Source organism: Amblyomma mixtum, chromosome 1 (assembly GCF_055824585.1).
Source record: "Amblyomma mixtum isolate Tamu chromosome 1, ASM5582458v1, whole genome shotgun sequence".
Taxonomy (NCBI): domain Eukaryota; kingdom Metazoa; phylum Arthropoda; class Arachnida; order Ixodida; family Ixodidae; genus Amblyomma; species Amblyomma mixtum.
This window is the reverse complement of record NC_143012.1, coordinates 237,111,245-237,254,834: the sequence shown is the minus strand read 5'-3', so window position 1 is coordinate 237,254,834 and position 143,590 is coordinate 237,111,245. Positions and strand designations below refer to the sequence as shown.

At 48.9% G+C, this 143,590-nt stretch overlaps 2 protein-coding genes, 1 long non-coding RNA gene and 1 pseudogene across 7 annotated transcripts in view; 3 read left to right on the top strand and 1 right to left on the bottom strand.

The window, feature by feature from the left end:
- Positions 1–4,313, top strand: part of oys (lysophospholipid acyltransferase 6) — a 65,077-nt gene extending 60,764 nt beyond the window's left edge. For both annotated transcript variants that reach the window (XM_089565174.1, XM_089565175.1), the window contains one exon: positions 1–4,313. This exon is cut by the window's left edge and continues 2,095 nt beyond it. The gene's annotated coding sequence lies outside the window, so the exon portion shown is untranslated.
- Positions 4,314–7,262: 2,949 nt separating this feature from the next.
- On the top strand, positions 7,263–51,015 carry LOC149371297 (cytosolic non-specific dipeptidase-like). 3 transcript variants are annotated; one of them, XM_089565163.1, is made up of 12 exons: positions 7,263–7,388; positions 13,048–13,171; positions 20,523–20,693; positions 22,392–22,547; positions 24,036–24,193; positions 25,655–25,729; positions 26,929–27,073; positions 28,590–28,689; positions 42,251–42,422; positions 43,924–44,009; positions 46,391–46,557; positions 50,451–51,015. In XM_089565163.1, exons 1-12 carry the CDS (start codon positions 7,288–7,290, stop codon positions 50,496–50,498), a joined length of 1,503 nt encoding a protein of 500 aa, XP_089421289.1. In that variant the 5' UTR covers positions 7,263–7,287; the 3' UTR covers positions 50,499–51,015. The 3 variants fall into 3 exon arrangements, with proteins under 3 accessions (XP_089421289.1, XP_089421283.1, XP_089421277.1); XM_089565157.1 differs by lacking the exons at positions 7,263–7,388; positions 13,048–13,171; positions 25,655–25,729 and having other exon boundaries at positions 20,497–20,693; XM_089565151.1 differs by lacking the exons at positions 7,263–7,388; positions 13,048–13,171; positions 46,391–46,557 and having other exon boundaries at positions 20,497–20,693.
- Positions 51,016–65,803: 14,788 nt separating this feature from the next.
- LOC149371295 (uncharacterized) lies at positions 65,804–130,175 on the top strand. Of its 2 annotated transcripts, none has more exons than XR_016291936.1 (3): positions 65,804–66,693; positions 127,208–127,310; positions 127,493–130,175. It is a non-coding gene; the product is annotated as an uncharacterized LOC149371295 (long non-coding RNA). The 2 variants fall into 2 exon arrangements; XR_016291937.1 differs by lacking the exon at positions 65,804–66,693 and adding an exon at positions 125,017–125,286.
- LOC149371296 (uncharacterized) lies at positions 108,835–110,207 on the bottom strand (annotated as a pseudogene).
- Positions 130,176–143,590: the final 13,415 nt, after the last annotated feature.

Sequence of the window (143,590 nt, the reverse complement as noted above, 5' to 3'; positions counted from 1 at the left end):
CTTAATTAGTACTTTTTTTACACATGACAGAGAATTTTGATTAATAGTCCCGGAAGAAGTACATTTACTTCAAGGGATGTATTGTCCATAGCTGGCTTGTAGTGGAAGAAACTGCAGAATAAAAAAAAATGAAAAAATTACGGCATTATTCTCCTTTTAACACCCATCTGCCCATAAGAATTTAGGCCCCCCCCGCCCCATTATTTCAATTCCTTGGGAAACCCCTGCATCATGGCATGCTTTAGTGGTGTCCTCTTCTGTTGTTTATGGTGAAAGACCATATCGAACAAGTGAGAAATGAGCTACTGTTGGGGTCCAGCAACAGCCACTTGCGAGATAGAAGACAAGCTTGCATGTGGTTGTGTTTTCCCCATATGTCGACTGAATGTCAGTGCCCTGTGCTACCGGCGATACTATCAAGGCTGCGCGCTGGGCTGCCATTAGAGTTACTGAGAGTTCCTTTTCACTGAGCCTGAAGGGGCTGTGCATTTTCTTGCATTCATTTGCCTCATCTCTTTGTCAGTCTGTTGACCATCTCTGGAACTAAAAGTAGACACTTGGCCTCTTCCTTTATTTGTTGAATCAGCACAGATAATGAAACTCCCTACGCCCATAGTTTACAATGTTCTTCTCTCTGTGTTTGTATGTGTATTCGGCAATCGATGCTGTGCACATCTCCGGATGTATTCACTACGTGAGCTTCATATCTTGTGCAGAGGTTAATCTGCCATGTAGCGTTTGTCGTGGTGGAACGTGTAATGTAAACCTCGGGGTAACGCTAGTTTGGAGTAATGGACCATACACACAGTGAGTTAGTGTACATTTATGTGTCCTTGACGCTTGGCAGTGTCAGATTAAATTAGATAGCGCAGGTTAAAGGCGGTGCTTTGTGCAGCCTGAAAGCAAAAAGAACAAAAAAAGAGGTTTTCTGTGCCTTGAATGTTTTGTGCGATTTAGTCGTGCTTTTGACAGGCTGCCGTGAGAGAAATAATCTCGGGTGAGACAATTTTGCACCAGAACTTTCTTTTTTTGTCCATCACAAAAGTGTTAGAAACCCGATGGTTCCCTTTAAATTATCAGACCATATTACTTTCACTCTGTGAAACAGTCACGCAGTAGTGCATGTAGCATCGAAGCAGGCATATTATATTTTGTGCCGAGGAGTTGAATGCAGCATTTGTGACATGATGCAATTGATGATGAGACCAGACTGCAACTGAAACCCTCGGTTTGACAGCTGTCAACATTTTCAAGTATAGGCTGCGCAATAAACTCACTACATCTGTCAAAAGAGCATTGTCATGCGTCTAAGGTATCTCGATATCAGTGTCGCCTCAGTACTGAAGGCATCCTCACCCGATCATAAGATATTTACCAACTTACAGAAAAATAAATACAAGCTTCAGACTCGCCAGAGAAAGCGACAAACGTTGCCTGTTTTCTTATTGCCATAGAAATTAATTATTAAAAGAACAAATGTGGGAAAGTGACAGATTAGGACGCTGAATGTGACTGGAGCCTCATAAATATGATTCAGTGATCAGGAATAGTTTGCTCTTGACAGCAGTTTTAGGTATGTGCATTGATTACGTATTGCATGTCGAGGGCCGCTGCATGCTGAGATATTTTTTAAGACACAAGGAGCAGTCACGTGTTTTCAATGCGGAAATAAAACAGCCAAATTAATCGAACAAACTTAGCTCATATACTCGGCACATCACGGGTAGTAAATTTGCTGGTATAGAAGAGCATTTTGACACACACAACCTGCGTGGAGGAGACTATGTTGTACGAAGTGCATAGGGATAATATTTCAGGAACTGACTTTATTTACACATATTTCCAGAAGACATGCACGACTTTAGCAGCAGTCAACCTGTAGTCATGTGGCTACTAAAAAGGATGCATTTTTAACTGCGGTGGCTAGTTTTGCATGGTTTTCACAGCTGAACATATCTTTTGGCAAGAAGTTCTTGTGATTGGGCTAGTTGGAGCTGCTTTGTAGAAAAGTTGCACTGTTTGGATTTGCACGAACATGTCTTCTTCGTTGACTGCATCCATATAAATCCAAGTGGGCGCAGTTTTCATACATTTTCTTTTGTCATTTTCTGCTCTTTTATGTGAAATGGTTGGTTTTTGGCTTGCAAAAATGTGAGAACGCGGCAAAGGCCCGTGCCATGCTACTGACATTAATCAGCATCATGAATATTTGTTCTGCGCTGTTGTGTTGCTTCATTCCCCTGTTGTTGGCGACGTTTCTCTTTCGACCTAAAATAGTTGGAACAAATTGATACGGAATTCTGTCACAAATGCGAAACTGCACAAACGCTTGCAGCGAGCTTTCTTTTCGAGCATGCTGCTTAAAAGATTCAGCTATTGACCTGCGTCAGTTTTTGTAAGTTGCATTTTATATGGAAACAAAGGATGCCACATTGGAAGTTGGGGAAGATGCATAGACTTGCTTGCTGTTCACCCGTGAGGCGGTGACCGACGGCTTAGCCATGGATACATCTGGTTGGCGTCTCTTTCACAGGGAGGGTACTGAGGCCAATCTTATGGATATTTGGTGCCAGCCCAGCTTCCTAAGAGTCTCTGCAAAAGGCAGATCAAATGGCTTGCACAAACTGCGTCATCTTGAGAGCTATGATGAGAAGCGATATTACTTCCATGCTGGACGACAATGAAAAGGAGCGTGCACAAAACTGACACCTGATAACTTTCGGAACAGTAAGGATGTAGGTCTCCTCGGCATGCCTGGGCACAGGGTGCATAGCCTTGAGTAGGTGTTATGTTCACCCGAACTGAGCATTGTCAGATTCTACATGTGGTTTGATTTTTCATGCTTCTTTATCGCATTGAGCTTGTTATTGAACGCAGAATATGATAAACCTGACAAAACTGCAACAGTTCTACCCCTTAAAACTGAGACATCTTCACGACTGGGCTTCCTTGCCGCATTCACTTCATCGTCGAAAGCACGGATATGCATCTGTGTGAACTTAGTTGATGTATTTTGCAACAAACCTCTCAGTTCTAGACGTAGCCTAATGGGTGCGATCCCACTTAGGCCACTTGGCAGAGGTTGGAGGTTCCGGATATGGAACTATACATTTTTTTTTGGAAAGAGGTCGGTGGTCAGAACAGCCAGGCTTGGCTAGCTTGGCAGAAAACACCGAGGGATCACAGAAATGAAGGATTAACATGAAAGGCAAGAACTTAGAAGACTGCGCAAAGATCGAGGAGAGGAAGTAGGCTTAATGGAACGCAGGGTGTATAACCAAAGCGAAGATCCACATCAGCGTAAGCATGCACTCGGCAGTGTTCGTGCGTGCTGCTCTTCGAAGAATGCTTGCTTGCATTCGTTGAAGGGTCACTGCGAATCTGCAGTCTGGTCTTGGTACGGTGCCGAACATGAAACCGACGTCACTGCTCGTGCGCATTGGTTCATGTTGTACCCTGTGTCAGGACGCGTATTTACAGCACTGTCAGTACAGCCCTCGACTACAGCGACACCAGCGGCAGCAAGGAGGACAGGCATCACTCTGTGTTTTACTGTTCGCCCTCTCATGTAAATTCAAGCTTAAATTTGTTTAAATGCAGCTTTCTTTGTGACGCAGGGCAGTTGTATCCTGATATTAGTTCAATGCTTGTTCTTGCACAGTTGCGTAATAGTTTTTCATTTTGCGGTCATCCAGCTCGTTTATGTTTTACTGCATCGTAATGTGCAATGGTATTTGAAGTGCTTTGCGTTGAGTGCGCTATTAGGTCAGCTCCTGAGGTCGCTTAGGAGTTTATAAGTATGCACAATCTGGGAGTTGACGTGTCGAGAGCTTTTGTAAGTTCGCTGCCGGGGCAGAATTCCAGGATTGCTAAAGGTGACCGGTGCGTCGCAATGTGGATCGAAGTGGAAGTCATTTGATGCACGTTGAGTCAGCCGTGCTGGCATGTTGCTTAAGTAAACGTATGTCGTGTTCCGAAGTGGTTTATACTTGCATGTCTTGTGTCCACGTGAGCGATTTCTGTGCAGAAGTGGAGGTCACTTTTGTGTTGCTCGGTGTTAGGCGATCATCGCATAAGTGACAAAAGGTGTGTCTAGTCCCGATTGTTGTGAAGCGTTTTGACGTGTCCTCACAAAAACTACGCACCACTGTGAGGTAACTCCAACGTATAAATATGTACACGAAAATATGTATACATGCATGTTTGTGGCGGTAAGCACTGAGCTTGTTGGCATGTGGTTCTTGTTCGTTTTATTTTCTATACCGAGATGTTTGTATGTTGTGTTGAAAGGTGGAAGTAAATTTGTTACTACAGCTTTGTGTCTGGTGTTACTCAATTGTAGTCACCGGGCATCTGTAAAATACCGTTGAGTGCTGCATGAAATGAATAAAAAGTATCGACTCTTTGCACTCATGGAAATACATTTTTACCGTTCTAAAGGCGGTTTTAATGTTTCAGGGGTGTGTTCCAGTAACAACTTTTTCCAGACACACACACAAGCTCACACGCACGCGCGCACACTTTTCGGGACACACGTATTACTCCTTTTTGTTTTTAGGGGAGGAAGCTAGATGCCTCTGGACGCTTTCTTGGCACGCACGCGTGCACTTTTAGTGCGACAGCACTACTTCACTAGCAATCCTGGTAAAGCCGCCGTCTGTCTAAAGCCTCTCAGATACCTGCAGAAATAAATATTGTCGCGACTGGGTTTCGAACCCGCGGCGCCGCGAACAGACCAGCTTCGCTGGTCACTGCACGAGAGCACTAGGCTATCGCCGTAGCTTTTTTTCTTTATTGTATGGAAGTACACCCACACTGACAGGCTTCAAGTCCGACTTAACCAAGTCGCATCACGCAAGTACTATGGTGCAGGGTGGCATATGCTGCGCATGATCGACTTCCTGCCTGGCTCCCTTTCTTCCGGAATTTAGATGTGCTGACAAAGTGAGAGTGAATGTTGGTGTGATTGTGTATAGGCTGTCGCCGTAGCCTATCACGCCTCGTGGTAAAACTGCAACACACTCTCGCGCTGTGCATTGCACGTCGTCGTCTTTTTCGACTTCCATCTGTGCAGAAAAGTCGCGGAAGGAAAGGAAACTCGCATAACTGGCTCTCTGAGTTAATGGACATCTTTTATGCGAAGCATATTACTAGAGCTACACTACAGCCCGTCGAGCGCGGCGGTGGAGCTACCATTGTCCTTTAGCGTGACCACGTGACACCACGTGACAACATGACGTCACAGCAGAGGAGAGATGGGTGCCGGCTCGCGCGGTCGGCCGCGGCGGTGGAGGCTCCACATCAGAGGCGCGGCGGCTGACCACGTGACAACATGACGTCACAACAGAGGAGAGATGGGCTGCCGGCTCGCGCGGTCGGCCGCGGCGGTGGAGGCTCCACATCAGAGGCGCTGCAGCTGACCACGTGACGCTACAGCAGCGGTATAAAGCTGAGCTTGCCTCGCTTTCCGGGCACTTACGAGGCGGCCAGGTGTTGGGATGCCGCCTAGAAGCAGGGCTGATTTGAACGAGAAGCGAAAGCTTCAGCGTTCCACAGAGACCGATGAAGAGCGGGATGAACGTCAACCAAGGAAAGCCATGTATTACCACGCCTAACCATCAATATGCTTCGCATCTGACTAGGCTTAACCTTAGCTAAGCCTCAGCCATTTTTTGAGCTACATGGCGATAGTGACAGAGATGTGCGCTGCTTGCGTTTACATTGACGCTTTGGCAGAAACGCGGCACTGGAGCAATAGGACGCCGGCATTCATTAGGTTCATTGGCGTTGGCGCATAACTGACTCCCAGTGTCATTTGACACCTCAATCTCACTTTCAGGTACGTGGCGGTAGCGTCCACCTGCAAAAAACTTATTTTGCACAACATCCCTTGCTTAGCGATGCTAAACCTCCAGAAATTTTTTTAGGACACGTGACTGGACTTTTTTTTTTACACTCTTGGTACACACACTTTTGGGGACACATGTGTCGCTGCTTTGTTTTTTCAGGAAAGGAAGCTCTGCACACAAAGTTAAAAGGTTCGGCGACAGCCATCATGGTCGCAAACCTCGTGCGGAGGCGACGGCTGCAGCGCTGCGGCTTCCTACACTCTTACTGCTTCACGGCCCTTCTCTCACGAACCGAAATCACGGTTCAAGGTCAGCCCTCTTCGACGAAGAAGCCATGGTCTTTGTGTGCGCATGTGTGAAGACTCCGCCCACACAGCGCCCCAGCGGATTGCAGCAGATTGGGGAAACTTCCAGGCTCCTTCCGGGCCTGAGAGGCTAGAAGGTGGTTTCTTCCGGGCACCCTCCAGTGCACCTGCGACGACCTTCCAAATTCTACGGATCTCAGCTACACTATGAGGCCCAAGGTTGGCTTTCCCTAAAACGTCCGTCACCGTAAAACGTTCGTCATCGTAGAAAGCGATGGCGAAATTGCATTTAAAGGCTCTCTGGGAAAGTCAGCTGACCTCTAGAAGCCCAGCCATCTCCACAACCACCGTCACCCTCAATCCATTCAGTAAGAGTATTCATTACAGGAAAATAAAGTAATCGTAGCGGATAAATCCAACTGCTACCAAAAAAAAAAAATTCGCATCAGGTTTCATGCATAGGTTCTCGCATCAGGTTTCATGATCGTCCTGAGATTTTTTTTTTGGTAAAAGTAGGTGCATACTCTAAGCGAGGACAGATTAATTGGAAATTTACAACCTAAAAATGATCTTATTTGCTCTGGCCACAGCCAACCAAGTTGCATCGGTTTCACGCCTTATTCTGTATTGTTAAAATATAATGCTTGGAACGAAACATCAATCCTTGCTATAGACAATCAGATATCCAGCTTTTCAAGCATCATTCAATGCTCGAACCTAGCCTCCGCTGTAGTGTCACGCATTGTTCACGGGAAACGAATGATAGCCTTAGATAGTGACGAGGGTGGATGAGAATTACGGCGATCTTCTGCAATTTTTTGTCAGCCTACAGATGCGCGCGTTCAACGCTGATCATTGATACAAAGGAGACGTTCACGGACGTTCACGGACGGGCACAGGCTGGCCCGCTGCTATACTTTTTAGGCCATCCGCGTGTTATCATTCGTGCATGTCCAGTTATCCCTGTCACTAAACTAAACTCGCAAACGCCAGAAAAAGGCGGTATGTATCTTTCCACTCCTTACCGATGTTAGTGAACTGTTTTAAGAACAGAAACTGGTGTCCAAATTTGAAGGAACGGAAGAGTAGGCCTCAGCTTCGTATTATTCATTTTGATCCTACTACGATATGACATGACTTCGTTTCGTGCCGTCTTCTCAACAGGTCACAAGAGATCCCCACAAATCACAATGGCTTCAAGGAATCTTCCGAAGGAATTGGAAAAAATTTTCAGGTATGTAACTGGGTGAAGTTGACTACTTCATTTACAAGTCGATTTGTTGACGTGACCTGCGCTGTCTATAAGTGGTCCATGTACAACGTGTTGCACACATGTTCTTTTTATAAATTTGTGCACGGAATCTAACAGGCAGGTTTCTCTAGGACTTGCCATGCATTCAAAAAGCTTCCAAGAGCGCAAGTTCATGTCCAGGCAGTATGAAAGCAAACACTTCGTTTACACGCAGTCAACGATTATTGAGGTGGAACTGAAAAGCGTACCTCTGTGAATTTAAGTTCAGTCCGCGTTACCCTTGTGCAGAGCGCTCGGGCGGCGTACTCTCTCGCATAAACTTCGTCACAAACTCGCGCGTCACAAACTTCGGCATAAACTCGTGTGCGCAAGGTGATCACGACCACTTTGCTTGGAAACGGGCTGCTTTCCTTTCTTGTTGTAGTGAAAGCTGCATTGGCCTCGAACTTGCGATTTCGCATTGGCGGTGCTCCGAGGAGGCACAGAGAGCGACCTTGAGCCGTTGCCTAGCAACCGCCGCAGCTGGCGGGCGCCGCGCGCTCGCCGCGCCATCTGGCATGATGTCACACCCCCGCGCCTCGCCGCGAAGCCGCCGCCGCCGTTTGTTATGACGTCACACCGCTTGCCTCGTCGTTGCGCTCGCCTCCGCTCGCTTCGCCAGCTGTCGCATGCCTGCTTTCGCTACGTAAATCCTGGTATAACCGAGCTAAGCCACTGCTGATTTTTTACGTGGAGCACACTGCTCCAGCGCTCTACACAAGGGTGATGCAGACTGCACTTTTCCTGTCGAAATGAAAAGGTTTACTTGTTTTTTATGTCGTTTCGAGTTCGATTCAGAAAGAAAAACAAGTTCTTTCATTGAGTGCATACTGAATGCTCCTTTTCATACTGCCAGTACGGTCTTTGCCCAGAGTTTCTACCCCACCGCTACAGGGGGCCGAACCGGAGCGCTACCGTGCGGCGACGCTGTTTTCGGTAGTTCTCGCCTTTACCGAAGTTTTTTGCCGGGCGAGGAGGCATATTCAACTCGCATATCCCTCTCGCTTTTGCGAGGCAAAACTACATGCCACACTACCAACGGGAGCAGGAAGAAAATGCCTCACCACCAGACGCAACCTCGGTACTGGCGAGAGCTGCCGACGACAGCGCCATCTCTCGACAGCGCTCCCGCTCCCGCTGCGGCCACGGTCGCCGTGCTCTACTGAATTTCAACAAAGATTGTTCCTCGACGCTCATGTAAATCGTGTAGCTGCAGATTCCAAACCGCTGGGGTGCGGACTGTAACCAGGATGAAATATGCCTGTTTTTGGAGCAAGGAAGTTTCCCTCGCTGTTCGCGCTTATGTGGCCGCAAACGTCGGCCACATAAGCGACCACATAACTTGACCTGAAATGCGGCAGAGTATTGCTTGCGAAACATACGGACGAACTGACGCGGCGCGAATCGTGCTGATTTGCTGCTCGTCGAGCGATTTGAGGGTCACCATGCTTGCCCGCAGCGTGCGTTGCGGAGAACACACGACGAACTTACAGGGAGCGGAATGGATACTGGCTTGTATACTTCGTCGGTGGATCCCGTACCGAACGCTCTCGAGGGCGGAAAACTCCGACATGCTTATTTTTACTTTTTCATAGAGCGAGAATAGGTCGATCGAAGTGCCGTAGAAAACGAAACTGGCTATCTATATACGTGTATGTCCTTGCGCGTGTCAAGGCTGCTTCTGTAGGGGCTCACATTCGCGTGCCAGAACTAAGAAACAAAGTAACCGAGTTGAAATTGCTCGACTTAGACGAGTATATTGCAGTCGCTCTTTCCGGCTGTTTGTGCGTGCTGTTGGTACCGACCAGTTTTCGGGCTGTCTGAAAGGGTAGCTCATTTCATTTTCTTCTAAATTTGCCAGATGGCGAATATGATTTATGTTATGTTTGGCTTATATTTTAAAATTAACGCTCTGGCGGAACTGATATAAATAAAAGATTTTGGTTACACCAGTTTAGAGAGGAAAAAAAACTTTTATTTGCTCTATAGTTCGCATTAGAGTTGTAGCGAGGAAACTTTTTTGAAACATGAATTTTTTTTTATACAGGAATATGTTGTAGTGCCCCATACAAGCGGACACTAGTTAATGTGAGAATATAATAGTGAGTTCTAAAGAAGTAGTTTAATCAGTTTAGTTTAAGAAAATACTACACCAAGGCATTTAAAATGATCAACGATTTCATTTGTCTCGAGTTAAATATGACAGAATCTTGTGGAGAAACCAGTTTGTTTTTGGAGCTAAATATTACTGCTTTTGTCTTTTTTCATTCACACGTATATAATTAAATAGATTGTGATCATTTTTCTAGTGTTACCAGTGTAGTATTGCAAGACTGTGAAGTGGAGAATGTCATTTCCAGAAAAAAAAATGCTTTTATCATAGGCATATATGGCGGATCCAGGCTTTACAGGGTCAGTTTTTACATTCTCGTTAAAGAAAATGTTAAAAAGTAGTGACCCTAGTATTCTGCCTTGCGGGACGCCAGAAAAAAAAATTGGTTTTACTTCTGACGTACTGCATATTATTTATGTTCACTGTTTGTTTCATTTTCGACACATAATATTTTATTAGTCTTTCAGCCTGGCCTCGAATTGCGTATTACTAAAGCTTGTCTAAAAGTAACTCATGCTTTACCAGTTCAAATGCTTTGGAGAAACCTACGAATATTCCTAGTATAAAAACTTTCAAATTGTGTCAGAATGTATTCTTTTCGTTCTAAAAGCACAAGTTCCATAGATTTGTTTCTCTGGAATTCGAATTGATATGGCGTGAGCAAGTTGTTTTTATCTATAAAATAGTAAATAGTAAGGTGGGTAATATTGCGTCCCATAAACTTTTGAATGCGGGTATACCATCCTCAGCACGCTTAACACGAACGCTCGAGCGCATGTTTTCCACTGACATTAGCACCGCTGGGCCTGAGACTGTATTAGGGTGGAAGCAGGGCATGATCGAGCTTTCTCCAACCGCCGCAAACACACCGTGCGGCACGGTCTCGGACTCAACGTCCAGCGCTCAGGGACGCGCAATCGAGCGTTCGTGTTAAAGCGTGCTGACGGCGGTACATTTCGCGATCTAGAGGGCGCTGGTTTCAAACGTGGCGCTACTATATATGACTTCTCATTGCGTTTTCGAAGTTCACCGGAACCTCTTAGGCGGCTTAGAGCCTAGGAAAACGAAGCTCACGATACGTTTCTTTACTCATGCTGCATTCCCGCGGATGGATTCGGCGAGGTTCAGCGCATCACATCGTAAAATGAACATTTTACCGCGATAGCTGTCGGCGAAGGCGCTGGCGAAGGCGCTGGCGAAGGCGTTGGCACTGTCATGTCCAGAACATCGTGATTCGTCTATAGAGGGTCGTGACGTCTCAACCACGTGATCCGCACGAGTAATTCAGACGCACCGCAAGATCACACAGGACATATGACGTCACTACACCTTTTTCATTAGTCTACAGTGTCATGACGTCATTCCACCACCATTAAGTAGTGCCTCTGAAGAAAGGAAAGCTATTGCGCTGACAAGAAAAATTGTCGAGCAGGAACTCGAACCGCTACTCCACGACCACTGGAACGTTCCTTCAGGGGAATAAAAATCAAACAAAAAATAAAAACACAGGAATATAAATAAATAAAAATAAAATAACATGCGCCCATACTTTTCTGATGCTAAATACTCAAAACTTCGTACAAGTCGGTAAAGATGATAACGTATACCATCTTGGTAGTTCCATTATTACGCAGGAGTTGTAATCCTTCAGAAGGCTTTTTGCCTGCCATCCTTGACATTGCATTAGCATCTTGCGGCGCATATATATAGCAATTTGATTTTTTCTGACATTAATAGTCGCTCAGAATCGCTGCTGCCACAATGCACCGCTTACGACAGAGATGCAAAACATGGTCAAAACATGCTACAGGAATATAGGACAGAAAACATGTCTGTAGTCTGTCGTATTGACGTATTTCTGGCACGCCATATTTGTGTTGTCTGTCTTTTGTCGTATATCTGTAGCCTGTCTTGTGTAGTGTGTCGCATTTCTGTAGTCTGTCTTGTATAATGCGTTGTAATTTGTAGTCTGTGTTCTGTAGTGTCGTATTTCTGTAGCGTGTCGTATTTTTCTAGGGTTTGTATTTCTGTTGTCTGTCTTGTGTTGTATTCCTGTTAGTCCTGTAGCACTAGGGTACGTCAAAGGGCACACGAACAAAAAGAACCGTTGATCCTTTTCACTGTTTCTTTTTCATTAATTTTCAACACCTTAATTGCCCCGTAAAGGGGCTTTACAGGATGTGTAGTCGTTTCTAATGATGAGTTGTTCACTGATGTTTAAGTGGTAACGGTTGCGATGGATGACAGCAGCAGCGGGAAAGTCATTCCAGTTCTCGCACGTTTGCACAAAAATATGGGAAATATTTGCCGAGAAACGGGCTGGGGCTGGGTATGTATGTTCTTGTCACGGCCGATGCGTCTGCGTTAATGAAATGTTTGCTAGTCCTTACTTCAGTGAAGAACTACTCCAGTGTGCGGAACTAAATTACTTACCCCATTGCCGAACTACATTACGAGCTGCGCAGAACATAAGGGCGAAGAGTGCACCCAGCTGGCATCTCCGAAAAATGCAGGGCACCACATGCGTATATGGAAGACGTCTGCGGGGGGAGCGTGTATTTCAGATAACTGAGTGGCACTTAACCGGACCTCTGAAGATGCGACGCTAACAGATACAAACATTTCTAGCTTCTTATAAGAGTAATGAAAAAGCTCATTTAGGACACAGAACTGTCCCACGAATAGTGAGTGTTTTTTACCGGTTTATCCAAGTTTCAGATACACTGCGGCACAATCTCCGGCAGTGTAACGCAAGGCTTGTCCCCTCACTAACCGACAGCAACCCCAAATTCGACCGCCTTAGCTAATTGAGGATCACAGTATCAACATTTGTATGAAAACTAAGCAGATAAGATAGCAGGGCGTACAAAGAAAATTTAGTACCCTGCAGTGAATTTAGGCGTTAAGATGACGCCAGAGTGTGTGTTTTAACTTTAAACCGTGCTCTACACTTCGGTGCTGAAACAAAACAGCGAAGTGTTTTTTGATAAAAAAAAGGGGTGAACCCATTTATCCAACCAACATTTTCATCTCCTCGTACGCTGCCTCACTCATGCATCACATTTTCCTCGACTCTGCGGACTCAAAGGTCCGATTCATTCGGCACTGCGGTCACTACTATGAGAGTTACCGCGCTTTCCATGGCTGCGCTTGGGTGGATGAAAATGAGTAATTACTCCCTTATTACAAATCTACTCCACCTTGGGGGATTCCCCTAAAACAATACACCACTAATGTTCCCACTTTGAGTTTTTGGTAAATTTGCTCTCGTCCTACCATATCCCGGTTAGCTCAGTGGTAGAGCAACTGCTCCGGTGGGGCTGTGGTCCCGGGCTCGAACCTCGGACCAGGAATAATTTTTTTTATTAGGAAGTTTCTGGGAAAGATATACAGCCTTCCTTTGTAGCCATATGGCTGCGCTTGGATGGTTGCAAATCAGTGATTACTCCGTTATTCAGTTTGTTCTTCTGTTTTTTTTTTTTTTTGCAGTGTGATAGACAATTCTAAAGACGCTATGGTGCAGTCTCTCAAGGAGCTCGTGTCCATTCCGAGCGTGTCTGCGGACAAGGCACACCGGGGTGATATCATCAAAGCTGCGAACCGAATCAAACAGGCAAGCATTCTATAGATGCAAAGGAACACATGTGATCTTGTGCATACTCCCCTGGATCATGCCAGGTTTGCACGTTGTATAGAGGAGGACGCGGAGAAGGAAGACTTTTTATCACGACAGGCTTGATGGTATTTCACTACGGGATTCAACCATGCAATTGCTGAAAATCTAATGCCATCACTTTTTTTTCTTTTTCTAATCCTGCAGTATGGTACGTGATATGTGGGGTTCAACGTCCTGACGCGGCTCATGGGCTATGAGGGGTGCTCTATTGGAAGTCTCTTAATTAATTTCGACCAAGCGGGGTTCTTTATGACATCACACAGTACACGGGCGTCGCACAGTTCGCCTCAATCAAAACGTAGCCGCTGCGACCCGGTTGAACCCGTGCCATCGTACTCAACGGCCGAACGCGCTGACGCTTGTGCCCCTGAGGCGGGTTTGTTCAAGTTCCATAGCATCAATAGCATCAGGGGCAAAGTTCCTGAAGAGAGCAAATGTGCTGTAACTGCCTCATTCAAGGCTGAGGGACAGAGAAGAGGGACAGAGGAGAGAATGAGGAGAGGCAAAGAAAAGAATGTATAAAAAAATTACGGGGTGCTTAATTATCGTGATGCGGTGATGATGCGTTAGCATTAGGTCTTCTACTTCCTTGCTTTGCATTACTTCTCTCATACTTCTTGTCTTCTCTTTTCGTCTTCTCTTCTCGTTTCCTTATTCTTTATTTCATAGGTATACATGTCATACTTTTCGATGTAATTATTTGCTCATTGAATGTTCATTGCTCAACTATGCTGAGCTGAGCACAATGATGAGCAACTTTTCCGTGCTCTTCACTGAGTCATTCGTAGTTCTTCCTGTGGCAGCCACCTTCCGGCCTCTCCCCTCCTTTTCCGTACAAGTGGAGAGGGGCATTTCGCTCTCTCCACTTTGCCATCTGTCAACCGTGGCAGGCGGCTCTTCCATGTACCAACCATGGCACGTGGCAAATATACACAACTGCTAAGTAATTCGTAGTTCTTACCGTGGCAGCCAGCCCTACTCTTCCCTAAAGAGGGAGACTTCCCCCTCCTCTCCCCTTTGCCACCTGGCACGGTTGGTAGGTGGCAAGTGTACACAACACTACGCCACCGGGTGCCGGATACTTTTTCTTTAGGGTGAGGGTTTTCAATGCTAACGCATTAATGTATAAAGTCGCATCCCAGGCAGTGGGGAGAGGGTCCAATGCACGCGTACTCGGGTCTACTGCATAGCAGTGTAGCAAACACCTCTGTAATGCGTACGGGAACACGCAGCAATGAACGCAAGCGCGAGAGGCTACCGTATTGAAATGGCAGGAAGGCGTTGCATGCATTGGCCTCCTAACGGCACGGGGCTCGAGAAAGCATTAAAAAGAACGAAAATACAAAAAAAACTAGTGGCAGTGCTGCAGCGCTGACTTTTAGTAGATTAATATTAATGACAACCTGTAACGCGAATAATAAATGCCTTGAAGCTTAGGTGGATGCGTTTGAACCGGAAGAGACGTGTACGCTTGAGAAGCGCAGTGCGACTGGTGGTCTTACCTAACTGAATGTTGAATTTATATAGATAATAACCTAAAATATGTCGGCAAACGTCACTGACCCTGGCACAAGGAAAAAATTAGAACGCCTCCTTGAAATCCTGTGGCCAGATGCGATTTAACTTGCAGTGTACACTTGCAACATTGATTTTTGTCGGAGACAATTTGTAACTGCAGACGCGCAATTGTAGTTAGGAATTTCATGCTCAATTTCGGCATATAATGGACCTCTAGGAGCACTACACCGCACCAGCGCTCTTTTATGGCACCGGTTCCGAAACTCCCAACAGGTCCCATGTATCGAAGTACAACACTCTACGAGGGTCCTTTGATAAGTGTGGTAAAAAGCAATTAAAGATATCAAGCTTGCTCAAAACAATATTTTATTCTTCAACATAGTCCCCTTCCAGTTCCACGCACTTCTTCCAGCGGTGCTCCAATTTTTACATTCCCCTCACCCCCCCCCAAAAAAAAAACAAAAAAAAACAAAAAGGATGGTGCGAGGTCCTCGAAGTAGTCATTCACCACTGAGATAACCTCTTCATCTGAAGAACAGCCAATTCTTTAGGTTTGGAAAAAGGAAAAAGTCGCATGGGGCCCAATCCGGAGAATATTGTGGATGAGGCACAACATCGAAGCCTAACTCGGGCAATTTGGCCACTGCAACAAGGGATCTGTGGGGTGGAGCATAGTCTTGGTGAAAGAGGACTTTTTTACGAACTAACCCAGGTCGTTTAGTGCGCAACTCTTTTTTTCAGTTGTTATAGGTGGTGGTGTGACATTTTTATTAGAACATCCTTTCTATTAGGCGTTCAGTACGTCCTGGGCCAAGGCGACGAGGACACGTTGCAGTCCAGTCTCAGATCCAGGGAGGCGAGCCAGACGGGCCGCGGGGGGGGGGGGGGGGGGGGGTGTGGGGGGAAAGGATAGGCGGGGGACTGGAAGGCTACGTGGCACTGTGTAAGGCAGTGTTCTTTGTCTGCAGTTTGGGCACTGAGGTGTGGAAGTGTACCGGTATAGATAAAGTTTGGCTGGTGTATGTAGGAGATTAAACTGTATTCGGCGAAGAATGCGAGCTTCACGGATCGATAAGGATGGGTGTGGTGGTGGTAAATTAGCTAAATCCAATTTTTGCTGCCCGTAGTATTCGTCAACAGTGCGTTTGTAAACCCTGACCGCCTGCTCCGTCGGTGGGCTCGTCCATGGGATACCCGGCGCCCGGTGTATAGTTTCGCAGGCAAGCCGGTGAGCCAGCTGATTGCCGGGGATGCCCATGTGACCAGGGATCCACCGAAGGGTCACCGGTCGTGGGCTTAACGCTAAGAGGGCGGCATCTAAGGACGATCGGGTAGGGAAAGGGAGGGCTCTTTCATGGAAGGCACGCAGAGCTGCCTGCGAGTCTGTATAGACAACGTATTGGGGGGGGCAAAGTGTGTGATGGCATCGGCGATCCCGTGTATTTCTATAGGAGTGTCGCATATTATGGTCCTGTTATCGTTTTGCTGTTTTGTAAATAGTCTACAAAGATTATTCCACGTGGATCCCAAAAGACAGTTGCCATCACCTTTCCGGCTGAACAAACAGTCTTTGCCTTTTTTGGCGCATCTTCATCAGGCCCAGTCCATTGCTTTGACTGCTTTTTAGACTCTGGAATGTAATGATGCTCTCACGTCTCGTCAGCTCTCACAAATCGACGCCAAAAGTCCTGAAGATTTCGATCAAGCATCGGTAAACACTCCTTCGAGATGTCTTTCCTCATGCGCTTTTGGTCGGTCGTCAGCAATCGTACCACCCAACGTACAAAGACCTTCTTCATCTCCAATTTTTCATGAAGAATACTGTAAACTCTCTCTGTTAAGATGCCTACAATATCAGCTATCTCACATACCTTCACTGGGCGGTCTTTCATGACAATTTCATGAATTTTCGATACCATTTCTGCCGTGGTGGCCTCCCCTGGACGCCCAGGACGTGCTTCATCTTGCGTCGAAGTTCGGCCGCGTTTGAATCAAATTATCCAGTAGTAAATGGTATTCAGTGATGGTGCAGAGTGTCCATGAACTTCGCTCAACTCGGCTTTAATTTGGGCAGCCGTCCACTGCTTTAAATAAAAATGTTTGATCACTGCTCGAAATTCAAAATTTTACATTTTGGTGGGTGTCACCATACAGCTCGGCGCCGGTGGCTGTCGGAAGCCTACTAACTGTCGGTAGAAGCCTAAACACGTTCTGACGTCATATGAAGTATGCTTCTCGCGCGCCACCGACAAGATAGATAGATACTTGAGGCCGTACCCTTTGTAACGGGCGGGCACCACTAGAGTGAGCACCTAGACCAAAAAAACAACAACAAAGAAACGAGATGAAAGCGCACAAGAAAGGAGAGGAAAAAAAACACAAAAAAAACGCAAAGTTCAAAGCAAGGAGTTCGTTCATCGACCGCGTTCACATCCGACTCTGCGGTTTCGCGCGGTTAGACACAGTGCGCCACCAAAGAGTCAGTCGACGCTTGGTTCGCAGCACACCCTCGCTCTTGTGCTTGGAGCTGTCTCCCTCGTCGTCCACCGCAGGATCGTGAAAGCCGAGCGCCTGAGGGAATGTGGTGCCCTCTGTCGGCATCGGATGGAGTCTCTGGCACGACATCACCAGGTGTTCGATGGTCTCCTCCGCATCACCACACGCTCGGCATAGTGCCATGTGCTTCTGATGTTGCATCGAAGCGACGGCGGTACACCAGTGTCCGCAGCGCTCCGGCCCGGGCCTCAAACAGCAGTGTGCTACCCAGGCCGTTGTCAAAGATCTTTTCGGGTCCGATGCTGTTCTTGCACTCGCGGTACACAGCCAGTGTCGGTTTTTCCGCGAGCGCCTGCAGCCACTGCTTATTCTCCAGTTCTTGGACCCGTCTCCTTGCCTCCTGTTTCCACGCCGTTGCTGATTCGGCATTTATGGGTGTCTGGAAAAGGCCATACTTGCCTTCTATCCAGTGGAGGCGCTTCACCCATGTAGTGCGTAGGCATGTCGCAGCGAGGTATTCAAAAACCCGCCTAGCCCATCGGTCGCGGCTCATGAACTGGAGTCGACCGCGGTACTCTAGCTTGCTGCATGCCTCCCTTGCCTCAAAACTAGACCATCCAAGGTCACCTTGGATGGCTGCATTGGCCACCCGTCCATGACAACCGACTGCAGTGCGGCCGACCTCTGTCTGTCTGCGCTCTAGCCAATTCCTGGTGGCTGATGGGAGGCAGACCACCGCGTTGGCGAACGTGAGTCCTGGTACGTGCGCGAGCTTCCAGAGCTCGCGGACCATAGTGTACTGATGGCACCCCCACAGGCACCGACGTCTGAGGATGCATTGCGCACGGAGTGCAGACTGACGGACCTTGGCCTCGTGCAGCCTGAACATGTCAGTATCAGCGCACAAATTTATGCCCAGGTATTTGTACGATGTGTAGACTGTCAGGGGCTCTTCGTTCAACGTCAGCAACAGCTGATCAGTCGCCTCGCCCGCCAGCTGAACAACCATGCATTTTCGTTGGTTGAACTTGAGTCCAAGGCTTCGCAGCTCCACGGCACAAACGTCTAGCATTTTCTGTACATCCTGTGGTGTTTCTCCCATAATTACTATGTCATCAGCAAAGGCAAGACCCGGCAGTCGGCTGGAGTTGTCAACTGCAGCGCCATCTCTTGTATTTTTACCACACTTACCAAACGACCCTCGTACTTGGGCTAAAATACGTATGTGTGTTAAAACTTTGGCAAACAAAAAAAAAAACGGACAAAAGCATTTTTGAAAGGGAAAACTTTTATGAACTCAATTTTTTCATATAATGTAACATTTCACTATAACTATCAACATATCCGCAGATCATCCGACGGCAGTCTTGCATTTTTTTTCCTCTTCGCGTTTTTGCGTTTTTGCTATCGTCAAAAGCGCTTCGCATTGGTTTTCTATGGCAGGCTTTACTTCTCGATGCGATCGATGGAAAAACTTTAAAAAAAGTTTTTGCTACATATCAGAAGGATGGACCACTACCTTCAATATTTACAATTTTCCAATTTTTTGTCCGATAATTTCGGACGTGTTGCTGATGAAAGCATCGATATGGTGAAGAAAGAACAGCTGGAGGATGGACAGCTCATCGGCGCTACCATTTGCTAACCAGCGAAAACTTCCCGCAGATAATGATCGGTCTTTGACCTTGAGTTGCGAAACTGAGAGTATTAAAGCGATTAAACCCCACGTTAAAGGGTCAGTCTACTGAATTTTATCGGTCATATTTTCTTTGCGGCAACCGATAGCTCTTTACTCAAACTACCGTTTAGCCAGGTATGGTGCCAAGAAGTGCAGCAGAGCATTTTAGAATTTATTGATGTGGGAACACATCTGTATGAGATGGTAGTCTCATCTGGCAACCATTCAGATTTCCGCCGCGCGGCGACAAACATGGCGGTGCCCGTTGAAGCCGGACCTCTCGCTTCGGACTGAATTCTCGTTGTTGCTGCCTTTTTTAGTGCGTTCACTGGCCATAAATGGGGCACCAGTCTTTCGCTTCGTCTCATCTCGCCTATAAGAAAACGTATAAGTGATAAATTTGCTTTATTTTAATAATTAGAGTGGCGATTCTGCCGCTTTTAGGCTCAAGTAGAGAGTCGGTTTGTTTACAGCAATGGTTCCCGTCCTGACAACCAGATGGCGCCACTATAGGCTGAGTTTATTTTTGCGTCTCTGCTAGCATACGCTGAACTAAAAGTGGGAATGTGCCTGCGTTTAGCGTACGTATAACTATAAATATTCATGTGATTTACAGAAAAAGCTAGCGGTACGCCTTCTACAGTTTACTAGAACAAAACGTACGTTTCTCTGACATTGGGGCATACAAACGGTACGTAGTATCTTCACTTATGCTTCTATAGAAAAAGACTACCACCTGCACCAACAAAATGAACGTTTGGGGTCGCCACCATGCATTTTTACGCGACTTTTAACGCCGAAATAGAATATAAATTCCTGCCTATACCGGGAGCAGTTCCCTCGTTATGGATGTTATAGGGTGCCAACTACCAGAATATGCTATTATTTATACACTCATCTCGGTGAGTAGACTGACCCTTTAAAGGTTCACTGAAGAGGATTCTGAACTTGTCTTTTTGCCGCGGTAACTCGATCTGCACGTTCCTAGCATTCTTAGAAACTGCAACTTATTGCCCTGTATGGCCGATTTCCCTAATTAAATCGAATTAACGTCCGGCTCCCGCCCTTTTTTTTGAATTCTGCCTCGCACGATGGGCGGAGTCGACCAACGCGTGAAGTTCCTTTCAGCCAGCTCCGTGGAGGCTTTGCTTTCGCTTTATTTTGTTTTTTAGTTTTCTATAAATAAATAGTTTCATTCGCAGATAATATAGCCGCAAAATAAGCCCGCAGAGATAAAAATACGCGCGGACTATTTGCTACTACGGACTACTACGTATTACTCCGCCGATGGCAGAGCGGAAGCCGCCACGGGACTGGGTGAAAGGCACTCCACGCGTTGGTCGACTCCGCCCACCGTACGAGGCAGAATTCAAAAAAAAAAGGGCGGGAGCCGGACGTTAATTCGATTTAATTAGGGAAATTGGCCACACAGGGCAATAAGTCGCAGTTTCTATGAATGCTAGGAACGTGTAGATCGAGTTCCCGCGGCAAAAAGACAAGTTCAGATTCCTCTTCAGTGCACCTTTAATGCACGTAGGGTATGTGAGTGTTCACTGCTGCTTCCACGCACTGACGCCGCTGTGGTTCCGTCATCAGATGCTGGAGGCAGAGGGCGTGAGCTTGGAGCTGGAGCCGCTGGGGGACCAGACGCTACTGGACGGCACCAAGCTGCCCTTTCCACCGCTGGTGCTGGGACGTCTCGGGGACGACCCCGGAAAGAAGACTGTCTGCATGTACGCTCACTTAGACGTCCAGCCAGCGCGCATGGTTAGCTCGCTTGCCTTGCATTATATCTGTTCCTCTGGAGTTCACCTCGTCAGAGCCCGTGTTCATATCATGCACGTGCGAAATGTTTTGTGTATTTTCGTGGGAACGCCCAGACCTGAGAAATTTATGTTCATTAACGCTGACAAATCGAACTTTTGCTTATATCAAAACAGGATATAACAATGATAGGTAAATGACTCCGCTGCCTATATATATGCAGGCGTTTCAGGGAAGCCCGCCACTAATTAAAAAAAAGTGGGGTTTCTGAGATCAATTGAAATATTTGGCGGCATTGTAATAGCAGTGCTGAAGGATGTCGGAAAAGAGGCAAATCATGTTAACAAAAGGTGTTTAACGAAATTCTGATAGTTAACGTTTAACTATTACCGATAGGCGCCTGATTGCAATTAGAGATTTGTAGTCTACCGTTAGTGATAGGCTTATCAGTTTTTAGAATAATGAAAACACGATTACCATCGGTGCTCGAGCTCAGCGAATTTGGGCTCTTTCTCAAGCCATTTCAAAATCGCGCGCCTGCGGAGAGCGCATAGCGGCGCCAATAAAAACGCGTCACACCGCGGCGCACCTGACACGTGACGTACTCTGCACTGGCCTCGCTGGAGCAGCGAAGTGGCGAAGAGACCGGTGCAAAAGAGGCCTTTGCCATCCTTCGCAGCACACAAACACAAGCTTCCACTGGCGAAACGCAGAATTAGGGGCGAAGCATACGTGACTATCCGCTACGATATTACTCACCTCCCCTGCTGTCTGCTCGGGGCTCTTCCTCTCTGGACTGTCGGAAACCGGTTCCGCCGCCGCTTCTACCGTGCTAGCATGAGGTGCTTCCGACAGTCCATTGAACAATATGGCAGCGCCCAGGGAGCCCTTATTGCAAAGGTCTATAGCGCCTTCAAGGCATGCGCAAAAAAAAAAAAAAAACACCGGTACAACAGGCATCAACAAAACCGTTAGCGAAGTTAGTGAAGTTAGCGCGAGTCCTGTGTCAGTCTTTCTTGTGTACGTCTTATTGCAGTGCTATTGTCTCAAATAATGCACCATCTAGCCCAAATTGACGTTCTTCTATATCTATAGCGCCGCGGCGCGGATGCCCTTGCCAGCGTACAAAGCTCCTTCAGAGCGTTACGGCAAAGTTTTATTACCAGTAAAAGTATTGGAAGACTCTGGTAGTAGTAGTAGTTGTTGTAGTGGTAGTGGTAGCTACTGGAGTAGTAGAAGTAGCAGTAGCAGTATTAGCTGCAGTACTAGTAACAGTTGTAATAGAAGCAGCAGCAGCAGTATGTCTGCCGAAAATGAACTAAAGTCATCGCTTTAGCATCGCATCATCGCTTTCTGCTTAACAAGAAAAGGAGCCGCTTAACAGAGGAGTGACCAGTGCCAGGTTCGCACGCGGGTCACTGTGAATGTGCCATCTATAATACCGTGATCCAGGTCAGCGGGCTGTAGGAGTGGAAGTGGATACTCTCGGTGTAGAAGGGAGGGATGGTACCATTTTATTACGGTTAGTAGGAACACGGGAGCGTTTGGCCTCACTGACTGCCAACGCCTTCTAACGGCCCCACGAGGAACCAGCGATAGCTGTTATGTTTTTCCCAGGAGGATAAAGAGAAACCTGAAAGCTTGTACTTCTTTTATCCGTTTTACGCGCGTTCACTCACGACGTCTCCATTTGCCCCGTAGTCTGACGGCTGGAAGAGCGACCCGTTCAAGCTACAGGAGCGCGACGGCAAGTTATACAGCCGAGGCAGCTCTGACGACAAGGGACCCGCGCTGGCCATGGTCTGGGCGCTACACGCTTACAACAAAGCTGGGGTGCCCCTGCCGGTTAACCTCAAGGTAAGATGAGACTGACTTGCTCTCGCAGAGGTTTCGCCGCCCAGCGAGAACGCTCTTTGTTTTCCTGAACGGAAGGAGATAATATAGTGGTAAACATTCGCCTTCAATGAACACCACACACAGAACAGGTGGGCGGCTGCTTGTTTGTGGCTGCTTGTTGTTGTGGCGAAGCTTGTTTGCTAGGCTAACAAAGAGGGCTCAGCTTAAGTTAAGGACAACGCAGCGAGCTATGGAAAGAAAAATGATAGATGTAACGTTAAGAGATCGGAAGCGGGCGGAGTGGGTGAGAGAACAAACGCGGGCTCATATGACACATCCTAGTCGAAATCAAGACGAAGAAATGGGCTTGGGCAGTGCATGTAATGCGAAGGCAAGATAACCGCGGGTTCGGAGTGGAGTGGATTCCAAGAGAAGGCAAACGTAGCAGGGGGCGGCCGAAAGTTCAGTGGGCGGGTGAGATTAACTAGTTTGCGGGGATACGATGGCCGCGACTGGCAAAGGACAGGGTTAATTGGAGAGACATGGGAGAGGCCTTTGCTTTGCAGTGGTAGTAATCAGGCTGATAATGATGATGATGACACAAATAAAGAAATGCGCCGCGATATCTGAGCACGCTAGAGAGACGCCCGATGTATCCAGCAACCATGCTGGGACCTAGGTCAATAAGTGAACTGCGAAAAGGAAACGCGCAGCATGGGCTTTCAGGTTTCAGGTTACAGGTTGCAACAAATAAAATTACAATCTTATTAAAGGTTTCAGTAGCCTGCCGAGAGGAGTCGAATTTTGTGTAAGAATACTTAGTCTTTCTTTCGGGAATTATTTATGTGGAGCTGTTTCTGTGAATCAGCATACCTACCGGAATGCACTAAGCGGGATCTACGTATCTTATATGAATGTTGTAGCATGAGCTTGCTTTAGTGTGCGTATTTTGGAGTATGATATCGAATGGGTACTGGAAACTAAGAATAACAATGAAATTTTTGGTGTGGGTAATATTCTCGAAGCTACAGATTTACTAGATATGGTCGGCACATCTGCACCTGACCGCATGTGTATTGTGTAAGACGTGTAGGATACGTGTACATTGTGCGCTGAGACGTCTTTTGTACGGAAGGACACAAATTGACCACGCAGTTGTATAAGTGTGTCATTTTATTCACATATATTTTTTGCTTCGCATTCTCTATATTACGTGCGGAGAAGTAGTCGCGACTCCGACAGTGGATACAAGTCTCTCGTCAGATCCTATTCAACTAAAAAAAGAAGCACTATGCCGCTGTAAACGCCTTTCTGAAAAAACAACGGTTAGGTTTTGCCCATTAACAAGATCTTAATGGATCACGACCATCGAATGAAGTTTTACTAAAACAAAGCGATTTATCTTCGCTTTATGTTCATGTACTTCGTTCACTGATCTCTATGGTGTTCCTAATAAGGATCTGCTTCGTGCCCCGCTACACTGAATTTTCCGCCTTTCCTTGTGTCCAGTTTCTGTACGAAGGCATGGAGGAGGTCGGCTCGCAAGGCACTGTCCCCTACCTCCAATCGAACAAGAAGAGCAAGTTCTTCAACGGCATCGACTTCGCCTGCGTCTCGGACAACTTCTGGCTCGGCACCAAGAAACCGTGTCTCACCTACGGACTGAGGTAGGTTAACCGTTGCTTGTGCATATGGAAATGTCACTTTACCGTGGTAGTCGGCGCGACAACTGCCCGTCGCGATCGCGATTTATAGCTCTCATAGGTTTCATTAAACTCCGTATGCATAACTCTCATGAAGACTTTATAGCCTGAAGCACTTAGATGGTTGCAAGAATATGTCGGTAAAATAAGACTGCAGTTCTCTATCTCAAATATCAGCAACCATTGTTTTACTGCGCTAGAAGTAGGGGTGCATTCTCCCAAAATGGGGGCGGCGTGTGAAGCCCCCCCCCCCCCCCCCCCCCCCTCCATCCAACGACGCGGACCGTGTGAAGCTGAAGCCGAGGCCCCAGAGAAGGAGTAGGAGGAGCCCGCCACCCTTCCTCCACCGCCACCCTTCAGAAGCTTTCTTCCGCCATTCGGGCTGGTGGAGCTCGTATAACATCGTCCACGTGAAGACTTCCGGTTTGAATATGGTGAATAAAATGAGATCTACCGCTGTCGTCCTCATCTTTTGCTACGAACGATTCATTGCTTCGGTGATTGTTTTGATTTTTTTTTCTCGTGAGATTCGCTGTCCAAGTGTGCCATTATTCCAGTGGAAGAATCAGCACTGCATAGTGCCGTACATCACTGTGTCCGCTATCGTCCTTGGTATCTTACCCGTCACAACCACGCTTCGTCAATTCCTTCTCCTCTCCCTTGTCAGCTCCAACAGCGTAACGAGAGTGTCGGCACTCTCGCACAGCTGCCATTCTTCGCATTCAATAACATTCAACGTTCATATGAGATACAAAAGTGTGTTCCAAGTCCGCCGCTGTCGTTGGGGGTGGCTCTGGCCAACACTGAATTCTAGGCTGCGCAAAACACGAATGCACTGGAAAGTAGCAGCCGCCGTAGCTCAGTTGGATAGTGCGCTGCACGCGACATGCAGAGGTCGTGGTTTCAGATCACACCGGCGACATGTGGTGGTTTTGGTTCTACTTTCTAGAAAATTGTCTGTCTCAAATGATTACGGAACTGATTCCCCGCCCTAATCAACACTTTATTGGTTTCAAAGGCTGTTCGCTTATACTATATATTCGACTAGATGTGTACTTTGTCTCTTGTCACGTGTTTGTTTCCAACGTTGTGCTATGCAGCGTCTTTGTAAGAATAAGTATCGTTCTCACAGCTTAATTAGCCCCCATTGGATATACACAGTGTGATACATTGTTGCGGAAACGCTTTGCAAGGGGATAATAATTGAACACTATCCCACTAACGCTCAAAACTTCGAAACCTGAATAGTCGTTAACAGATCATTGTATGGTTGACGGTGACAGGGGGTTTCGGAACGTGAAATTGGATAGCAATAGAACTTGCGCCGCATTACAAAGATATGGTTAGCAGCTGCGTTGATTAGCGGCAATGCCATACGTTTACGCGCATTAGCTGAGCATACTTGTACCCTTTTCTTTTTTCCAGAGGAATAGCGTATTTTAACGTCGAAGTGACCGCCGGCAAGCGACATCTTCATTCTGGCCCATACGGCGGAACTACGTGAGTGACAGGAATGTATTTTATTTAGCTCGTTCATTCTGAAGTAGAATCAAGACATTCATTACTAGCAGTTTAGAAGTTATTCAGGTTTCAAAAAGTCCAGACAACAGTTGCGAATGCCAACAATAATGCATCTGAAAGAAAAAAAGTAAACTTTATGTTCATGAACATTGTTACATAATGGTCTTCTATTACATAATGTTAATCACATAATGTTATTACATAATGTCTTCTGTTACATAATGGTCTTCTAACTATTCAGCCACACACCTTCTGAGATGCTGATAGCGATTTCAATACAAGCGTTATTCGTCGCACCGCTGTTGTTCGCGTTCAGTATGTTATAAACGTTCGCTTTGTGTACTCTACTCTCGGGGAATGTTCCTTATTGCAGTAAGTTTGCGTCTAGGAAAAAAAAAAAAAAATCAGTGAAAGAAGTGGACAGCTTCGCGTTAAACATTTGCAGGGGATCCAGTTATAGGTATGCGTATTTAGCGATTACTGGCGACAATCAGTTATCAACATCAACGAGTCGGAAGAGACAGTGGCGAAGACAACCTGTCAGTTGCCAAGTTAAAAAAAATTCACTTCAGATATTTTCTTTCGTTTTGCCTTATAGCAATGACCAATGAGACATGAGTGCACATTGACGCAAGTGAAGCTATCAGTGTCATTTATTTATTATTTCATGTATCTATACCGCCCTCAAGTATTGTTGTAAGCACGTGTGCGTGTGTGGGGGGGAGGGGCTCTCAGTTAAGTTTATTAAGCATGTTGGTGCAATTTTTACTAGTAATTAGAACGTTACCGGCAATACATGCGCAGATATTTGCCGCCGCGCTATTTTTACTAAGAAAGCCTTCGTCGGACTGATCGCCTCTTACCTTCACCACGATGATCAGTGTCGAAATGCACGCCGTCATTATAAAATCCGATTTGATACATATGACCGGAGTGGTAATTGCTTGATGCTTGGACACATTATTACCTGCCTACTCGCCTTTGAAGAAGTTTGCAGTAATACTGCATACAACGTTGTAAAGTGATAAAGAACCTCACGGTGTGGAAGCACAGCATCGACATTTTTATTGCCAGTGTTTCATTTACGAAGTCACCGCGTTCAATGCACCTGAACACATTCAAGAGCGCGTGGTCTGTTCAGATTTCGCTGGATGTTTGTGTCCCCTCTTTTCGGTCAGATATGAGGCCATGGCTGATCTGATATACCTGCTCGATAGCCTGGTGGACTCCACGGGGAACATAACGGTTCCGGGCATCGACGACGACGTCCAGCCCGTGACGGACGAAGAACGCGAACTGTACCGCAACATCGACTTCGATCTCGTAAGAAGCGGGTTGTCATGTGCAGTGTCATGCTTGCTTGAGGTGAGCGTTGTTGTGACCGCATACAAAGGGTACGTAACGAGATAAATTGTTGACGATAACGGACGCGCTTGTCACGACCAACAGTAACGCCTATCAAGCAACCTGAGTGCGAAGAGCTACACTGGTGTCCAAAGTTCTTGTATTCCACAGAGCTCGCCTAATGTTTATTGAGATACCGCAAGAAGACCTATTTATACTTTTTCCCACAGACCGAGACGTTAGTTCGTGATCTAAGCATGCTTCTTTCCCGACGCTCTGACACTGCACTGGCGAGTCATCGCCACGGACATATCCAGCGTACTCAGCACCCTAACACGCATGTATGTGCAGTTTTTGCCAAAAGTAACCAGGCTGCATGGTTTGCTTCTCATTCTTATTGCAGAAACTTCTCTGCTTCCCTAAAGATCAAAAAGTTCTTTGAAGATGAGGACAAGGGTTCTCCTTACCAAAGAGATCTTTATAGCTTGAAGGCTGGCATGACAGCTTTAATATACGACTGAGAACCAAACCGTGCAGCCTGGTTACTTTTGACAAAGACTGCACGTTTTCAAAAATGCCGTTGCAGAGAGTAGCTGAGCTTCTCGCGCTCGAAAGCGTACAGCGTACAGATCGCACTACAAGAGTAAATTCTAAACTACCATCGGCTTTTCGGCCTGCAGTCGTTTTGAACTCTGCCTTCGAAATGCTTCCACGAATCCTTCTGGCCATAGAAGGACAGCGTCTCTTACCAGATCGGGCGCCCGTCTCATATCAAGCCTTGGACTTAGCTGGAAATGAAGTGGAAGCTGCCGTTGGTGCCAATGATTAAAGGGCTGAACCGCACATGCATGTGACACGTCAGAACGGTTCGTGGCAGGCTCCCGCTCATAGCTTCAGCAGTCGTGATAGCAAAAGTGCCGGCCAATCATTTGCCGTTTCAAGCGTGGGGTCCATGATTTGCTGGGGGCCACATGTGTAGGGTTTAGGAGGAGGTACCGCATGAGCCTCTAATTGGGGGCCAGCAAATCGTGTGACGGAGAGTCGGCAAGCCTCGCCGCTGAAAGCACGGGTGCGATTACAGTTCGCTAGTCCAGTCCGCGCGACTGCCGCAGAACCCTGGAATGATGCACGAATCTTACGCTGTGGTAACGTGCGTGTTGAATGTGTGGCGGTTTCGCGGCTGAACACCTATTTACTTCCATCAAGTTGGAAAAGGCGTAACCTCGAGGAAGTTAGATCCCCGGGCGCCGAGAAGAGGAAGAGTGGGCCGTTGGCACACAGCTGACAGCCTCACGTAGGTGCCTGCCTGCAGGAGAGCTTAAACCTAAGTTAGCGTTGAAAAAAAGAAAGAAAACTGCCTCGTTGTGTTTTATGGCGCATAAGCGGAAGGCTATCATGCGAAATGGAATCTTGGCATTTCGGTCGCAACAATTTTCTATTTTCATCACTTCGAGGGAAGTGGCTAACTAGTCGCGTGAATTGGTGTTCCGAGCAGGAGGAGTACCGGCAGGAGCTGGGCGTGACCAAACTCGCCCACGAGGACAAAGTAGAGACGCTGATGTACCGCTGGCGTTACCCGTCCCTCTCCCTGCACGGTGAGCACTTGTCCTTCCCGAGGTGCTCAGCGCCCGGCGGCAGTTGAAGAAAAATCTAGTTGAATATTACTATTATTGTTGCTTGTTTCCATGGCAGGAAGACGAAGGCAGGAAAATAGAAAAAGGAAAATGAGTATGGCAAGTGCCATCATAGCAAGGCCTGCATGCCTGCTCCATATGTATAATGCCGACGTATAGAAAAAAAAAAGAGAAATATACCTAAGATGTTACGCGGTGACACTCAATCCGATCGAGTCCTTTGTCGAAACCATGCTGGTGCGATCTCGCGCACGCACCGTCAGATGAAACCACCGTGGATGAAACACGAACAGGATAATCGAAACGCCGACTGCAAAATTGGAAGGTGTTACACTAGAGGGCGGCAGTATACTAGCGCGGTTAATTTCGTATCGAAGGCGTAAAGATCGCTCTCTGGAATTGTTAATAGAACACGCCTGTATTTCGTCTCCAATCACTGATTTTTTTTATTAATTGTGCTCGCGTTTCAGTTGTTTTCTCTGAGTTCCATTTGACGGTGACGGTACGTGAATGTCATATAAGTGCCAGTTCGGAATCGAGCGTGACGTGTGTGGCGACTCCACAGTACAGCTGCTTCAACGTGATGCGTGTCTCGTGCAAGCAGTGCGTGTAGGTTTGCCTGCGAATGTAAAACGGGATTTGGTTCACAATGTCCGTGAAGATTAGCAGCAGTCGATTACGTACGCTGTCATGGTGCAGCGGTTTCTTGTGTTGTACCTCCCGGTCATGACTACTACGTGTCGTGGAGACACAGTGAATAACCCGAAACAAGCTTTTAAATGTTCTACATGCGTACCTGTCCCAACAAACAAAGGATAATAATGTATCTAAAAGCGTTATTATGCACTCCGCACTGAAAATCAATGCGCAGAGGCAAGGATAGGCCGCAGTGTTTTTACATTTTATTGGTGCTTCGTAAGCAGAAGTCCGGCATGCAAAGTAGTTTAGCGTGAGTCACTCTGAGCTCCGCCACTACACTTGGCACACGGAAAGCATTCGGAGAAAATGATATACCTGCCGAAAGACAAGTCGCGTTTCTATCGAGGCTGTTTTTTTTTTTTTTTTTTAAAACGGGGGACTGGGGTATCTGTTACAACCAGCGTCGTAGCTTCGGCGGTCGCGGTTGTTGAGACGCGCGCCTGTTCTTTCACTATTTCCTCTCGTATCTTTCAACTCTCGTCTGTCTGCATGTGGCAGCGATTGTAGCTCGGCTAGAGCCAGTGTTGTTGTTGTTGTAGCCTACGACAGAATGACACATACCCACTCTGGGGGATCGGCCAAGAATCGGGTGGTAAAGGTTGGTATTCACCTGTACGTAGTAAAGGCAAAAGGAAAGCACACGGGAGAGGAACACCGGGGGAGTCTACCACAAGAAGGGCACGGAGAGGGTGAAAAAAAGAAACAAAACAAAAAACAAATAATAATAATAATTATAATTAATAATAATAATCATAAAAATATATATATATAAAGGAGTTTGGATTGGAGAGAGAGTGAAAGAGAGAAAAGAGAGAATAATTCGAAAAATAATGAAGCATAAAAAGAAAATACTGAAAGATTTAGCAAGGTAGTCGATGAGATTCCAGCAAGAAATTTTGAACAGCGTCACAAACAGACCTGTGGCTGAACCCAAGTGTGGTGGCACCAAATGATAGCAAGTGTGGGCTGCTCAAACTAAGGCCAAGTTGCTGTAAGGGCCATTCCAGCCGTCTTCTTCTCAAAGAGGTGAAACCACGATAATGGAGCCAAAAATTATCGATAGATTCAGGCTCACGGCAAAATGCACAGAGGAGAGATAACGCCAAACCAGATCTGTGCAGATAGAAATTTAGAGGAGGGATGCGGCAGCGCAACCTCGTCAGAGATACTTCTAGCTGCCGAGATGGACAAATTTTCCTGCTCCAGGAATATTTCAGATGCTGATATTCCACCGATGTTAAAAGTGTTGTGTCTTGCACGCTTAATAACGCTCGTCGCCGGAACCTAGATGCTGTGATATACGCTGTAGCCGGGATGATGGGCAACACAGGGCCGCCTAGGGAAGCCTTTGCAAGGTTATCCGCGATCCCATTGACAGTCACACTGCTGTGGCCGGGTACCCATATCAAGTGAACAAGGCTCAAATGCGAAGGAAGAAGCGATAAAAAAGTGCTTAAAGTGGGACAGTCAACATGCGATGCGAGGGCGGAACACAAAGATAAAGAATCGGTAATGACTGCCACTGCAGAAATAGAAGGATCAAGCTTGCGCAGAGCAAGAACTACTGCCAGAAACTCAGCTTGAAAAACAGGGGTGCAATCCGGAAGGCGCAGCGAAAATGACCAGTCTAAACTCGGACAGTAAATTCCCACCCCTGCCTTTTCGTTGCACTGAGAGGCATCGGTTGCTATTGCAATTTTTGTAGGTAGGGACCTTAAATGATCCTCTAATAGACCATTTAAAATACAGGGTGGTAAAAGTTTCGCGTTTTGAGGAAAAATGTTGTCGAAAACAATGTGGACAGAGGACCCACTGCTTAATGCTGGAAGGATGTTGTAAATCTGCACGTTTAAAGGCTCAAGCAGCCTTTGCACGAACACAACCTGTGGGGTATGAAAACGAGGCCAGTGGACACCAAAAAAGGAGGTCGGCTGGCAACAGAAAATGCTTTGCGAACGGTGAAAATGGGATTCAAAGATTTTGAGGAAAGTCTGCACAGTTAGAAAGTGAAATCGGGTTAACAGAGGAGGAATGCGGGCCTCAAGGTACAGCACATTGGTAGCCACGAATTTGGGGATGCCAAGGCACATCCGAAGCACCTCCCTCTCCAAAAGGATGAGAGGTCGAAGTTTGTATGAAGCCGAGCCTGAAAACAACACAGAGCCAAATTCTAAAATTTGCCTAACATACAATACGTAAATCATTAGGAGCGTATCCCTGCGCATGCCGTACCTGTGACTACATAACCTCCGTAACATGCCTGCGGCACGAGTCCCATTTATAGTGTGACGTTCCGTGCGTGAGCTACCAGGGCCCATACCTTCGGCGGAATTTTCTCTGTGCTCAACCGTGAACAATCAACAAGGCCGACAACCTCGCGACGACCATGGGAAGTGGGATGCTTGGAATGCCCCTCCGAGCCTCAGCGGATTAGTGTAGCAGGAATGTCTAGGGCCATTGTCAGCAGTAACCCCAGCGAAATTCCTTGAGCGGAGGTGACTACTATAGCGGCGAAGGCCGGGGACGCGCCGGAGGTATTGTCCGAGCGACCACAGCAAAGGCGCCGGCGGGAGGGAAAGCCAGCCCAATTAGGCATGCCTGGCCGTACAAGGACAAGAGAAAAAAGCTGCCGGCGGGAGACAAACGACATTCCAACGAGGGATGTCGGGGATGCCGCAGGGCGCCGCCATTGAAGGGAGGAAGAAAGAAACATTCCAGCGGGGAAGAGAGGAGATCGGGCGTGGCCGGCGGAGCAGATATAGCTGGCGAGTGCGGACGAAAGGCACGCAGAGGACGAGATCGTTCACGAAAAAGGGTCCTTCAGCGCCGAAGCCGGACGGCGCGCAGCTTCTGCCAGCCACCGACGGATCGCAACTCCGGAGACCATCCATCGCCCCCATGACGGCGTCGCCACGTAAGCTCGGACACCCCAGCCTCTGATGTACCATGTATAATTATTGATTACATCATTTTGTTTAAACTGAGCCATACGGTGTCTTCTTGCCTCTCCGTCCCGTGTGGACCTGCGCATTATGTGGGGTCGTCACACTGGTGTCAGAAGTGGGGTCTAAAAAGCAAATGTCCTCTGAATGCTGCGACATTCATGACTTCAAAATTGTAATGAAAGGGGAATCACGGGACTGATTGTGGGACTTTGACCCCCATTTGAGAGGCTTGAGGCACCGGAGGGCTGGAACGGAAAAAATGTCTGTAACTGACGGAGCTCCCACTCCACAGCCGTCGCTCGGAGCAAGCATGCTGGCATTAGGAAGCGTCATTCCGACGTTTACGGGGGATAAGACAGGGATTCCAATCGGCGATTTCTTTTCCATGCTAGAAGAGATTGGGAAAATGGGGGGATGGTCCGATGCTCAAATGCTGGGAATGGCGAGGTGTAAGATGGCAGGAGCTGCTCATGATTTTGCTTGGCGAGACGAAAAAGTAAAATCCACAAAATCATTTGCGGAATTTAAGAAGCTCGCGTTCGAGCATTTCGACACTGAACCACGTCATGTGCGGGTACAGAGGTTCCGTGACGCCGGACAGATGGTAGGGGAGGACGTGCGAACGTTTGCGTCGCGGCTTCAGCGCCTAGCGCGCGATACGCTGAGTAGGGAGGAGGAAGGAGACCAGCTAAAGAATAAATACGCGGAGGAACTAGTTAAAGAGGAAATGACCGCTTTGTTTGTGGCTGGTCTGCAAGACCCCGTGCGCCGGTTCGTGCTCTCGCGCAAGCCGAGCAATTTCGACCAAGCCGTGGCGGCCGCATTGGATGAGGAACGAAATGAGGCGCTAACGGCGGCCGCAGCGAGAGTTCGCGTCATAGAGAGAGCGGTGCCCAACCCTGAGGTTGCTCTCTTGACAGAGCGGTTAGATCGCTTAGAGCAGCTGCTATCTCAGCAGGTGGAACGCCAGGTTGAAGCGGGCGCTCAACGGCGCCCATTCGCTGGAAACCGGAGACCGCCACAAAGCTACAGGCGCGGTATGCGAGATTTCGAAGAAATCGCGTGCTTCGCGTGCCAGGGTCGCGGACACATCGCAAGGTTCTGCCCAAACGTGCGCCGTGGGGAGCCACAAAGAGAAGCAGGCGAGACACGCCCTAAGCAAGCCTACAGCGAGGGTCCAGATACAGGGACAAAAAACTAGGTTGTCCTCCCCATCCTGATGAGTGTGGGGAGGGAGCAGTGGGTAATGAGGTGGTGGTGGTTTGTGTGGCCGACGAGGCATGCCCTGTTGTGCGTTGCAAGTTAAATGGTTGTTGCATGGAATTGTTGATAGACACGGGGTCAAAGGTGACCTTGCTTAAGGAAAGCAGCTTTAACACGCTTCGAAGGAAAGGGGATCGCGAGGTGTTGGAAGCGTCTGGTGGTATGGCAACCAAATTTGTAGGCATAACGGGGGATCCTCTTGGCATAAGTGGGCTCTACCGGTTACACTTCACTCTCGGCGGAATTGCATTGGAGCACCCCTGCTACGTATGCCCGGACACGGTGTCTCTGCCAAACGGAGTGTCAGGTATATTAGGGCAGGATTTTTTGAGAAAAGGGAAGGTAGTAGTCTCATTCTCTGAGGAAGAAGTTAATGCGGGGGGCTCAAAAGTTCCGTTTTTGAACAGGAGCAGGGCTGAGATTCGCAGTACCGATATTGACACCCGTCAAACATTGGGATCATTAGAGAAGGTATATTCGCGGGTTGCCGTAAAGCTGGTCGATGAGGCGGTCGTCCTTCCGTGGTCGGAGCACATTTTGTACGCTTATGTGCCTGCAGATGTAGAGAGCGGCGCCGTGGGAGTGCTTGAACCGGTCGACTCTCTTAGTAATGGCCTGAAGGCGGCCGCGTGCCTCGTGACTGTTAATGACGCCCACAGAGTGCCCCTACGGGTGGTTAACTGTAGCCAGCAGCCACTGAGCCTTCCCAGGAACAAAACTTTGGCTTTCTTCACCTCTGCGATAGAGAACCATGAGCCCAGCGATACGGTACTCGCAACTGTAGAGCATGCTAGTCCTTCGACTCCTCCAAATGCGTTGTTCGATCTTTCCCACGTAAAATCCAGGGAGAAGGAGGCTCTGGCAGGTTTGCTGAACGACTACTCAGAGGTATTCGCCCCGTCCAACCTGGATTTGGGCTGCTGTGGCGTTATAAAGCACAGGATAGAAACCGGCACTTCATCGCCCGTTTACCAACGTGCGTACAGGATTCCTTACTCCCAACGTGAGGAGATGGAGCGGCAGGTGCAGGACCTTATTGATCGCGGCATTGTCGAACACTCAAAGTCACCATGGGGAGCACCGGCACTATTGGTGGAAAAGCCAGATGGCTCGTATCGATTGGTGGTGGACTACCGCAAACTAAATGCCGTAACTCGCATCGATCCATACCCCATTCCCAATATACAGGAGATGCTTTCTCAGCTGGGCTCTGCCAGGTACTTCACGGTAGTGGACATGGCGGCGGGATTTTGGCAGATAGCAATGGATCCGGCAGATGCTGAGAAAACGGCATTCAACACGCCCTCAGGGCACTATGAATGGAAAAGAATGCCGATGGGTCTGGTCAACAGCCCTGCTGTCTGGCAGAGAACCGCTGATGTTATCCTGGCGGGTCTTCTGGGGAAGCTGTGCTTCGTGTATATGGATGACATAATCATATACAGTGACAGTTTTGAGAAACACTTGCGCGATATTGAGCAGGTTTTGGTGCGACTAAGAGGAGCTGGTCTCAAGCTGAAGCCTTCTAAGTGCCAATTCCTCAAAAACGAGGTGAAATACCTCGGGCACGTTGTTTCAGCTGACGGCGTGCGACCGGACCCTGAGAAACTAAGGTGTGTCTCGGATTTTCCATCCCCGACTAGTGTCCGCCAGGTCCGGCAGTTTCTCGGCCTGATCGGTTACTACCGAAGGCACATAGAGGAGTTCGCCAAGCTCGCTAAGCCGCTCACTGCCTTAACAGCCAAAAATGTCGCCTTTCGCTGGTGCAAAAACGAGGAGGATGCTTTTGGGGCCCTGAAGAGGAAGCTAATGAGTGCACCGCTGTTGCGCCACCCGGATTTTAATTTGCCCTTCGTTTTGGCCACAGATGCGTCAAAGTTCGCAGTTGGTGCTGTGTTATCTCAGGTTATCGAGGGCAAAGAACATCCCGTGGCTTTTGCTAGCCGACAGCTGAGCCCCACAGAGCAGAAGTACGGAGCTACAGAAAGGGAGTGCCTCGCCGTTGTCTGGGCAGTAAAGCACTTCAGATGCTACCTTTACGGCCGCCAATTCAAGCTAGTCACAGACTGCCATCCTCTGAAATGGGTGATGAGTGTCAGGGACCCTAGCTCGCGACTCGCTAGATGGAATCTACAGCTGCAGGAATACTGCTTTGAGGTGGAGCACAAGTCAGGAAAGACACATCTGAATGCTGATGCGCTCAGCCGTACAGCTGCCGTGTCAGCTATAGATGAGTTTGTCCCCGTAGTCGACCCCGCCGAATTACGCACAGAGCAGTGCAAAGATCCTGACCTGAAGCGAATAATCGAAAGCTTAGAGGGCGCACCATCTCACCCCGAACAGCTAGGTTATTTCATTGGCAAAGACGGCACCCTGTGTCGGCGCACGAGGCCAACCAGGAAAGGGAAACCAGAGAAAACCGCTTGGGAGAGAGTCGTCATACCTCGGTCGTGGACAGAAAGGGTTCTTCGCGCGTTCCACGATGCGCCGTGCGCCGGTCATTTTGGCGTAGCGAAGACACGCAGGCGCGTCGAGCGTTTGTACTTTTGGAGTGGCATGCGACAAGATGTTAGAGACTACTGTGCGAAGTGTCATTCCTGTCTGGAAAGAAAAACACCCAAGGGACGCAGGCCAGCACCAATTCAGCCGTTCCCTGAGGTTTCGGCTCCTTTCGAGCGGACAGGTATGGATATAATGGGCCCATTGCCCACGACCACTTCTGGAAACAGGTACATTTTAGTATTTGTCGATCACCTTTCAAAATACGCGGAAGCGGTAGCACTCCCAGATCAGAAAGCAGACACGGTTGCAAGAGCATTTGTCGAACAGATCGTGCTCCGACATGGATCTCCGAGGCAACTCTTGACAGATCGGGGAACAAACTTCGTGTCACAGCTAATGAGGAGAGTTTGCGAGCTGCTTAAGATCACTAAGAAGCAGACAACACCGTACCATCCGGCTTGCAACGGCGCGGTGGAGCGACTGAACCAAACCGTGGCCGGGTTCCTGTCGCATTTTGTTTCGCGCGACCAGCGGGACTGGGACTTGTGGCTCCCGTATGCAATGTTTGCCTACAATTCCGCAGCACACGAGAGCACGGGCGAATCGCCATTCTTTCTTCTCTACGGCCGAGACCCGGACCAGCCTAGTGAAGTGCCAGAGGGCCCCCGTCGTGTCCCATACGCTTCACTGGACGACTATAAGGTTGAGCTAGAATCGCGCTTGCAAGTGGCGAGGGACATCGCAAAGGAGGCCTTAAAGAAAGCGGCGAAGCGCAGGAAGGAGGTGCACGATCGCGGTGCTAGAGACGCGCCGTTTGATGTGGGGGACAGCGTGTACATCGAAAACTGCCAAAGACAGATTGGGTTGGCTCGTAAGTTCCAGACGAGGTGGAGAGGACCGTGCGAGGTTGTCGAGAAGCTTTCTCCGGTAAACTTCAGGGTCCGAGACGTGAACCGCCGCTTGATAAGGATACACGCAAATCGCCTCAAGTCGGCACCGGTTCAGTATTCACGAAATGAGGAGGGGGAAAGCGCAGATTTTGATGGGGACCGAAGTGAAGCGGAGCGCGCAGATTGTTCGCAAGAAACGCCCTCTCCTGCATTTGTTCGGCAAGCGCCAGAGGTTACGGCAGGAATGCCACCGGATTTACTTCATGCATTGCTGGAGGAAGGAGCGCGCGAGGTTGCCGCGCAGATAACGCCAAGAGAGGCTCCTGCCACGAGCCCTCGCGAGTCTCAAAGCAGACAAGGGGTCACAGAATTACTTGGTACGACTCATGAACGCCGATATCCACTTCGAAATCGGAAAGCTAAGTCGGACTAATGGCGTAAACAGAGCGGAGTTGGGGACTGGTTAAGACTGTGTAATGCTGCAGCTCATAACATTGCTATGTGCTTATGTGTTAAAATATCGGAGTTGCTAGTTAAGCCTTTCTGTCATTAAGTAACACTTTTACACAGGATGCAGAACATGCCCGACTTCCTTTCGTTATCTATATATTTTTTTGTCTGTGCCGTGATTGTGCTGGAAGTGGGAGCTCCTTTGTAACTGTGGTAAATTTATTTCGTCCAGTTTGGACTAGCAAGGAGAGGCTTGGGTGCTGAGTTTCATGTTTGTCTGTGAAAGAAGATCAGTGCTGCCCCTGGAGACGCCAGTTATGACAGCTGCGGCATATGGTGCAGTGCAGTGGTGTTGTGTGCAGCGAAAAGTGTTTTGTCGGACGGAATGTGCGAGGCGATTCAGAAAAAGAAGGGGAGCTGCCTGGACTCAAATGTTCGGAGAACATTTTTCTGGAGGGTGAGCGAGTGTGACGTTCCGTGCGTGAGCTACCAGGGCCCATACCTTCGGCGGAATTTTCTCTGTGCTCAACCGTGAACAATCAACAAGGCCGACAACCTCGCGACGACCATGGGAAGTGGGATGCTTGGAATGCCCCTCCGAGCCTCAGCGGATTAGTGTAGCAGGAATGTCTAGGGCCATTGTCAGCAGTAACCCCAGCGAAATTCCTTGAGCGGAGGTGACCACTATAGCGGCGAAGGCCGGGGACGCGCCGGAGGTATTGTCCGAGCGACCACAGCAAAGGCGCCGGCGGGAGGGAAAGCCAGCCCAATTAGGCATGCCTGGCCGTACAAGGACAAGAGAAAAAAGCTGCCGGCGGGAGACAAACGACATTCCAACGAGGGATGTCGGGGATGCCGCAGGGCGCCGCCGTTGAAGGGAGGAAGAAAGAAACATTCCAGTGGGGAAGAGAGGAGATCGGGCGTGGCCGGCGGAGCAGATATAGCTGGCGAGTGCGGACGAAAGGCACGCAGAGGACGAGATCGTTCACGAAAAAGGGTCCTTCAGCGCCGAAGCCGGACGGCGCGCAGCTTCTGCCAGCCACCGACGGATCGCAACTCCGGAGACCATCCATCGCCCCCATGACGGCGTCGCCACGTAAGCTCGGACACCCCAGCCTCTGATGTACCATGTATAATTATTGATTACATCATTTTGTTTAAACTGAGCCATACGGTGTCTTCTTGCCTCTCCGTCCCGTGTGGACCTGCGCATTATGTGGGGTCGTCACAACAGCAACATGGTCAATGTGAGGCCGCCAGGTGAGTTTGTCATCATAAATGACGCCCAGGTATTTTAGGGATTGAACTTGAGGTATTGGTTGAAATTTGCATGAAAGAGAGGGCGCGACAGGATCCTGTAGAGGAAAAACAAGGACGGCACACTTGTTAACATTTAATGTGAGGTGTAAACTGCTCAACCAGAGCTCAAGAGAACTCAAATATGATTGCAACTGATCATAGAGGGAATGTATATCAGGCGCAGCCGCAAAAAATGCTATGTCGTCCGCATAGACGTAAGTGCGAACATGGTGGTGGAGAAAAATGGAGCTCAGAAGAATATTGAACAGCACAGGCGAAAGGACAGCTCCTTGCGGAACACCTCTCGTCTGATTGTACCTCTCGGATTTTACCCCATTATGGACGCAGAAGAATTCCCTGTTATAGAGAAACGCAGATATCCAAGCAACTAAATATTCCGGAAACTGGAGGGACTGTAACCTGTGTATAAGGATGGAATGCTCTACACTGTCATAAGCTTTAGAGACGTCGAGCGTAACCAAAGCAGCATACAGGCGTTGACGACGAGCTAGAAGAATACGACTCTCAAGATCTACATGTGCATTCCATATCGAACTCGCGGCCGGAAGCCGAGTTGACACGGGCTGAGAATAGTTCTGCGGTCCACAAAGGCAGAAACCCGCATAAGTAACACCCTTTCTATTAATTTTACCTCGTTTGATGTTGGAGAAATAGGCCTAATATTTTTCCAATTCATAGCCTCCACCCTGGTTTTTAAGTAAAGGGATCACCTTGGCCAGCTTCCACTCAGAAGGGATCCAAGCGTGTTTGATAGAATAGTTGACCAGGTGTAACAAAGAGTCCGGAGACGCCTCGAATAGAATCTTGAGCATCTTTGAAGTAACACCATCAGGACCGGGAGCAGAAGCTGGTAATCTTTGAACAACTTGAGAAAGCTCCGAAAGAGTGACTTTAGTGAAATAATTATCTGGCGTCCTTTGCGCAAACAACATGGGACGTAAAGGAAATAGAGACGAGAACCGTTATGCAAGCCCGCGGCAATTGATTCAACCACCTCGATAGCTTCCTTTGGAGACATAACTAATGACTGTAAATCACGAGAAGGCAGGACCTGTTTCCTGGACCGTAAAAAGCCAAATAATGCCCGTCGGTTGCCTGACTTTGAAAGAAAATCAAAATGTTCAGAGTCATATTTCTCTTTCGCACGAGAAACTGTGCGTTTAAAGGTGGCTGCTATGAATTTATAATCTTTCCAGTTATTTGGGCATTGGTTATAAAGAAGTCTTTTCCATGCTGCCTTCCTCTGCCTGTAATCCCTCGTACAGTCCGCGTTCCACCAATGATTAGAGGAATTCCTATTTGAGGGCCGCACCAGGAACTCCGACTTTTTCCGGCAATCCTCTAAAGCCAGGCATATACTTGTTGACTGGTGATCTTCGGCGATGTTAGAAACTGACGCGAGGGCAGAGCGCAACATCGTCTCAAATTTGTCATAATTTACATGCGTCCGCAACGGACGAGCCGCAGGTGTTACACGACATAAGATATCAAAACGAACAGGTATATGGTCATTTGAGGAGCCGCAATCAACAGTCGACCAATTCATTATGCCAATTCCAGGACTGGTGAATGTAAGATCTAAAACAGATTTAGACTGAGCGCAAAGGTAAGCGGCTGATCCAGAATTTGAGCACGTAAGGCTGTTATCAGAAACCCAGTCCCTAAGGCGCTTCCCACATAGATTTGTACGGTAGCCCCAAGACACATGGTGTGAATTGAAATCGCCAGCCATGAGAAGTGGGTTTCCACAGCTAGCGAGAAGCGAATCTAGCGGTCTAGTATCCTGGACTCCACAGGGGAAATAAACATTTACTAAGGTAAATGGGGAGCACCCAGGAAGAAGAAAGTCTAATGCCAAAATCTCAGTCAGGGGACATTAGCTGAAAAGATACCTTAGCCTTGTGGCAAAGTTTTGAAGAAACTAACGTTAGCAAACCCCCTCCTCGTGACTGGCGACCTGGACGAAATGAACGATAATTTTTAAAGTGAAAATGTTTGTCGGCTGAAAGCCACGTTTCTTGACGAATAATGACATCCGGATTAAGCTGGGAAGAAATACAGTGTAAATCTGTTGAAGCTGTAAGAATAGAGCGACAGTTCCACTGCAAAACTCGCAACGACGCTATGGTTCCGAAAGCAGAGCAGCAGCAACTGCCTGCTCTAAAATGGTGTCCTTCGGCATATTGCCAAGCTGCTTCTTCTGTGATTTGGATTGTGAACGAGAAGTAGATGAAGGAGATATCGGGGACCCGCTACGCTTTAGGACCCGCACGTCAGGCTCCATCATCTCCGAATCGGAGATAACTCCAGAGTCACTGGAAGTACCCGAGGTAAGAACAGTGTTGGGTGCAGAAGTTTGTTCCTGGGGCTGAGATGTTGCAGATAGAGAAGAACGGACAAGAGCAGGGGTAATTACATTCGATAGAGAGGTCAAACTGGTCTGCACAGCATTAGTGAGCTGGGAAGGGAGGACGTTGGTGAGGCATTCCGAAACACTTGCAAGTGCATGGGCCTGCCAGTGGGCAGGCCCATGCACTTTCTTTTTCATCCTTCCTTCAGGCGCAACAACAACAACAAAAACAACACATGAAGAAGTACAGGTCAGGTGAGTGCATCGATATGCTTACATTAAATGTAAGAGAGCTTCACCCCAGCGGTTTCTGTGTGATGGTAAATAGGCGTAAAAAAATGCAATTCACGACGTTTCTTTTCTTTATTTAGCTATAACACTAGTTCGAATGCATCATAAACCATTCAGAAATGCACCATGAATTCAGCATGTATGCGAAAAAAAATTGAGAATCTCAAAAGAAAAAAAAAACACATCAGGTCTTAAACAGAATCTCGGTGGCCAGTAATAATCACCAATACATCAGAAACGCGTCACAAATTTTTGTAAGGGTTATTAATGAAGAGGGAAGCTATTTTTTATACCTTCTAGAGTTGTAACCTGATGGCAGCAAGATCACAAGTAGCTTGAAAATACTAAACTGAGTTTAGCACGCGCGAATTTTTTCCCGCACGCAGCTCTGCTTGTTCTTAGACATGACTGATACGTTTCTCTAACTGCCGTTTTTGAAATCAATACTTCAAAGTTCTAGCGAAAAAAGTGCTATATCGGGACATGCATCTTTGCCGCTGCATCTTTTAAAAAATCCAGAGGGCACTTAAGACTGCCGTAAAGCTGTAAAGCACGAGTAAAGCTGAAAAATCCTAGGTATGTCTAAAGCCTCAACCTTTGACCTTGATCTTGCCTGCCGTTACGTTTGAGGCGGTGTTGCCTCAAGTGCTTTCGCAAGTCCTACGTGGTTTAATTACATTAAAAGCCTACCATTTTTTATTGCTAGTACGGTGTATAACATTAATAATCTACTCCACCTTGGGGGGATTCCTGTAATCATTTGACCGACTAACAGTGGTCTAGTATGACCTTTCACTGCGTCGCACACGCAGGGATATCGGGCGCGTACTGCGACCCCGGAAATCCGGAAATGATACCGAACCACGTGATCGGCAAGTTCTCCATCCGCACCGTCCCCGACCAGCTTCCCAACAAGGTGAACGAGTGCATCACCAGGCACCTGGAGAGCCGCTTCGCTCAGCGGAACAGCCCTAACCGCCTCAAGTGAGCACGTGTTTCACATGAGCTGCTTAGCGAACATGGCTGTCTTAAATATGGCGTATTTGAAACGCTGCCTTCGCTGATCCTGATACTTCGACCTGTTGACATGCTTGACAAGCTATCTCGTAATAGTTATCAACGCGAAAGCATTTCTAGGCTATGTCGACGCGGTCGTGTCACCAAAACGTGTTCGCAGTAGTTGTGACATTCTCAGAAGAGATGACATCAAACGAGTGGTTGTAATCGAAAGAGGATGATGTTAGGATGCTGCGCAAAAAATTATGCCGATAGGATAATTAGTTAATTAATTAGAGGCAGAAATGTCGAAAAACGTCCAAATAGCGCGGATGTCGATACAGTGAGTGGATGTGAAAACAGCAGTGGACAGCAAAACAGTGCAACAATAGGCAAAAAGTTAAAATAAAGTTTGAAATGAAATGAAATGTATTTGATTAGTGATAATTAATAGAACAAAAAGTTTCGTTCACATAGATCTTCGTTCTTTGCCGCTCTGCCATTCTTTTGATTCTTTTGCTTATTTATGTCATGCAAAGTGTCTTATTGCTTTTCTTGTTTTATATTTGTGGTTTTGTTTTATTCTGTTCAATTGCCTGTGCCCCCCCCCCCCATGTAATACCCTCTCGAGGGCCTTTAGGGGTATTCTGTACAAATAAAATTAATTATCAGTGAAAACCATTGGACGGTTGAATAGGCTGGACGGGGATATAGTAAGTGGACGGGAAAGCAACCAAAATGGTTGTTTGAGGTAAAATAAAGTATAATCACAGTAAATAAATCATAAAGCATAAGATAATTACGCTAATTCAGTAGTTAAATTAACAAACAAAAAGAAAATTATAAAGAGAGGCAAAGCGAGGCGACGAGTGCCGAGGAGGCGACAATGCTTCCGCATTCTCCCAGTGCGGATCGCCGCAGTGATCTGTAATTTTTTTAAGGGTGGCAGAGCTTTTTTTTTTTTTTTGTCGGCAAAATCTTCTCACATCGTTGGATCCACAGGTGATGAATAACCCGCCTTTTTGTGCGTAAATAACGAATGAAATTTCTTGGTTCCGGGAATTTAGTCCGCTCTCAGCGTTAGTATTTCTTTAAAAGCCACGTGAACGTCGTCATGATGTAATGGCGCTGATAGAGCAAGCACATCTCAAGTGCCTTCTGATACCACTATAGCGTTTTCAAAAAGTTTATTCTAGTTGTAGCAACTTCGAGTGTTCTTTATAGACGGCCCATTGAAAGATAGCCTTCCTGACTTACTGTGTCAAGAACATATAAATGCGAGCTACCATTCTTTGCGCCAGAAAAAACTAATTTGCCAGTCCGCGTTCCTCTCTTCCTTCTTTTAAATTGTACATTACTGCTAATGATTATGGTCATAATTTGTATTCAGGGGGCCAACCTACGCCGCCTATAATGCCTGGAGCAGTCTAGATATCCAAAATTGTTTGTAATAAAGACCAATGAGATAAAACCATTTCGCCTCTCGCAGGGTGACAATGCAACACAGCGCCCAAACCTGGTTCACGGACCCCCGAGCTCCGCACTTTAGGGCTGCAGCGGCTGCAGTCAGGCACGGTGAGCTTTCTAAGAACTGCGTCGGAGCTCGCCACATGACGTTGTTTCCGCTGGCTTGCTGAACATCACCTGTATCGTTTCATGACTGCCGAAGTGAAACGTGAACGCATCCAGGGAACAGTGAACGAACGGCTTCATTCAGCGAGTGTTTTGATAGCGCACTCTGTGCGTAAGAGGGCGAGTGGGTTATCGCGCATCAGAGTGGCGTGGTCCCCACAGCTTGGCCAGTGGATAGTGCGCATGCGTGCGTCACCGACTGAAGATCCGATGCATCGCCCTCGTCTATTCGCTGAGCGTAACAATAGAAGCAACAGTGGAAGCAGTCAAGAAATATATATTATTCTGCGCCATTGCGGCATGTAAGACGCCAGCGACAGCTTTTAGATATGTACCCCCTTCGCCAAAAGTAACCGGGTAACAGGTTTTGTGCGAAGCATACTAGCCGCACAACCGAGCTCTTCCTTGCTGCGCCGCGCGCGGCCGCGTAGCTACCACTTGACCTACATCGGCGCACCACGTGATATGACGTCACAACAGCTGTGAAAGCTGGAGCTCAACTCGTGCGCTCGCCTGCGGACGCGCAGCCTCCACCGGCGGCCTAACTCCCGCTCCTTCCGCTTGGGGCGCTGACGTCACAACAGCTGTGAAAGCTGGGGCTCAACTCGTGCGCTCGCTTGCGGACGCGCAGCCTCCGCCGGCGGTATGCTTCGCATCCTAGACTTAACCATAAGCTAAGCCAGGCCATTTTTTGCTTCTCAAACGTATAACCGAGCATTTACAGCAGCCCTAAAGACCGAACGGTGCCATAATGTAAGGACAAGGTCTCACCTTTACACAGAATCAGAGCTTAAGGGCTGCCATGAGTGCTTCGATACGCGGCTAAGAAACAAACCACCTGTGCCGGGTTACTTTTGGCAAAGACTGTACGTACTTAGGCAAGTGTGGTACACAAGAACCGATGCAATTAATATTTCCAGTGTTGTTTTGCATGGAATGCTTGCGTGAAAAAGATTAGTTGGAACAAATGGGACGAGTCGCGCGTACGTATTTGAATTCATGTGCGATATCTGCATTGCCAGATAGAGTTTCGTAAAAAAAAAAAAAAAACCGAGCTGTGCGAAACAGAGGCGTTCAAAGGCTCATTTAGCAGCTGTAAAGATGTCAGAGGTCACACAAGTTTTCTGCTGGCTCATAAAGTGATTTCGCGGACCAAGTCCCTCTACCAGTGGTCGTTCTAAAACCATGCCGACGAAAGGCTGCTTTAGCTACAGCAAGCACTTATTTTGGCAGTGTATTGCAAGTATTATTAGATGCCAAACCACTCTGCACATTTTCATGGTTTGGAGTCGGAGGTTAATTTTTGCGTTCGCTAATCAGCCCCGCAATGTCCTACTTTCGTCACAACGAGCTTGATTCTGACCCTACGAAGGGCACCAGGAACGTGAGACAAAACAGCAGAAGGAGTCGTTCCTTGAACACGTGTAACAATCGGTGCACGAAACATGATGTCCACCCATAAACATTTCTTGTCAACGATCGGGGCCTCTAATCTGAGCCGTACCTTTGAGGTAAGGACTGAAGATACGTCTCTCTATCGCCACCAGCATCAACGCTTCCTTATTTCTTCATTCTTTCGACTCAACCCATAGAGTTTCTTACTATTACCTAGAGGGAAAGCCGGCGGCGCTGCACTTCAGCCACCATGGACGCTCAAAGCATCATGGGGCGGTGAGCTACTTGTTGCGGAACAGTAGTAGTTTTTCAGGAACACGGAGTGTCATTACTAAGATGTTTCATTCCAAAAACGCTGTCCGTGTGTGCGCAGACGACTTTCGCGCGAACGCAGTGTGCAAAAGCCATAGTAGTGAAAACGCGACGACACACGACGCCAATAAAAGGTTTCACTTTTCCGAAATGCCATTAAAAAACCTCTTATAGTATTTAGGCAACAACATCTTTTTTGAAAACATATTTACTTTTAAAAGTGCGCCTGTTAAGTACGAAATATTAGTTTTTATAGTGTTCATTACTAGGCCAATAGGAGAGCGAGTCGTCTCTTATTTTGGGCAAACTTTGCACTTAAATGCTTTTCTGCTCGTTTGTTGCAATCTTTAGACCAGATATTGAATGTTAGGACGTTTGTAGTTATCAAACAGCTTTATTTTTCTATTATTTTTTTGGCCAAAAGTTGCAGTTCCGCAACAAGTAGCTCACCGCCCCATGATGCTTTGAGCGCCCATGGTGGCTGAAGTGGTCACGAGGGGTCGCCATGCAAACTCCCATAGACGGGCTGCCAGCTTTCCCTCTAGGTAATAGTAAGAAACTCTATGACTCAACCGATCCGATCCCTTTCCGTGACGCCTCCTTTTCCGTTGCCGCAGTGCACGGCGTGGAACCGGACCTCACCCGCGAAGGCGGCACCATCGGCACGGTGCGGGCTTTGCAGGACCACGTGTGCCGCGACACGCTGCTCATGCCCGTCAACTGCGCGGGAAGCTCACCGCATGCGCAGAACGAGAACACCGTCCTGGAGAATTATATCAACGCGGTGCGTTTTCTGCATTCTATATTGCACTGTTCCTCCGTATCGAGGCAGGTGCGCCTTTAACGCTTGCATCGAGGAATTCTTTTGTTCGCAAAATTATGAAGGCTAGTTCCAGAACAAGAGTTCTACTCCTCGGCGTAGAGCTTCCCATTTCGATGTGGATGAGATAATGACCTTCAGTGCTTTACGAATTGGAAAAACAGCGCAATCAAAGACGAGACACAAGAAGGACAAAACACCAGCGCTGGTGTTTTGTCCTTCTTGTGTCTCGTCTTTGATTGCGCTGTTTTTCCAATTCGTAAAAAATGTACCAACCAGCCCGTATTTGCCCTCTTCTGGACCTTCAGTGCCTCGCAAAATCAAACCGAACTTTACTGCATGGCGGTTTGGCCCAAGCTATGGTAGTATGACCACATGATCATATGGCTCGGACCATTGAGCACGTGACCTTTACCTTTGACCTTGAGCCTTGACCTTGACATATGATTGAGACAGTGGGCACCACATCGGCAATGACCTTCAATGTCTCACAAGGTCAAACCGAACTAAACTGCGGGGCGGTATGGCCCAAGCTATATATGGTAGCATGACCACGTGATGATATGACTATAACAAATGTGCGCCTTGCCTTGACATCTGACCTTGAACCTTGACATTTGATTTGAGACAGTGGAGATCATGCTTAACAAAGCTTTCGCTCGTATAATTAAGTTCAAGCCACGTTGAAGCCTAGCCATTTTTTGCCCACAAAATTCTGCGCATCTACTTTTTCTTACCGCGGCGAGTTCCCTCAAAACTGCAGGATTTAGGTGCAGTCTTAGTCATAAGTCATTAGGCCGTAGAAAAGAAAAAAAAGGGGCAAGGTGAGGTGCACTCCTCACCATCTTGAAGTTGGGAACTTCAGGTGTGTGTTAAGGCCACACGGATCAAAAGAAAATCCTGCTTCTTGAACACTTGTAACCAAGGCTGTCTGTCGTAGCAGTTGCAGTCCTCTAGAGAGTGTGTGCCGTCTGTGGCCATAACGTCCACGCAAAACCTGGAAGTGTCTTTAAAGGGCGGCGTGTGGACGTACATCGAAGCAGTCACACACATCTCACCGTTAATGGCATATCACTGCAGAAAATTTCGCTGACTACCTCGGCAGAAGATACACTTAAACTCGTCCGTGTGAAGAAAAATCATTTGCTATGAAACTGCTTAAATGGGAAGAATCTGTAAAATTCTATTTTGTTCGTTTTAGAGAAGCCCTGAAGGTTAGAAGAGTGCTTTTTTCGGCATAGCATTGTCAGCGGTGCAGTACATCAGAATACAGCCAAGACGTGCTAACTAGCAGGCTGGTTAACTAAAGTTGATTAGTTAACTGTTTTACTATTACTGTGGGGCTCCTTAATTTTTGAGAAGCGTGCTGCCCACCAGTAGTAATATCCATATCAGTTTTCAGAATTTTGAAAACGAGGTTACCTTCGGCGCTGCGGCCCAACAAATTCGGGCTATTTTGAGGAGTTACGTGCATTGGAGAGGTTGCTTTGCCTGCAAGCTTCTCGAAAGCGCATGTATTTTGGCGCGATGTTGCCAAAATTTGTTATGCCACGGTGCCGAGGGCAACCACGTGTTTGAGATTCTAAAAACTGGTACGGATATTACTTACCGTTGGCTACACGCCTCTAGGTAGTTAAGGAGCCTAAGAACCCTATTTTTAAAAATTGTGTGAAGTCTTAGGTCATCCACCCTGTATGCGCGACGGAGTAACGTCTCGTTTTTTCCTCATGGCCCCTATGGTGCGCCATGGTGACGTAATACTGCAGTCGATGTTGGGGCGGTTCAACGTCCGCAAACCACGCGGCTGTGTATGGCAGCGCCGTGCAGAATAGTGGTACGAGCCAGGCGGCCACAGGCAATGGACGGCGATGCCGAAAGCACCATTGGAACCATATGGGATTAAGGATACATTAATTGGTTGCCTAATTTCCTAATTTGTGTTTTATACAGTTTCGATTTTTTTCTTTTTCACTATGTGCGGTGATGAAGTAAGATGCACAAGTCCAGGAGAAACGGTGGAGACTATTGAAGTTAAAAGTAAAAAGAAACAGCGAAAGCTGAATATTGTGAATTTAATTTATCCACTCCTGTAGGAGAATTTATGAGGATGAGGAAGAACATTATTGAAAAGAAAGGAAGTTGTGCTAGCTTAAGGGTGGGGTCCTCATTGCAGGGCTCCACTGACTTCAGCTGCCCTGCGGACCTGTTGTATGAGGGTCCGTTGGTCCTCCAGGTTATCGCTGGTCAGCAGCGCCTCCCATCGCTAAATATACGTGCATTGCGTCTGCAGATTGTTTGGTTTGGCCCCACATCCTCACAAAATTTGGAAGAGTGCATGGTGGGCCTGGCACCAGGGGTATGTGTCGGTTGATAACGTTGGGTGTACGAGATGTAGTCTATGGAGGTTTGGAAATGTGTTCGTCTGTATCTGCCGCCAAGAGACGGCGTCTGGGGTGTCCAATTTCATATGATCTGGGGGGGGGGGGGGGGGTCAAATGCCTCTTATAAAGACGCTGCAACTCGAGGCGTCTGTTATACCTGGAAGGTAGAGGGGTAAAAGCGGGCGCGGTGTGTGGCCCCGCTCGGTTGATGATGCCTCGAGCTAGAGCATGTGCCCTCTCATTTCCCTCCAGTCCCTCGTGGCCTGGTGTCCAGGTGATTTGGTGGCGCTTGGTGAGGGGTGTAGTGCCCATGAGCCGGCTGACGTGTTTGGGAACTCGGCCTCTCAGGAAGTATCGACACGCGTGCTGTGTCTGTGATCGCATGAGCGCTTTGGCCTTAGGACTCAATCGTAAAGCCTAATGGCAATGGCCACGGCGATGGTCTCCGCGGCCGCTGGTGTTCCGGCTCTTACAGAAGAAGTGAATAGAGTGGAGAAGCGGTGGTCCACTGCCACCACTGCGTACGTAATTGTCATGGTCCCGGTAGGCTGCGGCGTCCACATAAACCCGGTTCGGGGAATTGGCTAGACGTCGGCGAAGGTAGGATACTCGCGCTCGTCGTCTGCCTGTTTTAACGTCTTTAAGCGTATGTTTCGGTATCGGAGTCACGCTGATATACTTCCAGTCTCGTTCGTAATCTTCCCTCGCTCCCCAAGGCACGTTTCGTGATGGACAAATGCCTTCACGGTTTCAGGCGCCCCTTCATGTTGTCCGCAGTCAGTCCTTGCTATCGCCAAATAACGAGACACTTGCGAAGACAGAAGACAATTTCAGTTTTTTTTTTTTAGTGGGCCGCCGGCGCTCATTGATTTCATTGGTGTTGGCATTGACAACTTTGTAGACTCCGTTGATTTTGAGGAAATATTTATGGTTTACGGGGGTTAACGTCCCAAAGCAACTCAGGCTATGAGGGACGTCGTAGTGAAGGGCACCGGAAATTTTGACCGCCTGGGGTCCTTCAACGTGCACTGACATCACACAGTACACGCTGGAGCCAGCTTTAGTCATGCGGGTGTTAACCTCACATTTTCAAAAAATTTTGATTCTTAGCTATGGGCGAATTAATTGAGAAAGTGCCCCCATTTCATGCGCGTCGCACATATGGTTAAGTTTACTGTTGAACCGGTTTTAGTTACCTTACGGCTAATTTCCAGGACGCCAGCTCGATCCCCTGAACAAAGTCACTAAGTTGGCAACTTTATTCAGATGTTCGTTTATTTACTTCGAGGGCCAGAGCGATTATAGAAAGGTGCTGATTACAACGCATAAAAAGAAGAAAAAAGATGCTGTGAGACATGATGGAAAGATGAAATTTCTGCTGATTGTGAAGTGTTAGCTGAAGAACTGCGCAAATGTTACCGTCATTACACACACGCTGTTTGTTTCTTAATTTCGTTTTTCGTCTTTTCTTTTCAGGCCAAACAGTTTGCTGCGTACTGGCACGAGATCCCAAAGCTTCCGTGACTTCTCCAAGCAGTGTGCCCTCGCGTTTAGTTGCCTCCTTTTCTTTTTTACATACTGATTCTGAATTCGTTCGCATTAAACTTGTTCATCGTAATGTGCCCTGAGGGCATTGCCAGTGGGACCTTGGTGTGTTACAGTAACGATGATTACTGAAAGCAAACCTGAGGCAAATATTCAACGAACTAGTTTATTTCGTTGCTTTTGTGTTAGAGTCCAAAACCGGAATCCTACTGACCGACTGGTTTGTCATTTGTTGCATATTAGTCCGGTATGGAGCGCTAAGGACGGAACACAGTGCTTGAATTGTGCACTCAGAGACATTGATTTGATATAGTATTCGAATAAAAGTTAACATTTTCCATTGGAAAATACTTTCGTTGAACCAGCAACAGTTTGAGGACAGTAAACTCTTGGGAACAGATGGGCATTGGGCGAGTTGGTGCGGATTCACTGCTGCAACTCGCAGAAGACAGACAAGGGCACGGATGCGGCATCGCGTCTCGTTTCTCTCTCGCACTTGCCCATATATTTTGCCGAATAATAGTAATAAATTCTTCTCACACCTCTCGCGCTATAGAGTGACGTAGTAAAATTATGTGAGGTTTAGCATATTTGTATAGAAGCTACATGCGGGCTTCGAGAGACGCCGCAGTGGACTGTGCCGAAATAATTTAGATCACATGGGTCCCTGCGCACTTCGGGAATCCCGAAAACGCGGCCACAAACCTTTTAGTCCGATGATCTTTACACCGGGCTCAGGTGGCCTCTGATCAGGGATCCACAAAGGAGCGCATGCACTCATTCAGCGAGCTGACGCAGGCCTACAGAGCCCCACGCCAGCTATATAACCGACACCACCACTCCGATACTCCGTTTGATACATAGCAGGTAACGCTGCGGAGGTTACTGAAGTAGTGCGTCTGCGAAACTACATTACTCCGCCACGTATCATTCGTTCTTCGCGAAACTCGGGTCATTGTTTGGACGAATACAAAGAGCGGTATAAAACGATGTAATAGCATTGAAAAGGACGGTCAAAGCTTTGAGGCGCTCAGTATTCGGGCTCTCTGGCCATAATTTTCGCGAAGTGTGAACTACTTTTTGGGCGCGGATTTAGTAGAAGCGATTCGCCCTACCATCCGCGTATCATACCGTCACCTGTACTTTTTGCTTCTCGAAATCTCGACGAGTCGCAGGACGAAAATGTTGCAAGATGTAAAACGAAGTCCGGGAGGTGCCAGTCACGGCACTTAAGATTTGTCGCTACGAAGTATGTTTGTGTTCGCTTTGGTTGTATGGCGAACTACTTTTTGCATGCGGACTTAGCCTGCGCGAAGAGGCGCGCTAGCTTTGACAGCGTTGCCTGCTATTTATGAAACGGAGTATAGGTAATAACATACGCAACAATTCTGGACAAAAGCATTTTTGAACGGGAACCAGTTCAAGAGCGTAATTTTTTCATACATTGTAGGATTTCACTGGAACAATCAATATATCCGCACATCTCCCGCCTGTAGGCTTGCATTTTTTGCTCATAACGTTTTCGCTGTCCTCAAAAGTGTTCCCCATAGATTTTCTAAGCCAGTCTTAACTGCTCCATGCGAGTAATGGAAACACTCTAGAAGGAAGATTTTGCTACACATCAGAAGAATGGACCATTACCTTCAAAATTTCCATAGCAATACCTTATACTATTCAAAATGTTTCTACAAGAATGTTGGACAAGAACACGCAACCGTGTGACTCAGACTGCACACACCTTCCTCCACCTCCACCGACATAGAAATGCGACAGCCGCAGCTGGAGTTCGATATATATACCATGTCCTTGTGGTCAGCAACCGAATGACATAGTCACCAAGCGACCGCGGCGAGTCATGGCGCTAAGACACGCCTGCGGACAAAAAGAATACAAGCTCAGAAGATTAGCGAGAACGGCCCGTAAACGGCTTTCGCTGTAAAAAGGAATGGCTCCACTCACTGCATTGACTAACTCAGCACGAATTGGTAATGAAAGAATCAAGTCATTTTACGGCAGTATATGGGACGCATTGATGGGTCTTAAAGCGGAGGAGTACCTGGACCGTATCTTAGAACAAAATGTTAAGTAAAAGAGGGAAATGGGCAGATATCTGTGATGTTAACAGCCAGTATTCTACAGTAGGACACAACCAAGGAACAAAGCCGCAAACATAGCTCACAGGGGGCCCTCCAGATAATGACGTCGGCGATTTGGCGCCGTGTTTAATCCCCTACAGCGTGAAATCGCAGATAGCTGGCAGGAGCCCCCATGAGGTAAGAATAACCGCGACGTCACGACAATCGGTCGACACCACTGGCTGCTCCGCCACCTCTTAGTAGTGTTTGCTGTTTCGGTCTTGAGTTATAATCGACATAGTCACCGTTTAATTTCGGGATTTACGTAACAAGCGCAAAAGTTTGCAGTTCTGTTTTCGCCCTTTTTCTCTTCCGTTGGCTTGATCATGCTTAGGCATGGGTGTGAGCTTACAGTGGAGAAACATAGCAGTGCAGCAGTCAGCTTGAGAATTTCTTTAGGGCTATCAGAATGCTCGCAAGGTTTGTCTGACTCCGAAAGGAGACGGCAGAAACCAAAGGTTGGAAACCAGGAGATACATTTCACAGCAACAAAAACATTCAAAATCTTCAAAGACCAAAATATACCAATTTTTAAACCGACTCAAGAAGACAAGAGAGTGAAGACACCAGAAATAAAGTGAATATATGCAGCGGCAAAAAAAAAAAAAGAAAGAGACAGACGATTACGGTAATCGGTAATGCGAAATTTGAGCGCAGCTCTTCATACAACACCTGTTGGCCACCGTCCGGGATCTTACCGTGGCAGGAAACTTCCAGGTGGCGTTTCGCTCTGTTTCTTGGACAACCGGTTACGCCGACAACGCCGACGACTGCGACACGGAACGCAGAAACGGGCTCCTAAGAGCTGCGCTCTAAAAACAAAAGTATTGTGAAAGCCGGTGGCGTCGCTTCCACTCGTTTGTAAACGTGTGAGCGAGATTGACAATAATAAAAGTTTTGGCGGCGCGGTAGGTGAGGCGACCGTCCTCATATATTTGCGGGAGAAGTCTTAGTAGCCCTGGCGGTGAAGGAGCAGGGAAAAGCTGCTGCTAAACTTCGAAACTTCACTGAAAACCCTGAGGCACGCTGCGGCCTTTAGTCTTTCTCGAAGTGCATGCCACTTCCGTCTCGCGCATCGCGACACTTCTCTTGTAGGCATCTCTTTGCCATCACTCTTTACGTCACAGTACTCTCTTTTACCCAATTTTTTTACAACGAAAGCCTTTATGCGGAAGAATACGCGGCGTATTCCGTGGCGCAGACCTTTAACAATGGGTCACGTGACCGTGACGTGAGTGGCCAAGTGACAGTTACATGTCTTATGGGACCAGCGCCAAGCACGTGACCGTGCGCCCGTTGCAATTGCTGGGGAAGCCTTTAGTTGCCCGATAGTTTGTAGGTCTTAGCCATCAATAAAAGATTTAGCGTGTTACAAAGGATAGCGTAAACGCTTGCTATATTTTTAAAGGCGAAAGCCTTTAATGCTTCATCGTTGTCGACAGAAAGTTGCCGACAGGAAGTTGTGAGCAGAGGTGTCACGCTTTTCGGTTGGTCGAAGTGGTTATGACGTCAGAGTGCGCGGATTCGCAGTAAAGAGGTCACCCACGGATGCCTGACGCCCCCTTTTGGAACAGACGACAACTAATAAAAAATAGTCCGCTCCGACAGGGTGCGTAAGGCGTCCGTGGGTGACCCCATTACATACCTCATTAATGCGAACAGAGCCATGGATACAACCAAACTCATAGAAGCAGAGATAGAGTCGCGCTAAAGAAGCAGTCAAAGTCGGCAGTCAAAGTGTATAGTCAATTTGTAGTCAAAGTTTGTAGTCAAATAAAGCACTAGTACAGCACAGACAATCTCGCAGTCAATGCCAAACAGTGCGCCAGGAAAGTGCCTTGCAGCACTTTAGAGAGCGAAAGTGCCCCCTGAATTTTTTCCTATCCTGTATTTCATCCTAGCTTAATTTTCTAAATTTATCGGGCGAATGTTAGCTCTATGCAGTAATATTTATAACTATCATTGTCCTTTTCTTCTTCGCTGATACCATTCCTACCTTTCCTACCTGCGCTGCTACAAAACATCATAGTACTTTCTGCACCAGTCGAAAATTTTACGCAAAATGAAGGAAGCAAAACTCCGTGGGCACTTTTCCTTTGCTGTGCAATTATATTATACCGGAGACCTCCACTACGGCACCTCTTTCCCTCTTTCTTCTTTCACTTCTACCTTCCTCCCTTCCCTTACGGCGCGGTTCAGGTGTCCGCCTAGATATGTGAGACAGGTACTGCGCCATTTCCTTTCCTCCAAAACCAATTTACCAATTTTACCAACTATATATTAAAAATGTTTTTGACGGTAGGAAAGGTGCAGTAACTGTCTCACTTCTCGGTGGATCAGTCACGCCGTGAGTGAGGGAAGGAATTAGTGGTTTTTGAGGAAAAGAAATCGCGCAGTAATGGTCTCCCTTCTCGGTGGACACCACAACTGCGCCGTGAGGGAAGTGAGGAAAGTGGGAGTGAAGGAAGAAAGAGAGAAAGAGGTGCCGTAGTGGAGGTCGCCTGAATAATTTCGACCACCTGGGGACCTTTAACGAGCACTGACATCGCACAGGTCACGGGCGCCTTTTGCGTTTCGCCTCCGTCGAAACGCGGCCGCCGCGGCCGGATTCGAACCCGGGTACCCCTGCTCAGTGGCCGCAAACCGTAACCACTGAGCCATCACGGCAGGTGAAGGGTGCAGTTAAAGTATGAATAGAGAAAGAGGCGCCGTAGTGAAGGGCTCCTGATTAATTTCGACCGCCTGGGGTTGTTTAACGTGCAGTGACATCGCACGGCATACGCTGATCTTTTGCGTTTCGCCCAGTCGATATTTGGTGACATAAACGAACGTGTGAGCGAGCAAGCGAGGGAGCAAGGAAACATTTATTAACACAAATTGAAAATAATTTGTGCGCTGTCGTGTTGTACTCAGTTAGCACAGTTACAGGTGCACTTGCTTCCGAGCCTGTGCGATGTCAGTGCACGTTAAAAAACCCCAGGTGGTCGAAATTTCCGGAGCCCTTCACTACGGCGTCTCTCATAGCCTCAGTCGCTTTGGGACGTTAAACCCCAATAAACTAAACTAAACTAAACCTACAAAGACGGCGCTATCAGCAAAGATGAGCTCGGAAGGTGAAGACGCTACATAGTATCTTCTTGCTGAAGCGGCAGTTTACGGATTGCTTTGATGGATAAAGGAACTGCTATTCTGTCTTCGCCATTCATCAAAACATACAGAACTCTGTACGTACAGCCCCATTGTCATTTTTAGTCACCAGGCTCACAGCGACCGATTTCTTCTAAATTTTAATTGTTCAATCTGAATTCCTTTATTCTTATTTCTTTTTTTTTCTTTTTCGAAAAACATTTTTAAGCATCTGTCAGTCGCCGCCGGTGTCTTGGCCAATCCCGCGCCATTAACTCCTTGAGGACAACAACAGCAATTGCTCTGCCGGTCGAAGAAGAGGCTGAAGTGCGCCGTCAGAGAGCCACGTCTTGTGATGCCCTCTTCGACCATACTCATGAGTACCCCGAGAGCACGGCCTTTCGTACGGGAGCGGCGACATGGTGAGCCCCTCCGAGTGCGCCGTCGGCTGTTCCCGGAGGAACAGAACGCGTCGGACGCCCCAGCCGGCAGCCGTCACAACTCTACTGACAACGCTCCTGTGGACGGTCAAACCACGGACAAAGAGCAAGGCTTGCACGAGGATGGGGCTGCAATCGGCAGCGATGCTTGCCGTGGCCCCGCTGAAAAGAGTCGACGCAAAACCGGAGTGCGTGTGAAGCGAAGTGCATTGACGACGCTCCAGAAAAATTGACACGGCCTCTTCGTGGATCTCACAGAGTTCGTACCTGTATCTGTTCTGAATTTTGATCAGGATGTGAACTGCAGATGAAGCCTTAGATGAAGCCACCGCAGTCTTCCGCATGAGAAATCCCCAAGTGCCGGCATGGTCGAGTGCAATGTTCGCAGGCCAATGAAACGACCCAATCTTCCCCTTCCCCCTTCCCCCCACTGATTTGAAAAGCATCTCTGCCTTTCCAGAAGACACTGCAGGAAGAGTCCGGGACACCAGAACGATCGGCCTCGCCCCCCTTCCAAGCGGGCGTCACAAAAGCGGAAAACTACAGCTCCACGCCTGAAAAGGAGGGTTGTTTCGACTGGAAGGAGGCAATCGGCGCTCCGTCCATCCGTCCATCAGGTTTGCACGGAGGCCTGAGAGGTTAGTCCTGGCGACCAGAAAGCATCAAAGTCGTGTGAGGTCTTTCGTGAACTGCTGCAACTGAGACACAGCTGTGTGCTATGGAGAGCGGAGAGAACTTCACCGGCACAATGATGGGGACGTAAAAGCAGACTGGCATGCATTTGTGGAAATGCGCATTCGTGCGCACTCTTGTGTACTACATATATACATATATACTGGACTATAGCGTCAGACTCGCTCATAATATGCAGTTCATGGACTTCTACTTCTGCGATTTATGAATGAATGAGCTATAAATTTATTTAGAAAGGGAGGCTCGAGGCCCTTTATAGCGGAATTGGGTTGTTAAGGAATGGAAAAGGGACCTATTAGATACATGGGGAGACGGCTTGGGTGGTCGAGCCACGCTCTAGACTGCTATATAGAGGCCACTTAACTTATTTCCCACATGTCGTTCGCTCCACCTCTGGTCAATCATGTAATTCCTCGCCATCGGTTGGAAAACCATCCTAGGCGACAAGGTTGTCGCGTCCCTTGAAGAACTGTGAGCAATACCAGACTAGGTGGTACAGATCAGCACGGCACATACAGCCGCAGTACGGGCACTCAGTGACGTCTACATTGCCCCCAATGATGCCAGCGAGGACCGGCAAGCCATTTACGGATGACGTTTGGCGTGTATGCGGCATCGGCGATGATCTTATTAGTGAAAATCTGCTCACCTGCTGGTGTAGCGGCCTTAAGTCGAGTATGGCTTCTCTTTTTGGCCCGCTCTAGTCTGCAGGTTAGGACAAACAAAATGTTTCGATTTCTTTGTGGAAGAAGCACTATGAAATTTGTCTTATAAATGCTTCAGTTGACATGCTCTGTCAAGAAGTAAGGGACATCAGTGGGGAACATCTCGATCAGATGCACTATAGGCAGCAGCGAAAACCTGTGGATGTATGGGCATCTGCAAGCTCAGGGACGTAAGGCAGCACAGAAGTCTGTCTTATTCAGTTGTTTGCTGTTAAAAAGCAACAATTTTATATGGCTAGCCGTTCAATATGATCACCGAGCATAATGAGACATGACAGGCAGATAGCGATACACTTGTGGGCTCACCTTTACTTTTTATTTCTCTCTGCAGACTTACGAAAATCTTTTTGAAGCTCTCTGCATGGTGCAGAGCTCTCCGAAAGTTGGTGCCTTTCTAAATCAACCTAATAATAATAATAATAATAATAATAATAATAATAATAATAATAATAATAATAATAATAATAATAATAATAATAATAATAATAATAATAATAATGCCTTTATTTTCCATCACAAGGATGAGGGAGGCAGAGACAAAAAAGCTAGAGATGTAGCTTGACGGGCTCTCGCCTCCCCGAAAAGAGATAGAAGTTGTACAGGAAAGATATATGCAGACAGCATAACAGCATACTCCCATAACGTCCGTTTCTGAGAATACTGATATGTGTCAGATCAGCGATGACGGAGAGGTAGAGCAACCGCCTCGCCTGCAAGAGGACCGGGGATCGAATGCCGGGTCCACACAATCCTCTACCGGGAAAAAACTCCGCGTGTCGATGGAATTGCATAACCAGGCCTGGGGTGCGGCCTGATCTCGGTGGCCAGAATCGAAGACGCACTCCTTCACCAGAGCAAGATTTGGTCAAAGCAGACATTTGGGCTAGTTGATGTGAATTCATGGTGGAAAAAACAGCGCAAACTAAGACAGAAAACAAAGAAAAGAGGGGAGACACTACAAGCGCTGACAGAAAAGAGGGGAGACACTACAAGCGCTGACAGAAAAGAGGGGAGACACTACAAGCGCTTGTAGTGTCTCCCCTCTTTTCTGTGTTTTCTGTCTTAGTTTGCGCTGTTTTTTCCACCAAGATTTGGTCACCCTGGCGTAGTACTTGGCCACAACCATCTATGAACAAACCCATTAACCCTAGGCCCTCAGTCCCCAGCGGCTGCAGAGCAACTGACCTATGACGCAGCGGAGAGTGCTAAGAATCCCTCGCTCCGGACAGGCCGCCATTGGAAATTGAACCCCCCGGCAACGTTTAACTCTAGAACCTTATCCAGTGAGGCTAGCCTAGCAGTGCTGTTCGAGGAACTAGGGGGTATTAAAGGGGATGTCATAGGGCTTGGTGATGCTAGGAGGACAGATGAGGTGTATTCAGTACTGAAGGGCGGGCACGTACTTTGCTATCGTGGATTAGCGGACAGACGAGAACGAGGTGTGGGATTCCTCATCATTCAGGATATAGCTGGCAACGTAGAGAGGTTCCATAGTATTAACGAGAGGGTTGCAGCTATCATAATTAGGCTTAATAAGAGGTACAAGCTGAAGGTGGTGCAGGCCTACGCACCTACATCAAGGCATGAATGCTTCGATGAAGATGTGGAATCGTCATTGACCAAAGACAAAATCACAGTACACAGTCACAGATGGGCGACTTCAGTGCGAAGGTAGGCAAGAAGCGGGCTGGAGACCAGGCGGTAGGTGACTATGGGATAGGTTCTAGGAAAGAACCTATCCCATTCATAAGAACGGAGACGTCAAGGATTTGAAAGATTACAGACCAGTCAACTTCTGTCCGTTGCCTATAAGATATTTACTAAGATAATCGCTAGTAGAGTCAGGACTACTTTAGACTTCAATCAACCAAATGATGAGGCAGGCTCTCGAAAAGGATACTCGACACTAGACAATATTAACACTGTCAGACAAGTGATAGAGAAATGCGTAGAATATGAACAACCACTATACTATACAGCCTGCATTGATTACGAGAAAGCATTTCACTCAGTGGAAACCTCAGTAGTCGTGCAGGCTTGCGGAATCAGGAAGCAGTATGAAAATACTGGAATATATCTATAACGATCGCACAGCTACCATAGTTCTCCATAAAGTCAGCAATAAAATTCCAATAAGGAAGGTGCCAGGAGGGCAGACACGGTCTCGCCAATGCTATTCACCGCCTGTTAACAGGAGGTATTCCGAGGCCTGGGTTGAGAACAGTTGGGATTAGAATTAATCAACATCATCATCATCAGCCTGACTACGCCCACTGCAGCGCAAAGGCATCTCCCATGTCTCTCAAATTAGCCATGTCATTTGCAGCTGCGGTCATTGTATCCCGCAAACTTGTGAATCTCATCCGCCCACCTAACTTTCTGCCGTTCCCTGCTACGCTTGAACTGCAAAGCATGATCAATGGGTTAAACAGACAGAGCAGAACGGTGCGTCTGAATATTAACAAGCAGAAAACCAATGTAATGCTGAAGAGTCTCGCAAGGGAACAGCAGTTCACAATTGATAGCGATGCACTGGAAGTGGTAAGGGTATACGTCTACTTGGGGCAGGCAGTGACCGCTGATCCGGATCATGAGAGGGATAACTAGAAGAATAAGAATGGGGTGGAGCGCGTATGGCAGGCTCTCTCATATAAGGAATGGCAGTTTACCAATATCCGCCAAGAGAAAAATATACAACAGCTGTATCTTACCGTTGCTCACCTATGGGGCAGAAATGTGGAGGCTAACAAAAAGGGTTCAGCTTAAGTTAAAGACAATCCAGCCAGATATAGAAACAAAAATGATAGGTTGCACGTTAAGAGGCCGGAACCGGGCAGAGTAGGTGAGGGAGCAAACGCCGTTTATGACATCTTAGTCGAAATGAAGAGGAAGGGATGGGCTTGGGCAGGCCATGTAATACGAAGGCAAGACAACCGCTAGTCCTTAAGGGTTTACGGAGTTGATTCCAAGAGAAGGGAAGCGTAGCAGGGTGCGGTAGAAAGTTAGGTGAGCGGAGGAGTTTAGAAAGTTTGACGGGATACGGTGGCCGTAGCTGTCAAAGGACAGGGTTAATTGGATAGACATGGGAGAGGCCTTTGTCCTGCAGTGGGCGTAGTGAGGCTGATGATGATGATTATCCAGCGCAGTCAGGTGATGAGGCGTGCTATTGTAGCAAAGGTTTTAGTAACTAATTTTCATGGTCAGCCACAGTTAGATTCTAAAGTCGCCGCAGTAACCATGAAAGAGATAACGTTGAACATCATGAGTCGACAGATTATCTTGCAGAAGGTTTATTGTGGGTTTTCTTCGCTAAAAAACAAAGAAATTTAAAGGCTATTTTCTGTAGCGACATCCTAGCCCAGGGCTTACAGAAACACACAGAAGTAGCGAAACTGATTTAATTCAATAACTCCCAAGGCATGTGAGCCAATCTTCCTGAATAATTGAAGTGCGCAGCCTATGACAGCTGAGTACTTATCACTATCAGAGGGTGCATCAGAGCTATCTCACGGTGGGCCCACACAGTCCGACTTCTCTTCTTTACTTCGTCATGTTTAATGAGCTGATGCGATTAAACAAACAGGCCTTTAGTCACGGCTGAGTCAACTGATTTTTTTAATTTTTTTTTGTCCTGTGGCCCACACGTTATATCAGTGAAGCAGAGCTCGTGGACTGTTTTTATCTTTCATATAGTTGCTGAAGGGCACTTACGACAAGAAGTGACGCCTCGGGAAATAAGTTATCAGCTGTAAGTGGTGTATTTCGAAAACTGTGATCAGGTTAGCTGCTCGAATGCGTGAACACGGCACCTGCATTCGATCGTGTTTCCCAACTTCTCAGGGCAAAACCGAGAGCGACACTCGAATCGTCACTCAGTCAGGAAGGAAGGCAACAACTTCTATGTACAACTCTCAGGGTCCACATGAAAGCCCTAAACGGCCAGTGTGTGCCTCTTAGAAACTGGCGAGAACATGTCACGCAGTGCAGTGGAATCTGCGGACAGCAGTCACCGGAGGTGATGGTAGTCAATTTCAAAAAATTTTTATTGCGAAAGCAATACTGCTTGCACTTTTCTGCCATCGATGGAGGTTCATCCTTCGCTCCGGCGCAGCTGCGGCGCGCTACCACGTGACCGCGTGACGTCACGACAAGAAGAGAGCTGGGGGCCCAACTCGTCTCATCGATGGAGGCTCATCCTTCGCTCCGGCACCGCTTGCGGCGCGCTACCACGTGACCACGTGACGGGGCCCAACTCGTCTCATCGATGGACGCTCATTAAATCAATTGATTAATTAATTACTTCATTAATTTTACTTAATGCCGGAGAAGAATCTATGAGTAGTGTGGAGCGATATAATCACAAGAGAAGAAAACGCCGTGCGGAAGAAACGCCCGAACAGAAAGTAGAGCGGCTTGCTAAAAGAGTGCAGTATACAGCCAAGAAGAAAGAGCAGAGCGTTGTGGTGATTCGAGACGGTGACACCGTGGCTCAGCGACGTGAAGAACAAGAGATAAGAGTTGGCTAGTTCGAGTTTGCTACGCGTGAATTCGAGAAACGAAACTACCAGCAGAACCAAGCGCAGCCAGGTGTTATTGCTTTCGCAATCGGCCAGGCTTAACCAAGCTAAGCCTTCAGCCAATTTTTTCCTCTTATAAGACAAACAATACAATAATAAAAATCAGTGATGCTGATGTGAATCATATATTGTGACGAAGACGAAGCTGGCAGTGGCACGGGACGGAGCGCCCGCGCTAGGCCAGCGGCCATTAAATCATCTCATGGCCATGGTTCACCACGTCTCATTCTTCGGCTGGCCGCCGCGTAACATTTGGTGGAGGTGCTGGGGTCCCTTCATCGCCATCCTGGTCACGGAGCTTCGGCGTCCTGGGCCTGCCGTGGACGTCGGCCGTGAGTACCTGGTCGGCGCCGCACGGCCGTGCCCCAGCCCGCCCGACCTGAACCGACCTCGACGCTCATCCCAGCCCCGTCCCCCGCCCGGACCACACTACACGACGACCCAAGGCCCGACGGACCCAAGACCCGACGGACCCAAGACCCCACCGACCCAAGACCCCACTGACCCAAACGTGAAAACACCGTCCCCCTGCCTCTGCCGTTCGGTGCGTCCAGATACCTCGGCCGTCAGCTCCTGGCGCCCTACGGCCCGGATGCTTCGTGGACCAGGACTCATTCTCTCATCTTTCTTATCGTGGCGGCCAGCACTGCACCATCTTCTACATATTGTTCGATCCTTCACTCAAGACCATCGCCATTTCGCCGTCTGTTCGTCACCGATCGGGACGATCGCTCGGAGGCTCCGGGTAGTGTGACGAAGACGAAGCTGGCAGTGGCGCGGGATGGAGCGCCCGCGCTAGGCCAGCGGCCATTAAATCATCTCATGGCCATGGTTCACCACGTCTCATTCTTCGGCTGGCCGCCGCGTAACATTTGGTGGAGGTGCTGGGGTCCCTTCATCGCCATCCTGGTCACGGAGCTTCGGCGTCCTGGGCCTGCCGTGGACGTCGGCCGTGAGTACCTGGTCGGCGCCGCACGGCCGTGCCCCAGCCCGCCCGACCTGAACCGACCTCGACGCTCATCCCAGCCCCGTCCCCCGCCCGGACCACACTACACGACGACCCAAGGCCCGACGGACCCAAGACCCGACGGACCCAAGACCCCACCGACCCAAGACCCCACTGACCCAAACGTGAAAACACCGTCCCCCTGCCTCTGCCGTTCGGTGCGTCCAGATACCTCGGCCGTCAGCTCCTGGCGCCCTACGGCCCGGATGCTTCGTGGACCAGGACTCATTCTCTCATCTTTCTTATCGTGGCGGCCAGCACTGCACCATCTTCTACATATTGTTCGATCCTTCACTCAAGACCATCGCCATTTCGCCGTCTGTTCGTCACCGATCGGGACGATCGCTCGGAGGCTCCGGGTAGTGTGAAGAAGACGAAGCTGGCAGTGGCGCGGGACGGAGCGCCCGCGCTAGGCCAGCGGCCATTAAATCATCTCATGGCCATGGTTCACCACGTCTCATTCTTCGGCTGGCCGCCGCGTAACAATATTAGCTATGTAATGAGCCGCGTTTTGTATTTCTATATGCACCACCCCACTTAGAAATTTGAGCTGAATAAGCGGGAAATCGCCGTTTTGCAATTTCTGAATTTTATTAATCTTCCGTTTTATTCGATTTCAAACATTCTTAACAAGTCGTACATATACTAGAAACCGATGAAACGTATTATACTCCTCACGAATGTCGTGCGAGTTTTGCAGTAAAACTATCAAAATTTTGCTGTTGGAGCCAAAATAATGTCCAGAAACATTTAGTAGTAGTAGTGGTTTATTTTAAAAAATAATAATAAAAGGAAGGAAAAGATTTTTGATAACTCCGGCATCTGCCATCGCTACGGGAAGCACCTGAGCTGGGGCAGCGGAAATAAAGCAATAGCAGACAGGCCGGAGAAATAAAATGCAAGAGGTGAGGGGACAGGCAGAAAGGATAGGAGGAGAGAGGTACAATAGTATACCAGTAATCTATTTACGCTATAATTCAGAAAAATTTTCGAGCATGGAAATATTTTGTAAACCTGGCAATGAAACCTATTTTTCCGTTCGTCTGGAAAATTCAAAGGGCTGTCACATGAGCGGAAAATTTATTTTCTCGTAACAATAGCGGGAAATAATTTCGACAGGTGCGACTGAGAGCCATATCTGGAAGAAATTGGGCAAGTGAAGGGAAATAAGTGTTGCTTCCGAAGAAGATCTGGCGACTCAACCAACCCCCCCCCCCCCCCCCCTCCCTCCCGCATTAGGGCTGAGTTTGCTCTACCTGCTGAGCCCAACCTGCTGACGTCACATGAGAGCGGCAGGCAAATTTGAGCCCTACAGGGCAACTTGTCCTGACGTTGCTTTTGTAAACGGCCTAGTGTACTTTGAACTTCCTCGTGTGTCGCGCATCAGCACCAAAAGTAACTTGCAAGTAAAATCACTTGCCTTGTCTTATCGTTTAATATTGCACCAGTTTCATCTTGTCCTCTGGTATGGTGTCTGACAATAGTAATAGTAATTTTTAATGGCTAGGACTATGTTTATTTACAGCCCTTCTATGCAGTAACTAAGTCACTGATGAAGCTTTTCGTTCGTCCGACCGCTATGACATAACTTGGGAAATATAAGTGTGAACGTTTTGACTCGTTATTTCTCTGTTATCAGCTGTGTAGCAGAGGCACTCCGTGTTGTAGTGAATGTACTGACTCTGATTAACGAATTTTCCTATAGGGGTCTTCACCACCACGCTATCGGCTGCGAGGAGAAGCCAACTCTTTAACAACTCTAGGGCCGCGCGGCGTGGCAGCGGACGCAAGCAGGCTATATGGAGCATGGGTATCAATGTGTAATGAATGTGACAGAGGTCATTGAGATAGGGCACACACTGAAACTGTTGAGTGGTGTAGGGGAAGGGAAGAAGGGGAAACTGGAACAAGAGTGTGCACCAAGAAACTCGCAGCAGCAGTGGCGCGGCGATGACGGCGGGAGCTGATGCCTGGTGGTCTTCGTGGATTAACGATCCGGAGGTTTTGCTGCAGTCGATCATGTCGTGCGCATATCTGAGCTTTTAGCGAGTAAGCACTTTTTAACGGGGTCCAATTCGAGCCAAGAAAAAGTGCGAAACTCGACCCTGAGGGCGACCCGCGCCACCGGAGTTGGTTGCTGGCTGTGCTGGTAGATGGCGCCACGGGGCCCGTGTCTGCACCTCCCGCGGCGTTGGCGCCTCGGGCGCCTCGCTTCCTTCGACTTAGAACACGCTGTTGGCGCATGTGCCAAGGAGTCTTGCTCAAATCGTTTCCATACAAAGCTAAACGCATGCTTTCGCAAGTCTACCCTGTCTAACTACGTTAAAACACTACCATTTTCCTCTTATAAAATGTTGCATTGTCCATGGGTTCGCTATTTTGGCATGCCGTAACAGAGCTTTGTTTTTCCAATCCCTCGACGCCTCGAATGCACTTGAACAGACCGCAACCGCGTTATAGTCGAAATAAAATCATATATTTCATTTTTATGTGACCTCAAACTCCCACGTCTAGCTATAGTGTGGGCCGCCGCGGTGGCTCAGCGGTTATGGCGCTTGGGTGCTGACCCGAAAGACGCGAGTTCGATCCCGGCCACGGCGGTCCAGTTTCGATGGAGGCGGAATTCTAGAGGCCCGTGTACTGTGCGATGTCGGTGCACGTTAAAGAACTCCAGGTAGTCGGAATTTCCGGAGCCCTTCACTACGGCGTCCCTCAGAGGCCGAGTCGCTTTGGGACGCTAAACCCCCATAAACTAAACTCAAGCTATACATGTAAATATGGTATATGTGACATTTAAATAGATTCAAACGTTATCCAACGACTACAACACTGTACAACCCCTGCGGGATTAGCCTGAGCGAAAGCCTCTTTACGCGTACTTGCGAAAAGATGGCAAAGCACTGTTGAAACTGTTATAAAATAAAAGCTTCCTCCATAACGAGTTGCGTAAGCATGCATCGCGACTCCGTGTTGTCATCCAGCCGGCGCAACCAGAGTGCACTCACCGCCCTTCAGAGGGAGCAGCAGTAGTGCAATAGAGCGGTAGTAGCGGTGCGTCATTCAGCCAGCTGAGCCCCTCAGCGGCGCGTTGACCCCTTTCCACGGCTATCACGGCCTTCCGAGCGGCCTTCCGCGTGTTGCGAGCACGTGACAGAAAAGGGAGGGCGTGTACTCCGCCGAGGGTCGGCGTCAGCGTCAGGAAACAGCCGCGGCGACATGACGTCACTTGTGTTGAGGCGCGTAGTAGGGCACGTCGCAGTCGTAGTAGTTTGGTCGCTTCTCCCTCTCCGTTGTTTCCCTTCGCCCTTTCTTTCTCCTAGCCTCCTCCCTCCTCCGCCTCGCTTCGACGCCGTAGCGTTAAAGCAGAACTTCTATTTCGAGACGGCTCCGACATGATGGCGGATGCTAGCTCCGGTGTTTTGCGCTGCAAGTCACCTACACGTCTTTCAGGAGTCGGATGGCACTTTCTGAAGTGAGCATTTGATCTGCGCTGCTGCTTTGCGCGAGCGAAACGTGCTGCGCGATATTCACGTTCGCGCTTTCTTAAAAAATTAACCACCGTCGAAAGAAGCGGGCCGACACCGTGATATTTCCCGGACTTGTCGGAAGCCTCCAAAGCGCGTCTCTATCTTGTTCCAAGCGTTTCCTGCCCGATCACTCCACCTACGCATCGTCACACCTGGTCCGACTTAACACGAGTGGGGCAATTCCTGTGCGCTTGGTGCACGGTGGCATCGTACTTACGTTAATTGCAAAAATGCATGTACGAATAGATGTCAATAAGCGCCGAATTAACATGCTCACTGCGTTGTGGGTCATCGCGGTGGTTCACGTTCTGTGTAGATGCTCTGCAACCACGAATAATACTGAGTCACGCGATGGAACCGTTGGACAGTTCAGGTTTTTCAGACAATGAAAAGCACCCTTGCCAGGTCGCTGTTACCATCTCTTGGCGGTTCAAAGAAACTCGGCTCGCCAGTATCTCACTGGTAGGTAACACCCATTGGTCACGCCGCACCCAACAGAATTTAAGGGTAGCCTTTCGGTGGAACATGACGCGTAGGGATTAGGATTCCAAAAATTACTGCCGTAGTGAACATCTCAAGATAGGTGGTAGACTAAAATCTACTTGCCGAAAATGTAGTACGGGACGTCGTAATGCAGATACATGCGTGCTTCAAACATAATGTCGTGCTTTGCTTACACCATATATATATATATATATATATATATATATATATATATATATATATATATATATATATATATATATATATATTCCTTGGCGGCAGCTGATTGATCAATATAAAATAAAGTCGTCAGAAATTTAAAAACATAATAAGATTTAATTAACGACGTTCCGGCTGGAGGACCAGCCTTTGTCGAGTATACTACAGCATTCAAAACACGCAGCTTTTAAAGCACGCGCGAGGTACAGGAATAGCGTAAAGCTGCAGAGCAAAGAAGAGGGGGGGGGGGGGGGGGGGGGGGTATTGTTCACGCCAAAACCCAGTGCTCTACCGGAGCTCTCCTCTATCGCAACTTCTCTCTTTCTCCTATCCTCATGGCGCGCTTATGGCGTCCATCGAGAAGTGAGACAGCAGCTACGCCCTGCAAATTTTCTCTGGCTCCGGTCGGTGACCCGTTATAGCTTAAAATCAATTCCTATCATAAGTACCCAATATGTTTTGAACCACAGTGTTGCGTCATTATCCTTGTCGTCAGAAAAAAATGTTACAATATTAATGCAGAAATGAATACTTGGCGTCCGCCTCATACTTTCCGTTCCTGCGAAACACAGGGGCACCTAATTCCATAATGTGTTGACACTGTGATAGTATTCAAAGCTGCTGATGCCTTTGCCGGAAGTGACTGGTGCGGCTAGTAAGACCCAAGTTGCTCTTCCCGTACACCACCTGGCACCTGCCGTGGTTGGCAGGTGGCAGACGAACCTGGTCTGGTGACGTCACTTCCGTTCTGAAGACGCATCACTGCATGGCTGGTCATATTACGTCGCTCCAGCCTAATGGGTTTTCTCCGCTGTGGATGACGTCACTGCTCACCAACAACAACAACAAAAAAAAAGCTGAGCAATAAAATGAACTTGGGTTCGTTTCAAGGAGCCGAATTTAGCGTGAGACGAAGGGATTATTCTTCGCAGGTTCATTTCGAAACGCGAAAAATGGAACCTTTGCTGAGAGCATCGACATAAGCCTTGATTTTTTACCAGCTCTCGGAAACGAGTTCCTTTGACTTGCACGTTGCCTGTATGTAAGTGAAGCACACTGAGATGGGTTTCGATAACGCACATTCTGAGATGTGCGTGACACAGAAGCCCGCCGCTTCCATTCATCCGGGGAGTGGTGAAAAACTTTTATAATACTCAAAGAGAGTTTGGGGGTCAGAAGATACCGCTACGTGGTCGGTGTCCTATACTCCGGGACACCGCACGACGAGGCCCCGCCTCGCGCCCGCTTTACTAGAGCCCTTTGGGACTCCAGTGTGGAGCAGTTGAGGAGGGCAGTCTCCCATGCCTGTCGGGTGGGGGTGGGGGAAGGTGAGGATTCTGAGTACATGCCCACACCATGTGAAAGATATCGCAGATCTCTCCACAGTGCGGGCACCGCCTATCTATGTTCGGCTCAAAGTGTTTAGCTATGGCACGACAGAAAAGAGTTCCTGCTTGCAGGCGCCGCAGAGTTCGCTCCTCCGCCTTACTCAGCCCCTTGGCAGCTGCCGGGTACAGGCGCTGGCTGTCGCAGTAATGAATTAAGATTTCGAGGCCTCATTGCCTTGTAGACCGTGGTGGCCAGGAGCTCAGAATACGTTTGTACGAGTTAGATCGGCGGGAGCCCGGGGAGTATTTGGGAGGAAAGATGTGATACTTCCCCTGCAAAATAGTGTTCACAGGCCCGGCGAGAGTCTGTGACAACCGTTCTCGATTTTAGAGATCGGCGGCAGCGAGAGCTATTGCAACTTCCGCCGCTCGCGTTGAATTTGGGGCCCGAAAAGATGGCCCATCGACATTCATTCCCCGGCGGACCACGGCAGCCATGTAGAATCCCGCGGGCGAAAGCCCTGCAATGCCCACGTAGTAGACGCCCTGTTTAGATCCATATTGCTTCTCAAGCGTGCGAACCCGCGCTTGTCGTCTGCCTTCATGTGAAGCCATGTTCATGTTACGCGGGAGCGGAGCCACAGCACCATATGGCGCCACAGCAGTGGGATGTTTTCCGCCTCCTCTGGTATGCATGTGTTGGATGTGTAAGCGGTTCAGCAGGCGGAACCCAGGAGCCATCTGCGAGAGCCGCGTAAATTGGTTCACGAGACGGGCCTCCCGAAACTCCTGATAGGAGTTTACCACCCCCAACGCCTTCAGTTTGGCGTTGGGGGTAGCCACCGGGAGGTCCAGTGCTCGCTTTGTCGCCTTCGTGATGGCGTCAATGCGCTCGTCTTCTTGTTTGGTGGTGCGTAGGTACGGCACGGCGTAGAGGATCCGGCTGGTCACGAAGGCGTGGGTGAGCCGTAGCGCGTCCCTGCCCCGCAGACCACCCCGCTTGTTGGAAACGCGGTGGATCATGCGCCCTACCTGTTCGCCTATGCGCTTGAGTTTCACTATAGTAGAGTCCAGCCCAAACATGTTATTGATGAACAGACCCACGATTCAGAGCTCTGCCACTTCTCTGGCCGGGCCGCCCTGACACGTAGAAGCTTTGATTCGGCCGGAGCACATTGGAGATCACAGTCGGCAGCATATGCATCAACTATAGAGGCAGCCTGCCGAAGGCGGTCCTCCATCTCCCCAAGGCTCCCCTCGGTGGTCCAAGTTGTAATATCGCCTGCGTAGAGCGCGCGTTTTAGGCCCTCCACCTGAGCCAGTTCACCGGGGAGGTGCACCATGGCGATGTTGAAAAGGAGCGTCGATCCGCCCCCTGTGGTGTACCCCATGTACCCATAGCGTACGGGCCGTATTCCTCGTCCTCGATCCGGAGGAGTGCTTGACGCGCAGAGAGGAAGTCTCTGACATAGGCGACGACCTTCGCCCCGCAGTTAGTGGTGTTCAAGTTAGACAGTATGGTACCATGTTTAGCATTGTCAATCGCACTCTTAAGATCGAGGGCGAGAATGGCATTGCCGTTTTTTTGCATGGCTGTGGGTCGTATTATGTCTCTGTGTTGCTGGAGTAGGACATCCTGCGCAGACATGTGTGGGCAGAATCAGAACACAGTGTCTACAAAGAGGTACGAACCCTCCATGTATGGAAAGAGGCGATCCCGTATCATACAGGGAGTCACTTGACCGCTTTATCTAGTGCTGGCCGCAGAAAAGCACTAGCGACATGAAAATAAAGGAGAGGGCATACGGTTTGAGCTGGCGAGTGTCAGTCATCAATAATTTAAAATACAAAGCTCGGCTGGCGAGTCAGTATAGGTATACAGGAACCAAGACAGCTGCTTGGAGCACGTTGCTTTTCACTAAATTTGTCCATTCGGAGCATTGCTTTGGATGGCGATCCTTGTTGTGGTAGAGTCATGTTGCTAATAAAACACGGCGATCTGCTCAGTCGCTGGACATTGCACCCGCCTGAAAGCATGGGAAACGCTGACGTGTTCGTGGAGAGCAACTGTCTTAAAAGAAAGGCATTGTAAGGTATCGGTAGTGTGCGTGGGGTCATCGGAACGCGGCTGGGGGTGCTCAAAGCGAAGCGTCTCCTTTCTCGGAACGCGGCCGCTTGCGAACGCGCCGGGAAATTCGGGTGTCCCCCCGCCCCGCGGTACCGATTCGCGCACGTGCTGGCACGAATGTGTATTTGTGTTTGTTTTTATTTTGTGGTGGAGAGGGTTCTTCACCTTACGGGAGCTGGAGGGCTGGTCAGGCTCTCCCTAAACCAATCATGTGAACATTGTAAAATGATTGGAAGCCACGAAATGTGGGCCGGGCCTTTAGGGCTTTAAAACCGGGCCCCGGAACTGGAAGCGGGGTTCTGGGCTAAGGTGAGATGCTACGCATCTTCGGCAACGCCGAGTAGGGGCCTCCCCTAGTATTAGCCAGATCCACCTTTTGGTTGTTTGTCCTTTGCTGTTTTAATTGATCTCTAGTGCCTTAACTTGTATCTATTGTAAATACTGTACATAAAATTTGAAGTGTTCGCCTTACCCCTGCGTCTCAACTGAACACAAGACCGTCTCTGACGGGCACCCCTGGTGCGAAGAGCTTCAGTCTTCGAGTTGAAACCAACCCGTCTCTGGCGGGGCACCGCTGGTGCAAGGAGAGTAGAAGAACCTGAAAATTTACTGGCGCAGTCGACAGGATCCTGCGGCCTTCGGAAGACGGCGCAGGAAGAAGACAAGGCAGGGAGAAAGGCGAAGACAAGGCGACAGGTCAGCGTTCGTGAACGGACCTACGGAGACACGGCGGCAAGGACGCAAGGACCACGGCAGTAGTCCAGCGACGCGGGACTGCGTCCGGTCAAGGAAGCAGCGCGTCGGGAACTCGACGATCACCGGCGGCGGACCAGCGGCGTGCGACAGCTCATCGCAGCGTCCGGGGAAAGTGGCGGTGGACCCCGACGCCGAGGAGCTGGCAATGCGGATCGACGCATCGAAACCGTGAGTTTCCTTGGTCGCATTGTTCACGTCCCTGTGTTCGAGCCGATAGGACATCTGAGGGGTACGGAAGGCGGTATGGAGAGCTATCCAAGCCTGCCCTCACTTGATGTGAGGTACCAAGTGGAATTAGCGAAGGCGCGCTTAGCGTACTTTCGGGCTGAACTTGCGAAAGTGAATGGAGGAAAGGCGCCGCTGTGCGAGGAGAAACCTCAGGATGTTAAGTGCGTCTTGGAGGAATTAGAAGCAAAGCGCCAGCAGCTAGCGCTGGAGCTCGCTGAGCTCAAGGCGTCTAGGAAAGCTAGTGAACTAACCAAGGAGAACTGCTCCGAGTCCCGAGAGGTGAGGCAGCCTGTGCTGGAAGACAAAGGATTATGCTTGTCATGCACAGGTGAGGGAAAAAGCAGTGAGGACGCTGAAAGCAATCAGCCGGTATGCGGGAACGCATCTTTCTTAGGAAACGCCGCGAAAGGTTCAAGAAGTGAAAACAGGATTCCTGAAGGACGCGGAAATACCACAGCTTTTCCGCCACCGCGGGCGGCTAGCAAAGAACAGGAGCAGCCCAATTCTGATGATCCAGGCCCAATTGAGACCAAGGTGTCCGATAACCAACAGGACAACGGTCAAATTCCTGCAGGCTCGGTGACGGAGATTGTGACCTCCGACACGTCAAAAGAACGAACGAAAAATAGCCAGGAAGAAGTAAAAAGAGAGCCAGCTTTCCGCGAAACTGGAATCTCTGGTGGCAAAAGTATCGGGATGGAACGCAGCGCCCTCCAGTTGTCGAACGCACCCGATGTGCGTCCGATCAGGTCATCTGATGACAGGGAAATGTGTGGCGGCTTGCAACAAGACAAATTCAGGCCGAATGACTGTGAGGGGGCTCATGCAGCCCCAGAGTTAAACAATGCTACGGAGCCGGCAAGCTCCTATAAAGTAGGGAGCGGCAATTTAAATGTTTGCCCTTGCAGGAACAGTACGCACCGTGCTACAGGTCGCAACATCAAATGTAGCAAGACTGACCGTACTGATATATTTGGACGGCCCAGGGGCTATGCTCCTTGTGCAGCACGCGGTTCGTACCGGCGCGCCGGAGAGAGCGTGCCCTTAGGTGCGTTGGGTGGTCAGGGGTTTAGACCCATCGAGAACCGGGACGTGTTTGATCCTGGGGGGCACCAGCTGTTGAGTTCTTGCCCTGCTGTGGCACCAGCCTAATGAGCCGAGTGGCAGTGGCCTAATGAGCGTAGTAGCCATTGGGCGTTAATCGTGTCGTTTGAGACACGTGTTGGCTCGAAACGCACACAGGGACGCTCGGTGCGACTAAGGAGGCTCACGTGGCCACTTAAGGACATCGTACGAGTGTTAGTGAACGCTCCAGTTTCGAGTGTCGGTGTGTGTGTGTGTGCGCTCGTTCGCGAGCAGGACGAAGGTGTGTTCTTGGAGGTGGCGAACTGGGTGCAACGCACGAACTTGGACGCTGTGTTACGGCGCACGCCAGGCATGCCACTGTATGTATTTGATTGTGTGAAACGCGTACTTGAATGTGTGTATTTCGCTTGTTTTGTTGGTGCGCGTGTGCATTTTGCGTCAGGTTTTGTTTGCCTGTGATGACACGATATGTGTTTTGCCCTCTGTACGTCGCCCTCGCGGCGATTTCATGAGTTGGACCGATCCCTTGTTGCTGTAATTCTAAAAGTGGCATTTGAGCCCTTTGTAGAATCTTGGGAAGGGCGTGTAAGGTATCGGTAGTGTGCGTGGGGTCATCGGAACGCGGCTGGGGGTGCTCAAAGCGAAGCGTCTCCTTTCTCGGAACGCGGCCGCTTGCGAACGCGCCGGGAAATTCGGGTGTCCCCCCGCCCCGCGGTACCGATTCGCGCACGTGCTGGCACGAATGTGTATTTGTGTTTGTTTTTATTTTGTGGTGGAGAGGGTTCTTCACCTTACGGGAGCTGGAGGGCTGGTCAGGCTCTCCCTAAACCAATCATGTGAACATTGTAAAATGATTGGAAGCCACGAAATGTGTGCCGGGCCTTTAGGGCTTTAAAACCGGGCCCCGGAGCTGGAAGCGGGGTTCTGGGCTAAGGCGAGATGCAACGCATCTTCGGCAACGCCGAGTAGGGGCCTCCCCTAGTATTAGCCAGATCCACCTTTTGGTTGTTTGTCCTTTGCTGTTTTAATTGATCTCTAGTGCCTTAACTTGTATCTATTGTAAATACTGTACATAAAATTTGAAGTGTTCGCCTTACCCCTGCGTCTCAACTGAACACAAGACCGTCTCTGACGGGCACCCCTGGTGCGAAGAGCTTCAGTCTTCGAGTTGAAACCAACCCGTCTCTGGCGGGGCACCGCTGGTGCAAGGAGAGTAGAAGAACCTGAAAATTTACTGGCATGTTAACGGTACACTGTTTTGAAGCCATCAACATCTTGTTGCCTGTGTATACCCGCGGTTTTGTAGCGTCCCTGGCAAGCGACACGCCATCGTGCGGTTGGCCATCGGACCTTACCATTGGCTGAAATTGGATGCAATATGCAGATAATGGTGAGGTGTACCGCAGCTCTCTATCAACAGCAGGCGACTGGACCTGACCACTGGCTGTCGTCCGGCGGTCCGAGGGTTGGTGACGTCCAGTCGTCAACCACCCAATGGCCGGGTCGCGTTCCCGAGACGTTTGAGAGCCGCGGGTATATCTGAGTGACCACTGACAGAGGATAGAACGGACGCTAAATGGCCATTTTAAAGTAGATAGTTTATAGAATACGGCCCCTGGTCAACTCAGGAGTGTGAGGAAACCAGCGTGGGTATTTTTGCGTACCTGGACCTACTGAACACTTTGGAGGTTTGGTTTGGTTTATTGGGGTTTAACGCCCCAAAGCAACTGAGGCTATGAGAGACGCCGTAGTGAAGGGCACCGGAAATTTCGACCACCTGGGGTTCTTTAACGTGCACTGACATCGCACAGCACACGGGCCTCTAGAATTACGCCTTCATCGAAATTCGGCCGCCGCGGCCGGGATCGAACCCGCGTCTTTCAGGTCAGCAGCCGAGCGCCGTAACCACTGAGCCACCGCGGCGGGGCAGCTCCAAGAAAGGGTCATACAGCTTCACTCCTCTGATAAAAATTGTAGAAACATATTTGCAGTGATGGTGCAGTCAGACAGAAAAGTAATAAAGCATACATTGGCACTTGAATCGAGGTAACAACTAATCACTAACTGGATGCATAGTTAGGAATAACTGGACTGTGTATAAGTACGAATGAGAAAAAGAAAACCACCTATCACTTTTGGAAATACTGCCGAAGTTTATTGAATGTCATATTTTCATTTTTAGGGTGTTCTTGATTTGATCTGTTTAGAAACCTGCGAACCATAAGTTGGCTTTGAAGCTCTCATTTTAAAAGGTTTTGTTATGTGTCCGGCGTGTCCTAGAGCTTTCCTGTAAGTCGATTAGACGCTGTAAGCACGAAATATTAGTTGTTTTTACCTAGTGCTATTCACCAGCAACCCCCCCCCCCCCCCCCCCCCCCCCCACAGATGAAAACGGGTGGCAAAAACCGCGCTCATATTGGGCGCAGGTTTGCTAGGTTGGAAATTTACGAAGGCATGCTAAATAAGGGGGGTATTTGTTACCTGTCAAAGAGCGAATGTTATGAATGAGGTGAAGCCCTACTAGAGGTTGAATTTTAGCTCCCATATATTAAACTCTATTCTCCGGAACACTTTTAATGGAGGCTTTATAGCTCAATAGCTTCCTGACTTGCGTGAACATTGATAAAATTGAAGGCTGTTGTGAAATTCCTTTAACAAAGCGGGCTTCCCACCTGATCCACGGACTTCCCACCCGGCTACACCACGGAATGTGTCAGGAAATGAACACCAGATGGAACTCGAGGCATGAGATGATAAGGTTTGGTTTGGTTTATGGGGTTTAACGTCCCAAAGCGACTGAGGCTATGAGAGACGCCGCATGAGATGATAAAGTCGCCTTCTAAACAGTACGATGCCATAGAAAAATTTTTCGATGACTGAGGTGACGAATTGATGGAAGACGACATCAGTGCAGTGCTTAAGGAAACCACTATTTGGAGCCTTTAAAGGAGGCAAGCCACAAACTGAGCGGGGGGGGGGGGGGGGGGGGTGAAATAGTGGCTTTGCTTCTGGTACTCACGTAGTTCACAAAGCTAAAAATGTCTTGCCACTATTTCCATAGACAGCTCAGAAATCTCCAAACTGAAAGCTAGGACACTGGAGTTCCTTGACGCTAAGATGCCACTGGATGAACTTCGCAGATGTGCGACATTTCTGTGGCCACCCTTTCGCCAGCTGCGCATACTCAGTGAAAACAAGCTGCGAACCCTTTAAGACACAGTCCGCAAAGCGCCTCTTTAGCTGCGTCCATCTTTCTCTGAGGAGGAAAAAAGCGACGGTGAACTTGCCAGTGAAAATCTAGCTAAACGCAGCATGCTATTCGATGAATTTCAGGACTGGCACCACTGGTCATCAAATAGAAACATATGTTCACACCGCTGACTCGTGTGAAAGCGCTCCGAGGACTTACTGCAGTGGTGGAAAAGTCAGCAGAGCCGAATTCCCGGACTTTCGTTTTTCGCACGAAAAGTCCCGTGCGTTCCAGCCACGACTTCAAGCAGCGAAAGAAATTTCGGTGTCGCCGGCTTCATAATCCAGGAGCGAAGGACGGGCATGAAATAGGAAACTGTTGACAACCTACTCTTTCTGTACAAGAATTGATACGTAGTCTTCGCGTATGCCAAAATACTTCGGCTCGTGCTCGGTAGGATAGGAAATCTTTTAATGCCCAATAGAAACAGAGTAGCTGGAGGACTACCCGCGTAGACGACGGCCGAAAGGTCTTGGCTCTCGGCAGCGGCTTCGGCCAGTCAGACGAGCTGTAGCTGAGTCTCCGGGTCGGAGCTCAGCGGTAAGGCTTCCCATTTGTCTTTCGACTTTATGTGTCGTCCCTCCCGGAAAGCATGAGGACATTCCCATAGCATGTGGTGCAAGGTGGCACTAAGTTCGCAGTTTGCGCATTTCTCTGAAAATTGCCCTGGATACATGACTTCAGAGGGTCAGGTTTGGAAATATGTAAGTTTGTAACCGGCGCCAGCTGATGGCTTGGTATCTGGTTAAGAATCTATCCGCTGGAGGAAGTCGACCTCTTTGCGAACGGTAGTGCTGTGTAATTTCTCTGTGACCCTCCAACAACCTCGCTCAGGTCCACCCGGAAGGAAAAACCTCGGGCAAACTAGTGGGCCTTCTCGTTAGCATGCAGTGGCGCATGTGCTGGCGTCCAGACTAGCGCAATATCTCGGTCTATTACATGATGGCTTAGAATTGTATTCATAAGGGGGAGACCCGTCCCGTGCTGAAATTTAGTACGGCAACTACGGAGTCACTTATGATATACCTTGGTTTTGTGCCTACACAAGCCACTGCTATGTCAGCTTACTCTGTAGTCTCTGGATTACCCGAGAGTGTACAGTGTTGTGAATAGACACCCCACCGCTGCCACCACTGTTGTGACAGGAGCGTCTCAGCCTGCTGCCTCTGCAGAGCTGAGCGAACAACGGTCGATGCGACAGTGAGTGAACGGACGTTTATATACAGTATTCACAAGGCTTTTAAATCATATATACAAGGGCCGAGAGCACCACGGGCTAGGACGAGGCCCTGCGGAGAGCGTCTCTCTGGCACAATGGCGCGTCTGCTGCCCGTCTGCTGCTGCAGTTGGTTGGGTTGGTTGCGACTGAGAGAAGGATGAAAAGGAAAGTGCACGGGCCTGCCGACTGGCTCAAGCCGAGCCACCACCGCTGCCACGTGCAGATAGAAGAGAGTTGACAGGTAAGAGGAAAGTGAAAAAGGGAGCGAAAAGACGCGCATCGCAACAACCGCGTCCGCCGGAGCGGACGGTGGCTGAAAAAAAAAAAAACAGCGCGGCTCTGTTCTTCCAGCCGCCGGTGACCGTCGCGGCAGCCAAGCGTTCCTCTGCTCCAATAAGGTCACGCCACAGGCCACCGTTAGGACTGGCTCGAGCCGACGCCGGTGAGGAGGAGGAGGAAGGGTCTGCGCCGGTGAGCCCGGACTCGTTTCAAGTCGTGCCATGGCGGCGCGTGCGGGCTTGCTTGGCGCGACGGCGGGCGTACATCACTGGTTTCAAGAGAGGCCAGCGGAATGAGGGTTCAGGCACAACAACAGACACTTATTTTTGGAGTTGTTTATTGTTGACCATCGTGAGGGTCATCGTGTTCTTAATATACTCAGCGGCATCCACGTAGACCACGTCCTTGTCTTCGAAGGAGTGGAAGCGTTTCTCAAGCGCTTCCGACCGTTTAGCCCGGCGCACTGAGTGATTAGTAGGATGCATATTCCCGGGTAATAGCGGTACGATTATATTGCTCTAGATTTCTCTGACCATGTCGACTATGGCGGTTGTTCTGCTGTCCCCACTCAGATGGAGTTTGTCTAGAACGGCCTTGCCGCTAGTGCTCCCGGCTAAGCGTTTTAAAGCGGCAGAAAACGAAAAGATAGATGGAATTTCCAGGCGGTGCACGAAGAAAGCTCTAGTGTTGCCCATCCGTACATCCTCGCACCGCCTCCTAGAGCTAGGCGTGCGCAATACTTCGTAAAAAATAACTGAACCAGTAAGAACGTCCCAAATGGCGCGCGAATCTGTCTCGCCCGCCGATGCATCGGCTGGAGCGCTGCCCATTACCCAAATTCACTCACCCGCGACGCACTCGACAGCGATAATTTCTCCGCAGTATTCATGCCTCTCCAGCGTGTAGAGCTACGTGCAGCATTCCGCGCGACACCCGGAGAAAAATCAAGAAACGGCTGTCGAGGCGAAGTGACAACTACGGGCCGACTAAGCATATTCCAGAAACGGTTTTACACCTAACAAGCAGAAAAACAACACAGACGATCAAGACTCTGCATTTGACGAAGGGACATGCCGGCCAGCAAACTTACGCGAGGAAAAGGGTATTCGCACTCTCGCAGGGGTGCAATGCGGTGCTCACCTAAGGCGCCGTCACTGCTGCGAGCAGTAAGAAGAAAAACAAACACTGGGGGTCTTTGCGGTAGGGTCGTCTGTAGTTGAGAGCGAGCAATTAAAGACAACCCGTTTACTCGTTGCAGCGAGGTTGAAACGCACTTTCACTGTTTCGAGTCTTTGTCAGCATCAAGAAAATCCAGACGGCGCCGTACACGCTGAACTCCGTCAGTTGGCTCTGGAGAAATGTCCTCTTGTGCCCGGGGTGGAGCTCTAAGGCCATCACCATGCCCGTGGGGTTCCTCGATGTCAGAGAACTACAGACGACGCCGGACGCGCCCAGCTGCCTTGATCCGCTCACGAGAAAGATCGTCTTGACCCCTTTGACGGGCCCTCTGCCAGATCAGTAACTGTGGAATCCGTTCTACTACGTTGTTGTCACGAGTAACGTCGTCGTGATGCTCCAGCGGTTGATCTGCGTGCGCCATTAAGTGCTGCCGGCCAGCGCGACGCCTTTCGATACGTCTGTGTGCACTGCGGTCCTTCGCAGAGAGCGCACCACGGACAAAGACACAGGGAGCAAAGAGAAGGGGCGACGCTTTGGAGGCGCGCGAATGCTAGCGACATCGCTGCAGCCATTTTTTATTTCTGTTATTTTGCTATTGATGGCGGCATAGGCACTCCTTGCCGGAACGGGTACGCTGGCCGGGAAAAAAAGAAACAATTAAGAAAGGTAAGTGAAAAAGGTAGCGACTCTTCGGCGCTGCGCGGACGCGTGTGACTTCGCGACCGTCATTTTTTATTTGTTTTCTTTTGCTGTTGGCGGCAGCATTAGCCACCTGTTTGTTACGGGCGGTTGCCGGAACGTGTACGCTGGCCGGAAAATAAAAAAGGGGAACATATAACGGAGGCAAGGGGAAAGGTATCTGAGGTAGATGAAGTCTAAAATTTTAATACGTGGATTGTTTGACACAGTCAAACATTAAAAGGCTGATTTCGTTTACTGTTACGATTTACCAGCGGAGTAATACAGGGCGCTGCGGAACACGGTCCAGTGTTAGCAACTGCTGTTTTTTTTCTTTTTTAAGTTGTATCCTACTATATCACTGCCGCTTGCAGACGACAGTGGGTAAGGAGAGAGAAAATGAGAACGACGATTAAAAGACGCACGTAGCAGCCACTGTGTGCGTAGAAGCGGCAGCGGTCACTACGTGCAAGCCATCCCAGCTGGTCCACCCCCTTCCCTCTCCCGCACCTTTTGTCTGCACGCCGATATTGCAACCTCGCCTACTGAGCGAGCGGCTAACCCAGCTGCGGCTGCTGTGTTCGCCTCTCCTGATCTCCCCGCCTACGTCACCCAGCCCGCGCGCAGCTGCGTCGGCGAAAATTTAACAATAATAATAATCGCGTCGGCGCGCGTCTGTTGAAGCTCACTTGTCATCCTCATTGTTTGCGTGTTTTTCTTTTATGTTCTCGCCTTTTCTCTTTGGCACCTCTAATGTGATTCATTAAAGCCCCCTTTTTACTGGTAAACAAGCTCGCGCGATGTATTGTCACGCCTCTGTGCTCGTCCCGATGTCTTAGGACAGATTGCCAGCGTTACCATGCCACATTTTATTTTTCCGAGTAGTTTTTGTGGTTTATAAATTTCCACCTTTGGCATTTGCAGGCGCAGGCTTTGACTCTTCCCGCATTTATTCCTTAATTTGTTTTGACACATGCCAGTATTTAAGGCACGAGGCTCTATAAGAGGCAGAGAGAACGTGTGTTTCAATTCGCGTCCAGGATCACGGAACGACTTCGCAACCTTTATTTCCCTTCGACTGTTGTTCCTTTCTCATACTTTCCAAAATTACTATAATTTTCTTGACTTTCAGTCTTCAGACCACTGAGTGGGCTTTGAGTGTACGGGTCTAAGTACGCGGTGTGATACTTCCACAAAGTTGCTTAGTGCGGAAACGTCATCACCAAAGCGAAGACTACTCGGGTGTTCTGGATTAATTCGTATACCTCTCTCTTCTCAGTTCAAACCTCGTAGTACTTTTTAAACTCAAACAGTGAATATCGCCTCGTCCTTCCTTGGCACCATTTGTTATCGTTATTCTATATTCTATTTATTTATTTTTTTTCTGTAGAAGTCTGCGGTGTCTACTCTGCCCATCTGTACATGTCCTGCTCCCTACACTATGCGCGCAGAAGCACTCAACTGAACTAGAAACAGCCGTCTGCCGCCGCGGTGGCTCAGGGTTTGCGCAACTCGGCTGCCGGCCCAAAAAACGCCGGTTCGATCCCGGCCGCGGCAGGTGAATTTCGATGGAGGCGATATTCTAAAGGCCCGCGTACTGTTCGATGTCACTGCACGTTAAAGAACCCCAGGTGCTTGAAATTTCCGGAGCCCTTCACTACGGCGTCCCTCATAGCCTGAGTCGCTTTCGGGCGTTACTGCGGATTAAAATGACGCGGCTGGTTCCTCTGTCACAAACCTGTTGAGAGTGAGCGTCGACAAAACGCATCTCTCTGCATCAGATTCTTAGACTCAGGGGAAAGCCAGCTATCCGGAGAGGCACCGCCCACCGGCCACCTCCCCAGCCTACCCCTCTAGATAGGGAGCTGCCCAGCCACCCAGCCACATTTAACTCTCCTGGACGCGAACTGAAACGCACGTCCGCTCTGCCTCTTATAGCGTCTCGACCCTTAAATACTGGCATGTGCCAAAACAATTTTAAAAAATAAATGCGGGAAGAGTGAAAGCCTGCACCTGCTAGTCACTGAGAGGCTCAAACCAATCAAATGGAAATGAACGGGGCTAAAAATGCCAAAGGTGGAAGGAAATTCGTAAACCAAGATGACATCGCGACGAGCACAGAGGGGTGACGATACATCGCGCGAGCTGGTTTACTGGTGAAAAGGGGACTTTAATAAATCACGATGGAGGTGCCAAAGAGAAAAGGTGAGAACATAAAAGAAAAAGGCGCAAACAATGAGCATGAGAAATGAGCTTGAATAGACACGCGCCGACGCGATTATTGTTTAATTTTGGCTGACGCAGCTGCGCGCGGGCTGGGTGACGTAGGCGGGGAGATGAGGAGAGGCGGACGTAGAAGCCGCAGCTGGGTTAGCGGCTCAGTAGGCAAGGTTGCAATATCGGCGTGCAGAAGGAGCGGGAGAGGGAAAGAGGGGGGTGGGGGACCAGTTGGGACGGCTAGCACGCAGTGACCGCTGCGCACAGTGGCTGCGACGTGCGTCTTTTAATCGTCGTCCTCATTTTTTCTCTCCTTACCATCTGTCGTCTGCAAGCGGCAGTAATACAGTAGGATACAACTTAAAAAAGAAGACAGCAGTTGCTAACACTGGGCCGTGGTCCGCGGCGTCCTGTATTACTCCGCTGGCCAATCGCAACAGTAAACGAAATCAGCCTTTTAATGTTTGACTGTGTCAAACAATCCACGTATCAAAATTTTAGACTTCATCTACCTCAGATACCTTTTCCCTTGCCTTCGTTATATGTTCCTCTTTTTTTTTCCCGGCCAGCGTACGCGTTCCGGCAACCGCCCGTAGCAAACAGGTGGCTAATACTGCCGCCAACAGCAAAAGAAAACAAATAAAAATGACGGTCGCGAAGCCACACGCGTCCGCGCAGCGCCGAAGCGTCGCTACCTTTTTCACTTACCTTTGTTAATTTTTTTCTTGAAACCTGGAATGCAGTCTGGAAACCTGGAATACGCGTACACCTTCGACGGAAGTAAAATTTCGCTTTGAACCCTACGCAGCGTTCTCAGAGACGGTGTTACATTCTTACTAAATATTTTAAATATGTAGCATCGAACTATTTTTATTATAGCACACGTCATGCATGTGCGCACGATAATGTCCAGAAGTATGCCGTTCCGACGAAGGTGTTCCGAAGGTGTTTCGACGTCGATGGGTTTCTTAAACGATTCACAGGTGATAGCCTATTGAGGTATAATATTCGTAATCAGGCCTTACGTGTCTGATTAATGAGTCCTGTGCTGCATTGAGTAAACCGTGGAAAGTGTCTGCATATTGCTGAATGGCACTGATTCCATATGACAGTAATGTGAGCGAATAGAAACTCTAGTTTCGATCTTCAGGACCAATGCCGTGCTGTATATGCGCCATTTTGTCCATGTTCGGTGCGTATAAATTTCCTGCTGCAGCCAACATACCTGCACATTACTCCAGCACGTCGAGCTTGAAAGGCTGTGTCGGTCTGGAAGACTGAAACGATTTGTTGGTTGTCGCTGTTCAGTGCGGGTGCTATTGTAAAAGTGGTCGCTTCAAGAATGAACGGCAAAAAACACGCTTTCTTCCAAGCCACTCATGCGTCTTTCAAAGGCATCAGTTACCATACACTGCGGTATGCCCGTGAACGTTCAAGAAAGGTGATCAATTCCTGACCTGAATTTTAATTCGATTGTGTAGTAGAGTTGTCGAAATTACTTTCGACGACATGTGTTTTTCTTTTCATGTACCAAAATCTTCGCACACAAATATTTTTTTCCACTGCGCCTCAATAGAAATTTCTGCGTGGCGTCCGGATCAGATCCGTTTAACTCTTGCTTATTGTTGCTGCTTCTGAGTGCTGCTACTTGCTCCTGCTCTTTCCTGCTGCTGCTGGCTAGCCCTGCTGCTTGGGACTCCTTCATTTTGCTGTTGCTGCTGCTCACTTCTGCTGCAGGTGCTGCTGCTCCTGGCTGTTGCTACAGCCTGCCATCATGATTTCTCCTAGTCCGCTGCTTACTGCTGCTGGCTGCTGTTCCTTCTTAAAGGCGCTTCCAGCTGCTACTTACTGCTTCCGTTTCAATTTGTAGCTGGTTGCTGCTGCTTCTTTGTGCTGCTACTTGCTCCTGCTGTTTCGTGCTGCTGCTGGCTACCCCTGTTGCTTGGCATTCCTTCAGTTTGCTGCTGCTAATGCTGACTTCTGCTGCAGTCTGCTACCATGTTTTCTCCCAGTAGCTGCTGCTTACTGCTGCTGGTTGCTGTTCCTTCTTAAAGGCGCTTCCAGCTGCTACTTACTGCTTCCGTTTCAATTTGTAGCTGGTTGCTGCTGCTTCTTTGTACTGCTACTTGCTCCTGCTGTTTCGTGCTGCTGCTGGTTACCCCTGTTGCTTGGCACTCCTTCAGTTTGCTGCTGCTAATGCTGACTTCTGCTGCAGTCTGCTACCATGTTTTCTCCCAGTGGCTGCTGCTTACTGCTGCTGGTTGCTGTTCCTTCTTAAAGGCGCTTCCAGCTGCTACTTACTGCTTCCGTTTCAATTTGTAGCTGGTTGCTGCTGCTTCTTTGTACTGCTACTTGCTCCTGCTGTTTCGTGCTGCTGCTGGTTACCCCTGTTGCTTGGCACTCCTTCAGTTTGCTGCTGCTAATGCTGACTTCTGCTGCAGTCTGCTACCATGTTTTCTCCCAGTGGCTGCTGCTTACTGCTGCTGGTTGCTGTTCCTTCTTAAAGGCGCTTCCAGCTGCTACTTACTGCTTCCGTTTCAATTTGTAGCTGGTTGCTGCTGCTTCTTTGTACTGCTACTTGCTCCTGCTGTTTCGTGCTGCTGCTGGTTACCCCTGTTGCTTGGCACTCCTTCAGTTTGCTGCTGCTAATGCTGACTTCTGCTGCAGTCTGCTACCATGTTTTCTCCCAGTGGCTGCTGCTTACTGCTGCTGGTTGCTGTTCCTTTCTTAAAGGCGCTTCCAGCTGCTACTTACTGCTTCCGTTTCAATTTGTAGCTGGTTGCTGCTGCTTCTTTGTACTGCTACTTGCTCCTGCTGTTTCGTGCTGCTGCTGGTTACCCCTGTTGCTTGACACTCCTTCAGTTTGCTGCTGCTAATGCTGACTTCTGCTGCAGTCTGCTACCATGTTTTCTCCCAGTGGCTGCTGCTTACTCCTGCTGGTTGCTGTTCCTTCTTAAAGGCGCTTCCAGCTGCTACTTACTGCTTCCGTTTCAATTTGTAGCTGGTTGCTGCTGCTTCTTTGTACTGCTACTTGCTCCTGCTGTTTCGTGCTGCTGCTGGTTACCCCTGTTGCTTGGCACTCCTTCAGTTTGCTGCTGCTAATGCTGACTTCTGCTGCAGTCTGCTACCATGTTTTCTCCCAGTGGCTGCTGCTTACTGCTGCTGGTTGCTGTTCCTTCTTAAAGGCGCTTCCAGCTGCTACTTACTGCTTCCGTTTCAATTTGTAGCTGGTTGCTGCTGCTTCTTTGTACTGCTACTTGCTCCTGCTGTTTCGTGCTGCTGCTGGTTACCCCTGTTGCTTGGCACTCCTTCAGTTTGCTGCTGCTAATGCTGACTTCTGCTGCAGTCTGCTACCATGTTTTCTCCCAGTTGCTGCTGCTTACTGCTGCTGGTTGCTGTTCCTTCTTAAAGGCGCTTCCAGCTGCTACTTACTGCTTCCGTTTCACGCTGTAGCTGGCTGCTGCTGCTTTTTTGTGCTGCTACTTGGTCCTGCTGTTTCCTGTTGCTGCTGGCTACTTCTGCTGCCTGGGACTCCTTCAGTTTGCTGTTGCTAATGCTGGCTTTTGCTGCTAGTTCCTGCTGCTGCTGGCTGTTGCTGCAGCCTGCTATGATGTTTTCCGCTAGTTGCTGCTCCTTACTTCTTCTGGTTGCTGTTCTTTTTTGAAGCCGCTTCCGCTTGCTACTTACCACTCCTGATCCACGCTGTAGCTGGCTGCTGCTGCTTCTTTGTGCTGCTACTTGCTCCTGCTGTTTCCTGTTGCTGCTGGCTACTTCTGCTGCCTGGGACTCCTTCAGTTTACTATTGCTAATGCCGACTTTTGCTGCTGGTGCTGCTGCTGCTGGCTGTTGCTGCAGCCTGTTATCATGCTTTCTGCTAGTTGCTCCTGCTTACTTCTGCTGGTTGCTGTTCCTTGCAGCTACTTCCCGCTGCTACTTACCACTCCTGATTCACGCTGTAGCTGGTTGCTACTGCTTCTTTGTGCTGTTGCTCCTGGCTACCCCTGCCGCCTGGGACTCCTTCAGTTTACTACTGCTAATGTCGACTTTTGCTGCTGGTGCTGCTGCTGCTGGCTGTTGCTGCAGCCTGCTATCATGCTTTCTGCTAGTTGCTGCTGCTTACTTCTGCTGGTTACTGTTCCTTGCAGCTACTTCCCGCTGCTACTTACCACTCCTGATTCACGCTGTAGCTGGTTGCTACTGCTTCTTTGTGCTGCTACTTGCTCCTGCTGTTTCCTGTTGTTCCTTTATACCGCTGCTGCTTGGGACTTCTTGAGTTTGCTGTAAGGGCTGCTTATTGCTGCTGCTGTTACTGCTGCTTGTGGTTATTGCTGCAGTCCTCACGCTTTCTGTTAGTTGTTGCTGCTTACTTCTACTGGTTGCTGTTCCTTCTTGCAGCCGCTTCCTGCTGCTACTAAGTGCTCCTGTTTCTTGGTGCAGCTGGTTGCTTGCTGCTTCTTCCTGCAGCTACTTGCTTTTGCTGTTTACTGTTGCTGCTTTCTGTACCTGCTGCTTGGGACTCCTTTAATTTGCTGTAGAGACTGCTTACTGTTGTTGCTGGTGCTGCTGCAGCCTGTATCACGCTTTCTGCTCTTTGCTGCTGCTTACTGCTGTTGAGTGCTGTCCCTGCTAGCTGGCGCTTCCTGCTGCTAGTTCCTGCTCCTGCTTCGTGTTGCCACTGGTCGCTCCTGCCGCAGCTGGTTGTTGCTCCTTCTGCTTGCTGATGCTGCTTACAGTGGCTGCATGCACCTGCTTATTGCTGTTGCTAGCTGCTCTTGCTGTCCTGATAAATATTACTTGTGTGTTAAGGCGCTTCGAACGAAACTTCCCCTGGGCTGGTTCCTGGAAATAATGCCTTGCAGACAAACTCATCTGTTCGTTACTCTTGTTGCAATGTAAATAAGTCACTCTCATGCTTCGAACAGCTATAGTAGTCACAACAAGGCACTGTCATGAAATATCTGTTGCAGTGGAGAGGCTCGAGAAGTGCCGTTTTAAGCTGACATTTCCGACTGGGCGTCTTGCTGATCAATTTCGACAGCTTTTGTGCCATGCCCTTGCTGCTGCGAAAAGGGTGTCTGTAGGATTTGAGCAATGAGACGCATCACGTGCTTATAACGGAATACCAGCCTTGATATATTTAACAGGATGCATGTTTTCGAACAGACGTAACAATCTGAGACTCTGAATGGAACGCAGCCAATGGGCTCAGGCCTGCAGTGTGTACATTAATTGGAGAAGGTAGAGGAGAGCCGTGCACTGCTAATGTAGCTGGTCTACCATGTTATGAGAAGGGAGAGCAGGATTGGGGCCTTCAGATTGCATAGGCTGACCGGGCTAAACCCCTAAGAGTGCGCGTCGTGTGCACACTCCCGCTTATACTAAGTACATGACTTTTACTCTATGCTTCACGGAACCATTACTTTATGACTGAATGAACACCCTTGTAATGAAACGCAGTGCTCTGCACACTAATTTGATATTTTTTTCTTTTGTTGATGCTTTGTGCTGAGATGAGAAAAAAACGCGCAGGCAAGCACTACTGCTAGGTGCCTCAACACAGGCGACACATTTGCACACTAGAATTTATTACTGAATAACTGGCAATGATGTGCCAAAAAGAGCACTACGCAGTGCACAAATCTTAATGCTCCATAACGCAGAAAACTGTGTGTCATGGACCAAATTAATGTTAACAGTGGCTGGTTTTTCATTTTTTTTCATGGCTTTCTTTATTTTGTTGAAAAATGAGGTGGTGCGCAAAGAAATGAGCCTTCGTCACTAATTACAATCTCATTAGAAGGTTTCTCAGCAATAAGCCGCAGTAAAATTGGATGTAATAACGCGTACCTTAACAGCGATCACCATGCGACGAAAGCACCGGAGCTGTGCTACACGTAATGTCTAACGCCATTTATTCTCAACATTTATTCTCCATACCTTGCACAATAACAAAAAACATGCCACGGTAGAAGTACGTAATTAAGCGTCGGATCTTTCCAATAAAGAATATTTATTTGCAAACTTTAACGCAGTTATCCAACTGTAGTTTCTCGCAACAGGGACGGCATCCCTGCACAAGCTCACTATGGGCGTGAATGACCTGTCGAGGCGCTTCCGCAGAATATACACACGCCCATTTAGCTGGTTCGCAGTCGCTTTGACCTTAACTGATGGCATCAGTCTACGGCTTCCTTCGCCGTGGATCTTTGGGAAACCTGTTTGAAAACAATAAGACATATGCGAATTCACTTATATTGACAACGATCTGAGAAAGAACCATGAATGGGGTGGTATGAATACCACGTTCATTCATTGCCGTGCGATATGTTCTGCGAGCATGCATTTCATGTCATTGGTAGTGAAATGACTCATTGATCGTTACATATAATTCATGTAGTACGTATGCGATGTTGTTATTTTTCTTGTTTTGCTTTGTGTACTTTGCTGTGTAATTTGTCACCCGCCTGAGCAATGTAACGGGTGACGGGGCCACGTCAGGCAAAAAATGATTGTCCTTTTGTTCCGTCCCCTCTGACAAATCGATGTCAAAAATAAACTTCACTTCACTTCACTTCAAAAAAAAAATACAAAATCAAGATGCAATGTACATGCGTGTTGAAGGTTACGTCCAGCTCTCTTCCCGTCGTGCTCCACCGACACTCAGGCACGTGACAGGCAGGCATTGCAGCGCCTTTGTCCTCAACCGGCGTAAACGTTGCACATGCTTAGCGGCGCGAGCGCAGCTCTAAACGCTGACGCTCCTTCCCCCGCTAGGTGACGGCTCTTTTCTGTATAGCGGCCGTTCTCGATGCTGATACGTGCGCCGCTCTTCGCCGCCTCGGCCTCTGAGCGAATCTGCGAAGCTCTCTCTTATTATTTTTGTTCCGAGCTGCGCGCTCTCGCGGGCGTGCATAGAACGGACTACTTGGGAAGCTCTCCCTTAATCCTCTTGTTTCGAGTGGAGCGCTCTCGCTGTGTGCATACAACGGAGTAGAGAAGCGGCGGTCCCCAGCCACCTCTCCAGGCGTCATTGCACCCTCACTTAATTGGAACTACGATGGAGGAGGAACATCAACCACAGGAACTTGAGAACCACCCCGCCAGGCCCATGGAACAGGAAGTGCAGGCAGAAGAGAACGTCCATGACCTCATTAATCGCCCCGACATGCGCATCGCTGGAACCCCTGATCAGAACAACAGGCCAGAGATCGTGTCACAGGTACTGCTTTGGAAGGCAGCTCGCCGCCGGGGCCAAAGAACTCTGTCTGCAGTGCGCATTGCAAGAGCTGGGCGTGCACGGCGACGCTTGGAGTTCCGTGACACCGACGAGCACGTTGAAGAGTGACCTTGTCGCGATCTCTGTTTTAATGTGCGATCAACGTGTGAAGTAAATGGGTCGTAGTTTGCTGTCCATGAGAGGCGACTCGACTGCTGAGACCGCCAGGGTCTTGAGTTATTTCTTGCCGTGAGCGCGGCTGTGACTGCGCTTTTCGTGCTGCGCCGCATAGCACCGCAACGCATACCCACACCGCCTCCGCTTTTCTGGGTAAGTTTTTCGACGCGCGCGTCCGTTCAGTAATTGTGGAGTAGCGCCCTTCTCACTGGAATTTGCGCGGTTTGAGCGCGAAACCGTTTTGTAGAATATTTTAGGTGAGCCACGTTGTTTTGACTTTTGTCTCGGCAGAAATTTCTTGATTTTTGTGTTGGTGTCACATGCTTGATTATCAGGCTGGTTCCACGCAGGCTGCTGCGCGCACACCTACGCGCTCGAGACAGACAGCGTGACCCTCAGGGTGGAGGGGTCGCGGTCGCGGGCGTCGCGTTCGGGCGTGCATGGATGCGACGGAGTTCGCGGCCGGCGCGTGCGAGACGGGAGGCTCCGGAAAGCAGCCAGTCGAGCAGGCGGCAGAACGAGCGCGGGTTATTTATAGACGTGCTCGCGAGAAGCGGAGGACAGTGTAACGGGTTTTGAGCACAGGTGCCCAGGGTCTCCACTTTCTGCCGCTTTTGACAATTCAAATCTCATGTATCAGTTTTTCTCTGGGGTAAAAATAAGCATCAAACTTCAAAATAAACTTTTTTTCGTTAAGTTAAGCCAAAGGTATTTAGTGAGCTATTTCTTAGACTACTTCGAAATGCGAAAAATGTGACCTTTGCAGAGCCTATGTACATTGACCATGTTCTTATTTTCTTAATCAGCTCTATAGTACGAGTCGGTTCAAGTGGTACTTTGCCTCAAGGAATGTGTCGCATACTGTGGTAAGCTCGGTTTGCGCATCCCCTACCACGTCCATCTGAGAGAAACCTGCCGCTTCGATTCATTTCACGAGTCGTTTGGTCACCGAAAAAAAAACAGCATCAGCATGAATACAAACGAGAGGACGTGAGCGGAACAAGATAGTGCTGTAACACTTCTTGCGTCAGACTCATGCCGTTTATGATGGTTTCGTTTGGTTTTATGGGGATTTAACGTCCGAAATCGGCTCAGGCTATGAGGGGCGCCGTAGTGGAGGGCTCCGGAAATTTCGACCAGCTGGGGTTCTTTAACGTGCACTGACATAGCGCTCTAGAAACATGGTGGTCAGCTCACACTTTGGATTGCGAACACATTTCAAACCTCGGAAAGTGCTGCAATCATCATCAATTGCTCCGTAACAGGATGTAAACAGAAAACCAGCTTACAGCTGTGACGCCGCTAGTATGCACCGCCTTGCACTACTAAATAAAATGGTTTCATTTTATATAAAGGCTACCCATAGGGTCGGGGTTTCTCTCACAATAGACATTAAGCCATCTGGGTTCCCCATATGACAGAGCTAACACAACCACAGGGACCGACCTCACTCGAGTGATTATAGCCCAACAAACACAAAACCTCCTCCGAAACTCCAAAAAAGGATGGAATGTCCCAGTCCCAGTACAGCATTTATCAAACGTTTCCAGACCATAGAGGCAAGACATAGACACACAAGAAAAAAGGCAGTGCTCCCACTAAAGGTCTAGAAACGTTCTTTCGAGAGTTTTAAGCAGCAACAAAAAAGAATTAATGCATTTTGGTCCCAGAAAGGTAACTGGGTATAACGTTTTCGGGACCAATGGTTTTCAAAAAGAAATAAAAATTGACAGCTCGCTCTCTTTTCTCTCTCCCTCGCGCCACAAGCTGCGGGGAGAGGTTTTCCTCTTGCACTCGCCGTTTTGAGAGATGAAACAGCACTTTCATTCGAACAGCCGAAGGAAACGGTAAACCCCGCATCTCTCTCGGCGCATGCGTTTCTCGCACGTGGGCCGTCGGCTCCATGCTGCAGGCAGGCGGCGGCGGTCACCAGCTTTCACGTCTTCTAGCGTTTTCCCAGCTTGCGCCCAACTTCAACATTATGTGGTGGTCCCTCCAGGCGTCTCCGACTATCGGCACTCCTCGCTGCGCCGCTGTCAAGCAGAAATGCAGTAATGGCCTCCCGTCGCTCGCCCGGCTTCCTCGCTGGACGGACGCCATTTTGCGCGCGCTTATTCGCGCTGCCCGAGACGTTCGAGCACAAGCCCCAGCGCGCGGCAGTTCTTGCTCTCGTCACTGCGCCAACTAGGCTGTCGTGGACTTCGTAGCTACGCATTCACGGAAGTTTTCCCGCGCACCTCGGCGTGCCCACACCATTCCTTTTGGAACTGATGCCGCGGCGGCGCATCGCAAGTCCTTTGCGCAGCTCCACGGCCCTACTGATGCCGCTGTGCGAGGCGGCGTTCGCGGCAGCGGAGTTCGTGGCAATAGGTGACTCCTCGCACGCACCCTGCATTCCTCAGCGCCTCCGACGACTGCAGCACGTTGGTGGTGGCAGCGTGGCCGTCTACTACGGTCTGAGGCGGGAAGGACCTTCGGAGACCCACCACTCTCTTTCTACGAGTACCCATGGATTAGCCTGCTCTACCTACTTCGCCACCGCGAAGCCATCCTGCCGCAGCGGTATAGTTTGTGCAGTGTTCGCGTGGTTATATTGACTCTCTCCCACTGGATTAATCGTGCCTTGATCTCGACTCCCAAGCTGGACTGTGCCGCATGCGCGGTCTGCCGCACCATGGATGCAGCGCGCCACCGCACGTACCTGAGCACGTTCACCTTCCCGCCTGGCTCCAAGCAGTCTTATCCCCACACTTAGTCACAAGAAAATAAAACTCCCAGGATCGTTACGAGGGTGTAACGCGTATGTTTTAGCGCTCGCTGTGCTGTGAGAAGGCGCAGGACAGAAGCCTGCGTTTAATTTATGGTTTTAGCTGTTGCAGCCTTGCATTTCATCCCTGGGTTTCCGTAGGCAACGTCGTCAAGGTATGTTCTTTATTTTAATTATTTAATTTATTTATTTAAGCATACTGCAGGCCCTTTTCGCACTTTTTTTTTATTTTGGCCCAGTAGAACTAATATTTTTTTTTCTTTTTTGATAACACGTCGCTGAAGCTTGCTCCGAGTCTCTAAGCGTGAGGGGGGTTTCAACTTGAAGAAAATCCGTGACCTGAAACTGCGTGTCTGCAGCGTACGCCCATCTCGTCTTTTCTTTTGTCACCCAAGTTGCTCTTTACATACGTTTGCTTTTGCGTGTGCATATCTGCTTTTGTAGCCCTTAGACTGCTCGTTTAAGGTGCATCAACTTTCAGCCCGTATTCTGTTTTACTTGCTTCATATTGCAGATTTCTCAGGGCTGGAGAAAAAAGTGGCCATCATTATATGCATGGCGCCGTAGTGTTATGTACACTGTGTATTAAATGGTGCATACGTTTGCGTCTGCTGTTTGTATTCATTCAGATTTGCGCCGTTACGCGTGAGTTTTGTTCGGCACGGACTTTCAATTCGGTCTGTATTGTTTTTATTTGATTGAAACATGAATGCATTTTGATTGTGGTGGTGTATGGTGCGGTCGCCGGCGTGGACGACAGGATGCAATTCGTGCTAAGAGCACAGCTAGTAAACTGAAATTACTTCTGTATGGCGCTGCTCTTTGCTCTTATATGGGCCAAATCGGGTTACTTTTTGAGTTCATATTTCCTTTGTGTGCAAAATGCTAGGGCATTTCACGTAAACGGATAAGTGCAGAACGGCCGAGCCTGCACGCATTCAGACGAGTGGAAAGGTGGATTACACCACCTGTAACGTAAGTACGCACCTGAAATTTGGCACATATGTGCGCTTGAATGCCTGCAGGCTGCATGAAAAAGGAGGAATAATTTTATTGAACCAGAGCCGAGAAATCGAGCATTAACCTTTTGGGGCTTTCCATGGGACGCACAACTTTTTGGACATTGCTAGTTGTGGGGACGTTTTTTAGATGTGTTCGGGAAAAATGAGCACCTCCTGGGGAGATTCCAGATGTCCCGATGGGTCATTTTTGGGAGATTTTGAGGAGGTTTTGTGTTTGTTGGGAGGGCACTTAACGTAACCACATGCTGCAAGTAGAACCCCCCGCCACGCGAATGCTAACCTCATGAGCAAGGGCGGATTTAAGGGAAAACAGAAGCCAAGGGTAGGCCCCCACTCCGTCCGCGTAGAATTTCCTCGAAAAGTCGAACTTGATTCCCGTTTCTTCAAGAAATGTGCGCTGTCTCTCTCATGGTCAAGAGTATACGTAAGCATGAAATCCTTTGCAGTGTTGGCTTAGCACATTAAATCAAGCGCGAGCCACCTTGCTCCGTAGGTTGCAGACACACTCCATCCTTAGCCATTCCAGACTTTCACTCATCCCAGACGGGGAATACGAGCTTGTCTGCCTAAAGCTTTTCTAATCAATTAGCTTTAAGCAATAACATATTCAGTAATATTATAAATTGATCAACACCACAAAATAAATAAATAAATTGAAAATCCCCTGTGCCCCTTGGTTTCTGTGGCTGTTGGCTTCTCTCATATTTATAACGAGCCCCTCATTCCCCCTTCCTTGTCTGCTAAACTGTTACCAGGGAGAAATGGCCACCCAGGCGCATATCCTCTGGGGGGGCTGCGCGGCAAACCCGCCGGCACGAACCTTACTGGCAGCTCCGTCCGAGGAGGTATGGAACCAGCTCCTCAGAAGGCCAGACAAGAGAATCCAACTGGTACTCGTACACCAAGCCGACCTGCCCTAAATTCCTGCATTCTATGACAATAAAGTTTTTTCTCTCTTTCATTCTAGAGACTGAACCACGTTGTACGATAAAGTCTCGTCTCGTCCAACCAATCCTCCGCACCACAGCTTCGTTCGGGCCGCCGGATGCAGCGTCCAGTACCACTACCATCCGCCGCCCTCACTGTTTACCTTGGGTTCCGCATCGCGCCAATGTATATGGCACCATGCACGAGACAGGGCTAGGTTGCCTCAACGTCCACGCCTGTGTTGGAGACGAGTTGCCCGCGAGTGGTGCGCGGATTGCGCAACATGCACATATCTCTCGCTTGGCTGCCCGTGCGACGCTTCGGCAGCAGGACAGAGCGTAGGCTGCTTCGCGCCACGGGCTGTCTTCGCCCACCACGGGGCCAAAAACGTTAGAGATCACCCGCATTGGGAGAATGCGAAAGCACTGATGCCTCCACGGCAGTCGTCTCCTCTCTGTTTTTTTTTACTGCTTTCTAAAATTGCCTTTCGGTTATTGTTTTTGTTAATCATTATTCTTTTGTGTTAATATGCGTAGGAATTGTCGAATTCATCCACACGTTTTCTGTTCTGATTCCACTGCATTGAAATTCCGCTAAATGTGGCGAGCTGTTGTATTCCGCTAAAGTTGGCATGTTTTTGTTCTTGGTTTTAAATATTATTTTTTTCATGTTCTTTTTAATTATTATCATTCGTTCTTGGTTGATTTGGTGCACGAATTGTCGAATTTCCAGACACGTTTTTTTCCCTCTGAATGTGCTGATGCGTACGAATTCCCTACTGTCAGAGCGGCATTTCTGGCTCAAATTATTTAAGAGAGAGAGAGAGAAACAACTTTATTGCCATAGATTGGCGGCATTTAGGGCAGGTGGGCTTCGTGTGGCCCCCAGGGGGGGGGGGGGGGGGGGGGGCGACTTCCTGGGCCCACGGAATGAGTGCCAGTTGGATGCTCTTGTCTGGCCTTCTGAGGAGTTTGTTGCATCCCTCCTCGGAGGGAGCTGGCAGTAAGGTTCGTGGGGGCGGATTTCCCGCGCAACCCCAGAGGATGTGCGCATGGGTGGCGATTTCTCCCCGGTTACAATTTTGGCAAACACACTGTGCCTTCTTTCGTCAAAGAGCCCTGGGCTGTAGAGTTGTGCAATTCTGGCGCGCGCAGCCCAGAGAGTTCGACGGAGTTAACGCAACGCAGGCGCCAGATGTGCACAGCGGTCGTTGGAAAACAACAGCGCCGATGCCCGTCGGCCGGAACCCTCAGCTGCGTCGCCGGCTCAGGTGCAAAAAGGGAGTGATTCGTCAATGTCAACGGGCGCACGCACAGCCGCGCTTTCGTTCCGGTGTCGGCGGCGCTGAAAGAGAGGAAGAGAAAGGGTTCTGGCGTATCGAATAACTAAATAGGCAAATTGTTTCAAACAGGCCGCTAGGCGCGCGGCTAAAGTGTCTTTTTCTTCTCCGGCCGACGCGTCGCAAAAGCCCTAAATAACCCTGCATGTTATGGAGTTTTACGGCGCAGCTGCTATACGCCCGTTCCTGGTCTGAGCATTGGCCGTGGTGCTGCAACCGCAGTAGCACGAGCAGGGAAGAGAGAGAGAGAAGAGTAAGGCGAGAGCGGTGCCACTCGGGCCTTATTCTTTACCCCCCTGCGCCCGCGCGGCCAACGCTGGTCAAGTGCAAGAGACGACGAAGTTAGCGCACGCCAATAGAAGGCAAGCTTAGCTCTCGAACACTGTATCCCGCCTTCCACCCGCGGCCCCTGGCCCTGATGGTGTGACTTCTTCTATGATTAAAATTTTGTTCGAGGAATCTCCCACCGACTTACTGGCACTTATAAATTACTCTCTCAGGGGGCCATGGATTCCAAATGAGTGGCGTCTAGCAAAGATTATCCCAGTGCTTAAAAAGCAGGGAGATGGTTATGTGTTAGACAATATAAGGCCAATTTCTTTAACTTCGAATCTCGTTAAGTTAATTGAGAGGGTGGTGCATGGTAGAATAATGTCTGTTATTTCAGAGACTGGGTTGTTGAACCCTTGCCAGATTGGTTTCAGACCAGGATGCTCTATATGGTGTGCCCATACCGATCTGTAGAGCCGCATACAGTTAGCTCGTCGCCGAAACCAATACGCAGCTCTTGTTACTTTCGATTTATCTAAAGCTTATGACAGCGTTGAACACAGGATCGCTCTTGCAAAGACTACAGGCAGTAGGACTTCCGAGATACTTTGTGGCTTGGGTTGGTGAATTCCTTGCTGACAGGGAATTTTACTGCTTCCAGAACGGTGTTTCATCAAGCAAATTTCGACAAGCGAGAGGTGTGCCCCAAGGGGCGGTCCTCTCCCCTGTACTTTTCAACATCTTACTCAGCAGTATTCCCTGTAGTCCTCAGGTGTCCATCTATGTGTATGCTGATGACATCGCCTTTTTTGCTTCAGAGAACGACATTTCCTCTTTGTACCAGTCCTTACAGTCCTACCTGAATGTCCTAGACCAATGGTTAGGAGACATTAATCTGTCCCTTAATGTCAATAAATGTGCTTTATTGGTTTTTCCGCTCTCTCGTCCCGTTAATATCTCTATTGTTTACCGGAACCATGTAATTCCTCAAGTGCAAAGTGTCAAATACCTCGGAGTAACTTATGATCCTTCTCTTTCCTGGGGGGGGGGGGGGGGGGGCATATCGAGCAGATCACTGCGAAAGGAGTCCGAGCAGTCGGTATGCTGCGTAGGCTGAGCAGTATTCGTTCTGGCATGAGAAGACACTCACTTCTTATGATTTATAGAATGTACGTCCGTCCAGTCTTAGAGTTCGGCTGTGTTTTATTCTCTGGTGCGCCAGCGTATAAACTTCGCCCCTTGATTCTCTTGGAGCGGGAGGCGTTGCGCCTTTGTTTGGGCCTTCCAAAATTTGTGGCGAATTCCGTTTTGTACCTGGAAGCGCGTATTCCATCATTGACTTCTAGATTTCGGCTCTTAACGGTGAAAACGTTCGTAAGAATGTGCGATTCTTCGCTTCATGCCTCCAATTTGATCTTCCTTCGTCAGCCTCGGCCATTTTTCAACGAATCCTGGTCTCGTTTCCGTACCCCTCAGATATGTTTTGTGCAGTCCCTCCTTGTCCCCTTAAACGTCCGCATTTCGGACATCCGTCCGGTATGCGCCAGTTCTTCATCTATTCAGATTGTCTTCGATGACATCTTTCCAAAACATGCAAAGTTAATGCCTTTCCATTTGCTCAGCGGTTTATTGCAGGATTACCTGCTGTGCTTTAAATCTCCTGTGCTCATAGCGACAGACGCCTCACAGTGTGAAGAAAAGGCCGGTGTTGGCATTTTCTCCATCTCCCTTGACTGGTCATTCTCACTCCGCCTTCCCGATTACACCCCTATTTATTTGGCCGAATTTCTAGCAGTGGTCTAAGCGTTGCGCAAATTAAACAGCTCCTTGTCATCTGTCATAATTATGACAGATTCATTATTGTTGTGTTCCTCTCTCACCGCATCTACAACATCTCAGGCTCTTCGGTTACTCATATGCTTGGTTCCACCCCACGTGTGTTCATTACGGTTGGTCTGGGTGCCTGGGCACAGAGGAATCCATTTGAATAAGGTTGCCGATACCCTGGCGAAGGCATCTCTTCAAGGCCGAGTCGTATCTGTGCTTCCACCCAGCGCATATATTACGGCGGCCAGGTTTCGCAGGTATCTGCTCTTGAAAGAATTCGCAGCATCAGCTCTGACCTCCTCTCCCGAATTCCGGCATCTCCTTTACCCGTGGTGCAGTAAAGGGTGGCGATCACGCAAGTTTGAGGTTTCCTTCACGCGTCTACGTTGTCGCGTGCCTCACTTAAACTTCTACCTTTATTGATCTGGTCTGGCGGTCTCCCCATTGTGCCCGTTCTGCGGAGAACCCGAAACGATAGATCATTTCTTGTTGACCTGCCGCCGTTTCTCCTCTTTACGGAGCCGCCTGCTGGAGCTTCCGTTACGACAGCTTGGTCTAAGTCTGTCTGCCGGGGTTGCTCTGTCTCTTGGGGCTTCCTCCCTTGGGCACAGCAACTGGAATGTGCTCTCCGCCATGCAAAACTTCCTTACAGACACTAAACGGCTGCCGTCTTAAACTCTGCTCTTTCTCATGATCAATATTCCTCTGGAACGAAAGCTTTCTGAAACGTGGAATATTTAGCCCCGTTCTCTATTTCAGTCACCGATCTCACAGCATTTGTTTAGACTGTTTCAATTACACATCTGAGATCCTTTCATTTATTTCCTAATTGCTATTAATATCATAATTATTTTATTTTTCATAACCATTATTTTCTTGTTTAACATTTTGTACACCTATCAGTTGCCGCCTGTGTCTTGGCCAATCCCCCGTAGTGGGTACGCGCCATTATCTAGAGGACAACAACAACAACAACAGCAGGGGGCGGGAGAAAGTTAGGTGGGCAGATGTGATTACGAAGTTTGCGGAGGTATACGGTGGCCGCAGCTGGCGAAGGACAGGGTTAATTGGAGAGACATGGGAGAGGCCTCTGCCCTGCAGTGGACGTAGTCAGGCTGATGATGGTGATGAGATATACGCTGGGTCATTCTAATCGTGCCATGTCAGTACACGTTAAAGAACCCCAGGTGGTCGGAATGTCCGGAGCCCTTCACTACGGCGTCCCTCATAGCCTGAGTTACTTTGGGACGTTAAGCCCCAACAAAACAAAACAAACAAACAACCACATACTAATTACCCAAAGCATATCCATTAGCATGGCAACAGTTTACAGTCTTCTCTTGGCCCTCCTCACAGAATCGTGACGTATCCCTCAGGCCTATACCCCAGGTCGCTGGTATGTGCCGTGTCACTAAGGCAACACAACACACTGTGACTATACTCCTCAATCTGTAGGTACTTTCTGCATTACCGTGCCAAAGACAGAAGCGAAAAAGAAGCAAAGGTGTGGGCTACCGGCTATGCGAAGAAGGGCACGGCAGAAACAAGGACGACAAGAGGACACGCACATAAAGGCAAACGCTCAACTTGATTGCAAGGCTGCCAATACGCCGAGTTTATTCAAGCTGTTCCCCGCTTTTCACCATTTCGCTTCTCCGTCGCGGATGGGGCAGGGAATGTTGTACGTGCGTAACGGAGTGTTGGGATTTTATTGACGCCGCTCTCCGCCGTCAAAGCACGCGGTTTTCGAATGGCGCGAGGAATATGGCTCAAATTAGTCGAGCCACAGCGGCGAGGGTAACTCCGTTTTCAGAATTCGAAAAACTAATATGACTTTTACTAACGGCCGGCTATAAATCTATCAATCCAGCTATAAATGTGGCTATAAATCCAGTCGGTAATAGTTAAAAAGTCAACTATTATAATTTAGTTAATGACTTAACAACTTCGCGTCATTCGCCTGTTTTCTGACGTCCACCAACACTGGTATTATTACTATTCCCCAAAAGGCCCGTCTTTAAGTCAAAAACCCTATTTTTAGGAATTAGTGGCCAGCTTCCCTGAAACACCTCAGGCATATTTTTTGAAGAGGTGAATGCCGTCCGATGCATCAAAACTGCACTTGCATACGCGCACATCTTCGACAGAAGTAACATTTCGCTTTGAACTCTACGCAGCGTTCTCTGAGACTGTGTTGAACTTTTACGTAGCATTAAACTATTTTTAATATAACACATGTCATGCATGTACGCACGATAACGTCCAGAAATGTGCCGTTGTTGCGCTAAAGGTAAGCGTTTCCACATCGACGCGTTTCCTTAACGATTGACAGGTGACAGCATGTTAAGTTATAATGTTTGTAATCAGGCTTTACGTGTCTGATTAATGAGTCCTGTGCTGCATTGGGTAAACCGAGGAAAATGCCTACATATTGCTGAATGGCACCGATTCCATATGGTGGTAATGTCAGAGAATAGAAAATCTAGTTTTGAGCTTCAGGAACGTGCTGTGTATGTGTCATTTTGTCTATATATTTTGGGCGGCAGCTTGGGTGTGTATGAACTTCCTGGTGCAGCCAACGTACCCGCACATTACTGCAGCACGTCGAGCTTCAAAGGCTGTGTCACTCTGGAAGGCTGAAACGATCAGTTGGTTGTCGCTGTTCCGTGCGGGCGCTATTGTAGAAGAGGTCGCTTCAAGAATGAACAGAAAATGCATGCCCTCTTCCAAGCCAGTTATGAGTCAAAAAAATCTTCAGTCACCACACTACGGTATCCACGTGAACGTTCAACAAAGGTCACCAATTCCTGCCCTGAATTTTAATTCGATTCGTGTAGTAGAGTTTTCGAAATTACTTTCGACCATATGTGTTTTTTTTTTTCCATGCATCAAAATTTGACCATAGAAACATTTTTTCCATTGCGCCTCAATCGAAATTTCTGCCTGGCGCTTCGATAGAGATCCGTTTAACTCTTGCTTAGTAATTGAATGCCGCTGCTACTAAGGTATACCTAGCTTGAGGGACGCGCTAATAGTACACCAAAAGGAACTGTCCAAGAGCGGAAAACATTTCTTATGCCGCTTGCGCTGTAGAGCTTTTGTCAATATCAAGCTGAAGTTTTGCGACGCATCCTGATGCTCACAACGAAGACAGCTTTAGCAGGTGCTTTAGCAAGAGCGCGAATGCGGCATTACTCACGTTCCTGGGTGATGCTGATTAAATACTTTATTGGCCTCAGGGGTTAGTGAGGACTGGTGTAGTCGCTGTCCTCAGTCCAGGGCACCGTTGGCTTCCCCAATCGCTCTATCCAACGGCTGTGGAAGCATGCTGCTTAAAGTAACATTGTAAATATCTGGTGCATCAAGTTTTTCAAAGTAAGCCTAAATCAAAATTGCCTTTCAGAAACGCACGCGGTCTGCAAATTATATCGGCAAAAAAAACGCTGAGAGGATAGAAAACCTCCTCTGAATATATGATATCATATTGCTTTCATTTTGGTATAAAAATGTTCTCCCTGCAAATCAAGTGCCGTTTTCATCGTCCCGTGAAAAATTTCAAACACGAGTGACAAGCCCACAGTAGCAACCGTTGCCATCTCTCCCTCTTCTCCTCCCCCCCCCCCCCCCCCCCCCCCACGTTTCCGCACTAAGCAACTTTGTGGAAGTATCGCACCGCGTAGTTAGACCCGTACACTCAAAGCCCACTCAGTGGTCTGAAGACTGAAAGTCAAGAAAATTATAGTAATTTTGGAAAGTATGAGAAAGGAACAACAGTCGAAGGGAAATAAAGGTTGCGAAGTCGTTCCGTGATCCTGGACGCGAATTGAAACACACGTTCTCTCTGCCTCTTATAGAGCCTCGTGCCTTAAATACTGGCATGTGTCAAAACAAATTAAGGAATAAATGCGGGAAGAGTCAAAGCCTGCGCCTGCAAATGCCAAAGGTGGAAATTTATAAACCACAAAAACTACTCGCAAAAATAAAATGTGGCATGGTAACGCTGGCAATCTGTCCTAAGTCATCGGGACGAGCACAGAGGCGTGACAATACATCGCGCGAGCTTGTTTGCCGGTAAAAGGGGGCTTTAATTGAATCACATTAGAGGTGCCAAAGAGAAAAGGCGAGAACATAAAAGAAAAACACGCAAACAATGAGAATGACAAATGAGCTTCAACAGACGCGCGCCGACGCGATTATTGTTAAATTTTGGCCGACGCAGCTGCGCGCGGGCTGGGTGACGTAGGCGGGGAGATCAGGAGAGGCGAACACAGCAGCCGCAGCTGGGTTAGCCGCTCGCTCAGTAGGCGAGGTTGCAATATCGGCGTGCAGACAAAAGGTGCGGGAGAGGGAAGGGGGTGGACCAGCTGGGATGGCTTGCACGTAGTGACCGCTGCCGCTTCTACGCACACAGTGGCTGCGACGTGCGTCTTTTAATCGTCGTTCTCATTTTCTCTCTCCTTACCCACTGTCGTCTGCAAGCGGCAGTGATATAGTAGGATACAACTTAAAAAAGAAAAAAAAAACAGCAGTTGCTAACACTGGACCGTGTTCCGCAGCGCCCTGTATTACTCCGCTGGCCAATCGTAACAATAAACGAAATCAGCCTTTTAATGTTTGACTGTGTCAAACAATCCACGTATCAAAATTTTAGACTTCATCTACCTCAGATACCTTTCCCCTTGCCTCCGTTATATGTTCCTCTTTTTTTTTTCCGGCCAGCGTACACGTTCCGGCAACCGCCCGTAACAAACAGGTGGCTAATGCTGCCGCCAACAGCAAAAGAAAACAAATAAAAAATGACGGTCGCGAAGTCACACGCGTCCGCGCAGCGCCGAAGAGTCGCTACCTTTTTCACTTACCTTTCTTAATTGTTTCTTTTTTTCCCGGCCAGCGTACCCGTTCCGGCAAGGAGTGCCTATGCAGCCATCAATAGCAAAATAACAGAAATAAAAAATGGCCTGCAGCGATGTCGCAGGCATTCGCGCGCCTCCAAAGCGTCGCCCCTTCTCTTTGCTCCCTGTGTCTTTGTCCGTGGTGCGCTCTCGGCGAAGGACCGCGGTGCACACAGACGTGTCGAAAGGCGTCGCGCTGGCCGGCAGCACTTAATGGCGCACGCAGATCAACCGCTGGAGCATCACGACGACGTTACGCGTGACAACAACGTAGTAGAACGGATTCCACAGTTACTGATCTGGCAGAGGGCCCGTCAAAGGGGACAGGACTATCTTTCTCGTGAGCGGATCAAGGCAGCTGGGCGCGTCCGGCGTCGTCTGCAGTTCTCTGACATAGAGGAACCCCACGGGCATGGTGATGGCCTTAGAGCTCCACCCCGGGCACAGAGGACATTTCTCCAGAGCCAACTGACGGAGTTCAGCGTGTACGGCGCCGTCTGGATTTTCTTGATGCTGACAAAGACTCGAAACAGTGAAAGTGCGTTTCAACCTCGCTGCATCGAGTAAACGGCTTGTCCTTGCTCGCTCTCAACTGCAGACGACCCTACCGCAAAGAGCCCCTGTGTTTGTGTTTCTTCTTACTGCGCGCAGCAGTGACGGCGCCTTAGGTGAGCACCCCATTGCTCCTCTGCGAGAGAGAACGAATACCCTTTTCCTCGAGTAAGTCTGCCTACCAGCGTGTCTTTTCATCAAATGTAGAGTTTTGATCGTCTCTGTTGTTTTTCTGCTTGTCAGGTGTAAAACCGTTTCTGTGATATGCTAAGTTGGTTCGTAGTTGTTACTTTCGTCTCGATAGCCATGTCCGGATGTCGCGCGGAATGCTGCACGTAGCTCTACACGCTGGAGAGGTATGAATACCATGGAGAAATGATCGTGGTCGAGTGCGTCGCGGGGGCGCGAATTCGGGAAATGGGCAGCGCAAGCGTTCCAGACGACCAGTCGGCGGGCGAGAAAGATGGCAGATTCGAGCGGGATTGGGGACGTTCTTACTGCTTCCGTAATTTATTCCAGGGTATTTATTGTACATCCCTAACTCTGGGAGACGGTGGGTGGATGTGCGGATGGGCAACCCTAGAGCTTGTTTCTTGGACTACCTCATAATTCCATCTACCTTTTCCTTTTCGTCTGCCGCTTTAAAACGCTTAGCCGGGACCAAAAGCGGCTGGGCCATTCTAGACAAGCTCCATCTGAGTGGAGACAGCAGAACAACTGCCAAAGTCGACATGCTCGGAGAAATCCAGGACAATATAAACGTACCACCATTACCCAGGAATATGCATTCTATTGATCCTTCAGCGCGCCGGACCAAACGGGCAGAAGCGCTTGAGAAACGCTACCGCTCCTACAAAGACGAGGACGTGGTCAACGTGGATGCCGCTGATTTTGGTAAGAACAAGATGACCCTCACTGTAGTCAATAATAAACAACTTCAGAAATAAGTGCCAGTATACTCTCGGGTAATCCAGAGACTGCAGAGGAAGCTGACATAGCACTGGCTAGTATAGGCACAAAAGTTGGGTATGTCATCAGTGACTCCAAATTTGCCATACTAAATTTCAGCAGGGGTCGGGTCTCCCCTCTGAAGAATACAATTCTAAGCCATCATGTAATAGACCGAAATATTATGCTAGTCTGGACGCCAGCACATGCGCCACTCCATGCTAAAGAGAAGGCCCACTAGTTTGCCCGAGTCTTTTCCTTCCGGGTGGACCTGAGCGAGGTTGTTGGAGGGTCACAGAGAAATTACACAGCACTACCGTTCGCAGAGAGCTAGACTTCCTCCAGCGGATAGATTCTTAACCAGATACCAAACCATCAGCTGGCGCCGGTTACAAACTTACACCTTTACAAACCTGGCCCTCTGAAGTCATGTACCCAGGGCAATTTTCAGAAAAATGCGCAAACTGCGACCTTAGGGCCACCTTGGACCACATGGTATATGGGAATGTCCTCGTGCTTCCCGGGAGGGACGACACATAACATGTATCAAGAAATAAAGACTGATTCTGATTCTGATTCTGATTCTGATTCTGATTCTGAAAGACCAATGGGAGGCCTTACTACTGAGCTCCGACCCGGAGACTCAGCTACAGCTCGTCTGACTGGCCGAAGCCGCAGCCGAGAGCCAAGACCTTTCGGCCGTCGTCTACGCGGGTAGTCCTCTAGCTACTCTGTTTCTATTGGACATTAAAAGTTTTTCTATCCTATCGAGCGCGATCCGAAGTATTTGTGCATGTGCGAAGACTTCATATCAGTTCTTGTGCATAAAGAGTGTAGGTTGTCAACATCTTCCGGCTTCATAGTCCAGGAGTGAAGGACGGACTTCAAGCTGTGCCTTAAATCGTTCCTCGCTTGTTTTCACTGAGCATGCGCAGCTGGCGACAGGGTGGCCACAGAAACGCCGCACATTTGTGAAGTTCATCCATTGGCATTTTAGCTTCATGAAACTCCAGTACCCTAAATTTCAGTTTGGAGTTTGCTGAGCTGTCTGTTTAAAGAAATAGTCGCAAGATATTTTTCAGTTTTGTAGAGTACAGTGCAGAAGCAAAGCAACTTGTTTGTCCCCTCCCTCCCGAGTTTGTCATTGGCCTCCTTTAACGGCTCCAAGACCTCACTCAGTGATTTCCTTCAGCACTGTCCTCCCCCATCAGTTCGTCACCTCACTCATCCAAAAGTCTTACTATGGCGTCGTACTGTTTCGAAGGCGACTTTATCATCGCAAGCTTCGAGTTCAATCAGGTGCTCATTTCCTGACACACTCCCTGGGGTAGCGGACTAGCAAGCCCGCTTTCTTAAAAGAATTTCACAACAGCCTTTACTTTCAGCAGATGTTCACGCAAGTCAGGAAGCCGTTGAGCGAGAACTTTGATAAAAATTCCTCCGGAGAATAGCATTTAATATATGGGCTCTGCAATTCAACCTCAAGCAGGGCTTCACAGGTCATAAATATTGCTCGCTCCTCGACAGGCAAAAATCACCACATTATTTAGCCTACAAATCTTCGTGAATACCCTTCCTTGCGAACTTGTGCATAATTTGTTGGCGTTCGCAGCCACCCTTTTTCTTCTGTGGGTTAAAATCGCTGGTGAATAGTACTAGGTAAAAACAAATAACAGGTCCTGGTTAAAGCTTCTATTCGACTTACAGGAAATCTCTAGGACACGCTGGACACATAACACAGCCTTTTAAAATGCGAGCTTCAAAACCAACATGCGATTTGCAGGTTCCTATACAGATGAAGTCAAGAACACCTTAAAAATGAAAATATTGCCACACTGCTGACACTCTGCCGGCGCCACCTGGTGGCCGAACATTGTCTCCCAGCGCGTGGCCGAGCATCTTCTTTGTCTCGCATGAGCTCGGCGGTTCGGCGAGCCTCGTCCTAGAAAACGGCTGTGCGTCCCGCTTCCTGCTGCGTTTGTCGGTGACAGTGTGGCATTCAGTAAACTTCGGCACTATTTCCAAAAGTGACAGGCTGCTTTCTTTTACTCATTTTTACTTCTACAGACCCGTTATTCCTAATTATGCATCTGGTTAGTTCTTACCTCGATTCGAGTGGCACCGTATGCTTTATTTCTTTTTTGCCTGACTGTTCTATCACCATACATATACTTATATAATTTCTATCAGAAGAGTGAAACTGTAATTATCACTCTTTTTTGGTGCTAAATTTTACAGTGATTCCGCGTGTTGCATTTCCTATCGGAGAGGGAAATTTCAAATGTGACCGTTCGTTGCAATTTTTATATTAAAAAAAAAACTAGCAGTGCCGCTGTGAAGCTGGTCAGTGCACGGGAAGCCTGCGGCTTTGTGAAGCTGTCGCTGATAACAGCTTTTAATGCTGGCCTCCGGTGTCGAGTATGCTTTGCGTTGAACGAATAAAAGCATTATTGATTGCGAGCAGCAGCTCGCAGCTGCGCCGGCTCGCTACGGGCGGACGAGGCGGAGAGTGTATACAGCTTTACTAATGCGCCTAGTCTGGGGCCTTTACCACATTCACGCACGCAACGCACACACTTTCTCGCTCACGCGCTCGGTTGCTGGGCCGGAGGACGCGTGCGAGACTTGAGCGAGCGGCATGGGTATTTCCCGCAGACGAAACGCAAAAAAACCGAGTTCTCTACTGGAGCTCTCTTCTTCCTTTCTTTCTTTCTCTCTTTCTTTCCTTCTTTCTTTCTTTCTTTCTCCGTTTCTTTCTTTCTTTATTTATTTCTTTCTTTCCTTCTTTCTTTCTTCCTTCCTTTTTCTTTCCTTCTTTCTTTCTGCCTTTCTTTCTTCCTTTCTTGTTCAACTCCCATCCTCACGGCACGGTTACGGTGTCCGTCTGAACGGTGTACGTCTGTCCGTCTCGACGGACACAACCGTGCCGTGAGGATGGGAGTTGAACAAGAAAGAAAGAAAGGAAGAAAGAATGGGAGAAAGAAAGAAGGAAAGAAAGAGGAAGGAAGAAAGAGGAAGAAACAAAGAAAGAAAGAAAGAAAGAAAGGAGGAAAGAAAGGAAGAAAGAAAGAGGGAAACGGAGAAAGAAAGAAAGAAAGAAAGGAAGAAAGAAAGAAGGAAAGAAAGAGAGAAAGAAAGAAAGGAAGAAGAGAGCTCCAGTAGAGAACTCGGTTTTTTTGTTGTTGTTGTGACTGAGAGAAGGATGAAGAGGAAATTGCACGGGCCTGCTACTGGCTCGAGCCAAGCCACCACCGCTGCCACGTGCAGATAGAGGAGAGTTAAAAGATCAGAGGAAAGAGAAAAAGGAAAGAAAAGACGCGCGTCGCAGCAACAACAGCGTCCGCCGGAGCGGACGCTGCTCAAAAAGAAGCGGCCGAAGCCGCGCTCGCCGAAGCGAGAACAGATACTCCTCGCGGCCGAAGCCGGTTTTTTTGCGTTTCGTCTGCGGGAAATACCCATGCCGCTCGCTCAAGTCTCGCACGCGTCCTCCGGCCCAGCAACCGAGCGCGTGAGCGAGAAAGTGTGTGCGTTGCGTGCGTGAATGTGGTAAAGGCCCCAGACTAGGCGCATTAGTAAAGCTGTATACACTCTCCGCCTCGTCCGCTTGTAGCGAGCCGGCACAGCTGCGAGCTGCTGCTCGCAATCAATAATGCTTTTATTCGTTCAACGCAAAGCATACTCGACACCGGAGGCCAGCATTAAAAGCTGTTATCAGCGACAGCTTCACAAAGCCGCAGGCTTCCCGTGCACTGACCAGCTTCACAGCGGCACTGCTAGTTTTTTTTTTTAATATAAAAATTGCAACGAACGGTCACATTTGAAATTTCCCTCTCCGATAGGAAATGCAACACGCGGAATCACTGTAAAATTTAGCACCAAAAAAGAGTGATAATTACAGTTTCACTCTTCTGATAGAAATTATATAAGTATATGTATGGTGATAGAACAGTCAGGCAAAAAAGAAATAAAGCATACGGTGCCACTCGAATCGAGGTAAGAACTAACCAGATGCATAATTAGGAATAACGGGTCTGTAGAAGTAAAAATGAGTAAAAGAAAGCAGCCTGTCACTTTTGGAAATAGTGCCGAAGTTTACTGAATGCCACACTGTCACCGACAAACGCAGCAGGAAGCGGGACGCACAGCCGTTTTCTAGGACGAGGCTCGCCGAACCGCCGAGCTCATGCGAGACAAAGAGGACGCTCGGCCACGCGCTGGGAGACAATGTTCGGCCACCAGGTGGCGCCGGCAGAGTGTCAGCAGTGTGGCAATATTTTCATTTTTAAGGTGTTCTTGACTTCATCTGTATAGGAACCTGCAAATCGCATGTTGGTTTTGAAGCTCGCACTTTAAAAGGCTGTTTTATGTGTCCAGCGTGTCCTAGAGATTTCCTGGTAGAGAGAGGGTGTGGTAGATGATCCTTGGCGACCACAAAATGAACAAGGGAGGGGAAAACCTCAGGTTGCTTGAGCCAGCGTTTCGACAAGGGGACTTGTCTTCGTCCTGTAAGTCGAATAGAAGCTGTAAGCAGGACCTGTTATTTGTTTTTACCTAGTACTATTGACCAGCGATTTTATCCCACAGAAGAAAAAGGGTGGCTGAGAACGCCAACAAATTATGCACAAGTTCGCAAGGAAGCGAATTCACGAAGATTTGTAGGCTAAATAATGTGGTGATTTTTGCCTGTCAAGGAGCGAGCAATATTAATGACCTGTGAAGCTTTGCTTGAGGTTGAATTGTAGTACCCATATATTAAATCCTTTTCTCCGGAGGAATTTTTATGAAGGCTCTCGCTCAACGGCTTCCTGACTTGCGTGAACAACTGCTGAAAGTAAAGGCTGTTGTGAAATTCCTTTAACAAAGCGGGCTTGCTAGTCGGCTACCCAAGGGAGTGTGTCAGAAAATGAGCACCAGATTGAACTCGAAGCTCAGCAAACTTTCAAACTGAAATCTAGGGTACTGGAGTTTCATGAATCTAAGATGCCAATGGATGAAGTTCTGAAATGTGCGGCGTTTCAGTGGCCACCCTTTCGCTAGCTGCACATGCTCAGTGAAAAGAAGCGAGGAACGATTTAAGACACAGTCTGCAAAGTGTTGCTTCAGCTGCGTCCATCTTTCTCTGAGGAGGAAAAAAGCGACGGTTAACTTGCGAGTGAAAATCCAACTAAACGTAGCATGCTTTTGATGAATTCGAGGACTGGCACCACTGAACCACAAGTAGATCGTGATCAAATAGAAACGTATGTTCACACCGCTGACTCGTGTCAAATCACTGTGAGGACTTGCTGTAGCGGTGGAAAAGTCAGCAGAGCCAAAATCCTCGACTTTCGTTTTTTTCACGAATAGTCATGTGCATTAAAGCCACGAGCTGAAACAGACAAAGAAATTTCGTTTCTGCGGGCTTCATAGTCCAGGAGTGGAGGACGGACTTGAAGCCGGAAGCTGTTGACAACCTACACTCTTTATGCACAAGAACTGATATGAAGTCTTCGCACATGCACAAATACTTCGGATCGCGCTCGATAGGATAGGAAAACTTTTAATGCCCAATAGAAACAGACTAGCTAGAGGACTACCCGCGTAGACGACGGCCGAAAGGTCTTGGCTCTCGGCTGCGGCTTCGGCCAGGCAGACGAGCTGAAGCTGAGTCACCGGGTCGGAGCTCAGTAGTAAGGCCTCCCATTTGTCTTTCGACTTTATGTGTCGTCCCTCCCGGGAAGCATGAGGACATTCCCATAGCGTATGGTCCAAATTGGCACTAGGTTCGCAGTTTGCGCATTTTTATGAAAATTGCCCTGGATACATGAATTCAGAGGGCTAGGTTTGGAAATGTGGAAGTTTGTATCCGGCGCCACCTGATGGCTTGGCATCTGGTTAAGAATCTATCCGCTGGAGGAAGTCTAGCTCTTTGCGAACGGTAGTTCTGTGTAATTTCTCTCTATGCCATCATGTGATCACTGTCTGTGAGGACCACCTAGCTGTGGTCCTCCCGGGAGGAAAAGCCTCGGGCGAACTAGTGGGCCGTCTCGTTACCAGGCAGTGACGCATGTGCTAGTGTCCAGACTAGCGTAATATTTCGGTCTATTACATGATGGCTTAGAATTGTTTTCTTCAGGGGGGAGACCCGCCCCGTGCTGAAATTTAGTACGGCAACTTTGGAGTCAGTGATGATATACCTAGCTTTTGTGCCTACACAAGCCAGTGCTATGTCAGCTTCCTCTGCAGTCTCCCGATTACCCGAGGGTATACAGGCACTTATTTTTTGAAGTTGTTTATTATTGACAACCGCGAGGGTCATCTTGTTCTTACCAAAATCAGCGGCATGCACGTAGACCACGTCTTCGTCTTTGTAGGAGCGGTAGCGTTTCTCAAGCGCTTCTGCCCGTTTGGCCCGGCACGCTGAGGGATCAATTGAATGCATATTCCTAGGTAATGGTGGTACGATTATATTGTCCTGGATTTCTCCGAGCATGTCGATATTGGCAATTGTTCCTTCTGTCTCCACTCAGATGGAGCTTGTCTAGAATGGCCCTGCCACTTGTGGTCCCGGCTGCGTGTTCGCCAAATGCAGTCAGTACAGCCAGCGATGACAGCGCCGCCCACCGGCAGGTAGCAGCCACATTAAGGCTGGTTATAAATATTCATTCAGAACGACGGCTTGACATCGCCGCTATGGCGCAGTGGATTAGAGCCACGTGTTGCGTATGGAAGGTCGGCCGTTCGACTCCGCTGTCTGTACTGTAATTTTATTGTTTTTTTAATTTCATTTTTTCCCCATTTTTTCCCTTTTAGGTCGCAAATCGTGATGCTTAGTGGCATATAACGCCGTTTAAGAGGATTTATTATCCCTTTTAGGTAAGCCGTTGTGACAATCTTTAGTCACCGTGATTTCACCGTGGTTTCAAGCCATGTGGCTGTACAGGCTGCAGTTGGCGAATACGCCGGCGTCCCGGCTAAGCGTTTTAAAGCGGTAGAAGAAAAGGAAAAGGTGGATGGAATTATGACGTGGTGCCGATCCCCCAGAGTGGGTATGTGCCATTCTGTCGTAGTCTACAACAACAACAACAAGCTCTAGGGTTGCCCATCTGCACATCCACCCACCGTCTCCCAGAGTTAGGGATGGACAATAAATACCCTGGAATAAATTACGGAAGGAGTAAGAACGTCCCAAACCGCGCTCGAATCTGCCACCTTTCTCGCCCGCCGACTGGTCGTCTGGAACGCTTGCGCTGCCCATTTCCCGAATTCGCGCCCCCGCGACGCACTCGACCACGATCATTTCTGCATGGTATTCATACCTCCCCAGCGTGTAGAGCTACTTGCAGCATTCCGCGCGACATCCGGACAAAAATCAAGAAATGGCTATCGAGACGAAAGTGACGAACCAACTTAGCATATCACAGAAACGGTTTTACACCTGACGAGCAGAAAAACAACAGAGACGATCAAAACTCTACATTTGATGAAAAGACACGCTGGTAGGCAGACTTACACGAGGAAAAGGGTATTCGCTCTCTCGCATGGGTGCAATGCGGTGCTCACTAAGGCGCCGTCACTGCTGAGCGAAGTAAGAAACACAAACACTGGAGGTCTTTGCGGTAGGGTCGTCTGTCGTTTACAGCGAACAAAGACAACCCGTTAACTCGATGCAGCGAGGTTGAAACACACTTTCACTGTTTCGAGTCTTCGTCAGCGCCAAGAAAATCCAGACGGCGCCGTACACGCCGAACTCCGTCAGTTGGCTCTGGAGAAATGTCCTCTTGTGCCCGGGGTCGAGCTGGAAGGCCATCACCATGCCCGTGGGGTTCCTCGATGTCAGAGAACTGCAGACGACGCCGGATGCGCCCAGCTGCCTTGATCCGCTCACGAGAAAGATCGTCTTGTCCCCTTTGACGAGCCCTCTGCCAGATCAGTAACTGTGGAATCCGTTCTACCACGTTGTTGCCAGGGATAACGTTGTCGTGACGCTCCGGCGGTTGATCTGCGGGCTCCATGCATTAGCTGCAGCCGGCTAGAGTAATGTCTTTCGACTCCTGGTTGAAACGCCGGCTTCCGCTCTATATATGCGACCAGAGCGCGCCACCAGAAGCAGCAGACGAATCCCGCGCTGCGGAGAGAGACAGAAGGAGGGGCGAGAGGGAAACGTTTAGAAGCAGGCGGCCGCCTCGGCTGGCGGCACGGATCGCTCCAGTCATTTTATATTGCATTGTTTTCTTTTGCTGTCGTTGGCGCTATAGGCACCGGTTTCTTACGGGCGGTGGCCGCAACGGGTACACTGGCCGTAAAAAGAAATAAACAAATGAGGGAGGCAAGAGCAAAAGCTAAAATGTTGACGGGCTGAAATGTTGACGCAGGACAAGCGTTTGTCCTGCGTGCTTCTTCTTCTTCTTGTCCCTGTATCTTTATTGCGCTTTGCTAAGTTCAACATGTATTACCAACTCGCCCAACCTTCTGCATTGACAGAGGGTAAGGAGAGTGAAAGATGAGAAGCGAACCGCACACGACGCTGCAAGCGTCGGCCTCGGTGCATGCGGAAAGCCATCCACATCGCTCCCCCCCTTTCTTTTTCCCGGCATTTTCTCTCCACGGCGACGTAGCAATCTCACCTATTTTCGTACGGACCGTGTCTGCTTGCGTTCGCCTCTCCTCCTCTCCCCGCCTACGTCTCCTTGTCCGCGCGCAGCTGCTTCGGCGCAAATTTCATAATAATCGCGTCGGCGCTCGTTTATTCAGTGTCATTTCTCATGCTCATTGTTTACGTGATGTGATAAAGAGTGGGTTTTTGGACGCATCAGGGACAATTGCCTGCGTATATCGTAGGGTGCATATTGTTTAGCATGTGTAGGTTTGGGTAAGAGACTGTCTGTAATTGTCATCAGGTTACAGCTTCCTGTCGAGAGATTTGTGCGGCGGGGGATATCGCATTCTTCTGCATTGATAGCTTTCTATTATAGCCCAGTGTTCCTTGGGTGCTGACCCGGGTTCCGCAGTCTCGTCGAATGCTCGAAAAGTAATGTATCCTCGAGCTATCTTGTCAGCCTCTTAGTTCCCTGCCACCCCCGTGTGCCCCGGTACCCACACAATTTTGTGTGTGGTCTTGTCGTTTTCTTCTTCGTTGTTTTTAATTCTGTCGCTCGCTGCGAGGAGTATACGGAGCGCGTGACGACCTATCCTGCCATGCATGTAATTTCAGCAGACTGAGAGTCCATGAGTATTGTTGGCGACCGCCCGGTTCTATGGCCGCGTAAATGGCCACGTAAACTTCTTCCATTTTGATTCGAGCATGAGATGACGGCTGCTCCTCTCTCTGCCGTAGGCGACTTGCCACCTCGCCAGTCTGAGTGCATTCACCGCTCCTGAGAGGGGGCAAGCGGCGGTGCGGCCAACTGCGGGGGCAGCCAGGAGTCGGTCACGTGGCTTCCCTCCATTTCCTTCAGCGTGCGGGGGAGGCGTGTTCGTTGGCGGGGAGCGCGCTGACGGCCGTCGGCCTTGAATGACGCCGGCGCTACTCTTGACGCGAGTCTCGCCTCCCTCTGCCATTTCTCTGCCCCCGTTTTGAACTATCACCCCTGAACTGTATGCAGTGAGGGGCATTCTACCGTTCAAAGCGTTCCGTGCTTCTGCTGCTTTTCCGTGGGCAACACTTGTTGTTGGGCTAGTTGGTTGGCGCTCCTGTCCGTCGTGTACCACCTTTTTCTTGTCCGTTGTGTTTTGTGCGCTGGTTCCTTCAGAAGTATGTTTTCCGTGGGGATCGCGGAATAACCTGGGAATACCAATCTGCGGATTAATATGACGCGGCTGGTTCCTCTGTCACGAACCTGTTAAGCGTGCGTCGACTAAACTCACATGTCTGCATTGGATACTTAGACTCAGGGGGAAAGGCAGCTGCCCCGAGCCCGAGAAGCACACCCCACCGGCCACCTCTGCAGCGTACCCCTCTAGATAGGGGGCTGTTCTGCCAACCCACCGCGGCCCTCGGCCCACCCCGCGCACTTTCAGCTTCCAGAAAAATTCTGCCGAGTGTGCGAGGCCTTTCGTTTGAATAAAAACAATCATTTGAGTAAATGCATCAAGCGAATGACCTATATAAAAAAATACAATGTAAAACCATAGAATAACAATAAATCATTCGGGACACTGATTTCGAGGGTAAATAAACTGCTTCTGAAGAATTTATTCATAAGATGTGTGATCGTCCGGAAATATTTTGACCCGTCGTACACGCTCTCCCATTGACATACTCGTCGGAACCGACGGGCTAGCGCTCACAGGAGTGGAATGCGCAGCTAAGCTCTGGCCTCAGTGTCCTTTAAGCCCGTAGCAAGTAAGGACACGAAGATTGAGGCGATCTCAGTGAAGAGCTTGTCGCTCGAGGGCAGCGCGGCGGATTTGTTTATCGGTGTCGACAAACCTGCCCAGACGCTCCATGCAATAAAGTCGAAGCTATTTCGCTCTCGCAAAATGCGTCGGTGGTTCGGATAAAAGCTGAATCTCTAGCAGCTGTGTCTCTCGTTCACAAGGCATTGTGCCGGCATGCAATTCTCCGCCAAGCGCCAGAATGCACCCTAATGTGCCGTTTGGAACACAGATACGCTCTTATTAACTTTGACGGACAAGTATATTCGCAGCGCGGACACCGTAGGTGGCAGTTCACCGGAACAAGGCTGTCACATGAGAGTCGCTGATAAAGCGGGGGCGCCAGAAGTGCTCAGGGGACCGTTATACAGGACGAGCAAAAGGTCTCAGTGCCGTTTCGCACGCACTGCTCCCCGTCGGAACGGCAGTCCGACAAGCAGTGAGCGCGCCGGAATTCTTCGCCTGGCATATGTATGCGCGAGGACTGTTACCTGCTGTCGCCTGGACGCAGAGACACAGTTGTAAATACATTCACCCCTTTTCCTATGAAGCATTGCTTGCGGTAGATGGCGAACGCCGCGTCGCTGTGTGTGACGCAACGCAAGTGGTGGTGGTGGTGATTTCTTTTATTCTCCCAAAACAGGGGACCAGTCCAAGGACCGGTTGCGCTGGCTTAGAGGAGGTCGGCGGGGATCCCTTGGGATGTCGCGGCCTCCACCGCGCGCTGGATAAGCCGGCGTTGGTCTGCCGGCTCGGAAGTACGCAGGAGAGACTCCCACGTCTCTGGGGTGTTTGGGTTGTTTGTGTTGTGATGTGTACAAGTCCACACCATGTGTATGAGAGTGGCTGGAGTTGAGCAGTGTTTGCACATGGGGTCTATCTGTTGCGGAAAGATCTTGCTGTATAAGAGGGGGTATGGAAAACTGCCAGTTTGTAGTTTGCGCCATTGGACGGCCTCGCGTCTTGTTAGATCACGGTGTGCGGAAGGATAGAGACATCTTTCGAGCCGGTAGTGCTGTAGTATGTCCGTGTAAGTGGTGAGTAGAGAAGCGCGTGAGATATTAGTGTCAGAGGAAGCAGGGAGGCCGATCATACACTCTGCTCGGCAGCTGAGATCTCGGGCGAGTGTGTGCGCCTGTGCGTTTCCGCTGAGCGACTCGTGGGCTGGGGCCCAAAGAAGTAAGCGAGAGTTGGAAGAGGGTGCAGTAGAAAGGAGAATGTGTGACGCCTGGCAAGAGATACGGCCAGCATCGTAGTTGCGGATAGCCTGTTGAGAATCACTGATGACGACTTTGGTATTAGGGTCAGCTAGCGCTAGCGCAATGGCAACCTCCTCTGCTGCGGTGACTGTTTCTGCATTGCGAATGCTGCAGGCTGTGTACCAGCTGCGGTGAGGGGCGAGAGCTACCGCCACCGTCGCTGGCTTCGAGGGATGGTAAGAGGCGTCCGTATACGTGACGTCCGGACGTCCGCTGAAGCGTTTCTCGAATTGACGTGCACGGTCGGCCCGTCTCTCGGCATGGTGTTCCGGGTGCATCCGTTTGGGAATGGGAGGGGTGCAGAGATTTTGGCGATATTCCGGGGTAAGTTCAGCATAACTTGGGGCCGCTCTCGGCGGGGAGATCCCAACTTGCTGCAGTAACGCAAGTCTGCCATGTGGAGGCGCCCGTCTTCCTGCATTACGAGTTGCGTAAACAGCGGCACGTCGACGAGCTGGTTCCCTCGCTTGTCCTCCACCGCCACCCAAGGGGTGTTGGCCTGCCGCGTGAGCTCTGGCTGAACGGGAAGGGCACTCCGGTCGCATCCCACCGTTCAGCGCGTTTAGTGACGTCTTAACCGGAAAATTGCTCCCTCTCCTCTTCCGTTGTTTTCCTTCTCCCTTTCTCTCTCCGCACCACCTTCCTTCTCCGCTGAGCTTTCGGTGCGTCGATGACGGGCGTTTACGGCTTGCCGTGTCGCGTGAAAGCGAGACCTCTGAAAAGAGAGAGAGAAATAACATTTAATAGCACCCGTAAAAAGGTGAACGAGGATCCGAGGTGCAGCTCGTTCCCAGCCATGTGGGAGATGGCAACGGTTGCTGCTGTGGGCTTGTCACTCGTGTTTGAAATTTTTCACTGGGAGAAGAAAACGCACTTACCTTTCATTTTCGCACGATTTGCAGGGAGATTATTTTTATTCCTAAATGAAAACAATACGATTTCATATATTCAGAGGACGTTTTCTCTCTTCCCAGCGTTTTTGTCGATATAATTTGCAGACCGTGTGCGTTTCGGAACGCTAGTTTTGATTGAGGCTTACTTTGAAAAACTGGCTGCACCAGAGCTGTACATTGTCAATTTATGCAATATGCTTCCAGGGCCGTTGGATAGAACGATCGGGGAAGCCAACGGTACTCTGGACTGAGGACAGCGACCACACCAGTCCCCACTAACCCCTGAAGCCAATAAAGTTTTTAATCATCATCACCCAGGGCCGTAAGTAATGCCGCATTAGCACTCTCGCTAAAGCAGCAGCCAAAACCATCTTCGTTGCGAGCATCCTGATGCATCGCAGAACTTCAGCTTGATATTGACAAAAGCTCTACAGCGCAAGCGGCTTAAGAAATGTTTTCCGCTCTTGGACAGTTCCCTTAGGTGTACTATAAGCACGCGCCTCAAGCTTAATAGAAGCGGCATTCAATTACTAAGCAAGAGTTAAACGGATCTGATCAAGACGCCACGCAGAATTTCGTTTGAGGCGCAGTGGAAAAAAAAATATTTGTATGCTAAAATTTTGGTACATTGAAAAAAAAAAACACATGTGGTCGAAAGTAATTTCAAAAACTGTACTACTTGAATCGAATTAAATTTCAGCTCAGGAATTGATGATCTTTGGTGAACGCTCACGGGCATACCGCAGTGTATGGTGACTGATGCTTTTGAAAGACGCATGAGTGGCTTGGAAGAAAGCGTTTTTTGCCGTTCATTCTTGAAGCGACCGCTTTTACAATAGCGCCCTCACGGAACAGCGACAACGAACAAATCGTTTCAGCCTTCCAGAGTGACCAAGCCTTTGAAGCTCAACGTGCTGCAGTAATGTGCAGGTATGTTGGCTGCACCAGGAAATTCATACACACGCAAGCAACTCTATAGGTAGGATTATATGCGTTATTTGTCTACAAATGTTTGTATTGTGTCTTAATTTGGTACCATCTTTCATTCTTAAAATGATGCGCTTAATTTACTTAACTCAATGTTATTATGAACAGGAGGTCCCCTTTCAGTCATTCGACTATGGGACCTCCTTCTGCATATCATTGTACACTGCTCAAATGATTGACTAATAAAAAATTTTGATTCTGATTCTGATTCATATAAAATGAAACCCTTTTATTTACTAGTGCAAGGCTGTGCATGCTAGCGGAGTCACAGCTGTAAACTGGTTTTCTGTTTACATCCTGTTACGGGGCAATTGATGATGACTGCAGCACTTTCCAATGGGTTCGCAATCCGAAGTGTGAGCTGATCACCATGTTTCATTGGCGACATGAGTCTGCCGCAAGAAGTGTTACAGCACGATGGATTTTTTTCCCGCATATCCCACGTCCTTTCCTTTATATTCATGCCGCTGCTGCTTTTCTCCGGTGACCAAAGGACTCCCGAAATGAATCGAAGCGGCAGGTTTCTCTCAAATGGACATGTTAGGGAACGCGAAAACCGAGCTTACCTCAGTGTGCGACACATTCCTTCAGGCAAAGTACCACTTGAACCGACTCGTACTCTAGGTCTGATAAACAAAAAGAAAAAAAAACATGGTCAATATACATAGGCTCTCCAAGGGTCACATTTTCGCATTGGGAAGCAGTCTAAGAAATATCCCACTTAATGCTTTTGGCTTAACTTAACGAACACAAGTTGATTTTTAAGTTTATTTTTACCACAAAGCAAGATTCACACATAAGATGTGTTTATCCAAAAGCGGCAGAAGCTGACGAGCCTGGGCGCCTGTGCTCAAATCTCGTTACACTGTCCTCCGCTTTTCGCGCGCACGCCGAAAAAAAAAAAAAAAAAAACGCGCGCGCGCGCAATTGCGGTTGCGCCGCCTACGCCCTGGCTACTTCCGGCGCCTCGAGCTTGTCCGACCCCGAGCTCCGCCTCATCCATGCACGCCCGAACGCGACGTCCGCGACCGCGATCCTCCTCCCTGAGGGTCACGCTGTCTTTGTCGAGCGCGTAGGTGTGCGTGCAGCAGCCTGATAATCAAACACATGGCACCAGCACAAAAATCGAAAAATTTCTGCCGAGGCAAAATTGAAAAAAACTCGACTCACCTATAATATTCTGCAAAACAGTTTCGCACTCATACAGCGCAAATGCCAGTGAGAGAGGCGCTGCTCCACAATTATTGAATGGACGCGCACGCCGAAAGACTCACCCGAGAAAAGAGAGGGTGTGGGCGTTCTCGTAGCGGCGCTATGCGGCGCAGCACGAAAGGCGCCGTCACAGCCGCGCTCACGGCAAGAAAAAAATAACACAAGACCCTGGCGGTCTCAGCTGTCGAGTCGCCTCTCGTGGACAGCGAACTACGACTCATTTACTTCAGAAGTTGATCGCACATTAAAACAGAGATCACGACAAGGTCACTCTTCAGCGTGCTCGTCGGTGTCACGGAACTCCAAACGGCGCCGTACACGCCCAGCTCTTGCAATGCGCACTGCGGAAAGAGTTCTTTGGCCCTGGCGGCGAGCTGCCTCCCAAAGCAGTTCCTGTGGCACGATCTCTGGCCTGTTGTTCCGATCAGGGGTTACAGCGATGCGCATGTCGTGGCGATTAATGAGGTCATGGACGTTGTCTTCTGCCTGCAATTCCTGTTCCATGGGTCTGGCGAGGTGGTTCTCAAGTTCCTGTGGTTGGTATTCGTTCTCCATCGCAGTTCCAATTAAGTGAGGGTACAATGACGCCTGGAGAAGTGGCTGCGGACCGCCGCTTCTGCCCTCCGTTGTATGCTTATGAGGCCTCATAATCCGTGCTTATGAGGCCTCGTAACAAGCTGACAGATATGCCGTCACTCCGTTTAAGGAACGGCACGTCACTCATCCAAACGGCTCCTTCGGTAAAAAGTTAAGTTGTTGTTTTTAATCAGATTTGAGTTGGAATGATTACGTCGAAATGGTGAACAAACTGTCAAAGGTTTTCGGTATTTTGTGCATGATGAAATACTTCAGGCCGAAACGTGTAAAGGAAATTTTGTATAACGCACTGTTTTCTTCTGCTGTAAATTAATGCTTTTTGGTGTCGGGTACTACATCTTTTAATAATATTAACCGCTTGTATTTCCTTCAAAAGAAAGTTGCTGGAAATGTTATGAATGCTCCTCGGCTAGGACACACCTAACCGATTTTCAATGAACTTCCAATTATCCGCTTTCCGCAGCAGTACGACACTTTACTGCTACGGTGGTTTAAAGTCAGTGTTGATAAAAAACAATAGCCCTATGGGTAAGCTCTCAGGATTAGAATGCAAAGAGTCAAAGTACTCTACACGATCTACATTCATATGGTTTGTACTTAGGATATGAACAAATTATAATTATCATATACTGAGATACACTCTCCAGCATCAACTGAACAAGAACCCCGAATTGATGTATAGCTAATGAAAAAATCTGTTATGTTTGTGTTGTTTTTCTCTGAAAGTGCTATCATGTTGTGTAACACTGCAATGCCTCTGTAGGGTTCAGGAGAGAAAGGTGCCGGGCTAGTTGGTGAAGCATGTTAATAGAATTCAGCACAAAAAAAATGGACAAGGGACGAAGTAAGGGACACAGACGTTCACGAGGGTACGTCGACCTCGCCAGGCCTCCTCACTGGCTTTTTGTCGGCGCCCCCAACATCGTTGTGATGTTTAATAAACATGATTCTCATTCTGACCAGAGCGGTGCAAACTACCTTTACGGTTGATTCCTCTGCACAGTGCTGCTCTCAGCGGCTCTTTGACGCCATGGCGACAAGCTGCTTCATGCACAGTCGCGGACAGAATAATATGGACTATGCTTCAGCGTTCAAACTCTTCTGCCGTGTAGCGAAATGAAAACAGTGCTGTTTGGTGCCTTTTTCTGCAAGGGCAAAAGTAAAGGTTACTTGCATATACATGTAACATCCATTGCGTTTCGCTAGGTAGCGCGTTGAAAGACCTTGACCGCCGAAGCGTGGTCCATATTCTTCTGTCCGCGACTGTACATACCCGCTGCCGCTGCACGTCGACGGGAGAATAGCGCTAGCCTTCAGCGGTTGCCCCGCGTTGTTCCCCGAGGTGGGCGGTTGCCGGAAGCCCTGCATCGCGACCAAATGTCCAGACCTGGTTTACCACGCAGTGAACATGTGGGCCTCGCTATATCGCCGACGTAACTCGACAGTGGGCAGCGTAGGGCGCAGGCAGTAAAGGCCGTCCTATTACTACCCAGAGGTGTCACTGCTGGTTCATGGGCGCGGCTGCACGTGGGAGGGGCAGGCGGGCAAGCATTCAGCTCGCCAGCATCATTCGGCTTCCAGCTGGCTGCGCGTGGAATGTGACCCGCTGGCGCCCTGCCGCATAAACATAGCGTTGCTCGCGCTGAACATTCACCTTTTCTCCCGTACACCACTCTTGGCGCGACAGAGCGCGCCTGAAAGAAGGCGCCGTGCCGAGGCGGCCGGCTTCCTCTTTCGCCCGTCACAACTCCGCAGGGAGAGTTCATTCGCACTTATGTAAAGAACAATGTCAAGGCCTAAAGCCGGTCGGCTCCTTCTCCACGACCCTATGTATGCTGCGAGAGCTGTGGGTGAAAGAGAAATCGAGTCGAATGTGCACGCTACGCCGGCGGATGATGGTGCCCTTCAAGGACGCCGGCGCAGCGCCGTATATCTTATTTCCTGACGCGTTGAATACGCTCCGGCGACGGGCGTCTAATGTTTGTTTCTCCTTTGTATGCTGCTTCCTCCGTTCGGATGTGATAGCAGACAGGCCCGCCTCTTATCTCTCTTTATTTTAGAGTTGTTAACCTTCTTCCGGATGACGGTATGCTTGGTAACACAAATTGACACATGCCTGATACGGTGTACAGCTTATTTTCATGCCGTTTTAGCCAGCTCCTCTCTGGACCTGGCATCCGACGGACGTTGATGTCACTCTTCTGTGCCAGCGCGCCTGACAGATGCTCCTCGCCTTACCTGCATAGCCTTCTTTCCTTCTGTAACTTTTCAAGTATGCGAAATAATACAATCCTTTGACATCCAGAAGAGGACGAAAAGTTTGACCCCTTTGCAAACGTGTGTATGCCGAGTGTGGAGATGAAATAGCGGCATAGTCAAACAGTTAGAGCTTGCATTAAGCTATGCGAAATTATGGCCTGGTTTCCACACTTCTCAGTTTGCCCCACGCCCGTGCTTCAGTACAGCGTGCACGGGCGCACGCCGCCGCGTCTAGACCGACCACTGCTCATCCAACCATGACCGAGGTCGCGTTAGAGGCCCCCTGAGGCGAGGGTGGCTTGACGGTGTTTGTCGCTATTCGCACAACATATCTGATGAAATTTTAGGCACGAAATGCGTTTAGCTCCCGTTGTCGGAGCACCGCGGGTGACGGGGCCCCAGAACGGAGGGAGAACGTGCTGCCACCGGGGCAGCATACGCGTCAACAAAGGCGACCTTTAATGCGAAAGCATTTCTAGGGTATGTCGGCGGGGTCGTGCCACCAAAGCGTGTCCGCAGCAGTTGTGACGTTCCCAGAAGAGGTAGCGTCAAACGAGTGGTTGTAATCGAAAGAGGAAACCGTGAGGATGATGCTGAAGAAGACATTATGTCAGTAAGATGATTAGTTAATTAATTAGAGACACAAATGTCGCTCTGACAGTAGGGAATTCATACGCATCACCATAATCAGAGGGAAAGAAAAACGTGTGTGGAAATTCGACAATTCATTCACCATATCAACCAAGAACGAATGATAATAATCAAAAAGAACTTGAAAAAAAGAATATTTAAAACCAAGAACAAAAACATGCCAACTTTAGCGGAATACAACAGCTCGCCACATTTAGCGGAATTTCAATGCAGTGGAATCAGAACAGAAAACGTGTGGATGAATTCGACTATTCATACGCATATTAACACAAAAGAATAATGATTAACAAAAACAATAACCGAAAGGCAATTTTAGAAAGCAGTAAAAAAAAAAAGAGAGGAGACGACTGCCGTGGAAGCGTCAGTGCTTTCGCATTCTCACAGTGCGGGTCGCCGCAGTGATATGCAACGTTTTTTGGCCCCGTGGTGGGCGAAGACAGCCCGTGGCGCGAAGCAGCCTCAGCTTTGTGCTGCTGCCCGAGTGTCGCATGGGCAGCCAAGCGAAAGAGATGTGCATGTTGCGTAATCCGCGCGCCGCTCGCGGGCAACTCGTCTCCAACACAGGCGTGTATGTTGAGGCAACCTATTAACCATGTCTCGTGCATGGTGTCATACTTCGGGCGGTGGATGGTAGTGGTACTGGACGTTGCATCCTGCGGCCCCAATGAAGCTGCGGTACGGTGGATTGGTTGGACGACACGAGAGTTCACCGTACAACGTGGTTCAGTCTGTAGTATGTGCTACAACGGTATTGCAGAGCATTTCATGTTTACGTCTACACTTGACCATGCCAGAGAGAGAGCGCATTTCTTGTCCAAGAAACGAGAATCCAATTCCGCTTTTCGTGTAAATTCCACGCGGACGGAGTGGGAGGTCTGCCCTCGGCTTCTCGTATCCTTAAATCCGCCCTTTCTCACAAGATGAGCGGTAGTGTAGCGGGGGGTTCTACATGCAATATGTGGTTACGCTTAAGTGCCCTATAACCACTCGAATGAGGACGGCCACTGTAGTTGTGTCAGCTCTGGCATATGGGGAACCCAGATGGCTTAATGTCTTTTGTGAGAGATACTCCGACTCTATGGGTAGGATTATATAAAATGAAACCCTTTTATTTAGTAGTCCAAGGCTGTGCTTACTAGCGGCGTCACAGCTGTAAATTGGTTTTTTATCTACATCCTGTTGCTGGGCAATTGATGATGACCGCAGCACTTTCCGAGGTTTGAAATGGGTTCGCAGTACAAAGTGTGAGCTGATCACCCTGTTTCTACTGCGCGATGTGAGTGCACGTTAAAGAACCCCAGGTGGTCGAAATTTCCGACCCCCTTAACTACGGCGCCCCTCATAACCTGAGCCGATTTGGGACGTTAAACCCCCATAAAACCAAACCAAACCATCATAAACGACATGAGTCTGACACAAGAAGTGTTACAGCACGATCTATCTTTTTCCGCTCACATCCCACGTCCTCTCTTTTGTACTCATGTTGCTGCTGTTTTTTTTTTCAGTGACCAAACGACTCGCGAAATGAATCGAAGAGGCAGGTTTCTCTCAGACGGACATGTTAGGGGACGCGCAAATCGACCTTTTTTCAGTATGCACCACATTCCTTTAGGCAAAGTACCACTTGAACCGACTCGTACTCTAGAGCTGATAAAAAAAAAAACTAAGCATACATGTGCTCTGCGAGGGTCACATTTTTCGCATTTCAGAGTAATCTAAGAAATAGCTCACTAAATGCTTTTGGCTTAACTTAACGAACAGAAGTTGATTTTGAAGTTTATTTTTACCACAGAGAAAAACTGATACATTAGATGTGATTAGTCAAAAGCGGCAGAAGCTGGAGAGCCTGGGCGCCTGTGCTCAGATCCCGCTACACTGTCCTCCGCTTTTCGCGCGCACATAAAAAAAAAAAAAACCCGGGCGCGCGCGATTGCGGTTCTGCCGCCTACACGACTGGCTGCTTTCCGGCGCCTCGCGTCTCGCACCCGCCGGCCCCGAACTCCGCCGCATCCATACACGCCTTAACCGACGCCCGCAACCGCGACCCTCCTTCCTCAGGGTCTCGCTGTCTGTCTCGAGCACGTACGTGTGCGTGCCGCAGCCTGATGGATGATCAAGCACGTGACACCAACACAAAAATCAGGAAATTTCTGCCGAGGCAGAAGTGAAAACAACGTGACTCACCTGCAGTATTCTACAAAAAGATTTCGCCCTCAAACCGCGCAAATGCCAGTGAGAGAGGAGCTGCTCCACAATTACTAGACGGATGCGCGCGCCGAAAAACTTACCCGAGAAAAGTGGAGACGGTGTGAGCGTTCTGGTAGCGGTGCTATGCGGTGCAGCACGAAAGGCGCCGTCACAGCCGCGCTCACGGCAAGAAATAACACAAGACCCTGGCGCTCTCAGCGGTCGAGTCACCTCTCGTGGACAGCGAACTACGACCCATTTACTTCACACGTTGATCGCTCATTAAAACAGCGATCGCTACAAGGTCACTCTTCAACGTGCTCGTCGGTGCCACGGAAGTCCAAACGGCGCCGTACACGATCAGCTCTTGCAATGCGCTCTGCAGACAGAGTTCTTTGGCCCTGGCGGCGAGCTTCCTTGCAAAACAGTACCTGAGGCACGATCTCTGGCCTGTTGTTCCGATCAGGGGTTACAGCGATGGGCATGTCGTGGCGATTGATGAGGTCATGGACGTTGTCTTCTGCCTGCACTTCCTGTTCCATGGGCCTGGCGGGGTGGTTCTCAAGTTCCTGTGGTTGATGTTCGTCCTCCATCGTAGTTACGAATAAGTGAGGATACGATGACGCCTGGAGAGGTGGCTGGGGACCGCCGCTTCTCTACTCCGGTTTATGCACGCTGCGAGAGCGCACGCTCGAAACAAAAGGAATGACGGAGGGCTTCGCTGATTCGCTGACAGGTAAAGGGGGGGAAGGGCGGCGGACGTATCAGCTTCGAGAACGGTCGCTATACAGAAAAGAGCCGTCACCTAGCGGGGGAAGGAGCGACTGCGTTTAGAGCACCGCACGGGCCGCCGAGGCATTGAGGTCTATGTAGGCCTGTACGTCACAGTTTTTTGAAGCCGCAAGTGAGGGCTGTACCATGCTAGTTGGTTCGTCGTCTCAGCAGCCTTGCGCACGCACCGATAGCGCCGCGAAAGTCAAGGTGAGCAGACGACTCGCGCCGTGACGCGACGCCGGCAGTTACGCTAGCGCCGGTAGGCTTGTACAACGTCTGCGTCGGTCGAGAACAAAGGCGCTGCAATGCCCACCTGTTACGTGCCTCAGTGTCAGTGGAGCACGCTGACAAGAGAGCTGGGCGTAAGCTTCCACACGTAAGTACATTGCATCTTGATTTTGTATTTCACTGACCAATGGCATGAAATGCATGCTCGCCGAACATATCGCACGGCACTGCGTAGCGTGGTATTCATTCCGCCCCGTCCTTATTCATGCTTTTTATCCGAGTGCTGTGAATACTAAGGGAGTAATTACTCATTGACATTCACCCGAGCGCAGCCTTACGGCTACAAAGGAAAGCTATACAGCTTTCTCAGAAACTTAGTAGTTAAAGAATACTGAGAAAGCTGTATAGCTTTCCTTTGTAGCCGTAAGGCTGCGCTCGGGTGGATGTCAATGGGTAATTACTCCCTTATTACAAATCTACTCCACCTTGGGGGATTCCCCTAAACATTTGATCAACACTGTTCCCACTTCGAGTTATTGATCAATTCGCTCTCGCCCTACCATAAGCTTGCCGTCCCGGTTAGCTCAATTGGTAGAGCGACTGCTCCGGTGAAGCGGTGGTCCCGGGTTCGATCCCCGGACCAGGACGAATTTTTCTTTAACTACGAAGCTTCTGAGAAAGCTGTATAGCTTTCCTTTGTAGCCGTAAGGCTGCGCTCGGGTGGATGTCAATGAGTAATTACTCCCTTATTACAAATCTACTCCACCTTGGGGGATTCCCCTAAACATTTGACCAATGCTGTGAATACAAGCGAATTTGCATGTGTTAAATTGCATTCAAACAGATCTCCCAAAGTTCCACGGCGAAGAAAGCCGTAGATGAGGCCATTAGTTCTCGTCAAAGTGACTGGGAACCATACGATTGGGCGTGTGTGTTTCAAAATATTTTCTGCGAAAGCGCTTTGACAGGACATTGATGCTTATAGTCGGCTTGCGCAGGGATGCCGTCCCTGCTCTTGCGGGAAACTGCATTTCGATAACTGGGCTAAAGTTTGGAAAGAAATGTTTTTTATTGGGAAGATGCGTAGCTTAATTACATGATTGCAATTTGCCATTTTTAGATAGTTGTCTAAGGTAAGGAAACAGTTAAGAATAAATGGCCTTAGACGTAACGTGTAGCACGGGTCAAGTACTTTCGTCGCATGCTGATCGCAGTTAAGGTAAGCGTCATTACACCTAAATTTACCGCGGTTTATTATTGAGAAACTTTTTAATGAGATTCTAATGACTAACAAAGGCTCATTGCCGTTGCGCACCCACTCATTTATCAACAAAATAAAAAAAGCTATGAAAAAATGAAAAGCCAACCCCTGCTATCTAATATTAATTTGGTCCATGACAAACTGGCTTCTGAGTTTGATGCATTCAGATTTGAGCACTGCTGAGTGCACTTTGGCACATCATTGCCATTTGTGCAGTCGTTATTTTTAGTGTGCAAATGAGTGGCATGTGTTGAGGCACTTAGCAGTTATGCTTGCCAGCGCGTTTTTTTTTATCTTAGCATACAGCGTCAACAAAATAATAAATAGTAGATTAGTATGCAGAGCACTGTTTCATTACAAGGATGTTTATCCACGAAGTTACTAATAGTTCCATGAAGCCTTGTCATACACTTAATATATTAGGGAGCGTGAGGCAAAAAAAAACATAAAGCACTGGTAAAAAGGTTTGGTCAGATATGGAAGGTCTGTATCATTCTTCACCCGTACGCATGCGATGCCACTCGGTGGTGTAGCCGGGTCAGCCTGGGCAATGTGAAGCCCCCTACCCTGCTCTACCTTGTCAAAATATCGTAGACCAGCTATATCAACAGTGCATTTCTCTCCTCTACATTCTCCAAGAAATGAACACACTGTAGGCCACGGCCTATTGGCTGTATTCCATTGAGAGTCTCAGATTGTTATATCTGTTGAATAACATACATCTTGTTAAATATACCAAGGCTGGTTTTCCGCTATAAGTACATGATGTGTCTCATTACTCAACTGCTTACATGCACCCCTTTTCCAGCATCAAGGAGATGGCACAGCTGCTGCTGCCATTGGCCAGCGAGAGGCCCTAGTCGGAGATGTCAACTCAAAATGGCGCTTCTCAAGCCTGTCCACTGCAAAAGGTATTTTATAACAGCGTCATGATGTGACTACTACACTTATTCGAAGTAGGAAAGTGACTCTTTTTGCGCTGCAGCAACTTACGAGCAGATTAATGTGTCTGCAAGGTATTAATTACCTAATGGAAACCAGCTCAGGGTAACTTTTGTTCGAACCGCCTTAACACACAAGTAATGTTTCACAGGGAAGCAAGAGCAGCTAGCAGCAGCAGTAAGCAGGTGCATGCAGCAACTGTAAGCAGCAGCAGCACAAACAAGAAACAGCAACCAGTTGCAGCAAGCAACAGGAGCAGTAAACAGCAGCAGGTAGCGGCGGCTGCAAGCAGGAACAGCAACCAGCAAATTTAAGAAGCAGCAGTTCGCAGAAAGCATGAGAGGAGGCTGCCGCAACAACCAGGAGCAGAAACACCAGTAGCAACAGTAAGCACTAGCAACAGCAAATTGCAGGAGTCCCAAACAGCAAGGGTAGCAAGTAGAAACAAGAAACAGAAGGAGGAAGTAGTAGCACAAAAAAGAAAAAAATACAGCAACTAGGAGCAGCTGGTGCAAGCAGCACGTCACAGCTGCAAGCATTAGCAACAAGGTGCAGGAGAAGTGATAGTAGCAAGGAGAAGGAACACCAGTACCATGCAGCAACAGGAAGCAGCTGTAGCGACAGCCAGTTGCAGCAGCACAAAGAGGCAGCAACAATCAGCTGCAGCAAGAAATAGGACCAGTGAATAGCAGCAGGAAGCAGCTGCAAGCAGGAACAGCAACCAGCAGCAGTAAGCACCAGAGATTGGCAAAAAGTCTGGTAGCAGGCTGCAGCAGCAACCTGGAGCAGCAGCAGCACTAGCAGTACCAGTAAGCAGTAACAACAGCAAACTGTAGGAGTCCCAAGCAGGAGGGGTAGAAAGCAGCAACAGGAAACAGAAGGGGCAAGTGGCCTCACAAAGAAGCAGCAGTGCCAGCAGCTCGAACAAGTAGCATGTTACAGCTCCAAGCATCAGCAATAAGCTGCAGCCGCAGTGATAGCAGCAAGGAGCAGCAACACAAGTACGAAGCAGCAACAGCAAGCAGCTGTAGCGACAGCCAGCTGCAGCAGCACAAATAAACAGGAGCAACCAGCTACAGCAAGCAAAAGGAGCAGAATATAGCAGCAGGAAGCGGCTGCAAGCAGGAGCAGCAACCACCAGCAGTAAGCAGCAGCAATTGGCAAAAAGTGTGATAGCAGGCTGCATCAGCATCTGGAGCAGCAGCACCAGCAGTAACAGTACGCAGGAGCATCAGCAAACCGTAGGAGTCCCAAGCAGCAGGGGTGGCAAGCAGCAACAGGAAACAACAGCAGCAAGTAGCAACACAAAGAACCAGCAGTGCCAGCAGGTGGAGCAAGCAGCATGTAACAACTGCAAGCATCAACAATAAACTGGAGCAGCAGTGATAGCAGCAAGGAGCAGCAACACCAATAGCATGCAGCAACCGCAAGCAGCCGTAGCAACAGCCAATTGCAGCAGCACAAACAAGAACCAGCAACCAGCTGCAGCAAGCAACCGAAGCAGTAAATAGCAGCAGGAAGCGGCATGAAGCAGGAACAGCAACCAGCAGGCGTAAGCAGCGGAAATGGCAAAAAGTGTGATAGCAGGATGCAGCAACAACCTGGAGCAGCAGCACGAGCAGTAACAGTAAGCAGTAGGAACCGCTAACTGTAGGAGTCTCAAGCAGCAGGGGTAGCAAGGAGCAACAGGAAACAACAGGAGCAAGCAGCAACACAAAGAACTAGCAGTGTCAGCAGCTGGAGCAAGCATCATGTCACAGCTGCAAGCATCAACAATAAGCTGCAGCAGCAGCGATAGCAGCAAGGAGCAACAACACCAGTACCATGCAGAAACAGCAGGCAGCAGTAGTGACAGCCAGCTGCAGCAGCACAAAGAAGCAGGAGCAACCAGCTACAGCAAGCAAAAGGAACAGTATATAGCAGCAGGAAGAGGCTGCAAGCAGGAACAAGAACCAGCAGCAGTGAGCAGCAGCAGTCGGCAAAAGGTGTGATAGCAGAATGCAGCAACAACCTGGAGCAGCAGCACAAGCAGTAACAGTAAGCAGTGGCAACAGAAAACTGTAGGAGTCCCAAGCAGCAATGGTAGCAAGCAGCAAAAGGAAACAGCACAAGCAAGTAGCAACACAAAGAACTAGCAGTCCCAGCAGCTGGAGCAAGCATGTCTCAGCTGCAGCAGCAGTGATAACAGCAAGGAGCAGAGCACCAGTACCATGCAGCAACAGCAAGCAGCAGTATCAACACCCAGCTGCAGCAGCACAACGAAGCAGAAGCAACCAGCTACAGCAAGCAACAGGACCAGTAAATACTAGCAAGAAGCGGCTGCAAGCAGGAACAGCAACCACCAGCAGTAAGCAGCAGCAGTTGGCAAAAAGTGTGATAGCAGGCTGCAGCAAAATCCTGAAGCAGCAGCACCAGCAGTAGCATAAGCAGTAGCAACAGAAAACAGTAAGAGTCCCAAGCAGCAGGGGTAGCAAGCAGCAACAGGACACAACAGGAGCAAGTAGCCTCACAAAGAAGCAGCAGTGCCAGCAGCTGGAACAAGCAGCATGTTAAAGCTGAAAGCATCAGCAATAAGCTGAAGCCGCAGTGATAGCAGCAAGGAGCATCAACACCAGTACCATGCAGCAACGGCAAGCAGCAGTGGCAACATCCAGCTGCAGCAGCACAAAGAAGCAGCAGCAACCAGCTACCACAAAGCAACAGGAGCAGTAAATAGCAGCAGGAAGCGGCTGCAAGCCGGAACAGCAACCAGCAGCAGTGAGCAGCAACAGTCGGCAAAAAGTGTGATAGTAGGATGCAGCAGTAACCTGGAGAAGCAGCACCAGCAGTAAATGTACGCATTAGCAACAGCAAACTGTAGGAGTCCCAAACAGCAACAGGAAACAACAGCAGCGAGTAGCAACACAAAGAACGAGCAGTGCCAGCAGCTGGAGGAAGCAGCATGTCACATCTGCAAGAATCAACAACAAGGTGCAGCAGCAGTGATAGCGACAAGAAGCATCAACACCAGTACCATGCACCAACAGGAGGCAGCAGTGGCAACAGCCAGTTGCAGCAGCACAAAGAAGCAGCAGCAACCAGCTGCAGCAAGCAACAGCAGCAGTAAACTGCAGGAGGAAGCGGCTCCAAGGAGGAACAGCAACAAGCAGCAGTAAGCATCAGCAATTAGCAAGAAGTGTGATAGCAGGATGCAGCAGCAACCTAGAGCTGCAGCACCAGCAATAACAGTAAGCAGTAGCAACAGCAAACTGTAGGAGTCCCAAGCAGCAGGGGTAGCAAGCAGCAACAGGAAGCGGGAAGAGCAAGTAGCAACTCAAAGAAGCAGCAGCGCCAGCAGCTTGGAGCAGCTGCAGCAACCAGCATGTCATAGGTGCAAGCATCAGCAATAAAAATTGCTCTGAATGGACAAATTTAGTGAAAAGCAAAGCGTCCCGGGCAGGTGTCTGGGGCACTGGGTACGTCAAGCTTTTCCCCCAGCCTGGTGCTCGGCTTTTCGGGGGTGAAATCCTTGAAGAAAGGATTCCGGACCGAACTGAAAGGATCTTTCTTTCTACTTCTTTTTCTGTTCTGGTGTACTCCTCTTTTTATTCCTTTTCATTCTTTTCGCTTGGCTTCTGTCTGCTTTTTCTAGGCTTCTTCTTTGTTCTTCTTTTCCTTATTTTTTGTACTGATTTTTCTTCTACCTGCTGGCTTGCCTTGGCTTGGTTCTTCCCTTGCGCATACGACAACTGCTATAACGTGCTCTGTTACTACCACTCGGGGCAGGGTCCTAGTAACGGCTCCCGTCATGAAATCGAGAAACGACTGTTGAGGCAAAAGTACAAACTGTGAGACCTGCTTAGCGCACCCGAGAAACGGTTTTTCACCGAAGGAACGTACAGCCAATGAGGCGAGGACAAGACTCCATAGTAACTGAACTCACTGAGTGACAGTGGGGGCTTGAGCCTTTGTGAGGTGACAGTACTGTAGCAAGTCCGAGTATTAATAAGGGAGTAATTACTCATTGGCATCCACCCGAGCGCAGCCATACGGCTACAAAGGAAAGCTATACAGCTTTCTCAGAAACTTCGCAGTTAAAGAAAAATTCGTCCTGGTCCGGGGTTCGAACCCAGGACCACCGCTTCACCGGAGCAGTCGCTCTACCAAGTGAACTAACCGGGACGGCAAGCTTATGGTAGGGCGAGAGCGAATTGATCAATAACTCGAAGTGGGAACTGTGTTGGTCAAATGTTTAGGGGAATCCTCCAAGGTGGAGTAGATTTGTAATAAGGGAGTAATTACTCATTGGCATCCACCCGAGCGCAGCCATACGGCTACAAAGGAAAGCTATACAGCTTTCTCAGACACTTCGCAGTTAAAGAAAAATGCGTCCTGGTCCGGGGTTCGAACCCAGGACCACCGCTTCACCGGAGCAGTCGCTCTACCAATTCAGCTAACCAGGACGGCAAGCTTATGGTAGGGCGAGAGCGAATTGATCAATAACTTGAAGTGAAACATTCGACCAACACAGTTCTCACTTCGAGTTATTGATCAATTCGCTCTCGCCCTACCATAAGCTTGCCGTCCCGGTTAGCTCAATTGGTAGAGCGACTGCTCCGGTGAAGCGGTGGTCCCGGGTTCGATCCCCGGACCAGGACGAATTTTTCTTTAACTACGAAGCTTCTGAGAAAGCTGTATAGCTTTCCTTTGTAGCCGTAAGGCTGCGCTCGGGTGGATGCCAATGAGTAATTACTCCCTTATTACAAATCTACTCCACCTTGGGGGATTCCCCTAAACATTTGACCAAGTCCGAGTATTGTTTCGATGCCGGGCTCTTTCGCAAATATTAACGCCGTAACACTAGCGGATGTAAGATGAAGTCTAGGTTATCTAAAACACAGCGCGAGAGGCTAACAGTTAAGGGGGCGGAGCGAGGTCCTGCGGTCTCATGGGGTGTACGGGTAGAGCAACTTGGGTCTCACAAACCCCATCGTCACTTCCGTCAAAGGGATCAGCCGCTTTGAGTGCTATCGCAGTGTCAACACATTATGGAATTAGGTGTCCCTGTGTTTCGCAAGCACGGAAAGTGTGAGGCTGACGCCGAGAATTCGTTTTTGCATTAATATTGTAACACTTCTTCTAACAACAAGGCAATGACGCAATACTATGGTTTAAAACATATTGAGTACTTATGATGGGGATTTATTTTAAGCAACTGTGTCACCGACCGGAGCCAAGGAAAGTTTACAGGGCGTAGCTGCCGTCTGAATTCTCGACAGACACCGTAACCGCGCCGTGAGGATAGGAGTTAAAACAAGAAAGAAGGAAAGAAAGAAAGAAAAGAAAAGAAACGAAGGAAGAAAGAAAGGAGGAAAGAAAGGGAGAAGGACAGAAAGAAAGAAGAGAAAGAAAGGAAGAAGAGAAATAAAGAAAGAGAGAATGGAAAGAAAGAGAGAAAGAGAGAAAGAAAGGAAGGCAGTAGGAAAGAAAGAAAGAAAGAAAGAAAGAAAGAAAGAAAGAAAGAAAGAAAGAAAGAAAGAAAGAAAGAAAGAAAGAAAGAAAGAAAGAAAGAAAGAAAGAAAGAAAGGAAGAAAGCAAGAAGGAAAGAAAGGAAGAAAGAAGGAAAGAAGAGAGCTCCAGAAGAGCGCTGGTTTTTTTGTGTTTCGTCTGGTGGAAACACGCCTGCCGCTCGCTCAGAGTATCACACGCGTCCTCCGGCTCAGCAACCGAGCTACCGAGAGAGAAAGGGTGTGCGTGCGTGCGCGTGGTAAGAGCCCCAGACTAGGCCCATTAGTAAAGATGCTTACTGTCTCCGCCTCGTCCGCTCGCAGCGAGACTCAATAATGCCTTTATTCGTTCAACATAACACATACGCGACACATGGGGGCAGCTCCCCCATGCACATACAGCTGCACAGCGGCACTACTTTCTTTTAAGGCGGAAGCCTTTAATGTCTCATCGTTGTAAGCAGCAGTTGTCGACAGAAATGTCACGCTTTACAATTGGTCGAAACGGTCGTGACGTCATAGTGCGCGAATTTCAAACGGGGCCAATTGTACTTTGGCTAGTAACCATGCTTCCTTCAGCGATTCCAAAATGGGTATCAATAATTTCGCTAAAGGGCGAATTACAAACACCTCCCTTAGAATCCTTAACGCAACCAAATTCTCACCAAATTATTCCGAATTGATATGGGTCCCAGCCCATTCGGGGAATCCGGGGAACGAGGCAGCCCACAATAAAGCCCGAGGTTTCGTCGACCGGGCAGTGGATGAGCCTGGCTCCCTGAATTTCACGAAGGACTCCATGATCACATATCATGATCTCACCAATCATTTTAAACTAGAGAGGAGAATTTTCCCCCCTCCAGACAAAAGACTTAGTAAAGAACAAGAGGTTACGTGGCGTCGTCTACAGACGAGATCGATACGCACCCCATCACTCCTCGCGCGCATTTATCCAGATCTTTACAACCCAAACTGCAAACACTGTGGCCAACGTGCTACCTACGATCACATCCTGTGGGACTGCAAAATAGAGCCACCTCCGGGTGATCTAGTTACAGCTCCTTCTCTCGAGCGGTGGGAGACCGTGCTGGCTAGCTCTGACCCCAGAACGCAAGTTTTGGCGGTGGAGTGGGCTGACAAAGTCGTCGAGGGCTATGTACTCTCGACCACTTAACGCGACCTCTTGCCAAGCTCTTCCCGGCGAATAAAATGTTTTACAATCTAGTAACCATGCAACCAATTGAAGGGATCGTATAGTGATGCGCCAGCTAAGTTGGACTGAGCTTAGTTAATTGCTTAATTACCCAATTAGCCGAATTAACTTTTCTAGTCAGGCCATATAAATAAATAAAACCGAGTAGGAAATTGGTCGAGCTCGGGAATCGAACCCCGGTCTTCGGCGTGCGAGCCGAGCATGCTATCCACTCCGCCATGCCAGCTCGATCGTTTGGAATGAACAAAGGCGCGCCTGTGAATACGGTGTCTTCGCTCACTCTCATCCTCCTCCCTTCCCTTCCGGCGAGGTTTCGGTGTCCACCGAGATATGAGAGACAGATACATTTCCTTTCCTCAAAAACCAATTTACCGACGTGCGAGGTGTAGAACCGAATGGGCGATGGCGTTCTATGGACTGCGTTGCAAGACGCTGTCGCGTTTCACTCTTAGAGGCGCAGCTTAACATCTTAACCACACATCAGTGACCACACTTTAGGTCAAGAAAGTGCAACCCCCTGAATTTTGACGCGTGTCCACCGAGATATGTGAGACAGTTACTGCGTAATTTCCTTTCCTCAATGCAATTTCCATTTTCTTCATTACGGGCCCTCTTTGTCTTCTTTCACTCCCACTTCCTCCCTTCCTCTACGGTGCGGTTCAGGTGTCCACCGAGATGACAGAGAATTACTGCGCCATTTCCTTTCCTCAAAAAGCGTTGCGTTCAAAGGGCAAGACATCGCGCCGAACGGGTGGTGGCGTTCCGTGGACTCCGTGGCAGCGCTACAACACGCTGTCGCGTTCCACTCCTGAAGGCGAAGCTTAAGCATCATTAATTAGCAGTTAATTACTATCCAGGCATTAATCAGTAATTAACCATTAATTAGTGATTTGTCATCACTTAGTAATTAGTACTCAATTATATGTGACGCCACCAGTGCCACAGAAGCAGCGAAGTGGTGCGGAAAACGCTTTCGCCTCTACGCACTTTAGACAGTCAAAGTGCCCCCTGAATTTTTTAAGCTGTTCTTGATTTCATCTGTTTACGAGCCTGCAAACCATAACCTGGTTTTGAGGCTCTCGTTTTAAAAGGCTTCAAGAAGCGAAAGAGGTTTAGGATCCGCCGGCTTCATAATCCAGGAGAGAAGGACGGGCTTGAAGCCGGAAACTGTTGAAACCTATACTCTTTCACGAATTTTTATTTGTTTTTATCTAGTACCATTAACCAGCGATCTGCCCCACAGATGAAAACGGGTGGCAAAAACAGCGTACAAATTATGCGCAGGTTTACGAGGTTGGGAATTACGAAGGCATCGCATATAAAGTGGTATTTGTTACCTGTCAAGCAGCGAACGTTATTAATGAGATGAAGCCCTACTATAGGTTGAATTGCAGCGTCCCTATATTAAATACTATTCTCCGGAACACGTTTGATGAAGTCCTTCTCGCCCAACAGCTTCCTGACTTGCGTGAACATCTGCTGAAAGTAAAGACTGTTGCGAAATTCTTTTCACAAAGAGGGCTTGCTAGTCGGCTACCCAGGGAGTCTGCCAGGAAATGAACAGCAGATGGAACTAGGGGCATGAGGTGATAAAGTCGCCTTCGAAACAGTACGACGCCATAGAAAAACTTTTGGATGACTGAGGGGACGAACTGATGGAGCCGTTCTAGGAGGCCAGCGACATACTTAGGTGGGGGGGGACAACAAAGTAGCGGCTTTGCTTCTGGTATTCACGTACTTCACAAAACTCAGAAATATCTTGGGACTATTTCTTTCTATAGACAACTCAGCTATCTCCGAATTGAAATCTATAGACACTAGAGTTTCTTGACGCTAAGATGCCAGTGGATGAACTTCACAAATGTGCGGCGTTTCTGTGGCCACCCTTACGCATACTGCGCACGCTCAGTGAAAACGAGCGAGGAACAATTTAAGCTACAGTCCGGAAAGTGCTGCTTTAGCCGCGTCCATCTTTCTCTGAGGAGGAAAACAGCGACGATGAACTTATCAGTGAAAATCCGGCTAAACACAGCCTGCTTTTCGATGAATTCGAGGACTGGCACCACTGAGCCACAAGAAGTGTTGATCATATAGAAACATATATTCACTCCGCTGACTCATGTGAAAGCACTCTGAGGACTTGCTGCAGTGGTCGAAAAGTCATCAGATCCGAAATCCTGGACTTTTTTTTTTTTGTACGGAAAGTCCTATGCTTTCCAACCACGACTTCAAGAAGCGAAAGACGTTTAGGATCCGCCGGCTTCATAATCCAGGAGAGAAGGACGGGCTTGAAGCCGGAAACTGTTGAAACCTATACTCTTTCTGCACAAGAATTGATATGTAGTCTTCGCGCACGCACAAATACTTCGGCTAGCGATCAGTAGAACAGGAAAATTTCTAATGTCCAACAGAGAGAGGTTAGCTACAGGGCGCCCCGCCTACACGGCGGTCGAAAGGTCTTGGCTCTCGGCGGCGGTTTCGGACAGTCGGACGAGTTGTAGCTGAGTCTCCAGGTCGGAGCTCAGTACTGAGGCCTCCCATTGGTCTTTCGACTTTATGTGTTGTCCTTCTCGGGGGGCCCGAGGACATTCCCATAGTATGTGGTCCAAGGTGGACCTATGTTCGCAGTTTGCGAATTTTTCTGAAAATTGCCCTCGGGACATGACTCCAGAGGGCCGGGTTTAGAAATGTGTAAGTTTGTTAGCGGCGCAAGTCGATGGCTTGGTATCTGGTTAAGAATCTATTCGCTGAAGGAAGTATAACTCTCTGCAAACGATAGTGCTGTGTAATTTCTTGTATCCCACCATGCGATCCCTGTCTATGAAGAACCTCGCTCGGTCCAGCCCTGAAGGAAAAGCCTCCGGCGCACTCGTGGGCCATGTCTTTACCAGGCAGGGATGCATGCAGTGGTGTCCAGACTAGCGCAATTTTTTGGCGCATTACACAACGGCTTACGATTGCATTCGGGAGGAGCCCGACCCTTGCTGAAATTTAGTACGGCAACTTTGGAGTCACTGGGGACATGCCTCGCTTTTGTGCCTACACAAGCCAGTGCTACGGTGGCTTTCTCTGCAGTCTCTGGATTACCCGAGCGTGTACAGGCACTTCTTTTTGGAGTTGTTTATTCTTGATGACCGCGAGGGCCATCGTGTGCTTACCATACTCAGCGGCATCCATGTAGACCACGTCATCGTGTTTGCAGGAGCGGAAGGGTTTCTCAAGCGCTTCTGCCCGTTTGGCCCGGCGCACTGAGTGATCAGTATAGGATGCATATTCCTGGGTAATGGTGGTACGATTCTATTGTTCTGAATTTCTTCGAGCATGTCGACTTGGGCGGTTGTCCTGCTGTCTCGCGTCAGATGGAGTTTGTCTAACATGGCCCTGACGCTTGTGGTCCCCGCTAAGCGTTTTAAAGCGGCAGAAAACAAAAAGATAGATGGCATTATCAGGTGTGCACGAAGAAAGCTCTAGGGTTGCCAATCCGTACATTCACTCACCGCCTCCAAGAGCTAAGCATGCACGATACCCTAGAAAAAATAACGGAAGCAGTAAGAGCGTCCCAAATCGCGCTCGAATCTGACTCGTCTGCCGACGCGTCGGCTAGAACGTTTGCGCTGACCATTTCCCAAATTCCCTCACCCCCGACGCACTCGACCGCGATAATTTCTCCGTAGTTCTCATGTCTCTCCAGCGTGTAGAGCTACGTGCAGCATTCCGCGCGACACGCAGGCTGTCGAGGCGGAAGTGACAACGACAGACCAAGCATTATCCAGAAACTGTTTTATACCTAACAAGCAGAAAAGAAAGCGAGACGATCAATACTCTATCCATTTGATGAAAGGACACGCTGGTAGGGAAACTTACGCGAGGAAAAGGGTATCCGCTCTCTCGCATGGGTGCAATGCGGTGCTCACCTAAGGCGCCGTCACTGCTGCGCGCAGCAAGAATCAACACAAAAAACTGAGGGGTCTTTGCGGTAGAGTCGTCTGTAGTTGAGAGCGAGCAAGGACAACCCGTTTACTCGTTACAGCGAGGTTGAAACGAACTTTCACTGTTTCAAGTCTTCGTCAGCGTCAAGAAAATCCAGACGGCGCCGTACACGCCGAACTCCGTCAGTTGGCTCTGGAGAAATGTCCTCTTGTGCCCGGGGTCGAGCTGGAAGGTCATCACCATGCCCGTGGGGTTCCTCGATGTCAGAGAACTGCAGACGACGCCGGACGGGCCCAGCTGCCTTGATCCGCTCACGAGAAAGATCGTCTTGTTCCCTTTGACGGGCCCTCTGCCAGATCAGTAACTGTGGAATCCGGTCTACCACGTTGTTGTCAGGGATAACGTCGTCGTGACGCTCCACCGGTTTCTCTGCGTGCGCCATTACCTGCTGCCGGCCAGCGCGACGCCTTTCGACACGTCTGCGTGCACTGCGGTCCTTTGCCGAGAGCGCACCACGGACAAAGACACAGGGAGGAACGAGAAGGGGCGACGCTTTGGAGGCGCGCGAATGCCAGCGACATCGCTGCAGCCATTTTTTATTTCTTTTATTTTGCTGTTGATGGCGGCATAGGCACTCCTTGCCGGAACGGGTACGCTGGCCGGGAAAAAAAGAAACAATTAAGAAAGGTAAGTGAAAAAGGTAGCGACTCTTCGGCGCTGCGCGGACGCGTGTGACTTCGCGACCGTCTTTTTTTATTTGTTTTCTTTTGCTGTTGGCGGCAGTATTAGCCTCCTGTTTGTTACGGGCGGTTGCCGGAACGTGTACGCTGGCCGGAAAAAAATAGAGGAACATATAACGAAGGCAATGGAAAAGGTAGGTGAGGTAGATTAAGTCTAAAATTATGATACGTGCATTATTTGATGGAGTCAAACATTAAAAGGCTGATTTCGTTTCCTGCTACGATTGGCCAGCGGAGTAATACAGCCGCGGAACACGGCCCAGTGTTAGCAACTGGTTTTTTTTTTTTTAAGTTGTGTCCTGCTATGTCACTGCCGCTTGCAGACGACAGTGGGTAAGGAGAGAGAAAATGAGAACGACGATTACAAGACGCAAGTCGCATCCTCTGTGTGCGTAGGAGCGGCAGCGGTCACTACGTGAAAGCCATCCCAAATGATCCCCCCCCCCCCCCTCACTTCCTTTTCCCGCTCCTTTTGTCTGCAAGCCGATATTGCAACCTTGCCTACTTAGCCGCTAACCCAGCTGCGGCTGCTGTGTTCGCCTCTCCTGATCTCCCCGCCTACGTCACCCAGCCCGCGCGCAGCTGCGTCGGCGAAAATTTAACAATAATCGCGTCGTCGCGCGTCTGTTGAAGCTCATTTGTCATTCTCATTGTTTGCGTGCGTTTCTTTTATGTTCTCGCCTTTTCTCTTTGGCACCTCTAATGTGATTCATTAAAGCCCCCTTTTCACCGGTAAACAAGCTCGCGCGATGTATTGTCACGCCTCTGTGCTCGTCGCGATGTCTTAGGACAACAGATTGCCAGCGTTACCATGCCGCATTTTATTTTTCCGAGTAGTTTTTGTGGTTTATAAATTTCCACCTTTGGCATTTGCAGGCGCAGGCTTCGACTCTTCCCGCATTTATTCCTTAATTTGTTTTGACACATGCCAGTATTTAAGGCACGAGGCTCTATAAGAGGCAGAGAGAACGTGTGTTTCAATTCGCGTCCAGGATTACGGAACGACTTCGCAACCTTTATTTCCCTTCGACTGTTGTTCCTTTCTCATACTTTCCAAAATCACTATAATTTTCTTGACTTTCAGTCTTCAGACCACTCAGTGGGCTTTGAGTGTACGGGTCTAAGTACGCGGTGCGATACTTCCACAAAGTTGCTTAGTGCGGAAACGTCATCACCAAAGCGAAGACTACTCGGGTGTTCTGGATTAATTCGTATACCTCTCTCTTCTCAGTTCAAACCTCGTAGTACTTTTTTAAACTCAAACAGTGAATATCGCCTCGTCCTTCCTTGGCACCATTTGTTATCGTTATTCTATATTCTATTTATTTATTTTTTTCTGTAGAAGTCTGCGGTGTCTACTCTGCCCATCTGTACATGTCCTGCTCCCTACACTATGCGCGCAGAGGCACTCAACTGAACTAGAAACAGCCGTCTGCCGCCGCGGTGGCTCAGTGGTTGCGGAACTCGGCTGCTGGCCCAAAAAACGCCGGTTCGATCCCGGCCGCGGCAGCTGAATTTCGATGGAGGCGATATTCTAAAGGCCCGCGTACTGTTCGATGTCACTGCACGTTAAAGATCCCCAGGTGCTTGAAATTTCCGGAGCCCTTCACTACGGCGTCCCTCATAGCCTGAGTCGCTTAGGGACGTTACTGCGGATTAAAATGACGCGGCTGGTTCCTCTGTCACAAACCTGTTGAGAGTGAGCGTCGACAAAACGCATCTCTCTGCATCAGATTCTTAAACTCAGGGGAAAGCCAGCTATCCGGAGAGGCACCACCCACCAGCCACCTCCCCAGCCTACCCCTCTAGATAGGGAGCTGCCCAGCCACCCACCGCCACCCTCGGCCAACCCCGCGCCCTGTCAGCTTCCAGAAAAATTGTGTCGTGGGTGTGAGGCCTTTTCTTGGAAATAAAAACAACCATCTCATTAAAATCATCTAGCTAATCATCTGTTAAAAAATGCAATGTAAAACCATAGAATAACAATAAATAAGAGCTGCCACCGATTTCGAGGGTAAATCAAACTGCTTCTGAAGAATTTATGCATAAGGTGTGTGATCGTCCGGAAATATTTTGACCCGTCGTATACGCTTTCCCATTGACATACTCGTCGGAACCGACGGGCTGGCGCTTGCATGAATGGTTTAGTTTAGTTTAGTTTATGGGGTTTAACGTCCCAAAGCGACTAAGGCTATGAGAGACGCCGTAGTGGAGGGCTCCGGAAATTTCGACCACCTGGGGTTCTTTAACGTGCACTGACATCGCACAGTACACGGGCCTCTAGAATTGCATGAATGGAATGCGCAGCTAAGCTTTGGCCACAGTGTCCCTTATGCCCGTAACCAGTGAGGACACGAAGATTGAGGCGACTCGTTGAAGAACTTGTCGCTCGAGGACAGCGCGGCGGATTTGTTTACCGGTGTCGAAAAACCTACCCAGACGCTCCATGCAATGAAGTCGAAGCTACATGTATTTCGGTCTCGCAAGATGCATCGGTGGTTCAGATAAAAGCTGAATCTCTAGCGGCTGTGTCACTTGTTCACAAGGCATTGTGCCGGCAAGCAATTCTCCAGAAAGCGCCGGAATGCATCCTAAAGTGCCATTTCGAACATAGATGCGCACTTATTAACTTTGACGGATATGTTCGCAGCGCGGACGCCGTAGGTGGCAGTTCACCGGAAGATGGTTGTCCCATGAGAGTCGCTGATAAAGCGGTGGCGCCGGAAGTGCTCAGGGGACCGTTGTACAGGACGAGCAAAAGGTCTCAGTGCCGTTTCGCACGCACTGCTCCCCGTCGGAACGGCAGTCCGACAAGCATTGAGCGTGCCGGAATTCATCGACACAGGCGAAGAATTCCGGCACGCTCAAATGGTGAACGACGCTTTGCTGTGTCTGACGCAACGCAAGTCTGCCGTGTGGAGGCGCTCGGCTTCCTGCATTGCGAGTTGTGTAAACAGCGACGCCTTGGCTCTCTCGCTTACAATGCCCTCAGCGGCCTTACAAGGGGTGTTCACCTGCCGTGTGCTGCGAGTGCTCTGGCTGAAAAAGGAAGGGCACGCCGGTCGCTTGTCGCCGTTCAGCGCGACGTCTCAACCGGAAAATTGCCTCCTCTCCTCCTCCGTTGTTTTCTTTCCCTCCCTCTCCCCGCGTCTCCTTCCTTCCGCTGAACTTTCGGTGCGTCGATGACGCGCATTTATGGATTGCCGCGTTGCGTGAAAGCGAAACTTCTGAAGAGGCAGAGAGATAACGTTTATTAGCAACCGTCAAAAGGTTGGCGGGTATCCGAGGTGCAGCTCGGTCCCAGCCATGTCCTCGCCATCAGCCGTCGACGGGATGTCCCGGATCTCATTAGCGGCCGGCGCGAGACGGATGGCTTTACGTTACCCCTTTCCTTGCTGTCTGACAAGCAGTGCCTCCCAGGACTCTTTGTTCTTTCAGGTTCTGGAAAACTTCCAAAAGGGCAGTTTTGAGACGGCTCCTACATAGAGTCGGATGCAAGCAGCGGTGCTTCGCGCTGGAAGCCCCGTGTACGTCTTTTAGGAGCCTGACGTGACTTTCTCAAGTAAGCGTTTTATCTGCTCTTCTACCTTCGGCATTCCAAACGTGCTGCGCAGCATGCGCGTACGCGCTTTCATCAAACGTAGGCAATGTCGAAAAAGTGGGCCGACAGCGTGCTATTGCCCCGAACTGGTTGGGAGCCTCCAAAGTGCGCCTCTATCTTGTTCCAAGCGTTTTGTACCAGAGCACACCCCCTACGCATCGCAGCGTCTATTATAGTCCAACTGATACGAGTGGTGGAGCGGCGTCACTAGGGGGGTACGAGGGGTGTGTACCGCGTCAGGTACAGCACTGAAGGGTGGAAAGAGGTGCAGCTGCAACGCACTGGTGGCGGGAGGGGGGGAGGGGGGAGGAAAAGAGGGAGGGACGGCAACGGTTGCTACTGTGGGCTTGTCACTCGTGTTTGAAATTTTTCACGGGATGATAAAAACGCACTTGATTTTCAGGGAGAACATTTTTATACCAAAATGAAAGCAATACGATTTCATATATTCAGAGGAAGTTTTCTATCCTCTCAGCGTTTTTTGCCGATATGATTTGCAGACTGTGTGCATTTCACAACTGTAATTTTGATTGAGGCTTACTTTGCAAAACTGGCTGCACCAGAGATTTACAATGTTACTTTAAGCCATATGCTTCCAGAGCCGCTGGATAAAGCGATTGGGGAAGCCAACGGTGCCCTGGACTGAGGACAGCGACCACGCCAGTCCTCACTAACCCCTGAGGCCAATAAAGTATTTAATCAGCATCATCATCTAGGGCCGTAAGTAATGCCGCATTCGCGCTCTCACTTAAGCAGCAACTAAAGCCGTCTTCGTTGCCAGCATCACGATGCGTCGAGGAACTTCAGCTTGATATTGACAAAAGCTCTACAGCGCAAGCGAAATAAGAAATGTTTTCCGCTCTTGGACAGTTCCTTTTGGTGTACTATTAGCGCGTCCCTCAAGCTAGGTATACCTTAGTAGCAGCGGAATTCAATTACTAAGCAGGAGTTAGACGGATCTCTATCGAAGCGCCACGCAGAAATTTCGATTGAGGCGCAATGGAAAAAATGTTTCTATGGTCAAATTTTGATACATGAAAAAAAAAACGCATATGGTCAAAAGTAATTTCGAAGACTCTACTACACGAATCGAATTAAAATTCAGGGTAGGAATTGACCACCTTTGGTGAACGTTCTCGTGCATACCGTAGTGTATGGTGACGGAAGATTTTTTTGAAAGACTGATAACTGGCTTGGAAGAAGGCATGTTTTTCCGTTCATTCTTGAAGCGACCGCTTTTAAAATAGCGCCCGCACTGAACAGCGACAATCACCAAATC

Bases quoted from the DNA above. Each gene is read 5' to 3' on its own strand.
- LOC149371297 (XM_089565163.1), top strand. From the start codon at position 7,288: ATGACTTCGTTTCGTGCCGTCTTCTCAACAGGTCACAAGAGATCCCCA. The intron at 20,694-22,391 runs GTTAGCTCGCTT...TTTGCCCCGTAG, and splicing joins ACGTCCAGCCAGCGCGCATG to TCTGACGGCTGGAAGAGCGA. The intron at 28,690-42,250 runs GTGAGCACTTGT...TCGCACACGCAG, and splicing joins CCCGTCCCTCTCCCTGCACG to GGATATCGGGCGCGTACTGC.